The sequence below is a fragment of the Pseudorca crassidens genome, chromosome 7 (assembly GCF_039906515.1).
Source record: "Pseudorca crassidens isolate mPseCra1 chromosome 7, mPseCra1.hap1, whole genome shotgun sequence".
Classification (NCBI taxonomy): Eukaryota; Metazoa; Chordata; class Mammalia; order Artiodactyla; family Delphinidae; genus Pseudorca; species Pseudorca crassidens.
The window spans coordinates 13,332,337-13,451,329 of NC_090302.1; the positions used below are offsets into that span (position 1 = coordinate 13,332,337).

Genomic DNA, 118,993 nt, shown 5'->3' on the forward strand with positions numbered 1-118,993 from the left:
CCGATGCTCCGGGTCCCCGCCACCCCTCCCCCACCCCTCCCCCACCACGTGCAGGCCCGGGAAGGCAAAGAGGCCCAGCCACCATCACCAGGGATTTTCTTTTCTTTTTTTGCTGGTTTCAGGCTTTTTTCTGCCTGAGTGAAAATGAAACAAACACCCCCTGCGCCTCCCCTCCACCAGACACACACGCACACCGGCAGTCGTGCACTCGTGCGCCCGGCCTCCCAGCCGCCGTGTCCGGGGCGGGACCCTCTCTGCACAAACAGCCGCGGGCCGGGCCGAGCGGGGAGCGCGCCGCCCGCTGCCCAGCGCCCGCCCGCTTCCTCGCGCCCCTGCCCGCCGCGCGCTTCCCACCGCCCCGGAGGAGCGCCCGGCTGCCGGCCGGCCCGAGCGCAGGCGGCACACCCCGCCCCGGCACGCCCCGCCGGGCTCGGGCAGAGGCAGCGCGCCGACTGTTCGGGCAGCCGAGGACGACGCCGGGGCCGGGAGCCGAGGCGCAGGTCAGCCCCGAGCGCGCCCAGCTTCTGCGGATCAGGTGGGTCCCGCGGGGCGCCGCCCGAGCCCCCAGAGGCCGCGAGCCGAGCCCGGCCTGGCCCTGGGCGGCGGGCGCCGAGTGAGGGAGGCGCGGGGAGAGGACGGGCCACCGCGCTGGCCCTGCCCTGTTGCTGCCCTGCCTGTGTCCCCGCTTTTGTTCTTGTCGCTACCACTGCGCCCTACTCCGACCCCGTTTCTGTCCCCGCCTCTGCCCAGCCTTCCAGACTCGGGCCAGAAGGGCCGCGGGGTGGGCTTCCCACGGGGTTCGCGAGGTGGAGGCGGGAGAGGGCAGGCTCAGGGGGCGCGGAGCTGGACCACCGAGGAAGTCTCGAAAGGAGAGAGGGTTCTGCCCCCGTGTATGGAGCAGGGTGGGGGAAGGGCTCCATCGCCCAGGACCAGATGGGAAGAGGATGCCTCCGGGAAGGGGGAGCCTGGGAGGGTGAAGTGAGGGGCGCAGGAACCCCCGAGAGCCGGGGCACGGAGCGGGAGAGGTCGGGGAGCTCAGAGAGCCGAGGAGCAACCCAACACCCAGCACCGGGAAAGTTTCAAACGTTGTAACTTTGGCAGCTACCAGGCCTGCTGCATCGGGGTGATGGGAGGCGAAGCCCTTCAGGTCTTCAGACCACCACGTTCCCACTCAAAGGGACACCACTCCGCGTTTGAAAATGGCAGAAAAACAGCTAAACAGAATGATTGCACAAACTCTTGAAAGGCGTCCAAGAAACAGTAAAGTGGAAAAAAATGTCAGCGCGCGAAGAGAGAAAGCAGAGCGACTTGAGATTCCCCAATCTTCCCGCGGGCCAGGGAGGGAGGGAGGGAGGCGCGGAGGCTGTCGGCGAGCTCGCTCCTCCCCCAGGAGAGACCCGAGACCCCGGCGGCTGCGTTTGTAGCTCTGCTTGTGGTTTGCGCTCCTTCTGGCCGCTGAGCAGGCCTTGCTGCCTTCTTCATTTACTTAGAAATAGGTGGGTCTCAGGGGGCAGGAAGTACGGGGTGAGGGTGGGGGGAGCCCTGGCCTCGCTGCCTCCTAGCCGGGAAACCCTTTCCCAGGGAGAGCCTCAGTTTCCATAACTACGAAATAGAGATACTGCAGTGAGTAAAGAAATGCCAAGCGCCAAGGGGCTGTGTGTGTGCGTGTGTGTGGGCGCGCGTGTGTACGTAGGGGAAGGATGTGGATGGTCTGTTGTACTTCTGCGCTTCTTTGGCTAAACTCAGCACTTTTTACCTTGCTCGGAGTTAATTCTGGGTGTACCTTGCCTCCCCTACCAGGCTGGGGGGCAGGTGCATATTCCCAGTTATTGTTACATGTAACAGGTACGCAATGACTGAATAAGACAGAGCTGAAAAAGTCCCTAGGGTTTACCCGGTCAGGGAGATTTCAAACTTTGCCCCTGAGAAGCCTAGGGTCCTCGCTCAAGGGGCACCATGGTGGGGGAGGGGAGCCTAGGCGGCAGGGCTCTGGTCCTTACCTTCCCTCTTTCAGGCAGAACCGGTTCAGTTCTGCCTTTGCCTCTTCTATATATTAGGAAACCCCAGAGGCTGTTTTTGGTATCAGATTCTTCAGATCCAGTCTGATCTGGCCATCTTTGGTGGAGAAACTAAGTCTAGAGGTGCGCACAGTGATTTGGGCAAGATCCGCCAGTGGCCAGGCCTGGCCAGGAAACCTGTCTCCTTAGTCCTAGGTCAGCAATGCCTTTTCCTGGCCCTGGTGGCTCTGAGCCACCGGCTCACCTCTTAGCACCAACCAGCCTAGACCCTAACTCCAGGGCCCCAGGGCCGCCTCCCTACCCTTGAGGGAGAAGAAGCCCAGGAGTCTCATCCTCTGAGCTTTTCCAGGCCTTCAGTGGGCCTTTCACATGCAAGTTGGTTTCACAGGCTGAAGCCAAAAGAATTAGGTTCCCCAGAAACTAGTCAGCACACTGCCCCTTTCTTAGCCCAGCCCAACAGGTATCATCGACCTCCTTTATAGTTGGGGAGATGAAGGTGCAGAGAGGTCAAGTAACCCGCTCGTGGGCACTCAACTCCTAAATTGCAGCCGGGATTTGAAAGCAGCTCTGTCTGGCTCTAAGGCTTCTGCTCTTTGCATTACATCATCTCTCATGATGGCTAGAGAACAGCTAATGGACAGATGTCTTTGAGATGGGGGCAAGGGTGAGGGGAGAATGGCCGAAAGGGGGGCTGGGTTAAGGGGGAGGCTGGACATTAATATAGGTGCATTCACAGCGTAAATATAATTATTGATATATTTGAACTGTGTTTTCTGCCCTGTACATTGTCTTTATTTTAGCTTTTATTTTCTAGACACTTTAGAATTATTTTCTTTTCCTAATTTTTAACTGAAGTATAATTTCCATATGATAAAATCCACAGATGGTAAGTATTGGGTTCAACAAGTTTTGAAAGCTGTTTGCACCTATGTAACCACCACCCAAAATGAGATATGAAATATTTGCATCATCTTAGAAAGTTCCCATTTCCAGTGAATTTTCCTTCTGCCCTTCCAAGCAACCATTTTCTGATCTTCCTCACCATTGATTAATTTTGCCTGCTCCTGGACCTCACATAAATGGAATCATACTGTGTGTCTCTTTCACGTCTGGCTTATTTCACTCAAAGTGATGTTTGTTAAATTCACCTGTGTTATTGTGTATATGAGTAGTTTGTTCCTTTTCAGTGCTGAGTTGTATTCCATTTTATGGATATACCATCATTTGCGTATTTATTCTCCTGTTGATGAATATTTGGGTTATTTCCAATCTGGGCTAGTCTTTCTTTCTTTCTTTCTTTTTTATTTTTGGCTGCATCGGGTCTTTGTTGCTGCGTGCAGGCTTTCTCTAGTTTTGCCGAGCAGGGACTACTCTTCATTGAGGTACACAGCCTTCTCACTGCAGTGTCTTCTCTTGTTGCGGAGCATGGGCTCTAGACACGTGGGCTCAGTAGTCGTAGCGCACAGGCTTAGTTGCTCCGCAGCATGTGGGATCTTCCCGGACCAGGGATCAAACCCGTGTCCCCTGCATTGGCAGGTGGATTCTTAACCACTGCGCCACCAGGGAAGTCCCTGGACTAGTATTTCTGGTAGAAATCTTTTGTGGTCATTTGCTATCACTTAGAAGTGAAATTGTTGGGTCATAGAGTATACCATTTTACATCCCCACAGCGATGTATACGACGTAATTATTCCACATCCTTGACAATATTTGGTATTGTCTGTCTTTTAAATTTTTTTTAAACTTTTTTTTTTTTGCAGTACATGGGCCTCTCACTGTTGTGGCCTCTCCCGTTGCGGAGCACAGGCTCCGGACGCACAGGCTCAGGGGCCATGGGTCACAGGCCCAGCCGCTCCGCGGCATGTGGGATCTTCCCAGACTGGGGCACGAACCCATGTTCCCTGCATCAGCAGGCAGACTCTCAACCACTGCGCCACCAGGGAAGCCCTGTCTTTTTTATTTTAGCCATTTTAGTGCCTGGATAATGGTGTCTTTTACTTTCTGTTTTTGGGGTTTTTTTTTTGCGGTACATTGGCCTCTCACTGTTGTGGTCTCTCCCGTTGTGGAGCACAGGCTCCGGATGCGCAGGCCCAGCGGCCATGGCTCACGGGCCCAGCCGCAACGCGGCATGTGGGATCCTCGCAGACCGGGGCACGAACCCGTGTCCCCTGCATCGGCAGACGGACTCTCAACAACTGCGCGACCAGGGAAGCCCCTATACCTTCTGCATTTATGATGGAATTATAAGAGTTCTTGAGGAACACAACATGATCGGGGCAAAGAATATGAAACAAGATGGTGGTGTGGAGGCCACTGTGAGCCATGACTTCAGAGGGAAGGAACCAAATGGTGGCTGGAATTGTGACCTTAGGAATAGGAATTTACGAGCTCGGGAGAGCTCTCTATGTATCAACTGAGATTTAAAGATCTGGTCCTTGTGCTCTATAAATACACAAGCTGACTCATGCTCATGGCTTTAAATGCTACCTGTATAGCAATCATCTTTACCTCCAGTTCAGATCTCTGTTGTAGGCTCCCAAGTCACATGTTTTTCTTGTGTTTTTTGGCTTTTTTTTTTGTGGTATGTGGGCCTCTCACTGTTGTGGTCTCTCCCGTTGCGGAGCACAGGCTCCGGACGCGCAGGCTCAGCGGCCATGGCTCACGGGCCCAGCCGCTCCGCGGCATGTGGGATCCTCCCGGACCGGGGCACGAACCTGTGTCCCCTGCATCGGCAGGCGGACTCTCAACCACTGCGCCACCAGGGAAGCCCCCCAAGTCACGTGTTTAACTGCCCTTTGGGTATCTCTTCTTGGATGTCTCAAAGGCACTGCAGACTGGACAAATCCAGAACAGAATTCATTATCTCCTGTCGGCTTTTTGTCGTGGGTCATTGGATGGTGCCACTAGCTGAAAGAATATGGAAAGAGGAATGCCTGAGGTTGGGCAGGGAGATACAGAATTTAGTTCCAAGCTAAATGGTGTGGAGCAGTCAAGGAAGATAAAGACTGGGTTGCACTGGGCAATTAGGAGCTTACTGAAATATACTGCGAGTGGTTTTGGTGGAGTGGAGGGCAGGTAAGCTAGATTGCTGGTAGGTGAGAGAGAAAGAACTGGAGATGGTGAGTAGAGTCAACTCTTCGAAGAAGTTTGTTTGAGAAAGTCAGAGGAGGGATTGAGCTATAGTTGGAGGAAGACAGGGTGAAGAAAAGGACTTTAGGATGGAAAAGATACGTGAGATATAGGCTCAGGGGAAGGATTTAGTCCAGGAGAGGGAAGGAATGGCCAATACAGCAAGGTGCTGGGAGGAGTAGGAGGGAGTGGGGAGGGTTGGCTTTGAAAAAAGATGGAGAAGCTTCATCAACTACAAAATTCTCTGTTGACTCTCCATGTGGACAACTCCTAATCATGACGTGTGAGGTTCTTCACCACCTGCTTCCGTCTCATCTCATATATATAGTGTATATCAGTTAGCTTTTGCTGCATAACAAACATCCCCCCCCCAACGCGTAGTTTATGACCACAAAGGTTTATTTATTACTCACACTACACGTCAGCTGGAGGGCAGTTGCAACTGCATGGTTTTGTAGATCTGCTCTGGGTGCCAGCCAGCCAGAATATCTGCTCCCTGTATCTTCTCCTCCCAGGACCCAGGCTGAAGCTGCTGCTTCTACCTGTTACATGTTATTTTATGGTGAGAGCTGGAGGAAGAAAGAGATGATGTGATGCTTCTTAAAGTCTCCGAACTGGCTCATGATCACTTCTACCCATACTCCTTTGGTCATAGCCAGTCATATGACCAAGTCCAAAGTCAGTGGGACGGAGATATATGTCCTCTACCTGTTGGCCTGGAGTGGATACTTGGGAACAGCAATCCACATATATTTGTTAGAAACTCCTTCACACAGGTCTCCGCCTATCTTTGTCTCTCCAAACTAATCCCCATCACACTGCTCTTTGGTACCATTGTTCCCCTTTCCTGAAGCATGGCAATGGCCTTTCAAGTCTCTATATCCCTCTATCTAGGCATCATCACCCCCGCCCCCGCCCCTGACCCAGCTGCCCCTGCTGAGTTGGTGTGCAGCTCTTTCAACCCGGACCCTGCTGCTGTGTGCTCCCTGTTCTCTGCTCCAGACTCGCACCCTCCCGCACACCCTCTCCCTGCAGCTCAAGTCCTCTTTCTAGACACCAAATTGATTGGCATTTTCCATCTTTCCAAGGCTCCCCTCTGCTCTCAGGATAAAGCACATATCCCTTTAGGTGACATCCAAGGTCTTTGAAATTCTCATCCCTCACCACCCCACCCCTTGGAACTTCTGCTCCAGCCTGAGGGAATGACTGCAATTCCTGAACCCCGCTCTGGGCTTTTCCCCATGCTGCTCCCTCTGCTTAGAACACCCTCCCCGCCTCCCCTGCAAGCCCACTCACAGACTCCTACTCATCCTTCAAGAGCCCCACAAACCTACTCACAGAATCCCACTCATCCTTCAAGACCCAGCTTAACCATCACCCTCTCTGAGATGGCAGTCTCTTCCTCCTGCCCCCCATGAACTAGGCATTCCCTTTCCTCCCGCTAGGTCTCTGGGCATCCTGCAGTACACACCCCAGATACATTCTGTCGCATGTCATCATTCCTCCCCTCCTCAACTATAAGCTGCTGGAGCACACTGTGCACATGACCACAGTGCTCTTTACCTGGCCCACGCTGCTGGCTAAGAGTGGCCTGTGGAGGCCCACTGCCTGAGTTTGCACCCTAATGCCTGTCAGACCTGGGGCAAAATACCTCCCCTCTCAGCCTGGGCTGAAAGGTCTGCTGATAAAAGCTTCACCCTCAGTCCTGCGAGACGGAGGCCATGTAGGCCAGTCTGGGAAAACAAAAAGTAATGTACAGGGCTTCCCTGGTGGCGCAGTGGTTGAGAGTCTGCCTGCCGACGCAGGGGACACGGGTTCGTGCCCTGGTCCGGGAGGAACCCACATGCCGCGGAGCGGCTGGGCCCGTGAGCCATGGCCGCTGAGCCTGTGCGTCCGGAGCCTGTGCTCCGCAACAGGAGAGGCCACAACAGTGAGAGGCCCGCGTACCGCAAAAAAAAAAAAAAAAAAAAAAAGTACATTTGGACTGTGGACTGAAGGCAAAGGGGTCATCATTTAGTATACTTAACTCAATTATTTATAAAAGTCCTTGCAGGAACTTCCCTGGCAGTCCAGTAGTTAAGACTTTGCCTTCCAAAGCAGGGGGTGCGGGTTCGATCCCTGGTCGGGGAGCTAAGATTCCACATGCCTCACGGCCAAAAAACCAAAACATAAAACAGAAGCAATAAGAAGAAGAAGAAAAAAAAAAAGAAGCAATACTGTAACAGATTCAATAAAGATTTTGAAAATGGTCCACATCAAAAAAATCTAAATAAATAAATAAAGTCCTTGCAGTTCTAAAAAGGGGAAGTAAAAATATGTCATCGAAATCTCCAGCCAAGGAACTAATCTGCTCACCTTGTCTCAACGCTGGCGTGGAGGCCACAGCCCTCAGCTGCCTACGGTCAGGCTGTGGCTCTTGCCAGGACTTGGGCTCTGCCCTTATTGCCAAACAGAGTCTCTAAAGGAGAGGTGGCGAGGCAGCAGGGTGGAGACCCGAGGCAGTGTGCTTACGTTTTGTGTCCCAGGGGAAACCGCACCCAGGCGTTCTCCAGGGAGCTGGTGTAGGGCCTGTCTTTCCTGCAGTGCCTGTCTCAGGCCGTGTGTGGTGGGCAGATGTGAAGGGCAGGCGAAAGCGTGGAGCTGCTGCTTGGGCCAGGTCCTAACTGGAGAGTGAGTGATCTGAGACAGAAGGAGCACATCCGGGAAGGCAGAGGGGGAAAGGATTTCTAGAAGGATGTGGTCAAGAGGGTTGCATGGCTGAGAGGATGGATAGAGGATTGGGCCCTGGAAGAGGTCGTCTGGCTATGGGTTGATCGCAAGAGCCTGGAGGGAACGGAAAAATACTGTAGAGTTGTTCTTACCAGAGGTCCCTACACTAGTGGACAGTTAGACAAGTGAGATCGTATATCCACCTTGCTTGAGGCTCACAGAAGCCCTGTGAAGTCGGCAAAGCAGGAGTTATTCCCCCCATTTTACATGTGGGGAAACTGAGGCTTAGAGTTTTGATCTTTTGGCCAAAGTCTCTCAAGAACGAAGTGGCAGAACTGAGGCATGAAAGCCCAGTCTTGACTCCACACCTGATTTGGCTTGGAGACTCTGGTGGGCTGCGGGCAGGGGGAGTGAAGGTGATTCTGAAGGGGGGCCAGGGTGCTGGGGCACAGATCCATGCCCAGCCCAGCTGAGGGCTCCTGCCTGGCTCAGCCCAAAATTAGCCAGAGAGAGTGAAAAGTAGCAGCTGGAAGAGGTTGGAGAGAGAGAGGTAAGGTCTTGTAATTAGTTTTATTTATTTGGCTGTGCTGGGTTTTAGTTGTGGCATGCAGACTCTTAGTTGCGGTGTGCGAACTCTTAGCTGCGGCATGTGTGTGGGATCTAGTTCCCCGACCAGGGATCGAACCCGGGCGCCCTCCACTGGGAGCGTGGAGTCTGGACCACCAGGGAAGTCCCTTATGATTAAGGGACTTACATTAAGTTCTTAATAAAAGTTTCAAACTCCTTCCCAGTCTGGGTGTTCTTATCTTCTGTAGACTTGCTTCACGTGCCCTGGACTTGGCCCCATAGGGGGGGTGGGAGGGACACTAAAAGGAGCTTTGGGCTGAAGGTGAGCTTGTCTCGCCCCACTGAAGCTGGTGCTGCTGGCAGCAGGAGCTGTCGGAGCCTCAGCTTCTCTGTCAACAAAACGATACAAGGCTATGATCTGGCCGACTTCTCTCTGAGCAATATCTGCTGTTAAACAAAACGCAGACAAGTCCAAACCAACAGGAAGTGAACATTCAAACTAAAAATGTGCAAGGGAGAAGCAGCTGCTTTGGACAGAGGGATCAAGTTTTGAGCCCCCATTTGTGAGTTTGGGTACCAGGAACTGGTTCTAAAAGTTACACCTCTTGCCAAGACTCATGCTTTGAATCACATATTCATTCAACATTCACTGAGCTGCCGGAACTTCATTGACTCATTGTTAAAGCATCCAGAATTTATTGAGCGTCTGCTACGTGCCCTGCGAGACACCTGAGATCAGCAGTGAATAGAGAGGTACCATCCCTGCCCGTGCAGAGGTAGAATTTAGCTTGGGAGACAGTCATTCAACAGCCAAGTGCACAGAGAGAGCCAAGAAGGAGAAATACGGGGTGGAGGGTCACAGGGGCCTGTAGCTGTCGGGGCAAGTAGTCAGGAAGGGCTTCCCTGAGGAAGTGACCTTCAAACTGCAGCCTGCAGGGGTTAGAGGCTGAAGAGGGAAGAGTATTTCAGGCACAGGGAGGAGGCTCTGAGAAGCAATCATCCTGATCTTCCCCATGGCCGTTCCAGAATCCAGATGGCCCTGGTGTCTGGAGCGACACCGAGGAGGGAGCGAGCCTGGGGCAATGGGTCAGCTGCCCAGCGGGGTGAGGTTGTGTTTGGTAGCATCTGCAGGCAGAAGCGCAGCTGTCCTTTCTCCTCCGTCAGGGAAACCACGAGTCCTCAAGCGGCCGGCCAGCTGTCTCCGAGAGGAACTTGCCTGGCATCTGTGGGGAACGACACGACACTTTGCAAAATCAAGGGTGGGGTTTTCTCTAAGGGGAATATGGCTCCCGGAGAGCAGGGACTGGGTCTGGATTTGCTCTCGGTTGATCGATGGTTGTTTGTAGATTGGTATTTTTATTGAAAACTCTTATTTTCATATGTTAACCAGAGCTGTGCAGAGGAAGGGGGAATTAATATTCTCATGTGCAAATTGAGTGCTTAGGAATTCATTCCCTGGCATGAAAAGGCTTAGTAAACGTTTGCGGCTGGTATACTAAGAAGCACCTGAGAAGAGGCGCCGGTCAGGAGTCCTGGCTGCAGGCAGCCGAGGGAGCTTACGGCTCACCGGGGCAGAGGAGGCACGCATTGGAAGCATTTTTTGTTGTTGCTCACAGTATCCCTGGGGAAGCTGGAAAAGCAAGTTGCGCAGAACCAGTAGAGGTTGGACAACAGACCACACAGTTAGGCTCTCCCAACAGGAGCTAATTGTAGCTTTCGCTGCCACTGGAGCTGCTGTAACATTTCACTGGCATCTGAACCTTAGCGCTGCTTCCTTATGATGCAAAGCTGACCAGGCCTGGGTCACTCTCCTGCATTCCAGGTGCAGATGAATGACCAGGGGGAGTGTTCGGCTCGTTCTGCTCTGGTGGTGGAAGAGGGTTCCTGACGCTGAGAAGTCACAAAATCCTCCAAAGTCACCAGAGATAGGGGGTCCAGTAGTGTCACAGAATCCTGCAGGTCTAAGGAGAGTCACAGGACCGCAGCTATGGGAGAAAAGTGTTCTGGGGAACTTCCAGAGGGGCAGCCTGGCCTTAGTCAAGTTATTGAACCCCTGAACCTCAACATTCTCGTGTGTAAATGGGTTGGTGTGGATTTAAGAGAGAACCTGTGTGTCTAGTGCCTGACATGGTGCTTGTTATCATTATTATTGGTAGAAGTAATAGTAACGTCACTCCGCCGTTATCAGAAGAGTTATGTTCTCGAAGGAAGAAACCCAACATACGAAAATCTAGAGGAATTCAGAAGTGACTGCACACTTGTACGCAAACAGATTCTCTGCAGGGTGTTCCTTTAAATTTTTACCTCCCCAGTATGCTTAGGATAGGATTTAACTTATCAAAACTAAACCAGAGGAATGAATGCATCACCCTCTTACAGACCCTTGTTAAATAATGTTGAAGAGAGCAGTTCTTTTGCAGGAATTGACAGATCTGTTTAGACCTCCCAGACTTGCTTCCTCGCTGTGGAAGCCTTAAGAAAGGAAGAGGGAAGTTCATGGCCACAGGACTGTAGCCACCGCCCTCACACACAGCCCCAGGAGGGTTGGGCTGCACCACCATACACTCTCCCCAGAAAAACAGACTCCCACAAACACAGAAGGCCTGGATTAGAGCTGGAGGCCATGGTATGCTGGTAAATGTTTCATGATCAGTTGAAAAATGAAAGCCCAGGGACTTCCCTGGTGGTGGAGTGGTTAGGACTCTACGCTTCCACTGCAGGGGGCACAGGTTTGATCCCTGCAAGCCACATGGCCAGGCCAAAAAAAAAAAAAGAAAGCCCTGATACATGGTATTTGCCAATTCCCATAGTATAGATATTTCCACTGTGACCAGTTTCAAGCTGCTACTGGAGGAGCTGGGAGCATCTGCTGTAGAGTATTTTCCACTGTGTCTAGATACAGCAGACATAAATAACCTCAAGGGTGTAGCATGTAGTAAAACAATTAGGACGTGATAAGGTTTTTTGTTGTTTTTTTTTTACATCTTTATTGGAGTAGAATTGCTTTACAATGGTGTGTTAGTTTCTGCTTTACAACAAAGTGAATCAGTTATACATATACATATGTTCCCATATCTCTTCCCTCTTGCGTCTCCCTCCCTCCCACCCTCCCTATCCCATCCCTCTAGGTGGTCACAAAGCACCGAGCTGATCTCCCTGTGCTATAAGGCTGCTTCCCACTAGCTATCTGTTTCACGTTTGTAGTGTATATATGTCCATGACACTCTCTCGCTTTGTCACAGCTTACCCTTCCCCCTCCCCACATCCTCAAGTCCATTCTCTAGTAGGTCTGTGTCTTTATTCCTGTCTTACCCCTAGGTTCTTCATGACATTTTTTTTTCTTAGATTCCATATATATGTGTTAGCATACGGTATTTGTCTTTCTCTTTCTGATTTAGGATGTGATGAATTTTGATGATTACCTTTTTTTTTTTTTTTTGCGGTACGCGGGCCTCTCACTGTTGTGGCCTCTCCCGTTACGGAGCACAGGCTCTGGACGCGCAGGCTCAGCGGCCATGGCTCACGGGCCCAGCCGCTCCGCGGCATGTGGGATCTTCCCGGACCGGGGCACGAACCCGTGCCCCCTGCATCGGCAGGCGGACTCTCAACCACTGCGCCACCAGGGAAGCCCCTGATGATTACCTTTTATCTTACTGTAATTCACTTAGTTGTGAGTTTATAGAATTTAATTTTTAATAATGGCTGTTTAACAACTTGCTCGCCAAGTTCCTGAAAATTTAACAACTGGCTCTTGCAAGCCAGCATGAGCCAGCTCCAGGATGCTACTGGCTTGGGAGGTCCTTGGGGACTCCAGAGGACCCAGTGAAAATAGGCCATCCCCCCAAACAGCAGTTTCCCCTACCCTCAGGCAGCCTCTAACATGCCAGCCTCTTTGTTGGCTTTATTACCCTTTTCCCCACCTGAAATTCCGTCTTTAATGACCTGTTAATTATAGTTATTGATGTTGTGTATTTGCTCACCAACTAGAATGTGAGCTCTGTGAGAACAGAAGACTTTCCTGGGTGGTTCCTTGCCAAATCCCCAGTGCTTAGAACACTGCGTGCATGGAGTTGACCCTCAGTAACCATGGATCAGCTGCACGAGCAGAGACAGGGCTAGGACCCTTCGAGGGTTCAAATCCTGCCTCTGCTATGAAGTGCATCTTTCTTTTTTTTTAATTGAAGTATAGTTGATTTACAATTGTGTTAGTTTCAGGTGTACAGCAAAGTGATTCAGAGATATATATATATATATATATATACACACACACACACATGTTCTTTTTTCCTTATAAGTTGTTGAAAGATATTGCATATAGTTCCCTGTGCTATTCAGCAGGTCCTTGTCAGTTATCTGTTTTACATACAGCAGTGTGTATATGTTAATCCCCAAAGGGTGCATGTTTCCTTGAGCCTCTTCATCTGTAGAAGAAAAGAGTTTGAGCAGAGACCCCTAGGGTTCCCTTGAGGAATAAAAAGTCTCTGTACCTGACAAAGGCGTCCCTTCCCCACAGTGCAGCCAAACAGGGATTCTCAACTGAGCATCCTCAGGGGTAAAAGCCAGCGCACTGGTTGTTAGGACCGTCGGTTTTATTCTTTTCCTCCGAGGACAGCGTTCAACACTGAGTGCAGCATGGCTTCCCTTGAGCTGCCGTGACGGGCCCCATCCAGCTGCGCAGAGAGAGCGCCAGGCCCTGCCTGTTCCGGGGCAGCAGATATTTTGAGGCCTGTGGCATTTGCAGCTGGGTGAAATGCTCTAGGGTGAAGGAGGGAAGTCTTCCTGGGTGAGTCGTTCCAGCAGGATGGGCACCCACAGCTCCACCTGGAACACAGAGCCCACTGGAGCCAAGTGGGGGCAGCCCTAGGAGGGAGGCAGGACAGGGACCCTACATGTCTCCTGCATCATGCTTTGCATCTTAGGACAGTGAGGTAAAAGACCGATCCTTTCCTTCTTCCTTTCTTTCTGGTCTCCCGTGGACCGGTCCTTTGGTAAAATACCGTAAACGCGAATTCCTCTCAATTTCTGTCCCTCCTCGTGGAGGAACAAACAGCATCTGTCCGCAGCCCCGCTTTGAGACTCACAGCAGCTGGTGGAAACAGGTGTTGGAGTCTCCTCCCTTTGCAGGTGAGAACACTGAGCCAGGCGGAGCTCAGGACCCTCCCTGGGTCCCTGAGGAGTGGAGGGAGATGGTGAGGCCCACACCTCCATGTCCCCAGGGGAGAGGCCACCAGCGCTGTCCGAGGGAGTCATCCTCATCCCTTCTCGAGGCTGAGATGACTGAATCCAGCCTCCTCTTCCCTGGGAGGTTTCAGGCAGAAGTAGGAACAGATAAACCCAATCCGCATCTTCTTCTGCATCTCATTGCCCTCCTCCACAAGGTCGTCCCCCTCCAGGGCAAGGTGGAGATGGTCCGGGACCCTCCCTCTACTACTGACTCAGTGCAGCTGGAGGCCTTCTCTGGTGCCCAGCAGCCCCAGGGAGCAGCCGATGCCCCCAGTCCATCTGCTTTGGGGCAGCATCGTAGGTTTTTCTTCCTTTCCCTGCATAGGTCCCTTTTCCTATGGTGTTTGGCCCACACTGAGATTCAGATTTGCTTTCCCTGAGGGATGGGGCTTGGGCGTGGACTGCCACTGCCAGGCAAGTAGGGCTGCCTGGGTTCTGCCTGCCCTTCTACAGTCAGCAAACTGGGAAGGGGAGTGATTCAGAAACCAGAGATATCATCAAACAGGAACAACTCACGCTTACTGGGCACTTACTCCAGACGCTGTTCTAGTAGCTTTACAGGAGCCCTGCCTTTTCATCACCCAGAAACCTGTTTTTTATAAATGAGGCAAGGAAGCACAGAAAGGTTTAGCTATTTCCCAGGGCCACATGGTAGGGGAGAGATCTGGGACTCAGATACGGGTGAGACGATGGGACCCTTCATCGGGGCCGCGTACTGCCTTCATAAAGAAGATGTCAGAGCAAGCAGGGAGCTGGCGTAGCCCTCAATCCAACCCTCTCACTCCAGTGGATGGGGAAACCCAGGCCCAGAGAGGGGTGGGGGCTTCCCTAAGGTCACACAGGGCCTGCGCTGGAGCCCAGGAGTCCTACACGCCACCTTCGGCTCTGTCCTGAGGTTTTACCACCTTGGGTCAAGCATCAGAGTAACAGTTACAAGGTAACATCGCCAAGACGGCTCATCTGCTGGTTCTGTGCTGCGGGGGCCCCCTGTGGTTACGTGGGGGCGGAGAGGGCATGGGAGGCCCAGCCAGACCCCAGCAGCGCCCTCTGCCTGCACTGCTTGAGAAAGGTCTTGGGCATGGAGTCCCGGCATTAGTTGGAAAAGTTCAGACTCTTTGCTCCCCCGCCAGCCCCCCATGCTGTAGAGAAACAAGCGGCCCATCCGCTCCTAGCTGTCACATTTCCTGTTTGTGAGCCTGGATTGAGGTAGAGTCCATGGTGAAGGGCAAGGGGAGGGCGGGGCCTTCCTTTCGGGAATTAGAATAGTTGGAGGTGGAAAGAGCTGGAAGATTTTGCCTAAATGCTTCATTTTGTAGATAGGGACACTGAGACTCCCCAGATGTAAGAACCTGGCCTAGGTCATAGAGGATGCTGGAATCACCCTGGCTTTTGCTTTTTGGGGTTTGGTTTGTTTTTTCTTTTGGAGACAATGCAATCATAGAATGTGTGAGCTGAGCTGGCAGAGATCTATTTAGTGGGTGCCCCAGTTCACCTCTCCAGGTTGCATAGGTGAGAACCTGAGACTGGGGTGGAGGTGGGCGGGGATGGAGGAGTACTTTCCTTTTTTTTTTAACTGTGTAATGCTTTATTGTACAAATGTTTTCATAATATATTTAATAATTACTTTATTGTTGAAAATTTGGGCCACTTAAGAAACTATTGGGTTGGCCAAAAGGTTCGTTTGGGTTTTTCCATAACATCTTACAGAAAAACACAAATGAACTTTTTGGGCAATCAAATATAATTTTTTAAATTAATTTTTATTGGATTATAGTTGATTTACGATGTTGTGTTTCTGCTGTACAACAAAGTGACTCAGTTATACATATATAATACATATGTCCCCTCTTTTTAGAGCACTTTCTTAAGATCCTAGAGCTGGCTGCTGGCAGAGCCCTGAGAAGAACTCGTTTCTTGAATCAATGTACAACAAATACCATCGAATGCCACCTCTCAGCCGGATGCTGATTAGCAAGGAACTTTCCATCTGGTGGGGAGGTGGATATTAATCAAATAATCATGCATATATGTCCAAAGATTGATCACTGCCCTCAAGGAAAAGAACAGGAAGCTACAAGGAGAATAAGACTCTTCCCTTAGGAAGTGACGTTGGAGCTGAGACCTAAAGGACACGGAGGGAGGGGGTAGACGGGTGTGAGGGGGGTGGGAAAAGGTGTCCCAGGCAGAGGGAAGAGCACGTGCAAAGGTCCTGAGGCAGGAAGTGCCTCATTTTATAAATGAAAAAACTGAAGCCCAGAGATTGGAGACCCATCTAGCTTAGTGCCCCAGAGAATCTTTCTCTTCCCCCACCCCCAAGTTCCTTAAAACTTTTTTAAAGGAAAGAGACAGAAGATAAACAACTAACTAAACAAGTGAGTCAGTGGCAGAGCTGAAAGTACTGGGACCCACCCCCCCTCTGCCTTCACGCCAAGGGAATTTTAGAAAACCCTCAGACTGGCTGTTTACGGACTGTGGGACCTTGACTAAGACAGTTGGCCTCTTTGAGCCCCTGTTTCTCCATTTGTAATATGGAGCCCACCTACCTGCTCTGTGGATCCCACACAGACTTCTTGTGAAAGGGCTCCGTGCTGGCCAGTCAGTGTGGGAGGGAGACCCAGGACAGCAGGACTGCTGGTTCCCCTCCCGTGTCTCCTCCAGGGCTGGCCCTGGGCCCCAGGTCTGAAGGAGCCTCTCTCCACCCCATCATTTGACTGTAATCCTATAATCCACCAGTCAGCATTAATCACATATGGGACCAATGCCCCACCAAGACACATATGTGTCTTGGACAGTGAACTTATAGGAAATAAAGGAGGAAGCTTGGGAGCACCTGTTATGCATCCAGCATCTCAGTAGACACTCCACACAAGCAGCACCGTTTAACCCTCCCAGCAGCCCTGCAAGTGGGTGCCCTTCTGCCCACTGGCTAGGGAAGGACACGGAATCTCTAAAGGACACTGCCTAAGGTCACATAGCCAGGGAAGGGCCACTCCAGGGGTAGCCCCAGCCTGCTCATCTTGGAGGCTACCTTCTGGTCTGTCTGCCCTTGAGCCAGCCGGGAGCAGAGGGCCCAGGCACCAGGAAGGTGGACCCGCGTGACCTAGGGCAGAGGGCACCCTGGCCGGCAGACACATTGGCTGCCCTTCAAACCAATAGTCTTTCTATCTTTGTTCGACATTAACCTGGGGTGAGAGGTGCTGGAGGAAGTGGATTTGCAGTGAATGCAGATGGTGAGGCTCTCCTGGATTCTGAATTCATTCTACACGAGAACGTTTTCCAGAAGCAGAAGGGATAGAAATTCACTGACAAAGTCACTTTCCCAGCTGCAGTGAGTTAATGTCCTAAAAAAACACCAGCTGTTCCCCATTTTTCTTTCTCTCTTCAGTTTGCCTTTGAGCTTTTCCAAGCCAGACAGCTTCTTGGGAGGCTCGTTAGAGGATTTGTTTTGGTTCCTTTTTTATTTGAAATTTATTTAAATATAGACAAGAACAACTAGCCTTCGAAAGGGGGCCTGCTCTGCCTGTAGTTTATTTTGACTGAGCAGCTTGGTGTATTCTTCAGATGGCATCCTTGAACTTGGCTGCTTTTATTAAGTACAGAAAGTATTGCTTACATTTGCATAAAAGACAACAATGCATCTTGGGAAAGTACCAGAGAACCACTCGTTTTATGTAATTAAATCGCTCTTCATCTGGCTTTGCTTTTTTTGTTTTTGGTTTTTTATGGGGGCCACACCGCTCAGCATGCAGGATCTTAGTTCCCCGGGCAGGGTTCCGCCAGGGATCGAACCCGTCCCCCCTGCAGTGGAAGCGTGGAGTCTTTTTTTTTTTTTTTTTTAAGCGTGGAGTGTTAACCACTGGACTGCCAGGGAAGCTCCCGCATTTTGTCTGGTTTTAAAAACAACGTATTCTCATTGTAGAACATTTGAAAAATGCAGAGAAGTGGAAAGAATAAAGTGATCCCTTTGCCATAATCTCATTGCACAGAATTCACCGCTTTTACCACGTGAAGCTAGATTTTGTTTTCGTGGTAAAATAGAACATAAACCATTTTAACACTTTTTGAGTGTACAGTTCAGTAGCACTAAATACATTTACAAGTTGGACAACCATCACCAGTGTCCATCTCCAGAACTTTTCCATCATCTCCAACCAATGAAGCAAATAATTTCCCAATTCCCACTCCTTGCAGCCCCTGGTAACCGCTATTCCACTTTCTGTCTCTATGAATTCGACTACTCTAGGTACCTCATCTAAGTAAAATCATACAATATTTGTCCTTTTGTGTCTGGCTTACTTCACTTAGCATAATGTTTGCAAGTTTTGTCCATGTTGAAGCATGTGTCAGAATTTCATCCCTTTTTAAGGCCAAATAACATTCCACTGTGTGTCTAGACCACATTTGTTTATCCATTCGCTCATGGATGGACATTTGAGTCGTTTCCATCCTTTTGGCTATTGTGAATAATGCTGCTTGGAATCGGTGTACAGGTGTCTCTTTGAGTCCCTGCTTTCAGTTCTTTTGGGTATATAACCAGAAGTAGGACTGCTGAGCCATATGGTAACTCTGTGTTTAATTTTGTTTAATTTTTTGAGGAACTGCCCTACATGTCCAGTAATTCTGATGTATAATATCCATAGTGTAAATCATAGTCTCTGTGCAATTTTGTATCTGATTTTCTTACTTCATTTTCCATTGTATCAACTATTCCTCAACAACGTTTTTTAAAGGTTGCATAATATTCCACTGTGTTGTCGTACCACATTTCCTTTTTCTCCACTCATTGATTTCTGGGCCACAGCAAAAGATTTTAAAATACAATGATAAAATAGATAACTTGCTTCTGATAAACAGCCTTATGTTCTGTTCGTACTTGTTCAAGAAATACTCACCAAAGAGAAGTTGCTGCCCTCAAGAAATTTTTTAATTTCTCCTTGGGGGATTCTTGGGGATCATCCAATTCAGTGGTTTTAAAAGTTCTTTGAAGCCAAGGAACCTTTACTACAAACAAAACAGCCAAGAGATAAAAGGAGAGCTGGTCTAGAGAAGGGTGGGTGGGGCTCAGAGTCCTGTTCTCTCAGCCTCTCCAGCTCCTCTCTGTGTCTCTGAGGGACTTGGGGAGATTCTGGGGTTTTTTTGGAACAGTTTGAAAACCACCAGGCTGATCCAGCACCTTTATTTTAACAAAGGGTAGGCATCTTGAGAGAGGAAGGGACTTGGCTGAGGTCAGGTTCATTTTTTCATTCATTCATTCATTCATATTTTTTCTCAACCCTTAACACCTGCTGCATGCATGTCAGTATCACTTAGGGAGCTTGTTAAAAATACAGGTTCTGGGGGCTTCCCTGGTGGTGCAGTGGTTGAGAGTCTGTCTGCCGATGTAGGGGACACAGGTTCGTGCCCTGGTCCGGGAAGATCCCACGTGCCGCGGAGTGGCTGGGCCCGTGAGCCATGGCCACTGAGCCTGCGCGTCCGGAGCCTGTGCTCCGCAACGGGAGAGGCCACAGCAGTGAGAGGCCTGCGTACCGCAAAAAACAAAACAAACAAAAAAAAACAGGTTCCCAGGACTGTTCCTTCCAGACTCCAAAGCAGTAGATGTATGGAGAGACCAGGACTGGAAACCCAGCTCCACAGTCCACACTGGGCTCCACTGGGGGTCTTCCCCTTCCAGCCCCTGCGTTTGCAGATGCTGGCTCTTCGACCCAAGTGCCCTTCCCCACCCACCAGACTCCTACTCACCCTCTGAGGCCCAGTTCAAATGTAGCCTCTTCTTTTTGGAAGCCTTGCTACACAGCCCGTACACCATGGCTTAGTCCTTCCTCTTTGGCCCCAGAACACAACACAGGGCCTCCATCCCCTCTCAGCCACTCACACTTAAATCTTTCTCTTGTGCATAATAGTTAATTGCTTCCAGGCCTGGCTCCCTGACTAGAATGTCAGCTCCTTAGGGAGTCTGTATAATCTCTGCGTTCCCCACAGTACCAGGCATAGAGTGGGTGCTTTGTTATTGTTTATTGGCGGGACTTGGATCTAGTACAGCCCCATATTTGGAGGATAAGAAAACCGAGGCCCAGATACAGCCTGCAATTTATGGAAGGTCATACAGCCCGTGGGGGCAGTGCCAGACTGCCACCCGGGTGTCCTGAGGCCCAGCACTCAGCCCTGGCCAGCTGGCCAGGAGGGCAACTAGCCGTCTGCTCTGGGCAGACGGCACTGGCCCCACTACCTTATCCCTGACTCCTATAATAGCCCCGGTTTTCGGAAACCCAGAGAGCTCTCTGCCTTGCTTCTGATTCAAGTGTACATGTTTGGATGCCTGGAATTAAGTAAATTCTAGTTTCAAAAAGTTTTATAAAGTATAAAACTTCAACATATACTGTATGGGATATTATGTGAGTGCTGCTTGGACCAAGCCAGCGCTCAGAAGCTATGAAAGCAAATCTAATAGGGACTGTCTGGGGGTAGGGCCAGCCAGCATTCTGTCCAGAGGTGGCTGCTACAAAGCCCTCCTGTTGTCCTAATTTGTGATCAACAACTGATGCTTTTCTAATTAGCACGTGGGATGCTAAAAATAGTGTTTTTTTTTAATTGGGGAAACAGGTGCCTTGTTTATTATGATGAATGTTGTACATGGGCTCACACTGCTGAAATCAAAGTAGTTATGTTATTTATGTATTTATGCTGTGGGGATGGGATAAAGCAACACTTATTCACTCCCCACTGTTGCATGAAGATGGTATAGGGTTCCTTACCCCATCCCAGCCAGGAACTCTGGGTTTTATAGGACAATGCGGGACAGAACCCAGCCTCTGGAACCCTGGCATCTGCCTCTGCAGGGGTCCTTAACCTTTATTGTGCTCCTTTATGGACTCCTTTGGCGTCTGGGGGAGCCTATAGACTCCTTCTGGGAATGTTTTAAATGTGAAAAATAAAATGAATAGGATTATAGAGAGAATGACTCAGATTGAACTATAGTTACTAAAATATTGGGTTGGCCAAAAAGTTTTTCCATACCGTCTTACGGAAAACCCATACGAACTTTTTGGCCAACCCAATATTAATAATAGGGATTGAATTTCAGCTCAACCGAACTGAGATGCTTCCTCATCTGTAAAATGAGGATGATTCGGTACCTTCCTCTCAGAGAGCTCAGTGAGAGTTGAATAATGAGTGTAAAGTGCTTAGAACCCGGCTCAGCATTCAAGAAGTAGTAGCATTATGCTGCTGTTCCTGCTTTGTTGCTGTTGTTATTATTATTACATAAGGTACAGATTCCTGCTCTTCAGGAACTCACAGTCTGGACTGGGATATATGTAATTATATGTAAGTAATTAAAGGTAGAAGTAAAGGTGCAGAAAAGAAGCCTGATAAGGGGCTAAGGGGAGCTCAGAGGGAGTGAAATGTCTTCCGGCTGAAAGAGCACTGGGTGGTGGCTAAGCTTTTGTGTCAGCCAGACTTGGATTAGTTATGGCTCTGATCCTTAGCTTGAGCAAGAGATATCATCTTTCTGAGCCTTGGTTACCCTCCCTGTAAAATGGGAATGCCAGTAGAATCTACAGGGATGCTGTGAGCGCCACCTCCTTCCCTCCCATGATCAGCCAGTTAAAGCACACATCCTTCATTGCCTTGAAACCACACCCCCTCCTTGTCTTTCTAGCCACCCTCACTGCCACCTACCCCGGCCAGACAGTCCCTAACTGGGGAGGAATCCAGCCAGTTGCCATCCCTACCACTGTCCTTGGGCTGGCGTGGCTGGCTCGGTTACAGCCCCAGCAGGGTTGCAGAGCTGCTTGGCACTGTGTCCTCATTCCTGGTCAGTGTCCTCTCCCAGTGCCCAAGGCATCTGCTCCTAACCTGGGTGGCTGTCACGTTGCAAGCCTGCAAGACGTTCTCATGAGTGACCTAACTTCCTATCTCATAGGAAAGGGAAGCCACAGAAGATAACACGCTGAACTTCCTTCTCATTCCTTTCAAATGTAGCTGAGTCTTCAGCCATCTTTGAAACCTAAGGAGGAAAAAATTTCTGCAGGACACTGGAGAGATGCTCTTGCCTCCACTTCATTTTCCTTTGTTTATGCAAGGCTCTCATTGAAGAGGAGGGTAAAGATTTTTATAGGGAAGAGGGCAGATTAATATCTAGAGAATATCGTATTCTGTGTGAGATGGGCAGTGTATTAGTCAGGATGGAGTATGGTATGCTGCAGTAACAAACAACCCTTGAATCTTAGGGGTCAAACCCATAAAGGTGGTTTGTCTTTTTTTTTTTTTTTTTTGCTGTGCCTCTCAGCTTGTGGGATCTTAGTTCCCCAACCAGAGATTGAACCTGGGCCCTCAACAGTGAGAGCGCAGAGTCCTAACCACAGGACCGCCAGGGAATTCCCTAAAGGTGTATTATTTCTTACTCTAGTTAATATGGGCATCTTGGGTCAGCCTGGGGCTGTGTTCCTCATTCAAGGAATCAGGCTGATGGAGCAGTTACCTCCTTGAATGTACTTCATAGCACTGAGAAAGAGAGCCCTAGAGGGTCTTCCCCTGGAAATTAAATGCTTGGGCCATCTCATATCTTATTGATCGGACTAGTCACATGGCCCTACTCAGCCACGAGGGGACCAGGAAATGAAAGCCTACCATGAAGGTGGAGAGCAGGGACTATCTAGTAGAACAGCATTAACGAATACCCCAGGTGGGCCACTCCTTTTTTGTGTGCTAGGTCAACTCTGCAAGCGGAGATAACCAGGCACGTGGCACAGACAGAGTGGGCTGTAGGCTGTCCTTGGTGAGTGCTAGGAAACCACACCCAGAGAGAAAAAACCCTAAAGGCACCTCTTAGCCCCAAGTGCTAAGCAGAACAGAAAGGCACATGCAGCTGCCGGCCTGTCTGGGGGAATGAAAAGCAGAAGTTCAGTGAAGAAGGCAGCAGCCCTGACGAGGGCAGGTGATACCTGCTGGGAGCTCCAGGTGCTAAACGCACAGGGAAGGCAGAGGCAATGGTATTGAACTGGGGTTCGCAAGCCACATTCTTCGTCCCAGACCCACATGACGTTTTGTAAGCGTGGCACACATCTAGGCGTTCTCCCTCCGTTTCTGAGCTATTTGATGTTTATGAGAGGGACGTTCTTTCTGAATTGGATGCCTCACTTGTCTCCAGCCCACACACAATGCTCACCTTTTCCCAGTTGCATTTCTGTGTCCCATCGTGGCATCCAAAATCATTCAAGGGCAGTGAGGGTAGAAGGGGGGGAGGGAAGGACAGAGACATGGCCCTCCCTGGCAGAGGCTTTTGGGGTTTTCTTGGGCATAAATAAGGAAACTCTGGGAGAAGACTACCGACTGCAGCCCTCAGCCCCTTCCCTGAGTTCTTGATTTCCTGTGCTGTAGTTAAGAGGCTTCTCGTCCTCGTCCTGGAGAGATGCCGGACATCTGGCTACTAGCCCCAGCCTCCTCACTTCATTGCTGAGTGGCCCTGGATAAGTCATTTCCCTGCCTTGGTGCCTCAGTTTTCTCATCTGTAAAATGAAGCTGCTCAGAAGACTGAGGCCAGGCCTGAAAGGAGAGTGACCCTGGGTGGCGGGGGTGTTCCTGTAGCCACATGGGCGAAGAGGCAGGTGAGATTGCTCTCTGAGTCCGCCAGAAGTCCGTGGAGCCTAGAGTAAGGGGGTGACTCATTGCTGTCACAGGACACTCCCCTCGGTTGCAGGATGTATGTGGTAGCATGAGAGTTGGATTCTGGGCTCCACTTCCCACTACACTGAGCTCGGTGAGAGGGAGGCCGTATTGGCTAATCCTTGTTGACCTAGCAGCCCGGACAGTGCCTAGCACTTGGTAGGTGCCAATGTTGACATTAAATAAATATTTGCTTAATGAATGAATGAACAAACGAACACAACATTCCCTTCAACTCTGAATCAGTGATTTGCAGACTTCCTTTGGGACAGGAGGAGGTTGAAGAAATTCTGGGCTCTACCCAAACCCAGCTTCCCACCTTGGGCAAGTCACCAGACTCCCTCTGTATGCAGGGACCCATCCTGCCTCACGGGCTGTGTCAGAGGCTCCAGCAAGCAGGAGGCCTCCTGAACACCCCGTGCCAAGGAAGAGCTGGTTGTTTTTAGGACGTGAGGACAAGTCGTTGTTTGACACAGAGCAGGTGGTGCTGGAGCCTGTGAGGTGGAGAGTTCTGGAATAATCATCATTAGGAATTGAGTAGCTGCCGTCTATTGGGCACTTGCTCCAACATCAGGCCTTATGCCAAGCACTTGATGTGCACTATCTCATTTAAGATGGTCTAAGAGAGACATTGTTATTCTCATTTTACAGAGGAGAGAAATCAAGTCCCAGGAGGTCAAGTGACTCACCCAAGGCCACACACTTAGTCAATGCCCAGGCCGGGCTCACTCAAGTGCAGGCTCTGACCTCTATGCTGTACGGCCTCCTGCTGCTATGATGAGGTAGGGACAGTGCTTGTCTCTTAGGAACCGGTGATAATAATACAAGTTGCCTTTTCCTAAGTGCCTATGAGGTACCAGGAACTTTACAGATGTTATTGTTCACCCTTTCAACAACTCAAGGAGTAAGGAATTATTATCCCTGTTTTACAGATGAGTAAACCAAGGCTCAGAATGTGAAGTGACATTTCCAGGGCCACACAGCAAGAAAGTAGGGAGCGGGGCTGGAATTTGAACTCAGGACTGGCTCATCCCAAGAACAGGCAGAGAAAAAGTCATCTCCATTGTGGGCTCCATTAAGAGGTTGTTTTTTGGTTTTGTAGCTGTTGCTGTTGTTTTTTAGCTTCCCACTCTAGGTTCCTAGAACGTCATCATTAGAGATTATTTCTTGGAAGGCCTTTTACGCTCAACTTATTACAGGAAAAAAATCTAGTGGAGGGGAAAAAAAAGAAGCCCGAGACAAAAACAACCTCAGGATTTTTCAGTAAATTCTTAGACTCTTAATACCTCCTAGCCTACACAGGGGAAGCAGGGTGAGCTGAGATGATCTCAGCCGCAGGCGCTAAGGGGGACAAGTTGGGGGTGGGGGCGGAGATGCGTCTGGAGGGACTGGGCTTGTACCACCTCTTGTGCCACAAGCGGCCTCAGAAAAGAGTCTGGCGGCTGAAGCCGGTATCCCGAGGCACTGGTTGGTAGTAAACACAAGCTCTGCATCCTGGAGGGTCCGAGGGGACTTCGTTGAAGCCTCTTTATTTTATTGAACAGTTTTTACATAGAGTGACCCTATGATTTATCCCCCAGACCTACACACCTTTGAGAGTGAAAGGGGGCACTAAAACATTGACCTGCAAACTGATCCACAACAAGCATGAATCGGAAGTGTCAGGGAAAGCACCTTGATTTCACAGGCTCTGAGAAACTACCCACACCAGGAAGGGTTGCTGTGAAAAGCCAAAGCCCAGATGTCAAAAACAGGAGGATGGCAAAACAGAACAGGAGAACAAGACGAGGGGTAGAGAGGAGCAGTGACGTCCACCAGGGGACACCCGTGCAGCCCTGGCTCTGCCCGCACCAGCCTGGTTAACACAATGGCAGTAGCTGAGGTCCGCAGAGAGCACTTGGCGTTTGTGGGCACACGTGTCCCTCTCACCAGACTTGGGCTTGACAAGCGCAGGCAGTGGATGTGATTCATTCTGTGCGCACCCCAGTCCCAGCAGTCCCAGGACTGAGTAAATGTCCTCCAGGTGTTTACTGATGGAATAAATGCTTGTGGGTACGGCTTTCCTGAAGTGTGCCAGGGAAGATGATGTTTTGCTTGGAGAGGAAAGAGTCAAGGGTCCTATCTCTGAGGAGCCGTTAGGGTGAATGGGAAAGGCAAGGCTACACGGACAGGTAGAACTTATGGGTTCTGCTATATCTGCTGGTCTGTGTTACTCAACCTCTGAGCCTCAGATTCCCTGCCTGGGGAATGGAGGGCTCATGAGTGATTGTAGAAAGGATTAAATGAATCCTTTGTAAATGAAAGGCAGTCCTTATTATTAATAATAACATCCTGGGAAGCAGAGCTCAGTTCCACACTGAAAAGATGTGTCTTACAATCAGAAAAGTCCAGAGATGAACCAGACTGCTCGGGTGGGTGGTAAACTCCCCCTCCCTGGACGGCTTCAGGCAGAGGCTGTTCGGCATGGATGCTGTAAATGGTGTGGCCACCTTTAGGAGGGGGGCTGGGCCGGCAGGACACCGGGAGAGGAGAGCTGACAGATTACCACTGGCGTAAAAGCCTGAGGGACTTGAACGCCTTTGGACGAGAGTGACTTGTTTATGTCACTGTTCATGTCACCTGGAAGACTGTGCTGTCGGCCAGCCAGGGGAGCAAACGGGGTCAACAGGCTGTGACTGGGAGCTGGCCCCTTGGGGGGGGGATCTCCTTCTAGGAGGGAGGACAGGAAACAGGCAGAGGTCCCTGAAAACTTCCACTTCTTCCCACATGAAACGGCCCCTTGCTGGTTCCAGGGCCTCGCATTTTGGCTGAGGGGGAAGGAGCCTTCTTTAGACCCTGACTGCTCAGCTGTTCTGATGGGAACCAGGTAGAGCGTTGGATTCAGCATGGCTGTTGGCTCGGGCCACCGGCTCCCTCCCCAGAGTGCCCCCCCTCCACCCAAAGGCTGTCATCTCCCCTCTGACTCTGGTTTCTGGAGCCTCATCACATGCTCTGAACGCACCAACTGCTCTGGGGGCGTTATTCGCTGAGAGCGTGTGGCTGGGCATGAGGGGTGCCGTGAGCCCCCAGAGCTGGCATGCGATGCGGACTCCGAGACACCAGCCCCACCTTTTCATCTGATTGGGGAGGGGGGTGGGAAACAGCGAGGCACACACAGGGAGTTGCTCAGAGTTGGAGGCACAGAGGGGGACAGGACCTCTGTCTGTTGCCACCCCTCGTTTGCCTGGCAATCCCACTCCTTGAGATTCTCAGGCAGCAGCACCCTTGCTCCCGGAACACGACCTTCCCTCCACAGCCTTCCCTCTTCCGGGGGCAAGTGAGGCCAGAGGCAGCCAGAGGAGTGTCATCGGGGCGGAGTTGAGCTGAGAATTCAGATGGGGCTAATCCCAGCATTCTTTTTGTGTGTGTGTGTGCGCGCGGTACGCAGGCCTCTCACTGTTGTGGCCCCTCCTGCTGCGGAGCACAGGCTCCGGACGCGCAGGCTCAGCGGCCATGGCTCACAGGCCCAGCTGTTCCGCGGCATGTGGGATCTTCCCGGACCGGGGCTCGAACCCGTGTCCCCTGCATTGGCAGGTGGATTCTTAACCACTGCGCCACCAGGGAAGTCCCCTGTCTCCTCACTTTTTGCACAAGGGGAAGCACCTTCTGCCTGTCTTGGTGGCATCCCCACCTCCCTCCTCCCTGAAGCCTTCCTCCACAGCCTTCAGCTCTTCCTCCACAGCTCTTCAGCACCTGTCCTTTCCCTCCTCTGAACCTACAAACCCTCCTCTCCGTGGCTCTGTCTCATCAGGGGTTTCCCATCGTCAGCAGTGTACTCAGGAGTATTTCCCTTTTTCTCCATGGCTTCTCTACCTGGACCCTCTCTCCAACCCTTCCCAAGGCAAGTTGCTGGCAAGAGGTCCTTGCACTCACTGACGTCGCTTCCTCGCCTGAGGTTCTTTCCTCGACACACTGCAATCTGGTACCCGACTCCAAGCTTCCATGGGTTTTTGATGCCAGCTGCCCCCGGGGGCCCCCTCTTCTTTCACATCTTTCCCCTCCTAGGGTGATCTTATCCACTCACATCTCTATGTTGCCCAGAGCTGAATGTTGGCTGACCTGCAGCATCTCTACTGGGCATCCCACAGAGCCTGTCTCAGGGAGGCGTTTCTCTTCTTCCTATAATCCTGATCAAATAGAGATGCTCTAAGGATTCCATCCACTTTCCTCTCTCTCAAGACCACCTCCACGTCCCCACCTGCCTCCAACCTTTGGCTTTCAGCTCTGTAATTGTATGCAGGTGGTTCTGCGAGTGTTTACAGGCTCCCAACCAATAGCTATTTGGATAACTGTCTCTAGTGGGTAGAATTGTGTCTACCAAAAAGATGTGTTCAAGTCCTAACTCCCAGTGCCTATGAATATGAGTTTTTTTGGAAATAGATTCTTTGCAGATGACTCAAGCTAAGATGAGGTCACACTGGATTTGGGTGGGCTCCAATCCAGTGACTGGTGTCCTTATAAGAAGAGGGAAACTTCGACACAGACACACACACAGAGAACACTGTGTGGCGCTGTAGAGCGTTGGGTTATGCTGTCACAAGGAACACGCCAAGGGTTGCTGGCAACCACCAGAAGCTAGGAGAGAGGCATGTTGGGTTCTCTCTCATGACCTTCAGAGGGAACCAGCTCTGCCAAAACCTTGACTTTGGACTTCTGGCCTCCAGAATTGTGAGAGAATAAACTTCTGTTGTGTTAAGCCACCCAGTTTGTGGTACTTTCTTACGGAAGCCCTAGCAAGCCAATATACCATCCATCTGTCCGTCCATCCACCGATCCTCAGGACCGCCTCTGTACTGGACCCTGTATGAGGACCACCAGGGACCTTGAGTTAAAGCAGAGCTCCCTGCTGCCCTTGAGAGCTTGCACGCGGAGGGCGAGATGGACACTTGCACAGCAACCTGTGCTCCAAGTAGGCTGCACAAGGGCAGTGGGAATTTGGGAGAGAGGATCAGCTCCAGCCGGGAAGCAGATCTCAGAGGAGGTGATGTTGAGCCCTGAAGGCTGCACATCCATCAGCCAGATTTGCAGAGCAAGTGAGAGCAGGATCTTCACAGCCAACCGAGCCCACGTGGGTCCCCTCCAAGGAGCCATAGGGATCCTGGGAAAGTGCTGCTTCAGGTTTGGTTAGCGCCCACATGGGGTGTGAGGCCCAGATGGGGAAAAGGATGTGCCTGGAGCCACATGGCCTGTGGAAGCAGGTCATTGGATTTAGAAAGCACTTTCTTGGGCTTTCTTTTATCTGGTTGTATTATTGGTCTTGACTTCAATTTTTAAAACATTTTCTTCCCTGCAATCCATCCCCTTCCACAGGCTCTTTGGAAGGAAATGCTTCTGGGGCTGGGCTGGGCTGGGCTGGGCTGAGTGGGGCAGCCTGCCTAGCCTCCTTATCTTCACGGTACGGTGAGTCCTCACCCCGCCCTCGCAGTGAGCCAGGTTGGGAGAAAGTTCTCTGTGGCTCTGCCAGACTCGGAGTCCCCTCTCTCAAAAAACTGGTTTCCTTCTCTTTGCTTGGCTGAGTTTCTCTGTTTTGGGGCCAGAATTGTGCCCCATTTCCTCTTTTCTTTCACCGGTGTGTTTGGGGCCTCCTTTGGGAGGGTTCAGAAGGGCTCCTGAGTGGCCTGGAGGTTCTGTGGCATCCTGGCCCCTGCCTCCAAAAGCCAAAGCTGGTTCGTTCATAAGATGACCCCACAGGACCTCCTGGGGGGACCGGGCCTGAGCTGAAGAGGATTTACAAATCCTGAAGGGGGGGGCTGCCTGCCAGCCTGTCTTTAGTGAGAAGGAAGAGAGGGGTGAAGGCCTGTGCAGACAGACATGCCAGGTCGCTGGGAGGCAGGAGAAGCCCACCTGAAAAGGTCCAGTCACATCACCTCCTCCATGAAGGCTTCTGAGATTCCCCTGGTCAGATTTCTATACGAGCCCGATCCACAGCTGTACCCCCAGATTCAGGCTCAGGCAGGGCAGAGTGGAATTGGGAGGGACCGTCCACTCCACAGATGAGAAAACAGAGGCACAGAGAAGGGAACTGGACATGGCTGCATCACACAGGCTGGTGATAACGGAGCAGGGGTTCAAACAGTACTTTTAGTTTCTGGTACAAAATGATTTCCCTTAAAAAAGGAGTCATCTGTGGCCAATATATCACATTCCGTAATCAGAGAAGTGCTGTTTAGGTGCAGTTATTTTTCTCTTATTATTATTATCTTTTTATTTTTTATTTTTGGCCGCACTGGGCAGCTTGCGGGATCTTAGTCCCCCGACCAGGGATCGAACGTGGGCCCCCTGTAGTGGAAGCGCAGAGTTCTAACCACTGGACCACCGGGAAGTCCCAATTCTTTTTTCTCTCTTTTGAAAATCTGATTTCGATCTGATTTGGGCAGAAGTTCCCCAGTTTACCACAGACCCCATCACTCCCTATTGCATTATACCTGGTCAAATTCATACAATTCTGCTGCCCACCTGGCTCCTGGCTTGCACTCAGCATTCATTCAACATATATCTATTGAGCACCTAATAGGTGCCAAGTGCTGTTCCAGGTACTGGGAAGACCCGGCAGTGACCAAGATGGAAGACAAGCAGCCCCCGCCCCCCAGTAGCTCTTGGGTTCCAGTGGCATTTGGTTCACAGCCCCTGCCTTCTTCTACATCCGTTAGCATCCCCAGTTTGGTCTGGCTTCACCACCATCGGGGGTATAGGAGGTTAAGGTGGGATAGAATCATGGAAAAACCCTAAACTTGTCTTCCATTCCAGGGTTAATGACTCAGACCGTACACTTCTGTAAGGTTCTTACTTTATCCTCAGTTCCCTTCCTTATAACTTGGGACTGTACTCTTCACCCTACTTACCCTCCTAGGGTTGTGTAAAAGTATATGGGTCGTTGTAGACAGCAGTGGGCTCTAAACAGGGCATGATTGTGACCTTGAGGGACGCTGAGCTTCTCACCTGTTCAGGAAGTAGTTCTGCTCTGAGGCAGGGCACTGGCCTACTGGCTTCAAGCCTCTCTCCATTCAGGGAAGGGTGAGAATTTCTAGGGGAGTCGAGGGCACCCCCCGGCACCCACCGCCCGATTGTGATAAGAACAACCAGGTGCCTCTTTTTCACCTCCATCTGGGGCCACCAGCCTGAGGAAGCGGTGAGAGGAAGCAGGGGAGGGTAGAGGGGGAGGGGAGACTCCTCGGTTGGGGAAATCCAGCCACCTGTATTGGGGGCTCAAGCCCAGGCTGTCCTCAGAACCCAGTCCTTGCCCCTCGGTGGAAGCTCCTCGTACCTTCCAAGCTGTCAACAAAGCCAGCATCTTCCTTCTCTAGAAAGAGTCTGACCTACGGCATGAAGAACCAAGGTGAGCCCCAGGGAGGGGCTTCCTGGTCCAAGGGGTGTGGCTGAGGCTCAGGACGGAAGCTTCTGGAAGCAGGGGGAGCGCCCCAGCACGGCTTTGGTGGAGTCTGTCCTGGAGTTAGGTGGGATGGAGGCATAGCTCAAGAAGGTTTGCTGTGCGTTGCTTGGAAAGAGTCATCATGATTTCATGTTTCCAGCTCTTCTCAAGGAAATAGACTTGGAGGTGCAAACTCTCCTGGGTGCAGTTATTTGCCACATGGGCTTTCACCAAGATCATTTCAGCGCTGATGCTCACAGGTGTGTGGCAGTACTTAATGGTAATGGAAACATTGGCTGGAACCTCTCCTTCCCCACGTTTCCCCAACCTGGAGGAATACACGATCAAAATTTTTATTTCGTACACCGATGTAAAATCGAGGGAACGGCAACCTTGGATTAATTGAACACTAGAGACTATCAGTGATGGAGAACCTCAAGCACTTTTCAAGGAGTAGCTCCTTAATTCTTGCAACACTGGGTAATATGTATCTCTATACCCTTACCATGTGCCAGCTACCATACAAGTACTATTATCCCCATTTTATAGGCTGTAGAAACAGAGACACAGAGAAGTTAAGTAAGTTGCCCAGGATTGCACAGCATATGGGGCAGAGCCAGGACTCAAATCCAGGCAGCCTGGGCCCAGAGTCCAAATTCAGAACCACCATGCTCTAAGCTCCTGGCCTACCCTGAGAGGTGGGGACTATGATTACCCCCAACACAGAGAAGGGGAAACCAACCAAATTGCTCCAGCACTCACGAGCATCAGCAAGAATGTCTTTTATAGGGCTTCCCTGGTGGCACAGTGGTTGAGAGTCCGCCTGCCGATGCAGGGGACGCGGGTTCGTGCCCCGGTCCGGGAGGATCCCACATGCCGCGGAGCGGCTGGGCCCGTGAGCCATGGCCACCGAGCCTGTGCGTCTGGAGCCTGTGCTCCGCAATGGGAGAGGCCACAACAGTGAGAGGCCCGCGTACCGCAAAAAAAAAAAAAATGTCTTTTATAACTGCCCTGAACACATTCAGGATTCAACAAACAGTGACAGCCTGAAACTTTTGTGTCTGTAGCATTCTTGGCCAAGAACAATTAATCCTCACACTTCCACAGAGGTAAGCAGGGTGGGGGTCTGATCCTTCGTGATTCCCGGCCAGAAGGGGTCTGGGATGTGAAGCCAGGGCATCTCCACACCTGGGCTGCAGCTCTGAGGCTGTGTGAGCCTCTAGGTCGGGGTGTGGCAGACAGACAGGCCCTGAATGCTGGCTGTCGTCTGACAGGCCCGTGGACTGTTAGGGCTGGAAGGGACCTTGGTGACCATCGAGTGATGAGATTAGTCAGCCTGGCCGGGATGCCAGGCTCTTAACCTGGACAGCCTCTGGCCTCCTTTGATCAGCAGAGCAACATGGCCTGAGGCTCCCTTGCTCCAGTTCCCCGCCTCTCAATTAAAAACCGACCACAAGTATGTGCTCCTTTCTTTTGAGAGTCTGTTCTTCAGGGAGGGAGGAATTTCATGTTGGATCCTCTGGAAGTTGAATTTTCTGCCTTCCAGGTTTGCATGCTCTGTCGAGCTGTGGTTAACCAACCTGGAGCTTCTGATTCCACTAACCTGTAGAGTGTCCCCCGGGGGCAGCTCAGGAGGAAGGGCGGCATGAGACCCACCAGCTGGTGACCTCGAGCAAGTCGCAGAGGCTCTCAGAGCCTCCCTCCCTTCCCTGACCCCTGGGTGGGTGAGCCTGAGGACTCACTGAGCTAAAGGCGAGAGGCTGCTTTGTAAACTATAAAACGGAAGACCGGTGTGATCAGTGCTTGCTCGTAGAAAGGACCGGTTTATCTTAGCGCAGCTCCTTAGCCTCCAAAGGCTGTCATCTTTCCCTTCCCTGTTGACCACAGTACAGATGCCTGGATCATTTAATGCAACAGATCTTCCCTGAGCCCATAGTGAGGTGCTCCGTGGTGCTCGGTATTGGGAGGTCCACCCCAAGAGAAGGAAAAAAGCAAGGTCTATCCGTGACCCTGTGTCCTGAGAGCCAGAGTCAGGGAAAGACAGAATGCCCCAGAGAATGCAGTTTCCAGCAGGAGGGTTTCTGTTCACTTTTGCTCTTAACATACACACAGAGAAGGGACATTTGGGATGAATTTTCACAAGGTAGACACACCTGTGTAACCACTACCTGGCTCCAGAAACAGCATGGAACTCCCCCGGGGCCCCTTCCCAGTCTCTACCACCCCCCTCTCTGACTTCTAGCACCACAGGTTGGTTTTGCCTATTTCTGAACGCTCAATGAATGGAGTCACCCAGGCCTGCTTTCGCTCAGTGAGAAAGAAGTGTGTGTGAGACGCATCCTGCTGCTGTCAGTGGCTGTAGCTGGTTACTTCTCGCTGACGTACGTGGACTCCCACGCTCGATCGCACCCGATCTGTCTGATGGTGCGCCTTGGGGTCGTTGCCAGTTTTTGGTGCACTGTGAATGTTCCAGTCCGTGTCTCTGGGTGAGCTTATGTGTACTTTCTTTGAGGTATAGACCTGGGTGGAATAACTGGGTTGTAAGGTGTGGCTGGGTTAGCTGTAGTAGATGCCGGCAGGAAGGATTTAAGTAAGTAGTTAAGCAGCACTTCCAGACCCTGAAGACTGTGGTCGACTAGCTCATGCCCGCAGAGGAGGGGGCCGTGAAGGCTCTGGAGAACAAGAGGAAGAGGCTGGATTAGGCATCCCTTGGAGGCTGGGGGGCAGTCCTTGGCCCCTTTCCATCTGGTTTTGGTCCCGTCTCCTTGGTCTGTCTGGGGTTTCCAGTCTGTACTCCCAAGGAGGTGTCCAGGGCCACTTGGGAGAGATGGGTAGGGGGGCTTTAAGCTTCATTTCCCTGCATCAACCACAGCTCCCTGTGTCCTCTGTTTCACATAGGGGTTCTGAGAATGACTTTATGTGCTTTTTTTTTTTTTAAAGCTTTCGCTGTTTCAATATTTGAAAATCCACCGCTGTGAGGTCCCTTCCAGCTGGGAAGTTCTATTTTGGGAGCTGGAGGTGGGTGTGGGAAGGGTTAAGCATTATTCAGCCAAAGAGCAGGGTTGGGCCTCAGTGACCTTTTAAAGTTCTTATAGCTCGGCTTGCAATGCGGGCGATCTCAGAACGTTCTATAAAAATAGCGCTCAAACAAAACAACTTCTGAAGCCTAAAGGATGTGGAAGAGAGGCTCGAAGTGGAGGAACGTTTAGGTGGCTGACAACAAGAGTCTTGAGGACTCTCTCCTTCAAGCACCCCTCTCCATTTTTTTCCCTTCCTTTTTAACTCTCCATCAGCTGTTCTTGGTAGCTGTCACTTGGGGTTGTTTGGGTTCAGAACGGTTCTCATTTTCGCCCAGGAGCGGGTGACGCAGGTGGCCTGTACGTCTCTCCCGAGGGTGGTGGCCTTCCCTCCTCCAACACCAGCCCTAGTTTGGACCTGTAGTTTCGCTTGGTGAGGGAGGCCGGGCCGTTCCCGGGCCCAGAGAGGAACGTCTCTGCCTTGGCATGCAGCTCTGAGTCAACAGGCCTGATAAACGGCCCACTTCCCAGGGCCAGCAAGGAACAAAGCCCTGACTGCTGCTGCGGGATCCGTCTGCCCCCCTCTTCCCGAAACAGCTGTTTATTCTTTTGACAGGAGTTGGAACGGAGCACCTTCCTTTCCTCCCAGCCCGGCCTCCTTCTGCAGAACGGAGCTCAATAGAACTTTGTTGTTTTGCCTTTTACTCTGGGGGGAGAGAAGCAGACGATGAGGTACGTGACATGTTGAAATGATTTACCTCTGCCTTGTCGGGGTCACTGGGGGTTTTGTGAGCCAGCTGCGGCGTGCATGCCCCTGGGGGAGGAACCCCGCTCTCCCCTGCTTGCTGGTCCCCTCGGTAGTTCTAGAAGAAGACAGAGTCCTCCTCTCCCCGGCGTCGGATCAAGTGGGTGCTGGTGGGATGCTGGTCCAGTCCCTGTTAGTTTGCTGCCCCTGGCAGGACCTCACAGGGCGTGGCTGCAGCCTGGGGTTTTCTGTGCAGGACTCAAAGTGCCATTGCAGGGGCAGGAGGGCGAGTCTTGGGGCCCAGGACCTGCGTTGCGGGTGGATGCAGAGCCCTCTCAGGGCAGCGCCGACCCTTCATTTACCTCCCCTTCTTTCTCTTGGAAAAACTCTTGCACACTGATTTCTGGGCCAGGCAGCAAGGAAAAGCTGGCTGGATCCAGGCTTCGGATTTCCTGAAGGGGATTCAAGAAAGGGCACTACAAGACGTCCCTCCGAGAACAGGTTGTTCCGTCTGTGATGGCTGGAGCGACAGCTAGTTGTATATTTAGTCTGAAGCTTGTCTCTTGTTTTCCTCCGTCTGTGTTTACTCTGACCCTTGTAATGAAAAACATAACTGGAAACAGCCCTCCATGCACTTTTTTTCCCCCACGAATTATAACATGTTTCTCCCAACAGGGAGCATTTCCCCGTAATGCCCACCAATTTAGAGAGGTTTTAGGATAAAGCAGCATTCTCCCTCCTCACCCTCAGCACCACCCCCTGCCAAAGCTGGGCCTGGGAGGCACAGGGTCTGCCTTTCAAACACACCACCCACCTGTGGGTGAGCCCAGTGATCTATCTCAGCCTTTGCCAAAGCTCAGTTTCCTCAGCTAAAAGCCGCTGCGCTGACCAGGATGAGGGATGAACAGGATGGAGTGAGTGCGGAAGGCTCCCACACCAGGCACACAAGAGGCACCTGGAAATGGCAGAGGAGTTGAGCCAGTGCTCACCAGCTGGTCCAAGGAGAAGCTAGCCCCTCAGTGAGTCTAGCCTGTGATTAGCTGGCTTTGGGTCAATTGCTAAGTGGTAATCATGAAAGGCAAAATGAGAGGATGTTGCAGAGAGACATGGGTGGTTAGTCCATGGGTAAGCCTGCATGTTTACTGAGAACAAAAGAGTTAAAAGGGTGGACACTAGAGGCCAGCTCTCTGGACCTGAATCCTGGCTCCACCACTTTACGCTGTGTGGCATTGGGCAAGTCACTTAACCTTTCTGAGCCTCCATTTTCATATGTGTAAAATGAGCATGATACTAGAATGCCTTCACAGGGTCGTTGTGAGGCTTACCTGAGAGATTACTGGTAAAGCATTTAGCCTGGGGCCTGGCCTGGTTCAGTTGGGGGGCATCCAAGTGTTGCAGGGCCAGAAGCGTATTCAATTTTCAGGGTCTGCTTTAAGAAAAAGAATGCAGAGTTGCAAGTATAATATTAGTGCGGAAGTGAATGCAGTCGTCCCTCGGTATCCACAGGGGATTGGTTCCAGGATCTCACAGACACCAGAATCTGAAGATGCTCAGGTCCCTTACATAAACGGCATAGTATTTGCATATAACCTACACACATCCTCCTGTTCACTTTAAGTCACCTGGAGATCACTTACAATACCGAGCATGATGTAAATGCTATGTAAATAGTTGCATGTACGCAGCAAATTCAAGTTTTGCTTTTTGGAACTTTCTGGAATTTTTTGTTTTTTAACATTTTCGATCTGTGGTTAGTTGAATCCGTAGATATGAAACCCATGGTTATGGAAAACTATTTAGAATGTGAGGAGACATCCCAACAAATAACAAAAATTGACAAATACTCGACATAGGACAAAATCCAGAAAACATCCTAATAAAATGTGAAAGTAATAGAAAATGATCAGTAGTGCTCAGCTGTCTGATGCCCCTGTCGTACTTTGGCTGCGTACTCCTGGGCTGCCTCTCTGCTGATTTTGTAGTATCATTTTTAACAGAGACAAAGACCAATCCGTTTTGCCTCTAGCATGGTTAGTCAGTGGTTGCTTTTTATAGCTGCGAGTTTAGAAGTTTCTTTCAGCTTTACAACTTGTTATCGGTGATGCCACGGCTGTGAACCTTCTGGCACTTTCTTGCTCAGCTGGCACCAGCCAGATCTCTGAAGAACTCAGCTCTTCGATCCTGGATGGCGGGAGGGGGGTGTGGGTACCAGGTGGCTGTGAGGTCTGGATCACTGGGACCCCTGAGCAGGGAGCAGAGTAGCAGCTAGTTCAGCTCCTTCTCTTGTGGGTCAAAGTGGGGGGCTCCTGGGAGCTCAGCAAGGCCTAGCTGGGGCAGGTTGTTCCTGGGACCCAGGTAGGTCTGCAGGGAGTGGGGTCAGTATTCAGGCCCCACCTGCAGCCCTGGGACAGGCACCCAGGCTGGAGTGATTCCCCCAGGCAGGAGCAGTGCCTCGCCTCGGGGCAGCGTTTGGGCTTTCCCCACTCTCCACCCCAGTGGGAGAGCAGGCCCAGTCTTGCCGGGGGTCCTGACTCAGAGGTTTTATAAACTTCTGGATCAGTTGGCCTGTGGGCTCAACATGAGTTGCTTGGCCGTCCTCTCTCTTGATCATCACTTCCAGGAATCTGTGGGCCATTGCAGCAAGATGAACTCCATGTGGCTGAGTGAACTTGTCCTCATAAAATGAGACTTCCAGCCCTGTGGCTGATTTCTCATCCAGGTCCTAGGTCCATCAGGAAAGCCTGAGGACTTGTTTCAAGGCTGGGGAGACTGAGGCCAGAGGAACCCGTGACCCTGGTTCCCAAAGCCGCTCTGTGTGGGAGCTGGCGTGACGTTTGAGCCGCCGCTTCCTTCACTGCCCATGGTGAGCCACGGGGGCAAAGGCCATGCACAGCGGCACCCCGAGCTGGGGGCGGTGGGGAGCTGAGCTGACCGTCACAGCATCACCGCGTGGCGTGGAGGGCTCTCGCTTGACTCTTCTGTGTGGTGCTGCCCTGGAGGGCCAAGTCTCCTCTCGGAGGGAACCACAGCTCTGCCCTCAGAGCCACGCCTTTCTGAATCTCTCCCCTGGGAAAGCATCATCCTTGTTTCCACGGCCATTGGTGGAGCAGTTACTGACCACCAGTCACAATGTGCTGTGCAAACATGTCTCCTTTTGTCCTTTCAAGAACCCCAGAGGAGGGTGTTTGAAGCTCCATTTTTGTCTGTGTAAACAGAGGCTCAGAGCCAGAGAACTTGCCCCGGGTGGTGCATATAGGGCTGCACGTTCTTAGCGGAGTTTTGTGCAGGGTGACTAATACCCAGTCAGCTCCTGAGCCTTCTCCCCACCCCCTTAGCTGCTTTGTTTTGTTTGCAACACTTGTGGGTTCCAGGGGCAGGGGGAAGGATCACGGGGAGAGAGGAAGATTCTTCAGCCTGCAGGAAGGTTTGGTTTCCTCTGCCGCTGCTGTTGCCATTCTCTCCCAAGATAATGGCTTTTCCAGGGCTTCTGAGTGCTGTGATTCAGCTGAGATGCTCACCTTTTCCCGACATGGGATGGAGAAAACAAGGGCCACGAGAATTCCTTTCAGAGAGGAATTCTATCTGGAAGGAATACCTTGACTTAGATCAGTTGGGGTGAAACTAGGAGATTCTCTGAAGTCGTGGGTGTGTGTATCATTCTGTGTGGAAGAATTAATTTATGGGCCACATGGAAATGTCTGACACTCCAGGCAAACAAGTGGAAGAGGAGGCGGGGGGAGGGGGCGAGGACGGCGGAGGAACGACAGGCTTACAGTGTGACCCTGCCTTGCGAAATGCACCCAGGTTTTTAGCAAGGAGTGGGGACGGTTTCCTGTGGAAACCGTTGCAGGGACTGAGTTCTGGGAGTGGCCCAGGAGCAGCCTGTGCTAGTGGTGGGATGGATTCAGAGGGAAATCGCAAACACCATGACAAGAGGGCCTGGGAGATGCTGGGAGGGCTCAGGTGGAACTGCGCCTGGCTGGGCTCACATGATCCTCTGAGGGGTGGGGTCCAGGTGACTCAGCTAGTTACACTCTCCCATATAAGGCAGGGTGCTAGTACTCTGTGGGTCCTAATTCTGTGCTCAACCCCTTAAATGGGATATTTGGAAGCAACCCCAACTTTCCTACTTGGTGGGTCAGAGAGTCAACCACGAATCTTCAGAATGACACAGTTTTGAAAATTCTGAGAGACAAACACATCAGCGAAGGGCTTTTAGGCCCCATTGGCTGCCAAATGCCTCATTTTATCCAGAGAGAAAAATTAAAATGTTTTAAAAGACCCGCTGGCCACCCTGCCAACCCTTCTGTCCCCAGACACTGGGGTTCCAGATTTCAGGAAGCGTGTATACACCCATTTCCAGTGCTTTGCTAAAGGATGTGAGATCGGCTCATTTGCACAGCTTCCAACTGTAAGTTTCCAACAAGAGTGATGCCTGGCCGCAGCAAAAGTAAGCAGATTCACGTCATTTATAGAGTCCAGAAAGAAATGGGCTTCTAGAGTTGCCTCTGAGGCTAATTTCTGAAATTAAAAAATCAAACAGCTGCATTTGGAGAGGGGATTAGGGGGTGTGTCTGATTTTATATCAGGCTCTCCCTGACGTAAGCGTCCATGTTCTCTACCATGAGAGCTTGTGCGTTTCTCTATTTAATGTTTCTTACACCAGGAGAAAATTTGCGTTTGATCCTCAGCAGGTGGGGTTGATAAAGCTTCGGCTGGCCTGGGCTTGATCAAAGAAAATCAAAGTCGCCTGGCATTGCCAAGGGGCTCTTAATCAGGCTGCAGCACAGAACAGCTGGATAAACCTTTCGAGTCCCGAATTTGCATCAGTTTGCTCTTTATTGTTTAACATGTTCTTATTCCAAAACCCTTATTCTTTTCTCTCAAATATGCTCTGAGCTCTTGCTAACTACCAGGCACTGTGCTGTCTTCACTGGATCCTCCCAACAGCCTGTTTTATGGATACCACTAGTAAGAACTAGCTTTTTTTTTTTGCGGTACACGGGCCTCTCACTGTTGTGGCCTCTCCCGTTGCGGAGCGCAGGCTCCGGACGCACAGGCTCAACGGCCATGGCTGACGGGCCCAGCCGCTCTGCGGCATGTGAGAACCTCCCGGACCGGGGCACGAACCCGTGTCCCCTGCATCGGGAGGCGGACTCTCAACCACTGCGCCACCAGGGAAGCCCGAACTAGCCTTTTTTGAGCATTTATATGGTGCCAGGCACGATGCTAAATATTTTATGGATGCCAACTCTTACAGTCGTCACCATTTTTAACCCCATTTTAGAGACGAGGAAACCCACCTAAACGTGATCCATTACAGGTCCACCATCCCTTTTCTGAATCCCTAGGGCCAGATATGTCGGAATTCAGAACTTTTTAGATGCCGGTATTTATGTAATGCACCCGTGCAGCAGGAGCAAGCACGTAACAAAATACATCAATATTTATGCAAAGGAACATTTCAACAGTCTCACTAAGCGGGATAGCGTTTATAAATAGCCTCTTGTCCGTTAGGGCCTGATGCCCATTGAATTATACACAGGCTTTTGGTTCTCAGAGCTTGGACTTGGGTGAGGGTCTGAAAAGATGCTTACATGTTCGGAGTTACCCATTTTCATGTGTCTCAAATCCCCGCCTCATTCCCAAGCTCCTGTGTTCTATCACCATCCACACTTCTCTGGGGCTGAAGACAGTGGCAGAGAGAGATGGCCACAGTCTCAGTCCAGATCTGTTTGCTTCCACACCCAGGCCTTTCCTTGCACTCAGTGCTAATGCTGTTGACATAGAAATCAAGTGGCTTCTTCCAGCAGCGGGGCCGAGTTGCATGCAGCCCTCTGCATTTTGTAACTTTGCTGTGGGCCCCGGGCTGTCTGTGCAAGCTCACGAGGTATTCACAGGGAAGAAGCTTGAGACCGAGGTTTCCCTGTGGCCCAGAAGGCTCATCTTCTCACGGTCTCTGGAACACCACCGATCACAGTTGTATCTGAAAGCTGGAGGTTGAGTTATGACCTTGAGTTCAGCCCTGGCTTTTCCATTTCCAAACAGAACACACCTTCTAAGCAAGAAGGAATAGAGGGCTTCCCTGGTGGCACAGTGGTTGAGAGTCCGCCTGCCGATGCAGGGGACGCGGGTTCGTGCCCCGGTCCGGGAAGGTCCCACATGCCGCAGAGCAGCTGGGCCTGTGAGCCATGGCCACTGAGCTTGCGCGTCTGGAGCCTGTGCTCCGCAGTGGGAGGGGCCCCAGTGGTGAGAGGCCCGCGTAACACACAAAAAAAAAAAAACAAAAGAAGGAATAGAGTGTCATGGCTGATCCCATACCTTTTCTTCTTTAACTGGATTTAATAATAAAGGTGATGGAGCATGTGAGATCCAAGCCGGGAATCATCTCAGAACGCTCTTTGAAAAGAATTGGAGAATAACCTGTCCCCTGAAAGGACACATCTCAGTGCCATTCTCATTTTATCTCATGCGCTCAACAGACATTTACTGACAGCCCCGTCTGCTGTCTGTGGGGCACTGGGGATTCAGGGTTGAATAAGAAGACATCCTTCCTGGGACTTGCCTGGCAGTCCAGTGTTTAAGATTCCATGCTTCCAGTGCAGGGGACATGGGTTCCATCCCTGGTCAGGGAACTAAGATCCCACATGCCACGTGGTGTGGCCAAAAAAAAAAAAGAAGACGACGTCCTTTCGGCCCTCAGGAAGCTCAAACGAATGATTAGGGGAGACAGAGCCAAAATGTGGACGTTACCACATGAGCCGCCTCCCAAGGTGATGTGTACAGCAACGTAAATAAAGTGATGAGGGAGCTGGAGGAGAGAAAGGGGGCTTCGCTGGTGGTCAGGGGTGGAGCTGGGAAGTGGCTTCCCCAAGGCGATGACATTGGCTCCCACGTGTCCACTCTTGTGTTTTCTCCACCTCCTGGTCCTCTCCTTCTCGCCCCCTCTTCTATCCTACCTCTAAGTGTTGGCATCTTCAAGCTTCAGCCCAGGGCCCTCCTTCCTTTTTTTCTCTCTACATTCTCTCCTTGGTAATCGAATTCATTCCCTTCACGTTAAATACTGTCCTGGGTCCGTGGACAGCTCCTCCAACTGCACAGCCTGCCCACATCTCTCCCATGAACTTCAGGCTTGGAAGTCCACTTGCCTACTCGTCTCCATTCAGGTGTTCACACACTCCTCAAAATACACACATCCAAAAGGCAATTCATGGTCATTATCCTTCAAGCCTGTTCCTCCTCCAACCCATTTGAGGAAATGCTACAACCCGCCTGCTTAAGCAGAAACCTTGTTTCTTCCCTCATCCCTGATGACTAAATTACCAGCCAAATCCTATCAGTTCTGTCTCCGAAGTATATTTTGAATGAAGCCACCCTTTGAGGCAGGCCACCTCCTCTTTGTGACCATTAAAATAGTCTGCCCTTGTCCTTTTATCCGTTCTGCATACCCAGCGCCCAGATGGGTCTCTCTGAACGAAGTTGGATGAAGTGATTCTTCAGCTTCAGATGCCTTGGTGGGTCCCCACCCACTTTCCATGCCTTTCCAGGCTCTGACTGCCCCTGCCCACCCTCTGACTGCCTCCTACCACCACCCCGCCCTCGTTCCAGCCGCTCAGGTGGGACAACTTCGCTATTTTCTTCTTGTCCAGGTTTTTTGCTTTTGTTTTATTCCAAACACAAGAAGCTTTTTCTCGGTCAGCCTGGTATAGATGCTGTTTCCGAAATATTCTCACCCTTTCTCATGGCACTTTTCATCCTTTTCCATCCTATCTTCATCCCGTGGGAAGCTTTAAAATCCCCTCCCCAGTGAGGGCTTCCCCGACTACCCAAATTGAGGTACTTCCCAAACCATTATTCCATACCCATCACCCCTTCCCCCTTCAATCACAATTTCATGCGGCAATCAGGAAGTAGTTATATACCTACTGTGTGTCGATTGTGTGGGTGTGGAGAAGAAGAGCTGGCTGGGAAGTGGTTGAGTCTGGATTGTAAAGGACCAGGGAGTTTTCCCCTCTGAGGATGGGCATATAGGCAGTATATCAAGGGCAGCAGAGCTCAGGAATGGATGGTTCCCCAAAATCACATGCCAAGAGGTGGGGCAATCTGAGTCAGAGGCAGCTGGCGTCCATGGGAAACATTAGCTAGACCCTCACTCTAGAAAAATGGTACAGATGAACTTACTTGTAAAGCAGAAATAGAGTTACAGATGTAGGGAATAAACTTACGGTTACCAAGGGGGGAAGGGGGGATGGGATGAAGTGGGAGATTGGGATTGACATATATACACTACTATGTATAAAATAGATAACTAATGAGACCCTACTATATAGCACAGGGAACTCTACTCAATGCTCTGTGGTGACCTAAATGGGAAGGAAATCCAAAAAAGAGAGGATATATGTACACATATAACTGATTCCCTTTGGTGTACAGCAGAAACTAACACATCATTGTAAAGCAACTATACTACAATAAAAATAAGTAAGTAAATAAATAAATAAACAAACAACCCCCGACTCTCCCACGTCCATGGTGAACCTTGTGATCAATCAGGGTACTTTCCCCCTGAGCCTCAAAGTGGCCTTAGCGTCCTTCCCAACCCAAGCAGCCCCGTCAATTCATTGAACTGGCTAATTTGCCATCACAGGCCTATGCAGTTTAAGGTAGAACATGCTCCTTAGCTCTCGTTAAATATTCATCAACTTTTCATTTTAGAAAGGATATGGGTAGAAGCATTTCTTAAAAACCATATCCCATTTTCAACATTTAATCTATTTTTCCCCCTCTTCTTTTCTTTTCCCAGGAGAAAATAATGAATGTCAAAGGAAAAGTGATTCTGTCAATGCTGGTTGTCTCAACTGTAATTGTTGTGTTTTGGGAATATATCAACAGGTAATTATGAAACACGATAAAGTGATGTTAATGAAAGTCTCCTCTAATCTCCAGGTATCAGCCCAGTCAGCAGGTTGAATTAAAATTAGGATTAACTGACACCATAAAGAAGGGGTTCCATCCTTCCTGTATCCCTGAGCCCTAGACTGTCTTTAAAATCATTAGATCTTTTTTTCTTTTTTAAAAGATTTATTTATTTTATTTTTGGCTGCGTTGGGTCTTCGTTGCTGTGCACAGGCTTTCTCTAGTTGCGGCGAGCAGGGGCTACTCTTTGTTGTGGTGCGCGGGCTTCTCATTGCGGTGGCTTCTCTTGTTGAGGAGCACGGGCTCTAGGTGCGCGGGCTTCAGCAGCTGTGGCACGTGAGCTTAGTTGCTATGCAGTATGTGGGATCTTCCCTGACCAGGGCTTGAACCCATGTCCCCTGCATTGGCAGGCGGATTCCTAACCGCTGTGCCACCAGGGAAGTCCCAGAATCATTAGATCTTCATGCACCTTCTAAGTAATTAATTATCTTCCTTCCGCCATGTTCCTAATGTCTTGATTTTTATACCTTTGCGGTTCTGGGTAGGCTAGAGCCAGAAACAGTAAGGTCATATTAAGACCAAAATGTCATATTAAATTATTTATATGACCAGATATGGAAATTACCTTAAGAAATTTCAGACAGGAATTCCATGAGAAATCCGCCCTGGTTTTCGCAGTCCTAAAATGTTTGCTAAGTTTAAAGGGACAACTCAAGGTTGCTGACTTTAGTGCAAAATACACTCTGAATTGCTGGTGACTCATCGGTGCCTGGCAAAACTTTGGGGTATTTTGTCTTTCTTTTAACCCTGGAAAGCAAGATGAATTACATATTTCTGAGTTTTCAAGTTCATCCGTGGATTCACCCCAAATATTTGAGCTGCTTCTGTGTTTTTGGAAACTACCAATGCCTCGGAGATTCCAGCTGCAGAGGCCCCTGACAGAAAGGAGTCTCCGCAAGTGGCTACAAAAATGCATGATGGTTTTGACTTAAGAGGCATTGGTACAGCTCAGCCTTTCTTTCAAAGAGGCCACCTTAGGGCTTCCCTGGTGGCATAGTGGTTGAGAATCTGCCTGCCAGTGCAGGGACATGGGTTCGGGCCCTGGTCTAGGAATAGCCCACATGCCGCGGAACAACTAAGGGCGTGAGCCACAACTCCTGAGCCTGTGCGTCTGGAGCTTGTGCTCTGAGACAAGAGAGGCCGTGACAGTGAGAGGCCCACACACCGCAATGAAGAGTGGCCCTCGCTCGCCACAACTAGAGAAAGCCCTCGCACAGAAACGAAGACCCAACACAGCCAAAAATAAAATAAATTAAAAAAAAAAAAAAAAAGGCCACCTTCCAATTCTGGGCCAGGAGAGCTGTCTCGTCACCATTGTTTTTTTGTTGTTGTTCTTGTTTTTTTGCGGTACGCAGGCCTCTCACTGTTGTGGCCTCTCCCGTTGCGGAGCACAGGCTCCGGACGCGCAGGCTCAGCGGCCATGGCCCACGGGCCCAGCCGCTCCGCGGCATGTGGGATCTTCCCGGACCGGGGCATGAACCCGTGTCCCCTGCATCGGCAGGCAGACTCTCAACCACTGTGCCACCAGGGAAGCCCACCACTGATATTTTCATGGTGAAGTGTCTTAGAAGCCTCCCAAGTTCAAGATGATGGCCTGGATGAACATTAGAATGTCTCTTTCAATTATTAAATTCTAAGATTTGATGAGCCAGCAGGACAATCTTGGCCACTTATAAAGGAACTGCACTTTCAGGTACATCAGTAGAAGGAGGATTCTCTGGACTCCAGAGCTATTATTCCCTGGGGTACTGCATAGATCTCACCGCTTCTGGAGTGTTATCCTGTTTCATTCTGAACAACTCATTTTAAGAAAAACAAGACAAGCTAGAGGGTGACCCTGTTCAAGTGGTCTATAAACCAGGTCTTTTGAATTGAAACTGTGGGTACTTAGTCCAAAGAAAAGATGACTCAGTGTTGGATGCAGGGAGTTCCTGGGGCTTCCTTAGATACTTGAGGGCTGAGGAAATATCCTCGCTGAAGACCGGAGCTAGGCTGCCTGGGGATGGTCCTGTGCCACCACTTACCTCCTCTGTGACTTTGGGCGAGTTATTCAGCCACACTGTTCCTCAGTTTCCCTATCTTTAAAAATGGGAGAACAAACTTATGGTTACCGGGGTGGGGGGAAGGGTGGGGGGAGGTTAACTTATGGTTACCGGGGTGGGAGTTTGGGATTGACGTGTACACACTGCTGTATTTAAAATGGATAACCAGGGCTTCCCTGGTGGCGCGGTGGTTGAGAGTCCGTCTGCCGATGCAGGGGACACGGGTTTGTGCCCCGGTCTGGGAAGATCCCACATGCCGCGGAGCGGCTGGGCCCGTGAGCCATGGCTGCTGAGCCTGCGCGTCCGGAGCCTGTGCTCCGCAGCGGGAGGGGCCACAGCGGTGAGAGGCCCGCGTAACGCAAAAAAAAAAAAAAAAAAAAAAAAGGATAACCAACAAGGACCTACTGTATAGCACAGGGAACTCTGCTCAATATTATGTAACAACCTAAATGGAAAACGAATTTGTAAAAGAATAGATACACGTATATGTGTAACTGAATCACTGTGCTGTACACCTGAAACTATCACAACATTGTTAATCAACTATACCCCAATATAAAATAATAAGTTAAAAAAAATAAAGAAATGACTGATGAATAGGGGGGCTGCTCTCCCTGTCTTAGTGAGTGTATTTGTGGAGCAGACCAGTTTGTATACCTGTAAAAGCTTTAGTAAACCTGGATTATTTTTTCTTCTAAATGGGCATAACAGTAGTACCTGCCTCATAGGGTTGGTGGATTCAATAAGTTACTGTGTATAAAGCACTTAGGGCAACACACTCAGTAAATGCTAGCTGCTCTCACCATTATCATCACCATCCTTACCGCCATCCTCATCGTCTGCTCAGAGGGCAGAATAGGACAGGGGATTTTGGCAAATAATAGAAGGAAGAGCTCTAGCAGTTGGAAGATTCCAACAGAAGAGCAAGCGCCCTTCGGGTTCCTCCCCTGAATTGAGTTGCTTGTGTAGGTAACCTTCAAGCTCTGAACGCTTGGTTGGATAACCTTGGTGTTTTGAATTGCAGCCAGAGTCATACTTCCATATTTTGGGTACTTCACAAAATTAAATTATGGGAGCCAAAGGCCCAAATGTGCATCTTGGCACTAGCCTCCCATAAAGAGGGTTATTTCTCAGTGCTGGGCACACTCTTCTCTGCACAGTAACTGGAGCAGGTTCTGGCCGCTCTTCAGGGCCATAGTCTGGCACCCAGACTGCTGCCACAGAATTCTTCAGTGTGAGGAATCTGTTTGACTGTCTGCAAGAGGTTTAAAAGGCAGCAGATTCTTTGCCACCCTGTGATTTGACCATGTGATGATCTGAGGTGAGCTGAGGGCACTAACCTTAGACAGGTGGGCAGCACTGTAGCTAAAAAGGGTTGTAAAATAACTCAATGGGACACATCAACTGATTAGGAAAGAGAACTATTGTCAGTAGAGCATCCTGAAAGAATGTTTGATTTGAGGCTGGATAAGAAAAAATTCTTAGAATTTTAGAGATGGAAGAAACCTTAAAAGTTATAATAAAGTAATGATAGTGAGGGTGCTTTTGATGATAGCAGCTACTAGTTATTGAGCATTTGCAGGTGCCAGGAACTGCACTGTGCATTCCCTCTAGTTCTTAAAATAGGCCTGCAAGTAAGTATTAGTCAGCATTTCCAGATGAGGAACACTGAGTCTCCTCAATGTTAAAGGTGAATTTCAAAGTCACATTTTCAGGAAGATTTAGGTCCGGGGCTGTCTGATTGCAGCCCATTCTCGACCCACGATTACAACCCTTCCTTTAGCTGAGAGTTCCCATTTTTCAAGTGACAAAATGGAGACCAAATAGGTGAAATGACTTAACAGTGAATTTATGTCCAAGTTCTAACTAGAACTCAGATCTGATGCATCGTCTGGGGCTCCTTCTTGAGCTGGTTGTGCATGCCGAGTGCTGTGAGGGATACAGTGTGAGCCATGGAGAATTCCTACCCTCAAGGGGTTATGCTTTGGATGGAGCAAGCAGACGTACACACCAATACACCAAAAATGCAGGACTTCCCTGGTGGTACAGTGGTTAAGAATCCACCTGCAAATGCAGGGGACATGGGTTCGATCCCTGGTCCGGGAAGATCCCACATGCCATGGAGCAACTAAGCCTGTGCACCACAACTACTGAGCCTGTGCTCCAGAGCCCGTGAGCCACAACTACTGAGCCCGCGTGCAACAACTACTGAAGCCCGTGCGCCTAGAGCCCATGCTCCACAGCAAGAAAAGCCACCGCGATGAGAAGCCCACGCAATGCGACGAAGAGTAGCCCCTTCTCGACGCAACTAGAGAAAGCCCGTGCGCAGCAACAAAGACCCAACACAACGATAAATAAATAAATAAATATATTTTTTAAGTTAAATTTAGAAAATCAAACCAAAAGCCTAGATAAAGTTAAATTAAAAAAAAAAACCAACAATGCGAGTGGAGGAAGGACATCAGAGGGAGAGAAAAGGGGCAGTTCAAGAAGGCAAAGATTATGTTTGGCTTAGAGAGGGATCTATTTTTTCTGCCTTCATTTACAAATATTTATTGAGCACCTACTGTGTGCCAGGCACTGTGCTAGGATCGTACCAAGGAAGGCACAGAAGAGGTGGCATTTGAGCTGTGCCTTGAAGGATGAATATGTGTCAAATGCCATACACTGCAGTGTGGGTGTTGCTGTGACCTGAGATGTCAAAGGCTTCTGGGAGAGGAGGGTGCAAAGGGCAAGATGGCAGATTAAAAAGTTGGGACAAGGTGGCGAATCTGAATCTGCAGATTGATGCCCTGAGTGCCAGGTGGGGGTCTGAGTGCTGAGTTGCAGCGGGCCCACCCCCTCCTCTCCCCTCTCCCTTCCTCCTCTTGTAGGGCGTGGAGTCAGATTCCCCAGGTTCAAATACTGTTTCTTCTCCTAGCAGTACGACCTTGAACAAAACCACTTAATGTGTAGGTGCCTCTGAGGAAGAATAGAACCTCCTTCGCTGACTGTTGGGAGGATTTAATGAGCTAATACATGTCAGTCTCTTAGAACAGTCCCTGGCCAAGTATTAGCTATTATGAATATTGTCGGATCAATAAACAGATTTAGAAACGGGGGGCGTTAGAGCTTGGTCCACAAGTGTTGAGCTCAGAGGGGGACGTGGGTGGAAAGAGGGCATGCATTTTACCCCTATCAGGAGATGTGGACCCCCAGCAGGGGCAGAAGGCAAAGTCTGAGACAAATATTAGTCATTTATATTTTTCAGAGATGAGGGCAGCTGGGGCCAGAAAGGCGCTGAGCCAGGGCAGGTACCTGAGCCCAGGTCCAGAACTGTTTCTACCAAGCTCTCTCCTTTATATTCACAGGGAGGAGAAGTGAGTAAGTAAGGTTTAGCCACTGGGCACAGCTTCCGTGCACAAAACAATGGAGGAATCTAGTACTATAAGTCCTGTCCCTTTGCCCCCCAAATGTCTCTCAAGTCAGTACACTCCTCTCCCTCCATCTCCCTGGCTCCCTTGACCTGGGCCTGGACCACTGCCAGCCTCATGACTAGTCACCCATATCTACTCTCACAAGGCCTACAGATAGGACCCTATTCGTCTCCTGCCTAAAACTCTTCAAGGGCAAAATCCCCAGCAGGCCCCAGCGAGGGGACCTCTGGCTACTTCTCTGTTTATTTCCTTGCACATTAAGTGCCTCCTTCCTTTCTCAGGGCCTTTGCATATTTTTGTCTCTGTTAGGGACATTCTTCCCAGTTCCTCTTCCCCTGGACTCCTATTTATCCTTCAGAACTCAGCTAAAACATTATCCCCTCCTCTGGGAAGCCTTCCAGGTCTTCCTGTTAAGTGCTCCTGGTTACTTATGCTTTTTTCTTTTTTCCTGCTGTCCCCAGTAGCTTGTCTGCATCACAAGGACGCATAGGGACTGTGTCTGTCTCAGTCAATGCCATATCCCCAGCACTTGGCATGTAACACACTGTCAGCAAGTATTTGTTGAATGAAGGGAGGTGGTCCCCTAGAGGAGTCATACAGTCGCTGGTCCAGTCTTGTAGGTGCCTTCAGATGGTCTCACTGCCTTCGTTGGCTAAAGAAATGCCCTTTGAGGCTGCTCTGTAGAAGGCTCTGAGCTGGTGGTATGCTGGCTCTGCAGTCGTTGGTTTTAAGATAATCCTGGGTGATTCCTGAGCAGGTGGCAGGAGGGGACCTGTCTGTGGAGCCTCTCCCTCAGCAAGGCCACCCTGGACAATGGAGAGCTGCCATCTTTTTTTTGTTTTTAACTGAGATTTGAGATTCTCCAGAGACCTTCTTCCCACCCCTTGTTCTGAGTAATCCAGAAGTGACTGAAGTCCCTTGACATCATTGGTTCTATCTCAAAGGAAGGTGGAAACCTGGGAGTAGACAAAACCCAAGCTCTCAACTCAGCCCAGGACTTCAATGATAATGGTTTTCTCCAAATTAAAAGTAACATGATATGTTTTTATTTCTCATTTGCTTTTAGCCCAGAAGCCTCTTTGTTCTGGATAAACCAGTCAAAGTAAGTGCTTTGAATTCTAGATATCTATGGGATGCCTCCCATGTCCACTCTGGCACCCCTACAGTCCATTCTTAACATGGCAGGTGGTGATGCAGCTCTGGTCACAGGTGGAGGGGAGGGGTCCCAGGGGTCTGGCCTGTACTCCTCCAGCCCCCTAGTCTTGCCTTTACAGAGCCGTGACTCTTGTTTTGTCCGTGCTTCTCATCAACTATCTGTCTCTTTAAGTATTGTTGTCTGGAGAACATTCCTGCCTTACTCATAAAAATAATCAGGGTAGATATTGTCCATTATGCAGCCCACTACATGTTGTATAAAGACCCCTGCAAGAAATTTTGTTGAGACAGAGGATGCGGAAAAAAGTTTGGGTTTCCCAATGAACCAGTGTATGTAGGAGGAGGAGGAGGAGGAGGAGGAGAAGGATTGGCAGTTAGGACTCTGTAAGCCTTCATTTTTCTGTCTTTGTCTTGGTTGCCAAGAAGCTCAGAGCAAAGTGTTGTGCTTAACTTGTACTTTCCTCGGCCTTCATTTCTGATATAATTTCTCCCCTGGTGTTAAATCCTGGCTTTTGTGCTTACATGCCGTGGGATCTTGGCAATTTGCTCAAACCCACTCAACCAATATCTCAGCCATAAAATAAAAATAAAGGTAAAACTTTCATTCTCACAGAGTGGCTGAGATGACCCAAGTCATGTGAAAACACCTACCTGAGTGACTAAAATGTTCCTCTGTTTCCTTTTGTTTTTGTTTGGTTTGTTTAGTTTTGTCTTTATTCTTGTATTGTTTCCCTATTTATTGTAACCATACCTTCTTTTTTTTTTGAATTTTGGAAAATTTATTCATTTTATGCAGTGGGAAAAAGAAAAAGTAACCATACCTTCTTAATCATAGACCATCTCAAGCACTTCTTGAAAGTAGATGGGCTTTAAAATAGGTTTCTTACTATTTATACCCATTCATGCCTCACCACCTTATTTGTCCAACCGAAGGGCATTGTATCCCCTGGCTTCCCCGTCTTTTCCTGCCTCCGGAAGGTGCCCACCTTGGAGAAACTCTCACAGTGAATGTGGACACTTCAGCATGTGTGTGGTGAAAGTGGTTCTGATTACAGATTGCTGAGCTTCTTTCTGGTTTAGAGACCCTCAGATTTCCTGAGTCTGTCACTGCTGACCTTTGTAGCAACTCAAATTCTCCTCGTTTAGCAAAAGAGATCATTCTTGGAAACGTGCACTGTTTTCTTGAAAGACGCCGACTTGCTACAGTCATTTTCAACTTAGAAAGCTCTTTTACGTATGCTACTTTGTTTAGTCTTCAAAGCCACCTTCATGGTAGATTTATTATTGTTGTTGTTATTATTAGCATCTAACTTTTCAGAGGAGAAAATCAAGCTTCAGAGAGGGAAAATGTCCGATCACAGTCACACAACTAGTAAATGGCAGATCCAGGACCCAGAGTTATGTATTAGTTACCTCCACATCTTGTCATTCTTCTCTCCTCTCCCTGCTAGGGCTCCCTGGATGAGCTGAGCGCCAGGGGACGCCCAAGGGAGGGGAGATCCAGGGAGTGTCAGGTCCATCTCTCATTCAGCTAGAGCGGTGTCGCTTTGGCTCATTTTATGAATTAGTGATTTAAAAAAAAATTTTTTTAAGTGACCTGCCATCAAAAGAGTTTGGAAAACCCCCAGTTTGGGACTGCCTCATTTTCTAAAAACGTTTGTCATCTTTTTCATTTCTTAGAAACCCAGAAGTTGGTGACAGCAGCATTCAGAAGGGCTGGTGGTTTCCAAGCTGGTTTAACAATGGGTAAGGCAGTCAGACAATGGTCTGTTTATCCACCCGACGCTATAGAGTCCAAATAAAATGGTTTCATGTGGGGATATTGATATATGTAGAGCTGATTCACTTTGTCATACAGCAGAAACTAACACACCATTGTAAAGCAGTTACACTCCAATAAAGATGTTAAAAAAAAATTAAAGACTAAAAAAAAAAAAAGTGGTTTCACAGCCATAAACTCAGTCACTTGTCTTTCTGGCCTATTGGAAGCACACAAGGACTCTATTTCATGGTTGGGACTGGGACATTAAGTTTGGTTTTCATGTTTTTGTTTTTTCCCATTTAACTTGAGGATGAGTGAAATTCAGGCTAAAGTTGGGATTGCAGGAAAGACTGTCATACGCTAAACGTTTTCATGAGGACGGTTTTATGAAGTTTCCCTCCCCCTGAAATAACCTGATGGTTGTTGGGTCATTAAATTGCTAACTGTGCTGACCTGGGAGGATAATAAGAAAGGTGAGTACTGCACCTTTGCATCAAAAGTACGTCTTTATGAATAAACGTATAGTATCATGAACCTTTCTCCAGACATTCACTTGGTGCACATGTTCTCTGCCTTGGCACCCGTTTTTTTTTTTTTTTTTTTTCTTTGCGGTACACGGGCCTCTCACTGTTGTGGCCTCTCCTGTTGCGGAGCACAGGCTCCAGACGCACAGGCTCAGTGGCCATGGCCCACGGGCCCAGCCGCTCCGCAGCATGTGGGATCTTCCCGGACCGGGGCACGAACCCATGTCCCTTGCATCGGCAGGCGGACTCTCAACCACTGCGCCCCCAGGGAAGCCCTTGGCACCCGTTTTTGCAGGATCCTCACTCACCTCCCTGCCTTCCTCAGCTTGTTTTCCCTTTGTATGTAGGACCCACAGTTACCACGAAGAAGAAGAAGATATAGACAAAGCAAAGGAACAGAGAAAGGAGGACGAAGAGGAGCTTCAGCTCTTGGACTGGTTTAATCCACAGTAAGAAAAGAAGCGTTGCCCCAAGTTCAGTAAATCCATAGCTCAGCAGCGGTGGGGGCTGCATAGGCCACAGTGCCGGGGAGAGCGTTCCTGACTGAGGAGACAGAGTCTTAGCATCTATTAGACTTTGAAAACAGATTAGATGAGAAACTGAGAGGCTGGATATTTTGACTTAAATGCTTGAGCAACAACTACAGTGATTCTGACAGCAGTTAGCCAGCGGCAGCCAATGAATCACAAAATACTGGGGCTGGAGATGTTCTCATAGGCCACGGGGTGTTGTGGAAAGCCACAGAACCTAGAGTCAGAGCAAGAAAATTCTGTGATTCGGTTAACTCATCGGTAAAAGGGCGGTGATGACCCAGAATCTCAGAGGGCCATGCACGCATTCTTTAACATACAACACATGTTTATCAAACACCTATGATATGCTAGCTACCAGTCCCTGCCCATTAATGTGTTCAGAAATTAGCTGAATGGGTTAAAAACAGCTTTTTAAAAAATTGAAATCAAATAGAAAATCAGAAGGTATCACATGAAGTAAGGATAGGTATTGTTTAGTGGAATTTTTGCTTCCGTATATATGTGTATGTGCATATGTGTTTGTGACAGAAGATGTATTTCTCACTATGAGTCATGGTCAAAAATTCTATACTAGACATTGTGTTAGGCACAGGAGACAGTAGAAATCAATCAGTATGGTTATATTCAAGAAGTTCACAGTCCTGTAGGGGTACTAGGTGTGCAACTAGCGTTTGCCATGATTAGTAAGGAGGTGTGATCAACCTGACTTAGAAGGATGCGGTTTGGGGGTAAGGAGGTAAGAGCTGTCCGGGATGACCCTGAGGCCTGAGAGACTGGTGGGTGGTGGTGCCATTGACCAGGAAAGGGTCTGTTAGTGGTGGGGGGGGCGTGAAGGACGATGAGCTCAACTGGGGATGTATGTGGATTCAGGTACTTGTGGGGTATCTGGACAGAGATTCACAGGGTGCCTGTCTTTGTCATTCAGGCTGCTATAACAAAATACCATAGACTGGATGGCTTATAAACAACAAAAATATATTTTGTACAGTTCTGGAGGCTGGGAAGTCCAAGATCAAGGCCTCAGAAGATGTGGTGTCTGATGAGGACCCACTTCCTAATGTATACATGGTCATCTTCTCACTGTTTTCTCACGTGGTAGAAGGGAAGAGGGAACTCTCTGGGGTCTCTTTTCTAAGGGCACTAATTCCATTCATGAGAGTTCCACCCTCATGACCTAATCACCTCCCTAAGGCCCCACCCACTAATACCATCATGTATGGGATTAGGTTTCAACACATGAATTTTGGGGGAACACAATAGTCAGTCTATAGCAGTGCCCATAAGTGTGGCAGAAGATACGTAGTAGAGATGTAGGAAGAGGAGCCATCAGAGTACAGGTGGCAATGGGATCTACAGGCCAGGTGGATGTCTGACATCAGCCTTTACAGGGCCAGTGGAGGAAGAAAAGTCTGAAAAGGAGCAGGAGTGGCTGTAGAGGTAGGAGGATCAGGGGAGAGTAGTATCTATTCCAGCATGAGGGGGCTTGGGCTCTGGAAAGACTGAACATGTTCTGGCAAGTTGTCTTACTGTTTTGGGATAAGGGATCCATGTCAGTGTGAAAGGATGGGGAATTTTGGCCTCCCATGTGTCATTTGAAGAGCTGGACAATGACATAGGGTAGCCATCTATGAGATGCTAAACCATTCCTGGAAATGTAAGAATATGGTGGCACTGTAGCTTTGACAAACTCCTTAGATGTGTGTGTGGGGGGGTGGTGAGACACCCCCGCCCCCATGCCCCGCGCCAAGGGCCAGCTAGATGAGCTAGAGATGGTCGCCAAGCTCCCTTCAAAGGAGGGCGGCACACTTTTACTGTGGTACTTGTGCTTTGCGGAGTGAGACTTGGAAGGCGGGGCCGGGGCTGAATTACTGGGGTCAGAGAAGAGGAACAGCTCACAGCCACCAGCTGTCACTCTCTCCACTCTCCCCCACGCACGGCTCAGTTTCTCCTCAAACAACAGGCGAGCAGATATTTAAAGAATATTGATTTGTAGTGACACCGAATCTAAGCCTTCTCAGGAACTAAAGTATATTTCTTGCATAACTGAATGAAAGATGAACAATTGAATTAACAAATATATTTATAGAAATGTAGCCTCTTCTGTAAACTGTCTGAAACATCTTAAGTATATTGTGTATGCATTTTTACATCAATATCACTTACTCTCTGTATCATCACATCCTCTTAATTTTCCTCCTGCTTCTCCCATCTCCCTTCTCAGTCTCCTTAATTGGAGCCTCTCCCTCTTCCCAGCCATCAAATATTAGTTTCTGGAGGTTGAGTCCAGTATCCTCATCTCTTTTCTTTATACCATCTTCCAATGTGCTCTCACCCATTTCCATGGCATTAGACGCCGTCCATGGGGGAATGACACCCACATTTATATCTTTAGTCCAGAGGTTTTCCCTGATCCCCTGCTTGTGTCTGACTGCCTACTTGACACCTCTGTGTGTCTCACGTGACCCAGATGGAGTTCTTGATTCTGCCCCACCCTCATTCTTCTCATTCCCCATCTCAAGCCAGAGTCCAGGAGACCTCTCTGATTCCTCCTTCAGCCTTTCCTTCATCCATCCCACAGTCTAATTCATTTACATGTTCTGTTAACTCTTCCCCCCCAATTTTTCCCACATCATCTCCTTCTCGCCCTCCCACAGCCACCACCCTTGTTCATGTCACCATCAGCTCTTGTCTACGTGCTGCTGCCTGGAAGGAGTCCAGTAAATAACACGTTGTATGCATTCCACACCTGTTTTGAACTGCTGCATGATTCATAGAACTTTAACACTTCCTCTTCCCCATCCTTGGGGACCACAATGTACCCATAAATAAGTACACAGAATGTAAAAGCTACCAATTACCTAGCTAGGTGTGTGTTTGGGTTATGGAGGCCCTTTTATCTTGTGGGAAACCTTTAGCCTGTGCTGGTGGAACCCCACAAGCTGAAGTAACACAGTGGGTGCCCTGCTTGGAAGGAAGGCATTTGGGCAGTTTCCCATCTTTCCTGGTACTTCTTCCTCCTTTTAGAGCCCCATCTTGGTAACCTTGGACATCTTTTGCTCTTACACATGTGTGGTTTGCCTGCTGTCACTTGTCTTTTTTTTTTTTTTTTCAGGGTGGGGTGGGGTGGGGTCTGAGCAGAGGTTCATCCAGGAAGCTGATCTCGATCATCTTCCCACCCCATCTTCCTCCCCACAGCCTGCGTGTTCAGCCTGTCATCTGGCTTCCTAGTCAGGGTCGCTGACACGTTGGAATTGCCAGTGGAATTTAATAATTAACAGCTGGGAAATAGAACATTTTAATTTTTAATGAAATGTTAATTTTAATATTACTGCTTTTTTTGGTTTTTTTTCCTTCTCAAAGGACTCTTCCCAGCCAAGTAAGCAAACTGGACACTGGTGTCCTGGCTCAGTCTTTCTAGAAGGTGTAGACTGAGTGGTCGTGCAGTGGAGGAGCATGTGGTAGGCCACCTGTCAGGACTGTGAGACTCTCAGGGGTAGGACAGGTCTCATTCCTCCGATCTCCGTGCTCAGCTCTGGGCCTGGCACAGAGCAGAGACTTAGCAGATGTGCGTGGTGGGGCTGAGGGCCCTGCTCTGGCCCCTCCTGTTGATTCGATGGCGAAAGCTGTGGTTCCTTCTCCTTCTCGCCTACCCCTGCTTTCTTTATTTGTGAAACGGGTGAGGACAGCACCCGCTCTAGAAGGTAGCTGTGAGGATTCAATGAGAGAATGAAAGTCAAGGACAGCCCCTGTACCCAGAAGTATTAAATAAGAATACCGTCCTTTCCTCCTTTTTCTCTTCCTTTTCTTAAATATAATATTACCGGCTTGCCAAATGTTCAGCTCACGCGTGGCTGCATGGCTTAGCTGATGGGCTGGGACAGAACTGCTAAGAGATCCTTGACAGGCAATGGATGAGGTGACAATGCATGGAAGGGTTTACGTTCAGAAACATAGGTTATAGAATGGTAAGCCGTGTGTGTGTGTGTGTGTGTGTGTGTGTGTGTGTGTGTGTTGGTTTGAAATCCAGTCATTCAACAAAGCTGGGAGTTTTATGTGACTAAAAGCATCACATAAGCTTCTAAAAACAAAACAAAAAAACCTCATCATTTCTCATTCTGCACTGATAAAAAATGCTGAAGTAGTAAGTTGAGTGGAAATGACTGACAAACCTGTGTTTTAACCCCATTTCATCAGCCTAGCAAATAAATATGCAATATAAGAAGCAATATAGTGGTTCAGAGCACAGACTACAGAGTCAGGTTATCTGGATTCAAATCCCGCTTGGCTTCTTACTAGCTGTGTGACCTCAGACAAGTTATTTAACTGCTCCGTGCTGCAGTTTCCTCATTGATAAAATGGGACTCAACATAGCACCTGCCTCTGAAGGGTGAAGCCCTTGGTGCTGTGCCTGGTTCCATAGGAAGTGTCCAGTGTGTGTTAGTTACATCATTAGCTGTTTGGCCTTGGACATGTTAACAAGCCTTTCTGAGCCTTGGTTTTCTTATCTGTACAATGAACATAATACATGGCAGGGCTTTTGCAGGGACTACATGAGAAAGTGTATGTGAAAGTGTCTCACAGGTTGGTGCAGAGTCCAAAATAGCTTCTTTCATGGTGGAAGGAAACCAAGAGCAGCTCTCCCTGTGCAGCCATGCAGCCATGCAGCTGTCTTGCCTGGGGTGGGAGGGCAGAGCTGGGGTGGGGTTTGGGACCCCAGGCAAGATGGGGAGGGCCGCGAGAGCAGCCTGGCAGTGTCCCTCCCCGTCTCTGGAGGAGATTCACTGTGTGGGGAAGAAGGAAGCAGCCCTGAAGCAGGGCACAGGGCAGGGGTGGGAGGGCTGAGTCAGCTCCAGAACAGGAGTGCAGAGCTTGGGGACAGAGGGACAGGAGGCATGAGTGAGACGCTACTGGGAGTTGGGGTTAGCAGGGCGTGACCCAGCCTTGCCCAGCCTCACTGGAAAAACTCAGCTTCGTCCATGGGGGTTGAGTCTACATGACTGTGTTTTAGTTTCTACTTTCCCACAGGCAAGCACAGTCACTTCCAGAGCAAATGGGGGTCAGAGCTGAGTCTCCGCCATCCCACTCCCATCCCCCCACCCGCCTCGGGCTGGGCCCCAGCTGCTACTCAGCCTTTCTGCATTTACTCTTCACAGTTTGGTGTTTTGTCGTTGCTCTTACGTTGTTTCCTGTGTTTGTGTTGGCTCTGCCAAGTCCCTTTCAAGTGTTCTGAGTGCAGAGAACATCCTCCCCTCCCACCTCCCCCAGCTTTGTGCCTTTAGTAAAGAGGCCACGTGGTCTGAGAGAGGTCGGAGCAAGAACCCCAGCCTGCAGGGTCCCTTCTTTCCTGGGTGACTGTCTCCTTGTTTGTCAAATGAACGATAAACACCAGAACCCCCTTAGTCTGGGGCCCTTTTTGCCCTATAACCAGGTTCCAACCCAGGGATCCCCTTCTAGCAAAATGCAAATTGAAACAGCGGCTTCTTCCTCTTTCAGCTCTCGTGGCACTCTCTGGTCCCCCTGCATCAAGCACTAGGGCTTTCTCAGGGTCAGAGGGCACCCACAGGGATGAAGAACACCCAGAGATGCCACTGGAAGCTTAGGAAGGGGCTGGGGAGACCGCAGGAGAGATTTAGAAGGAAGACGAGGACAAGGAAAGCAGGAAGGCGGGGGGACAGAGGGTTTGAGTTGTACAGGTAAGATCCCCACAGGCTCCCCCAACGCAGCCCTCAGAGACACCTGGGCCAGGGTCTCCTGTCCCTCACCCAGAAGATGATGCAAATGTCATACCACCAGCCGACTGTTTGAGGTTAAACTGTAGTCGGGATTCAAGGACAGTCACCATAAGCCGTGGCTGACCCGTTTTCCCTCAGACCGTCTCTGCCCTACCTTAAAACCATCCTGATTCATGGACTCTGTTTTGTCACCAGTAAACGCCCAGAGGTTGTGACCATGACCGGATGGAAGGCGCCGGTGGTGTGGGAAGGCACCTACAGCAGAGCTATCCTAGAAAATTATTATGCCAAACAGAAAATTACCGTGGGCTTGACGGTTTTTGCTGTCGGAAGGTAGGTGTTGCCAATAAAACTGACTTTACTTTTTTTTGTTCCACTGTCAGAAGGTTGGCGAGGGGTCCCCTGGGCGTACGGAGGCTGTCTGTGACGTGTATGAATTGTTAGACAGGAGAATGGAGTAATAGGACCATTTCAGGCTCATTTCTGCTGAGGCCCCAAAAGGCTGAGAACAAGACAGTGATCGGGGAGTCGACAACTTCCCACCTCATTGAGGGCCTCGGGTGCAGGTAAGAATGTCTGCTGCACCCACTGAGCCCGGAGTCTACAGCACGCCCACAGCCGCCTCTGCCCTGACCTCCACAGCTCTCTGGAAATTCCAAAAATGCCAGCTGTTAGACAGCCCGAATGGGCGTCATTGTTTCTCCTACGCTCTCAAGACCCCGGACCAAGGATCAGGGAGAGAAGTGACCTACATGCGGTGGTTTCCCACATCAGCATGGCTGACCACTCCTCCATGGGTTCCTGGGCTGCTTCCTGCCCCATTCATCCTGGAGGCTTTGGCCCCAGGAGATTTGGCTGGTCAGAACTTCCTCTTCCAGAGGTTGGATAGGTTCCTGTTTCAGCTTCCATTTCCTTGTTTAGAACATTGCTCCCCAAACTGCAATCATTCCTACTTAAAAGTAGTAGCTGTAATCTTAGTTTAAAATACAATATAACCCATTTTGTTCTTTTGGGTTATATTGAATTTTTTTTTTTTTCCAAAACAAAATTAAAAGTTCACTTTTCCTATTAGCCTCCTCCCTCCCCCCGCACCCCCCGCCCCGTCATGGGCCTTCCCAACTGTACCTTTTCCAAAAGCCACATGGAAAGTTGACCTCTCGCCTGTACAAAGAGGGGTGAAGGCCCAGGATGATCTGAGTGAAGATCTGAGTGTTCTCCCGAGACCTCCGACCCAGAGCCCAGAAGCCATTGCCATCATCATACTGATCAAGTCCTAATATCACTAAATGTGCTGATCCCAGGGGCCTAGGCGGCATCTCTAATTGAGAAGGGTGACTGGAGTTTTGACATTTTTACTAGAAGAATCTGTACTGTTATGAGGCGGGAGCAGATGCTCAGCTCGCCTTATCCTTTGGTACGAGAGGGGACAAGCCAGCCACACTGATGACTGATTTAATCCTGATGTTTCCAAAAAGAACAGAACGTTGCCGGCGGCTCCACAATGGTTTCTGCCATCTCCTTGCAGCTTCTCAGAACTAAACTGTAAATGACATATCCTGGTGAAATCCATGTGCTCTCCGCTCGGGGGCATGAGAGGACTGTTTGTACTCAGCAGCAATAAATCCTCCCAAGAGTGGATTTGGGCTTTTAGGAGGTACGATGTTTGGTTTGTTTTCAAATAACAATGCACAGAGCCAACCGCAGTGCTTTAATCTCTAAACAATGTTAAACCTCACAAAGGCCCCCTCCCTTCCCCTGGGATTGTCTCCCAGGCTTCAGGGTGCAATAGATTGTTCTTAAAGTTCCAGAGTATGGAAGAATTTCCTGGCCACCAGCCCTAGAGCCATGTTGAAGTCCCTCTTAATATTGCTCCGATATATTCTCTCCGTTTAAAAAATCAATAGTGTCAACGCTGGGGTTTCCAGAGACCAGTATTAAAAGCACAGTTTATTTTTGTAGTAACAAAAGGGAATCCAAGCAGCAACCAAAAAGCAAAAAGAGGTGCCGCTTATTATTACTCACAAAACACCATAATTGGCCGTTAGTGTGATCAGCAAATTACACTTACTCCACCTTCACTGAGCATGAGTCTGGGGGTGGCATGAGTTGTGTTAAGCAAGCCAACCACTCCTTCTTCCCCTTCTCTATCATCCCCATGGCTTCACAAGATAGCGTGTAGCTTGGCTTACAGAAGACACGAACATGATGTTCTGTTTTGTTTTGTTTTAATTTATTTATTTAATTTTATTTTTGGCTGCGCTGGGTCTTCGGTGCTGCGTGAGGCCTTCCTCTAGTTGTGTCGAGCGGGGGCTACTCTTTGTTGTGCGCAGGCTTCTCATTGCGGTGGCTTCTCGTTGCGGAGCACGGGCTCTAGGGGCACGGGCTTCAGTAGTTGTGGCGCACAGGCTCAGTAGTTGTGGCGCACGGGCTTAGTTGCCCCACGGCATGTGGGATCTTCCCAGACCAGGGATCAAACCGGTGTCTCCTGCATTGGCAGGTGGATTCTCAACCACTGCACCACCAGGGAAGTCCCAAACATGATGTTTTTTGAATGAATAAGTAAATAGCTAAAATACCACTGCACATCTATTAGAATGACCCAAATCCAAACTACTGACAACACCAACTGCTGGCGAAAATGTGGAGCAAGAGGTACTCACACTGCTGGTGGGATGCAAAATGGTGCAGCCGCTTTGGAAGACGGTCTGGCAGATTCTTACAAAACTAAACATGCTTTTATCATACGGTCCGGCAACTGCACTCCTTGGTGTTTACCCAAAAAAGTTGAAACTTTATGTCCACACAGAAACTTGCATACAGATGTTTATAGCAGCTTTATTCATAATTGCCAAAACTTGGAAGTAACTAAGATGTCCTTTAGTAGGTGAATGGATCAATACACTATGGCACATCCAGATGGTGGAATATTATCAGTGCAAGAAAAAAAAAACTATCAAGGCTTGAGAAGACATGGAGGAACCTTAAATGCACATTACTAAGTAAAAGAAACCAATCTGAAAAGACTACATACTGTACGATTTCAACTATGTGACATTCTGGAAAAGGCAAAACTATGGAGAAAGTAAAAAGATCAGTAGTTACCAGGGGTTGGAGTAGGGAAATGGATGAATAGGCATAACACAGAATTTTTAGGGCAGTGAAAATACTCTGTATAATACCATACATAATGAAAGATACCTGTCGTTATATATTCGTCCAAACCCATAGAATGTAAACGGTGGACTTAGCCTGATAACGATGTGTCAATGTGGGTTCATCGACTGCAATGCATGTGCCACCCTGGTGCTGGATGTTGATATTGGGGAAGCTGTGGGAGGGACAGGGGAGCGGGGGGGCATATGGGAACTCTCTGCAATTTCAGCTCAATTTTGCTGTCAGCCTAAACATGCTCTAAAAAATAAAATCTATTTTTAAAAAAGGAAATGAGATAGTTAAAATAAGGTTAAATCAGAGCTTGTTTGCTCTGGTATTGGGATGGGTCTTATAATGGCAGTATCTGGTTAATGGATTGGTGTTTGGGGTGGCCAGAGGGAAATTCACAGGGCGAATGTGTAATATGGAAGGATATCCATGTCCCATAACCCATTCTCTGGTTCCCAGAGAAGGATAAGAGAGTGGCGATGGTTAGACTTAATGCATCCCCAAATGACCCAAGGGTCACGTCACTCTTGCATCTGGTAGGGCAATAGCAACATTGGAGTATAGGTTGGGGTTTTCAAGGGAGGCCTGAGAACTAGTGCCCCCTGATGTTGATTGAAGGGTACATACCTGCAGTTATCAGATGAATAAGTTCTGGGGATCTAACATACAGCATGGTGATTATCGTTAATAATGTTGTATTATAGACTTGAAAACTGTTCAGAGAATAAATCTCAAATCTTCTTGCCACAAAAAAGAAATGATAATTCTGTGATGTGATGAAGGTGTTAACTGATGCTACAGTGGTAATCATTCTGTAATACGTGTGCACCAAATCAGCACTTGGCACACGTTAAACTTACACAATGATACATGTCAGTTATATCTCAATAAAGCAGGAACAAAAAAGAACTAGTACCCCCTCTGCCTGCCCAGAGTCTGAATCAACTGATAAATAAGACAAGGGGCTAAGTAAGGCAGGTGGTAGTGAATATCACCTTCATTACAGTTAAAGCCGATACTGCAGAATGTGGCTTGTATCTGAAGGCCCTGGGCCTCCTAACGTTGAACCACAGAATTAGAAAGACTTGGGCATCCAGGCACCTACAGCACAAGAAACTGCAAGCCTCTGGTTGTGGGAGCAGGGCCTATACCACTAAGCTACCAGTACAAGGCCCAGAGCAGTTGAGAACACATGTTCTTTCCACCTGGCCGGCTTCCAAGAGTGAGAGAGGAGGGGGCGGGGCTGGGCATGCCCAGTCACCCTTCTAGAATCATCAGTCAGGTAAGTCACTCCACCTCCCCAAAGTTGAGTGACTGAATGGTGGAGAGTGGCCAGGAACGTCCCTCTGTGTGAAAGCACTTGTCTCGGATGGGGGGAAAAATAATTCCTTTCCTAAACTGCAAAATACAGACAAGATGATGAGAATAGAATGTCGCCTCCTGCAGAAATCCTAGAGGTTACATTTATCCCATTCTTCTTTGTTTCAGATACATTGAGCATTACTTGGAGGAGTTCTTAACATCTGCTAATAAGTTCTTCATGGTTGGCCACAGAGTCATATTTTACATCATGGTGGATGATGTCTCCAGGATGCCTTTGGTAGAGCTGGGTCCTCTGCGTTCCTTCAAAGTGTTTGAGATCAGGCCTGAGAAGAGGTGGCAGGACATCAGCATGATGCGCATGAAGACCATCGGGGAGCACATTGTGGCCCACATCCAGCATGAGGTCGACTTCCTCTTCTGCATGGACGTGGACCAGGTCTTCCAAGACACCTTTGGGCTGGAGACCCTGGGCCAGTCGGTGGCTCAGCTGCAGGCCTGGTGGTACAAGGCAGATCCTGACGAGTTCACCTACGAGAGGCGGAAAGAGTCCGCAGCATACATTCCGTTCGGCCAGGGGGATTTTTATTACCATGCGGCCGTTTTTGGGGGAACACCCACTCAGGTCCTAAACATCACCCAGGAGTGCTTCAGGGGAATCCTCCAGGACAAGAAAAATGACATAGAAGCCGAGTGGCATGATGAAAGCCATCTAAACAAGTATTTCCTTCTCAACAAACCCACTAAAATCTTATCCCCAGAATACTGCTGGGATTATCATATAGGCCTGCCTTCAGATATTAAGCTTGTCAAGATATCTTGGCAGACAAAAGAATATAATTTGGTTAGAAATAACGTCTGACTTTAAATTGTGCCGGTAGGTTTCTGAATTTGAGAGAGTATTATTCTGGCTACTTCTTCGGAAAAGTAACACTTAATTTTAACTTAAAAAAAAAAATACTAACAAAACACCAACACAGCAAGTACGTATTATTCCTCCTTGCAACTTCAAGCCTTGTAATATGGGAGAATGAACCTATGGTAATCAGATGTAAATTCCTAGTGATTTCTTATCTTTTCTGGGTTGGGGGGATACACTATCAGCTAAACAAAAAAAAAAAAAAAAAGAAGAAAATTGTCATGGGCAAAGAAAAAGCCAGAAACACTCTACATGCGTCAGTTGACCTACCAGAGAAAAGTATGCATAGGGAAATGTTTGGCAACAAGATACAACTGTGAGCGGTTGTCCTCTTGATTTCAGTGTCTTCCTGTCTCTGCTGAGTCTAAAGCAACAGAGTTGCTTTGCAAACAGGAGAACTCTTAGTAGGACACAGTTAACCTTGGCAACCCTCAAGTGGTTTCAACAGCAGAGTACTTCAGGCCATTTGTAGTCCACGTCCTTTTCTTATCAGGACGTTGTTTGGCTTCCATGCAAAGACTGGTCAAGACTCCCAGTGGATATCAGTGACGAAGGTTGGGAGTCACAGGGAATCGGATGAGCCAGTGGGTGCTCAGCATGAAATGAAAACAAGCCTCAAAGTAAGTTTGCCATGAAATAGCAAAGAGAGAGTAGAGAGACGGGGCTGATCGCTGTGGGGGCAATGCCACCTCTGAGGGGAACAGGGCATGGGGTTGGCACATAAATACAGCAGCATGGATCCAGGCACTGAATGGGAGGCAATGTGGGTGGTCTCCAGTCTCCTCAACCGTTATGACACCAAGAGAAGTGTTGTCTTAGAAGATGCTTCTTGTTTTGGCCAAGTCATATTGGGTCTACCGTGCTCTGGACCTTGAGTCTTCAAATCCTTGGCCAGAGGAAGCGGGTGGTGTCAGAGCAGACAAAGACCTGCAGGGGACTGAAGAGGCTTGCAAGGGGCTACGCTTCCCAGACCTGGGCTTCATTTCAGGACAGTCAGTCATCAGCAAATCCTGCCACCACCTGTTCTAACCCTCAGCCCATCATGCCCCAACTTGGAGGGCTGACATCAAGGAACCTCTTGTTTTCCCCTGCCCCACCTGCACTACTGAAGTGTAACAACCAGATGTGTATAATAAAACAGTTCATTGATTTTATATCAAAAGTAGAGGGGATGGCAATGGGAGACCCAGTCTTCGTGACTGAACAGCTTAACCTTCAATTCCTTTCTCTAAGAGAAGCTATGAAATCTTACATATTATTTAAAGTTAAGCAATTCAACGTAAAGGAAGTTAGGAGGCAACATTTACACATGCAGGCACGTTTATATTTGCTTGTGTTCCAGTTTAGGTCACTGGTTTCCATTTTCAAGCAATTTACTTGAAGAGCCATTGCACTGGCCTGATGTTCAGCACCATGGGCTTCTTTGATAAAATCAAACCTCCATTTTCGCTGTTTCACTGTGCCTCCTAGTCTTCAATTCTTGCCAAGAATTTTCACAACCCAGCAGAACAAAACAAGACCAACAAAAGTCCTGAAGAAGTGCCCTTGTAAAAGACAAAGGAGATTGCAGGTCAGTTAGGACTCTTGCTTCTCTATAACTCAAGTTTTCTGGGGTCCATTCTGGAGTAGGGAGAGTTCATGGTTTAAGTCCCAAAGCAAAGAAATGACCTATCCTCAGATTAAAGGACTGATGTTTCCTTTTGAAGGAATCTTGATTTTTTATAATTCACTTAAGTTCCAAATGGACAAACTCAAGATGTTATTGATAGTTCAGTATTAAAAAAATAAATAAAATTCCTGATTTACAATTGAATAAATTATTTTCTCAGTATATTCTGGTCCAGTCATGGAGTGTGCATTTTCTCCCAGAGATGTTCAGAATTGTCAATTGCAGAATTTTAAATACTTAGATTCCAAATAGTCCTTGTGTCCTTCTAAGAATTTGTCCACTGTTACAAAGATAGAAAGACATGGTTGAGATTCCCTCACTTTTGTAACAATGAATGCTTATAAAGAGCTTCCCAAAGTGATACGCTGAAGTAATTAAGTGCCAGTAGAATGAGGCTTGCCCCTGAAGGTCTGGGTGGGGCACAAGGGCAGAGGGAGAAAACAATGCCATAACCATATCTGGTGGTTACTAGTCCTGACCTCTGGGGAATATATCTGGCCAAGGGAGCCCTGGGAGAGACTTGCTGAATTTCCAGCAAGACTGGGTGGGTGTATTTATAATACATACAAAAATTGAAGTGGAGCAGCCTGATGTAGTGTGGTGCATGGGATATGCAACAGGGCATGATTCCCTCATAGTAGAGAATTATTCCCATTTTGTAGATGTGCAAAGTGAGGTTCAGAAAGGTTAAGCCACCCAGCTGGGAAGCAACTGAGCTGAAGCTCACACCAGAGAAGCTGATGAGGGTAAATGTGTTGACGCCATGCATATGGAGGGCCATGTTTCCTAGCAAGGAGAATGCTGCTTTATAGAAGAATCTGATAAAGGGGAATTTTTGCCATAAGAAGTAATATTTTAAAAGCTAGGTATGCTCCTAGGCCCGTACCACTTCCCACTTTTTCTGCACAAAACCTGCCCCAAGTGCATTAAATTAGTTAAAATGGATCATGTAAAAATAAATAAAAGACTGCGGTCATTCTCAACTTTACGTTGTGCCTGCAAGGGCCGCTATAAGCCCAGTGGGCACTCATAAGCTGTTATACCAAGGAAGTGCCTCAGAGGGCAAAGCTGGGTGAGGGGGTGGGTGGAAGGGACAGCCATGCCTCCTCCTTCCACTCTGGGGGTTCCATGCAGCTGGAGGGGGAGAAGTTTCTGTAAAGCTAGAAGGGCCTGACTTCTCTTGTCCTTCTTGTAATGACTCATTTTCTCTCTCTCAGCCAAAGTCACTATGTGATTTACTGATAGCTATGGCACTACTTACAGTTATAAGAATTTATTAAATCACTGTTTATTAAATGTACCTTATGTAAATGAATAACACAGGCATGGTAGCATACTCACAAGTGTGAAACACAGAAAGCATGAATGTACAACACAGTGCATACTTCTTTTAAGGTGAGAAAGCTGGGTCAAGTGGGGACCCATTGGTCAAAGCCTCAGGTCTATAAGGGTGCAGAGGTAGGATTCAAACCCAGGACTGTCGGACTCCAAATCCTTTGCTCTTCCCACAGCTCCAGTCTGCTTCCCTTACTGTCTCTCACATATGTGCATACACACACACACACACACACACACACTTTAACCATCCTGTTTTTGAAATCTGTGGACAGCAGGGAATCACCACCAAAAGCTCTCAATCCTTGTCTTAGGAATTAAAGAGAGAGAACTTAGTAGACCCAGACTCTTCAGAGGCAGAAGGTAGGTCTAAACTCATGCTGGAGCCACGCTGGAGAAAGTCAAATGGAACCTGAGCAATACGAGGCCCAGGAAAGTTCAAGGGCCAAGGGGCTACAGAGGAGGAAAGGATGTCTGGGAGGTGGAAATAGCCTCAGAGGGGCTGCCTCTGAATTGAGCTTTGCGAGAAGAGAAGGGGATCACTGTGACGAGTGGAGATGGAGTGAGGCTTCGGAGGGAGGTGCAGCAGACACGCAGCACAGAGGACTGTGATGAGACTTTCACGGAGACCCACCCAAATGGTGCCAAGGCCTTGGGACTGGGTGAAATCTCATAGCAGAGCCTGTGTGAAAAGCAGCAAAGAGCTTGAGAGGGCTTTGGCTGGTTGAGGGCTGCACATTCACCCAGCATCTGTGGCTCTCTTTCTCCCTCCCCAGCGAAGCCTGGTCTCCTCTATGGAGTCTATGTGATTTCTATGGAAACTAGTGCCATAGCTGGACCAAGTGACCCAGACTAAGCCAATCAACACTTTCCCTCCCCCTGGTGGCAATGAATGATTCGGGGGTGGGCAGGTGATCTAAACTAATGCAATCAAATTGAATCTCAGGTCTTTTACTGGAAATATAGACACATGTAACATTAGAAGCCACGAACACTTCTGGGGATCACAAGGGAGGTCAGCCTTAGGATGAAACTGACAATAGGACAGGAGGAGCAGGGACACCGAAGGAACCACAGTCCTTGATGACAGCCCTGAGCCACGGGCTCCAGCCTTACCTAAAGCCTGTGGACTTTTCGAATGTGTGAGCCAATGAGGTCCCATTATTAAGTCACTTGGAATCGGGGTTTCTCTTACAACTGCAAGTATCCCATTGAACCCTTCTAGAACTGTGAGTTCCTTAAAGGCAGGACCATAGTCTGCCTTTGCATCAGCTCCAGCACACATTACATCACCTCTCTCAGAGGTGCTGCTTAACGAATGAATCCTTACATCCACTCCCGTCATGCCTCATAAGAAGTGCTTTTTTTAATTAAAAAAAATTTTTTTTTGACTGTGGACTCTGTGTCCTACTACAAAGCAGATGCTTTTCTATCACTATGGGAACTCGAGTCCAGGTCTGAGCTTCAGGCTCTAACCGGGTACCCTAACCTACTGAGCTCAGTGCTGCTTAAGGTCCGTGATGCACGGGACGAGCTTACTCCATCAGAGTAGAGCCGTCGTTCTCAACCAGGATGATTTTGTACAACCACCTACACTGCTGCGCACCCACGCCCCACCCCTGCACCGACCCCAGGGACATTTGGCAATCTCTCAAGATATTGTTGGTTGTCACAACTTGGCGGGGGTGGGGGGGGGGCGGTTGCTATGCAAATCTAGTGGGCAGAGGCCGGGGATGCTGCTAAACATCGTACAATGCACAGGGCAGGCCCCACATCAAATAATCATCGGGCTCAAAATGTCAATCGTGGGCTTCCCTGGTGGCGCAGTGGTTGAGAGTCCGCCTGCCGATGCAGGGGACGCGGGTTCGTGCCCCGGTCCGGGAAGATCCCACATGCCGCGGAGCGGCTGGGCCCGTGAGCCATGGCCGCTGAGCCTGCGCGTCCGGAGCCTGTGCTCCGCAATGGGAGAGGCCACAACAGTGAGAGGCCCGCGTACCGCAAAAAAAAAAAAAAAAAAAAAAATGTCAATCGTGATGAGCTTGAGAAACCTGGTGTAAAATTCCCTTGAACCTTATGAAGAAAGAAACGTGGGGAGCCAATCTGCATAATACCCACCTGTCTATACCCAGGGAATAGTCCCTAATGGGTGCCGAAAGCTTCGAACTCACCTAGTCTTAGTCCCCCTGTAACATTTCACAGCTCAGACAAAAGTAGTTCCCCATACTGGACACCAGAGGGCAGGAATTTCCCAAGACAACACTGTTATCCTAAGCAACCGCTTAGGATGAAAACATCAAAAAGGGTTAAAAATAGTCTTTTCCGGACCTGGCGAGGACTGCACATTTGTAGAAATAGATATGAGTTTTGCATATAAATGAATATAGCTATAAATATTTAAAAATCAGCCAAAGTTAGAACACACTTTTAGTAAGTTGACTGTGTTCAGAATAAAAGGTGCTTATGCTAGCTAGGTGTCTTAGTTAAAGATACTTTGGTTGCAAAGAACAGATATTCCCCTTGATCTGTATAAACCCAAAAGGGAGATTAGTGTGAGGCTACTGGAGAGTTCTACTAAATACAAGGGAGAGTTGGCAACCAGACAGTGGTATACTGAAGCTGGTTCATACCTGCTTGTGAGAACGTGTTGTGTGCAACACTTCCCAACCCTGTTCAGTGACTTCACTGTGGTAGCTTGATATCGGTCATGGTGGGAATGTTTGCACCATGGGAATCAGCAAACACTAGAAATCAGGGTTCCATCCCCTTCCCTTCCCTTCCCTTTGCATCTTTCTAAGGAGGTGACTGTGTAAAAATTTACTAGCACATCACTACAACCAGGCCATAAGCAAGAGCCAGGGAAGTACAAGGGCTTCTACAGTTGAAAATTGTAAACTTCCCCTAAAGGTCTTCAAATATGACCAAGCTCCAACTAACTCCACGCTCAAGATTTCTTCCTTCAAAACTCTAAATTCCTGGAAAAGAAAACCCATATGGCACAGCATCCACTCATGCTCCCGGCAGTTGCGCCATGGGGTAGGTTTACTGGAGGGTAGGTTACACTCTGGGGAGGTTCTCAGAGAAGGATATACTGTTGTGAGCTTGGTAGATGCCTCTAAAAGTGTCTACCACGTTCACTTATAGCTGTCTGGCTGTCAATCACTTCTTTCCATATATCTAAAATATTCCCTGCTACCATGATTCAAAAACATTATGCACAACTCTAGCACAGAACCCTCTCCTAACAGCAGGCCACAGAATCCACAGCAAATGTCAGAGGGCTAAGCTGCTCAGAGCCTACTGTCTCCAGGTAATAACTATTTATCCTTTGGTTCCTTAGAAAGCCCATCTGACTATTCTGCAATCTGTGAAATAAATGGTAAATTTAGCTCACACCCAAATACACAAGAGTCAATAGTGAGAGACAAGGAAGGAAGAGGGGAGAAAGTTACAGTAACTCCTACTTAAAAGGAGGGGAAAAAAATGAAAAATAAAAGGAGGGAATGATGGTTACCTGCTCAAGGGGCATTTCCTTACTCTGGAATTCAGTTGACCTCTGCTGTTAAGTTTTCTATCAAGGCTAGCAACAGTCTTCATCCATCATCCCAGTCTACTTCAGACCCTTTTAGCTATGTAAGATATGATTGGTCACAAGAGTCCAGTGGCAGGGTAACTTGTCTGCAACATGGACCAGCTGGAGAGCTTTCTCTTGTCCAAGGTCCTACTGGAAGATCACTGCTTTTACACTTATCAGACAAGTGGGAGGTAGCTGGATACCCTTATGTGTGGGGACACTCCCTCCAAAATCCAAAGTATCACATAAGAGTTATGTGTCCCTTTAGTAATAGGAGACATAAAGCTGCATTCTGGTTCTCAAACTTGGCTGCATTTTGGAATTACCTGGAGAGCTAATATTGATGCCTAGTTCCAACCCCAGAAATTCTGATTCAGTTGGTATGCGTGGGCATTGGGAATTTTTTTTTTTTTTTTGGTACGTGGGCCTCTCACTGTTGTGGCCTCTCCCGTTGCGGAGCACAGACTCCGGACGCGCAGGCCCAGCGGCCATGGCTCATGGGCCCAGCCGCTCCGCGCATGTGCGATCTTCCCGGACTGGGGCACGAACCCGTGTCCCCTGCATCAGCAGGCAGACCCCCAACCACTGCGCCACCAGGGAAGCCCGGCATTGGGACTTTTAAGGGCTTCCCAGGTGAAGAGGATTCTGGTAATATGGTGGAGTAGGAAGCACCAGGAAGCTGTCTCTCCACCTAGACTGGCAGAATTGTCTGATGTAACTATTTTGGAACTCTGGAGTCTATTGAAGGCTTGCAACTTCCAGAGGAAGACTTGAATTGTAAATTAAGGTTAATTGCAGTCAATTTCAGCTCTTAGCACAGTAGCAGCCACCCATCCCCATCTTCCAGCCATTTGGCAGACAGCTGTGCATGTGTTCCTGCAGTGACTTACCCACAGCTTGTGGAAGCCAGGGTGGACAAAAAGACCCTGTCCTCCAAATATTGGGTATCTGTGCTCTGATTGCTGATTGATGCTTCTGATCACAGAGGCGCAGACAAAGAGATAGGCATTCATTGTTGTTGCAACTCCCCTCATTGTTGCAAGCCCCTCCCCCTCCGGCTGAAGTAACTTCCAGGGGATTTAAAGGGTCAACACCCATTACCTCTCCCTTCATTTTTCTTTTTCCCTCTTTGGGACCAGATATTAAAGACGAGGACATTCAAAAACAACACGTATAATGGGAAAATTAGTAAGTGACCTCCTTTGGAGGAGCCCCAGAAGGAGAGGAGAGAGAAAATATTTGAAGAAATAACACCTGAAAACTTCCCAAGTTTGATGAAAACCATGGCAGTATACATCCAAGAAGCTCAATAAACTCCAAGTAAGAGGAACTCAAAGAGACCCACACTGAGACACATTATAATCAAACTTTTGGAAGACAAAGATAAGGACAAAGGGAAAATCTTGAAAGAAGCAAGAGAGAAATGACTTGTCACATACGACAGAGCCTCAATAAGATTGTTGGCAGATTTCTCATTGGGAACTTTAGAAGCCAGAAGGGAGTCTTGCAGGGTGAAATGAAAGGACATTAGCCAGTTACGCAAATCCATATGGAGAAATAAAGATCTCAGTGAAAGTAAATATATGGGCAATTATAAAAGCTAGTATTATAACAACTGTTTGTAACTTCACTTTTTTTTGCTACATTATTAAAGAGACAAATACATATTTTTTTAAGTTACTGGTCTAAAAGGTAGTATTATTATAACTTTGGTTTGTAATTCCAAATTTTGTTTTCTACATAATTTAAGAGACTAATACATTTAAAAGAATTATTAGTTTATGTTTTGGGGCACACAATGTACAAAGATGAAATCTCATGACATCAACAGCCACAAGGGATGGGGACAGAGTTGTAAAGGAACAGAGTTTTGGTGTGTTATTGAAGTTAAGCTGGTATAACTTCTAATTTGAGTGTTATAACTTCAGAATGTTAAATGCAATCCCCACAAAGAAAATAGCTGTAGAATGCATACAAAAGGAAATGAGAAAGAATTTCTAACATTTCACTACTGAAAAATCAACTAAACACAAAAGATGACAGTAATGCAGGAAATAAGGGACAAAAAAAGCTATAAGGCATAAAGAAAGCAAATAGTAAAATGACAAGTAAGTCCCTCCCTATCAGTACTGTCATTTTACAAATAGTAAAATGACAAGTAAGTCCCTCCCTATCAGTACTTTATTTTAAATGTAAATGAAAATAAAGGTAAAATCTTTATTCTCATGGAGTGGCTGGGATGAACAAAGTCATGTGAAAATACCTACCTGAGTGACTAAATAGACGTTTCTCTCTCCGTTCCTTTTTGCTTTTTCTGCTTGTATTGTTTCCCTGTTTATTGCAAGCACACCTTAATTGTAAGCTGTCTCAAACACTTCCTGAAAGGAGACGGGCTTTAAAATAGGTTTCTTTATATTATTATGCCTGTTCATGCCTCACCACCTTATTTGTCCAACTGAAGGGCATTGCATCCCCTGGTTCTCCCCCTCTTTTTCCCTCCTCCAGAAGGCACACAACTTGGCAAGATTCTCACAGTGAGAGAGTGTGAAAACTTCCATATGTGGGTGGTAAAGGTGGATTCTGAATACAGTTTAAATGTAAATAGATTTTAATTTCCACTCTTTTTCACAATGGATGATTAACATTGATCTAGCTTTCATTTCACTGACCTTTCCTTCTATAGTATTCAATCTGTTTGTACGCCTACCCACTAATATTTTCATTTCAAATATAGTATTTAAAGTTCTAGTATGCCATTTTTAATTGCTTCCATTTATTTGCTGATCCTTATCTGTTCATTCATTTTGACCAAGTTGTCCATTAAATTCTCAAACATTTTCATAATAGCTGTTTTAAAGTCCTTGTTTACCATAACCAACATCTGAGTTATACCGGGGTCCATTTCTCATCACTATGTGTCACATATTCCTGTTTCTTTGCATGTCTAATAACCTTTTAACAATATATGTCTGACATTATGGATGACATGTTGTAGAGACTCTGGATTTTGTTATTTTCCTCTGTAGAGTGCTGGTTTTTGTTTGAACAGTTAGTTAACTGGTCTGGACCCAAATTCCAAACCCTTTTTCTCCTGCAGGGAACATCAACTGAAATAACTAATTTTTATAGCCTCTTAGATGTTGGTATTTCCTGGGGAAACTGAAATCTTTCCTATGCATGGACAGTTAAGTTGTCATCCAAGGTTTTGGTCAGAATTTTTTTTTTTTTTTTTTTTTTTGGCTGTATTGGGTCTTTGTTGCTGCACATGGGCTTTTTCTAGTTGTGGCAAGTGGGGGCTACTCTTTGTTGTGGTGCACGGGCTTCTCATTGCAGTGGCTTCTCTTGTTGTGAAGCATGGGCTCTAGGTGCGCAGGCTTCAGTAGTTTCAGCATGCGGGCTCAGTAGTTGCGGCACGCGGGCCCTAGAGCACGCAGGCTTCAGTGGTTGTGATGCGTGGTCTCAGTAGTTGTGGCACACAGGCTTAGTTGCTCTGCAGCACGTGGGATCTTCCCAGACCAGGGATCAAACCCGTGTGCCCTGCATTGGCAGGTGGATTCTTAACCACTGTGCCACCAGGGAAGTCCCTTGGTCAGAGTCTCTATGCCAACTTTGGGATACCCCATTTTGTGTATCCCTCTTTCTGGGATTTCTCTATTACTTTTCAGCCTCCTTTACATCTAACAACTCTACCCTCTGACTCCTCAAGTCTTTCGATGTAAGTTCTAGCCACCTAGCTCTGTGTGAATTGAGAGATAACCTCAAATGAAAAGCTGTATAAATGTGAATTTTACCCAATACCTTCCCTCCTTTCAAGGACTGGTCTGTTTTTGTCCCTCTCCTTTGCCTTCAGATAATTTTATTTAACTTTTTCTTTAAATTTCATCCAGAGCTTATGACTATTATCTATGGGAGTATTAGTCTGGTATACTCTACTCAGCTGTGACCCAAAATAGATTCTAATTCTGCACTAATTTAACTTAATTATCCTCCTTCACCACCTTCTTTTTTTCTTCTAGGAAGAATGGAAATCAATAGAAAATTTCCAACATTGATATGGATTTTATTTCCTGTATGGATCATGTATGGTATATATTATTATTTCAGGTAACTATAAACCATTGGTGAATAGTAATGGCTTCCTTATTCTTTTTCTGAATGGTGTCTTTTGAAGAGCCGAAGTTTTTCTAATTTTGATGAAGTATAGTTTACCATTTCTTCAGCTGTTGTTTTCTGTCACCTAAGAGACATTTATCTACCCCCAAGTTACAAAGATTTTCTCCTATGTTTTTCTCTAAAAGCTTGTGGCTTTAGCTTTTATGCTTAGATCTGTAATTCATTTTGAATTAAGTTTTTGTATGGTGTGAAATACACACAACAACATGGGTGAGCTGCAAAACTTTGGAGTGAAAAAAGCCAAATGCAAAGAGTGCATCAGTACAATTCTATCTATATGAAGTTTTACAGCAGGACTAACTCAGCTATGGTAATAGAAATCAGAAAACTGGTTTCCTGGGTAGGGGAAGGTAGTGACTCCAAGGGGCACAAGAAAAGTTACTGGGATCATGGAGATGTTGATACTGTAAAGTGGTTTTTACATACACATGTACATTTGTTACAAATCCAATGAACTGTACACTTAAATTGCATGTGTTTTACTTTATGTAAATTATACTTCAGTTAAAAATGTATTATGAAGCTTTAAAAAATCCCCAAGGAAAGAAAGAAACTTAAGTTATCCTATTTTTTTTTTTCTAATTGGACAAAATCTAGTCCCCTGGTAATGACAAAGAGAAGCTACTGGCATATGAATTGTTAAGGCTACAAGTGTCTAATTTTTTCATCATCAAAAGAGAATCTGGGGCTTCCCTGGTGGCGCAGTGGTTGAGAGTCCGCCTGCCGATACAGGGGACACGGGTTCGTGCCCCGGTCCGGGAAGATCCCACATGCCGCGGAGCGGCTGGGTCCGTGAGCCATGGTCGCTGAGCCTGCGCGTCTGGAGCCTGTGCTCCGCAACGGGAGAGGCCACAGCGGTGAGAGGACCGAGTACCGAACAAATACTAGGTTATCTGATTCACGATTTTTCAAAGGTCTCAAAATGTCCTGCTTGAAAACCGTCTACCCTCTTAGGATTCTCTACATGAATTCCCAACCCATTATACCATAAATGTTAAATCTCCAAGAAGAAGCTGTATAAAATTACTATGTGATCTTTGTAAAACGAAAGGTAAGAGTTTGTCCTTAAGTTCAACCATCAAGCCATATCTAATTCCTTTCTGCACACAGAGAATTTCATATTCCATAAATTACGTATCACAAAGGAGTTCTGTAAACTTGATGGCTCAAATTCCAAGGCCAATGCACAAATAATCTAAAAATTATAGTTTAGCCTCCAGCCAGTGGTCTGAATTCAATTTTGTATTCAAATACTTTTGAGAAGGGGCACATATTTTATGCTGTTAGCAGTCCTATCACCTTTCTTAGAATGATCTTCATAATATTGTTTAATTAAAAATAATAACTTCCTTCATAACTATACAACTCTTTAGAGTCCAAGTAAGTATTTTCATAATGATCTCTTTCTCTGACACCCACCCTGTGAGCTAGGGTGGCTTGGAAGTGGCATTTATACTTTTCTTTTCTGTAGGAAAAGCTCTTTGTGCTTTAGAAAAAGACAAATAAAGGTTGTAAGAGCTCTTGTATCAGGTCAGCTTATGCCAGCTAATGTCCTAAGTCTTGGGGCAGCTAGCTCAAATAAACAGTGTTTCTACTGACTTAACTCTATTTTCGTATAGACAGATATCCAAGGAGCAGAGGTGCCTTACATCCCAGCCAATATCTATTACCTCATCTAGTTTAAGTCATGGAGAGGTAGGATTCAACACAGCATACTCGGTGTACATTGTGCTTTATTTAATCTAGTTTTATCTGTTTTTTTTATCGTTCCAGGAAAGAATGAGATACCAAAGGAAAATAATTCAATTGTTATTAATCTTATTGTTTCTGTGGGCCTTGCATAGAGCGTATCATTTCAGGTAACTTTAAAAAATTAATGATATTTTATTCTGGTGTTGGTAAGGATCTGGCATGTCAGAAAGGTGATAGGTTTTCCCCCTGAATGGATCAGCATCTAAATATATTGATCCTAATATACCCAATTATATCCAAATAATATCCAAGTATATCAGCATAAACATAGCCTTGGCATAAAAGCTCTTTGTTTCTAATGTAATCAGAGCTAAATGTCAATTTTATAGGCCCATGTGTGTGAGGAGAAGCAATGTTAAGCCATCAGACAGTTACCATGTAATTATGGCAGTGTAACGTTAGTACATGTTATAGAGAAACTGCCGTTTTTAAATAGGTGGCATTTTAAAAAAAAAAGAAATGTCCCTAATATTGTTGACTTCAGACACTAAGTGTGGTATTTGCCCTCCCCATATTTGAGGAAGAAGAAAGTCTTCATTGGCAATTAGCAAATTCACTGGGGTTTTTCTTGTTGGTTGGTTGGATTTTTTGGCCTCGCCACGCAGCTCGCAGGACCTTAGTTCCCCTACCAGGGATTGAACCCAGGCCCTCTGCAGTGAAAGTGCTGAGTCTTAACCACTGGACCACCAGGGAGTTCCCCCAAACTTTGTTGTTTAAATGTTATTAAGTAAGTTTATCTGTCATTTGTATCTCAAATAATTACTTTATTTTTTCAGATATAGCATATGAGGTCATAACTACAGTGATTTTTATCATGTTTATTACTGTATCTCTATAACCAGCAATGTATTTGGCACATAGTGTATGTCTTAGTCTATTCAAGCTGCTATAACAAAATACCATAGACTGGTTGGCTTATGAACAACAGAAATTTCTCACAGTTCTGGAGGATGGGAAGTCCAAGATCAAGGCACCAGCAGATGTGGTGTATGCTGAGGACCTACTTTCTAGTTCATACACAGCCATCTTTTCAATGTGTCCTTCCATGGCAGAAGAATCTCTGCCATGGGAGTCTCTTTCCTAACGGCACCAATCCCATTCATGAGGGCTCCATCCTCATGACCTACTCACCTCCCAAAGGCCCCACCTCCTAATACCATCACACTGGGGGTTGGAACTTCAACATATAAATGTGAGAGGGACACAAATATTCCATGCATTAACATTATATGTTCATTAAATATTTGGTAATATTAAGTAGCAAAATTAGGTAATAAAATTAATGGATTTATAGGGGTATAACTCTAGTCATCTTAAATGTGGAAGCCCATTATTTTAAAATTAATACAATGCTTTTCATTTATCCTAAGCACAAAGAAATTACAAAGGATATATCAGTGCTGGTAAGTCTTTATCTACAGATATGCTATGACCTCTTCTTTGAAGATGACATCAGTTGGAGGGCAATGGACTACATGCAAGTCCTTGGTTCCGATGGACAGGATAAACCAAAGCAATTGTACAAATAGGCATTGGAGATATTTGTTTAAGGTCAGAGTACTAGGAGTCAAAGAAAGAGCAGACTGGCAGAGCGCCACCTCTGATTAGAGGAATGAGACCTGGATAGAGGAAATGTGTTACAGAAGCCAGAACCCTGCCTCCAGGAACCTTGGGTCCTTTAAAGGACCCAAGCTTTAAAGCTCTGGGAAAACATGCAGGAGCCCAGTGTTGGCTAACAGACTCTCAGGTATTAACCACATACCACCTACAAAATCATGCCATCAGAATGTGTACAGAGAGGAAATTCCCCAAAGATTGTCCAAGATTCAATATCATAAGATGTTCTTCAACTTCTCCCTACAGTTATGGGAACAAACATAGTGAAGTGAAAGCAACTTTCCTTTCTGTTGCTCGTTGTGTCCAGGGACTTGTCTCTCTGAGGGTTCCATGATTTTTAACACCCCCACTAAGACCAAGACTCCATACTTGGGTGAGCGGTGCTCTGCATGAAAGTAATAAAGAAGGTTTTCATGTACCAGGCAGAGTATGTTTCCCCTATATACAGCCATGGCTAGCAGGGCACTGGAACTTTCAACCACCTGAAAAAAGCAGGAAAATCCTAGGCAAAGGTGGGAACATTCAAGGAAAGTCTGCTACAGCAGACACTGATAGAAAGAATGGATTAAAATGTTCTCTGCCAAAATGTATTTAATGCAATACAACCTAACAATCATTCTCTCTATTATTAATGTTAGTTCTCCTTAGCATCAGGATTCTATAGCCCTAGCATAGTAATACTCATCATCCAAGGCATCACTATCAGTGGAAGCTGGTGCCTGGTAGAATGTCATGTCTCAGCCACACTCTGCCATAGCAGTTACTCCCATCTGTGTACATAGGCACAAAGACAGTCTCATGACATACGACTCAGCTCCATAGCTGCCTCATCCCCTCGTTAACTCAGCCCAGGATCAGCTCTCTAAGGGTGTCCTAGCCAGGGTGCTATTAGAGTATTTAGGAAAGAGGAAGAGTAAGGACTCAGGCATGACTGCTTGTCTTTTCACCTACTGTGCAACTATGGACAAGATAATAAAAGCTCTCTGTGCCTCAGTTTATCTCATAGTGGTGGATTAAATTTGATAATATAAGTATTCAATAAGTATTAGCGATTAGGAATCGAAGCTCATCTGGCAGATTAGGGAATTCTCCCCTTAGGAAGTGATATTTAAATGAGACCTAAAGGCTATGTGGGAATTAGCTGGTACAGCTGATACTACAACTGAGTATTCAGCCAGCCATTTCATAAAGTTAGCTGCTTCTGGATCATGAGTCACATGGTAAAACCAGTGAACCCCATGGACATGAGCCTACTGTAGCACTTACTTGACAATAAAATCTATCTCCCCATCAGAGGCAATGGATAAAGCTTTCTATTAGTCCACAAGTGGTGGTGCTGACAAAAGCACTGTGGGAGGACTTCCCTCGTGCCGCAGTGGTTAAGAATCCACCTGCCAATGCAGGGGACACAGGTTCGAGCCCTTGTCCGGGAAGATCCCACATGTCGCAGAGCAATGAAGCCCGTGCGCCAAAACTACTGAGGCTGTGCTCTAGAGCCCGCAAGCCACAACTACTGAAGCCCGCATGCCTAGAGCCTGTGCTCCGCAACAAGAGAAGCCACTGCAATGAGAAGCCCGTGCACCAAAACAAAGACCCAAGGCAGCCAAAAATAAATAAATAAATTTTAAAAAAGAAGCACTGTGGGGAAGAAAGGCAATCTGTATTCAGAATATATTTGTTTGAGGACAAATTTCTTTCCCTTCCCTGATGGAGAAGATCCAAGGTAACCAATAAGCCACTGGTGGCCAGCTGGTCCCTCAGAAGAAAGGCGCCATATGAAGTACTCTGGGTGGCCTCTGCTGTTGGATGGCTGGGCATTTAGCAGTGGAGCAGAGGCCAGGTCATCAGTGATGAAAGTGATACCAAGCAGGGCCCTGTGGGCCTCCTGGACACAAAAGCCTTTCTGTGTCCCCCATTTCTTTGATTACAGGAAATAGGCTTCATTCCAATGGGCAGATTCAAGCAGTTGTTAATTAGGGAAGAGAGGGGATGCAAGACAAGGGAGAAACAGACAGTCAAGAGAAACAATATTGCAGCCTTTGGGCAAGGTCCTGGTTCCCCATCAAAGGATACACACAGTATCTTTGAGCTGTTTTGCAGATACAGAAACCCCACTAGGTGGAAGGAGTTAATGGTTAACGATGGTATGCTGCCCACAAGCATGTAGACCCCAGACCAGTTGGAACCTGAAAGTTGATGTTGCTGACTCCTACTTACCTCACCACCAACCAGTCAGAAGAATGTCCACGAGCTGATCACACCCTCTTTGAACAATTACCATAAAACTCCTCACTACTCTCTCCAAGTGGGGACACACAGTTTTTTGTTTTTGTTTTTTTCTTGGTGTCAGAAGTGGGATTCGAAGACACACAGTTTTGAGGGCATTAGCCTGCTGTGGCTCCCTTTGCCTGGCAAAGCAATAAAGCTATTCTTTTCTACTTCACCCAAAACTCTGTCTCTGAGATTTAATTCAGTGTCAGGGTGTAGAGGCCAGATTGGGCTTCAAATGGAAGTCTGTTTTACTAAGCCCGTGGAGAGTCTCCATCCCTGCCACTAAAGCCATTTCGTACACGGGCCCCTCCAGCAAGCACTGGGGTGACTACAGAAAGAGGCTGACCAACATCACAGAACAAATGATATTCTCTATTTGATTACTGTGAACCTCCTCTACTGAGAGCACTCTTTGGGGAGCATTTTCATGGGATACACATAATCCTTACACTCTGTGCCTATTTCAGCCCCTACAGGACCTCCGATCTCCTTACCAATGTTCCAATCTGCCAAGGTCCAGTCTCCTAGAAATGACTTCCATTTGATAATGGATTGTAGCTGCATATAGCTAAGCTTTTAGTTTGTTGGATCAGATAACGTTAAGTTCATGGTGGGTAGGAAAGGTCATAACGCAAATTTAGAATCCCGTGTGTCCAGCATTCATCTGCTACCTGAGCTATGCAAAATGTTCCATCCAGTGTATTTTCCACATGAATCTGCTAAGGGGCACAGAAGCTTCCTCTGCAGATTCTACCTTATAGAGAGTCTTCTCTCGCCCTGGGCATCACTCAAAATTGTCAGGGTTACCAATTTCTCAATAAATAGGTCAGAGCAGTGCACTCAAATACAATATATGTTTCCTCCAATATCCAAACAGTCCCACTGAGCTTGATGCCCCTGGTTTGGTGGTAAGTGGTGCAATGAGCAGGAACTTGTTTAGAGCAGATACACCCTGCATGCTTCTCAGAAACATCAGTGGTGTGGCAAGCCACTGAACTTTGATGGGGTTTTTCTTCCACCTTCTGGTATACATTTGTATTAGCATGACCTCTGGGATTCTTGCTCTTTTCTGCTCAAAATATTCAGCATGATGCTAACAATGATATCCTGTGAGTTGCCCAGGTGACCAAGGACCCTGTGGATTATGTTATGACAATGCAGGAGAATTCACATAGCTCTAAGGTTTATCGATGTCTCTGCCAGGTAAAAGCAAGCTGCTTTTGATAATCCATATAACTGATATAAGGAAAAACATCTGTCAGCTACAGACCAAATACCAGGGACCATGTTCATTCGCTCCAGGAAAAAGATGCAACACCTGGAAAAGTAGCTGTAATTGGAGTCACCACGTAACTAACTTTATAATGATCCACAGGCATTCTCCAAATTCATCTGGCTTTTATACTGGCCAGACAAGCAAGTTAAACAAGGATGTGATAAGGATGAACAGCCTGTAATGTTCAAGTCCTTAATCGTTGCCCTAATCTTTACAGACTCCACCTGATTTATTATTTAGTAGGAGAGCCTTTTACGTTGGCTTCCATTTGACCCTGCTCACCACAGTAGCCCTTACACCATGGGTCAGAGACTGATGTAAATATTCTACCAGTTGCTAAATATCAGTATTTCAACCGTGAATTTGATAGGGACACACAATTAGATTTTGAGCCTTATCCTCAGCTCCTGATCCATATCCTCATGAGGAACACTTACACGTACACATGCGCACACACAAAAATGACACCGTAAGACTGATCTTATTCTGTGCCCATGCCTTGAACTGAGAGTTTAAATTTCTAGACTTATTATTTTATTTCTCTAAGCTCTCATCCCACAGACCTTGTCCTCATTATAACCATGAGGGCTAGTACAGCAGCTACATAATGTCTTCCCTTTTTTTTTTTTTTTTTGCGGTACGCGGGCCTCTCACTGTTGTGGCCTCTCCCGTTGCAGAGCACAGGCTCAGCAGCCATGGCTCGCGGGCCCAGCCGCTCCACGGCATGTGGGATCTTCCCGGACCGGGGCACGAACCCGTGTCCCCTGCATCGGCAGGCAGACTCTCAAGCACTGTGCCACCAGGGAAGCCCATCTTCCCTTTGATTGACACTTCCTACCAAGCAATAATAGGTTATAATTTAAATAATTGTGATGCCACTATATACCACAGATTTCTAGTAACCCACAAGTAGAACAGGGTTTTGATAGGGACAGAGTAAAGGGACAAAGTAGATAATTAAATACTTATTCCCACTAGGGGATTGTAAGTAAAGAAAAAGTATGGGAGAACCATGTAAGTTAATGATCACTCCAGAAAGCAGGTTTGCTTAACCACAAAACCAAGCAGGCTTGCTTAGCAACAAAACCATTCAAGAGAAGCATGAGACATGCCCCAAATCAATAAAACAATGGTGGCATGAGACCCACATCTTGCCCAGTGAGCTCAGTAAGTTAATGACCCATAGGACATGCTCTCTGCACACATAAAAAACAATAATTTGTGGAAAGGTGACATTTCAAAGTGAAAGACCCTCATTGTACTGAGACGTGAAATAATTTTTCCATAGTGCCCTGACAGTCCTAGCTTGACCACGCAGGGACAAGAAAACTCCCCTGCCCAACCTGGAGAAGGAGCTGATGATGGAAGTGTGATGTCTACTCAAGAATGAGGAAGTGGTCTTTTCCCCCTCCCCCCTTTTGTTTTGACTATAAAACTGTAGCCCACTAAGTTCTCGGGGCATGGCACCCTCTCACCTGCCCGCTTGTAAGCCTCACATGTGTCTTATTCTAATAAAACACTTCTTATCTATCACTTTGCCTCTCACTGAATTCTTTCTGCACTGAGACATAAAGAACCAGAGCTCCTTGGAGCCCCCTGAAACGCCACCTAGTGGTTTCAGTTTCATGGTAGTCAAACTTAAATAGGTGAGCAACCCAATACCAGAATCCCATTTTGAGAGACAATTGCTTAGGGTCTTTGGCAGATAGCTTGCAAAATTGACATTATTATCCCCTCTCTGTATCCATGGCCTTTTTGCATTGCCCTAGCTAATGTACTGAACAGCCAGATACGTGAATATAGACCAGCAATCCCCAAACCAACCGACCAGAGTATTGTAGATACATGAGTGCTTTCCCAGCTGAGATCAGCTGAACCTGGCTCAGATCAGCAAAAATGATGCATGGCCTCATGAGCAAAAATCAAGCATTGTTGCTTTAAGCCATTAAGATTTGGGGTGGGTTTTTATACAGCAAAAGCTCTTTGATACCAGAGTACCCCAAGTATATACTAGGAACTATATCAATCAGGGTCTAGTCAGAAAAATCTGGGTTTTTAAAATGAGGGATTTTAATTCAAGAATTGGTTACACAGGTGAAGGAATTGCTAGGGAGCTCAGTGGGACAGTGAGGTGACTGAGAAGCTGTGACCAACCCAAGATCCAGAAGGAGGTGGTCTTACTAAAGGCCCAAAACCAGGGCCATCAGGAGAGTTGGAAACCCCTGCAACTATGAAGGGCACAGCTGTCTGATGGAAGGTGGAATCACAAAGGAGATTTTAACTCCAGCTTTGTGATTTTTCTTTAAGCTCTCTAGTGCCTTTAGATACAGCCATTTAACCTGCCAGTTGGTCCTTGATCTCTTTATGTCCTTCATTTCATTATATAAGTTAATACATGTATGTAGTGTACTGCCTGGCCCATAAGTCAGTGTTATACCAGTTATCATCATCATCATCATCATATTTTTATGGCAGGAACTGTTGTTCCCCAAGGCCTTTGTCATCAATGAGCACCTCATTCATGGGAGTCCAGGGATAATTCAATTAGCTGTTTAATGCCATATTTCATAGCCTGCCACATACCTCTCTCTGAATACTAATGTGATTTCTCAGTTGCCTTTAAGCCCCAAACAAGGCCTAATAACCAATTCTAGAGTCCCCCAGTTTCCCCAAGTTTATGTTGCCTACAACCCCTCTTTCTTGTACCAGTACCCGAATTTGTCAGGACACTGAAAATGATTCTGATTCATCTAAACAGAGAAAAAAATTATGGAATGGCATGTTGGGTGGGAAAGTTGAATGCTCAAATCTTAGTGACCTTAACACAAAAAAACCTTCCTTACTCACCATACATTACCAGTGAGGGTTGGAGCCAAGCAACCTGCTCCATATTGTCACTTGGGGACCCAGAATGGTAGTGGGTCCACTATTTGTGATATTGCTAGTCACAATGTCAGTGGAAGAGACACTTTTCAGTGCCTCAGCCTGGACTTATCGCACGCCCCTGCCAAATGCAAAAGGGCTAGGAAGTGCTATATGCCATCTGCCTGGGAAGGAAGAGGGAACTAGATCGTAGTGAGTAATAGCAATGTTTACTACAGAATGGTAGGAAGCAGTTCACAGTTCTTAGCAATCAGCAGCTGAAGAAGTACAAAGGGACTTAGGAAGGAAATGCACAGATAAGATTATGCCATAGATATAAATCTCTTTGAGCACCAACACTGACCGCATCACTTATTCTCCCTGCTGACCTCCAAACACTTGGAAACATCTGCCATAATGTTAGTCCTTGACTGTATTACAAATAATCTCAAAATGAATTCCCTTAAGTCTCAGAGTTCCAGGTAGCAGAATCTGATTAGCATGGCAGGCAGTTTAGATCATGTGCCCATGTTTTAGCTGCAACTGGCAGGGAAAGGAAATTTCTGCCTATTTCAGTTTCCATACTGAACAGAAGGATGCTTTTGCTTCTTGAATTTAGGATTCCCTCTAAATGAAGGGTGTTCAGGTTTGGGGCAGCCAAAATATAAAAATGTGCATTGTATAGTTTGAATGTTTTGCATATTTAAGGATATTATATAAGTAGAAGCACATAATATATGTTCTTTTTGGTCTGGCTTCTTCCACAGTATAACTATTTTGAGGTCCATTCATGTTGTTGCATATATCAATACTTTGTTCTTTTTTATTGCTGAATACTATTCCATTCTATGGACATTCCATGCCACAGTTTGTTTATACATTCACTTGTTGTTGAACATTTGGGGTGTTTCCACCTTTTGGCTACTACCAAGAAAGCTACTGTGAACAGTCATGAACAGGTCTTTACATGGCCATATGCTTCTGTTTCTCTTGGGTAAATATCTAGGAGAGGAACTGCCAGATTGAATGGTAAGTGCTTGTTTAAATTACTAAGAAACTGCCAGACTTTTCCAGAGTAGTACCATTTTACTTTCCCCCCAACAGCGTATGAGAGTTCCAGTTCTTGGAACCTCACCAACACTAGGTGTGGTCAGTTTTTTTAAATTCTAGCCATTCTAATAGGTATGTGGTGGTAAATACTGTGATTTTAATTTGCATTTGCCTAAAGACTAATGACGATAAAGACTAATATGGTTTTTTCATATACTTATTTGCCTTCTGTGTGTGTTTTGTTTTATTTTGTGGTGAAATGTCTGGTCAAATATTTTGCCCATTTTTAATTGTATTTCTCCCAATCTCCACTTTCCTTTTCATTGTCTTAACTGCTTTTTCTCCTATATATTTTATTGTTTTAAATTTTACATTTAGGTCAGTAATCCATTTTGAGTTAATTTTTCTTGTATGGTGCAAAGTGCTGATCAAAGTTCTTCTCTTTTTTTTTTTTTCCTTTTGGGATATGGATATCCAATTGTTTTAGAGCCATTTTTTTAAAAAAGACTATCCTTTCTCCAATGAATTGCTTTTTCCTATTTGTCAAAATCACTTGTACATATAGGTATAGATCTATTTCTGGACTCTTGATCCTGTCCCAGTAATCTTTTTGTCTATCTTAAAACCATATGGTCTTAATTACCTTTAAATCTAAAATTATGTCTAAAAAAAAATTTATTTAAAAATATAAAAATTCAGAGATCTAATAGAAAATGAACAAAGGTATGGACAGTTTACAGAGAAGGAATTACAATGGCTTTTAAACATGCAAAAAGATGCTCAACATCAACCATAATAAAATAAATGCAAATTAAAACTCCACTGAGATACAATTCCCACATTTCAGACTGCCAAATACTAAAAATTATAACAACACACTATGTTGATGAGGGTGCAAGGAACTGATTACTTTTATCCACTGATGGTACAAAGTTAAACTGGAACAATCTCTATGAAAAACAATTCAGTAACATTTATTTAAATTTTAAATGGGTTTAACCTTTGACCCAACAATTCCATTTCTAGGAATTTATCCTGCAGTATAGTTCAACATGTGCTCATAGAGCATGTTCAAGTATTTTCACTGTGGCATTTCTTAGAATAGCAAAGACAATAAATAACCAAAATCTCTAGCAATAGAAAACTGGTAAAATAAATTATGATATAGTCATATAACAAAATACAGTTTACCAGAAAAAGAATGAGTCAGATGTATGAGATGTACTGGTATGATCTTCAAAATATACTGATGAGTGATAGTTTGAAAGTACTGAAGAGTGTTTTTAGTATCCTCACATTTGTGTGAAAAGGGGAACTGTATACTTAAAAATGTATATATGCTTTCAGGGCACAGAATAGTTATGGAATAAAACCCAAGAAACTATGAATAGTGGCTGCCACTGGGGATGGGATAATAGGAAAAATCAGATGTTGAGGTAGAAGAAGAGTTAGTGTACATTATATAACTTTTTCTTCTGTTAGAATGTGTGTCTTTCTCTTTAAAAAAGAAAAACTATAAAGAAGGCAAAATAAAGATGCATGCTTATCTCAAACGAAGAGTGAATATCTCAGAAAGTGTGAGATGATTTGATCGTTTTCTTCTTTGTGCTCTTTTGCACTTGAAAAATTTTATAACATGAAAATGTGTTACTTCCTTAATCAGAAAAATAAGTACTTTTACAATATTATTAGAAAGCGTAAGAAAAAATTAGCTTTACCTGAGATAATTAGACAATGCCTAAAAGAAGATGCTGCACTTGTTCTGTCATTCATATACACACACCGCTCAAAATCTATTTCCATAAGCAAAAGTCATCGAAAAAAATGTAAGGAAGTATAACAAAGGAAAGTAAAAGCAGACCATTCTTTAAGTCCTTTAGTTTTTCAAATAAGACAAAGTTCTACCATCTGGTAGCCTGAGAAAAACTTCCTACCAAATGTATCATTATGACAGTATCATTATGACTTTCTTATGTTCTCATCATCAAAAAGAGTGGTGACATCACCATTAGTATAAGACTCAAACACCAGGAAAGTATTAAACAATATCTGATTTTTTTTACAGAGACCCCAAAATATAATGCTTGGGAAACATCCTAGGACTTTTCCTCTTTATATCACCAAAACTAAAGGTATGGCTCTTAGGAAGGAGCTGTATGAAAGTTTGGATGATCTGGCAAAATCACAGATAAGGATCATCCCCAAACCTCGGCCTTAAAAATATATTGTACAGGGCTTCCCTGGTGGCGCAGTGGTTGAGAGTCCGCCTACCGATGCAGGGGACATGGGTTCGTGCCCCGGTCCGGGAAGGTCCCACATGCCGCGGAGCGGCTGGGCCCATGAGCCATGGCCGCTGAGCCTGCGCGTCCGGAGCCTGTGCTCCGTGACGGGAGAGGCCCCAATAGTGAGAGGCCCGTGTACCGCAAAAAAAAAAAAAAAAAAAAAAAATATATATATATATATTGTACAAAATAGGCGACACATCAACATACTCCTGACCTTTAAAAATAATGACATTGAGGGCAGATTGTCAGAAAACAATTTGGCTAAGTGGAATCTTACCACATACATAGGGCACTTCTAATGGTCTTGAATTTAAAAGGTGGTCATTTCGCATTGCAAGGACACTAAAATTGTGCCCAGTTAAAGCCTCCCCAGTGTGGTATTATCTATAGAATAACTGTAAGATAGAAATATAATGCAAGCCACATTTGTAACTTTAAATATTCCAGGAGCTACACTGCGAAAATGTAAAAGAAATACGAAATTCATTTTAATAATATATTTAATTTAACCCACTATATCCAAAATTTCATTTCAACATGTATTGAATATAAATAATTATGAATGAGATATCTCACATTATTTTTTTCATAGTGAGTCTTCAAAGTCCACTGTTGGACTAGCAACATTTCAAGTATTCACTAGTCACTTGTTGCTAGTGGCCACCATATTGGAAGGTACAGATCTAAAACATCTTGCTCATTAAGTGAGGGTTCAAAAAGTAAATAGCAGAGACGTCCATTTTACTCCTACATATAATCTAAAAGCAGGACCTGTTTTTGGATGATGCCTACTGAAAACCAGTTTATGCTTGTAAACGAAAATCCTGCCTAATGCCTTCAACACAAGCTTGGTCATTGGCTGAAGCCAAATAGTCCATTTTAGAGCTTAATGCCTTTAATTTATATTTTTAATCACTGTTTACTAGGATATACCTTTGAAAGAGCTCATATATTTTTAGGTTTCTGGTCCTATAGACTTTGAATAAATTATCAGTCTTAATATCTTTGTGAGGAAAATACATAGATAGATAGGGATACATAAATCAACTTTGGGGGCAGAATATATCCTAATGCATAAGTACTCCCTTAGTACTCCATTTTATTGTCACAGAAGCCCAAGTGAAATAGAATGAGTTTTATTGAATTTCTTTTACACAAACAGGGTGGAATTTGATAAAGGAATACAAAAAGAATATCACAGACACTTTGTACCTAATCTAAAATGGATCCCTCCTAAAGGGCCCACCCTATGGGAGATTTCTGAAGCACTTCAAACAGAATAGGTGGTTCTCCTGACTCAAGTCTGCCTTCTTCCTAAGGCTGAGCATTCTGGAATCAGACACTTGGATTGATGGCCAAGCTTCCACAAATTAGTCTGTTTTTAGAACGTGGCAAGAAGGTTGTTTTCTACTTCCCCCCAAAACTTTTTATCCTCTTTTTTTCTAGGAGGGAATGAATACCAAATGGAAAAAGCTGTTATTGAGGCCATTTGCTTTATCCTTGATGTTGATGAAGCATCATTTTCGGTAAATACAGAAGACTGATGAGTTATCTTTAATGATTGGCAGAGTTGATCTAAAATGCTAAGTGTTGCCCCAAAATATTAATAAATATTCCCTAAATTAATCAGAAATTAATTCCCCTTTGGGGAACAAATCGAATCATAAATATATTAATTCTTTCATTTTTCAACATTCAACAAATATTTATTGAGCACCTTCTTGGTGCTAGGCCCTATTCTAAGTGCTGGGAAAACAGGAATAACACAAAGTGACTGCTCTTATGAAGCTTTACATTCTAGGTGGAGAAGATGGACAATATGCAAAGAAATATTCAATATAATGTCAGGAGCATTGTATTTTATGTAATAATACTATGAAGAAAGAAATTAGACAAGATAAGAGGATATAGAGCATTGGGGGCTATTTCAGATACATTTTAAACTACATCAAAGTTCCATCTAATAGGAATAAGATTCAAAGTAACCTGCTACAGAAACACAACTATACTGGGAAACAAATTTTTTAACCTGCTAAAATTCTCTCACATAGAAAAACTCAAATTCTTCCCGCCTCCATGCCTTCCTTTTTTATCTTTTTAAAATAAGCAATGCAATGCTACTGGTGCTATTTGAAAGTCAGCTATTTGTGGGAGCTAATGTCTTTTAAAATTAACCCTATTGCTTTGGTATCATGTTCTCCATGTTATTTGCCCTCCTGAGGTGTTGCGCCTTAATAGAAAGGACTTGTGGTCACTTGTAACAATATTAATATCATCTTTTTGAAGGTAATGTGCATCTTAGTCGAAAAAGAAATAATAGATCGTAAGCTCATTGCAGGCCTGGATTCCAGAACTGGAATGTCACATCAGAACTGGATGCCATGTATTCCAGAACAGGAGTATTGTGCCTGGCATATAGTAGTTTTGTAATTATCTGGCTAACAAGTGAGTGAATGAATGGATCTGAATTCTAGATTTTTTTGTTATTCAATTGCAATAGGCATTTGTTCAAATTTAACACTAAAATGCCTTTTTTTCTTGTATCTAAAGAATAAAGAAGAACCTAGAGAAGATCAATCTCTGCTGGTAAGAATCTTTGTTCTGTAAGTACTTTACAAACTGTATTGAGGGCAAACTGGCTGGAGTCAGGTGGATTCTAATGGCAATGGCAGTCAGAAAGAACAGAAAACTAGACTGAATTTCCTAGAGGCAACCACTGACAAATTTCTTGGGTTATCAGTTCAGACACAAAGTGACTGCTCACTTTGAGTTTATATGGACATCTCCCAATTTTGCTCACTTGACACACTCATTTGCTTATACCAGACAAGTTTTTGACATTTTCTATAGTTTAAGTATCTCTGTCCAGGTTGATATTCTTCTTTAGATTGATAGCCCTCCTTAGTCAACCATGTTTTATACCATTGACCATTGTGTAGAACCCAAGAATTAGTGAAACCAACCTTAAAAAAAACTTTTTTTTAAGTTCTCCATTTGTCATTGTGTATATATATATATATATATATATATTTTTTTTTTTTTTTTTTTTTTGGTACGCGGGCCTCTCACTGTTGTGGCCTCTCCTGTTGCGGAGCACAGGCTCCAGGCACGCAGGCTCAGCGGCCATGGCTCACGGGCCTAGCCGCTCCGCGGCATGTGGGTTCTTCCCGGACCGGGGCACAAACCCATCGGCAGGCTCTCAACCACTGCGCCACCAGGGAAGCCCTGTCATTGTATATTTTTAATAAAGTTGGGTGATTTGGATTTTGAAAGAGCACAGATATTGAGCAATCCTATAATGAAATGTCTTTGGCTAGAAACATCTATGAAATGTCAAAAAGGATACACTTTTAAAGGTTTTACATTTAATATTTGATTTTGAAATAATTATAGATTCACAGGAAGTTGCAAAGGTAGTACAAAGAAGTCACACGTACCTTTCACCAAATTTCCCTCAGTGTTACATCTTTCATAATGGTAATCTAATAACAGGAAATCAATGTTGGGACAATGTATGTGTATAATTATTTGACATTTTATCACATGTGTAGATTCCTGTAACCACCACAGCAATCAAGATACAAAACTATTCCATCACCATAAAGATCTCCTCTGAGCTACCATTTGTAGACCCACCCAGTTCCTCGCCCTGACTCTCCCTAAACCCTAGGACCACTAATCTATTTTTATCTCTATAATTTTGTCTCTTTGAGAATGTTTTATGAATGGAATCATATAGTATATGATCTATTGAGATGAGACTTTTTCACTCAGCATAATGCCTTGAGATTCAGCCAGGTTGTTGTTTATATTAGTAGGTCATTCCTTTTTCATGCTGTGTAGTATTCCACGAAGGGATGTACCAAAGTTTGTTTAAGCATTCATCTATAGAGGGACATATTGATTGATAGTTCTTACTGCACGTGAAAAATACTGTTCTACTTCCTTTTGGGTCCAGGGTTTCGGATAAGAAATCCACTTTCATTCAAATTATTTTCCCCTTATAGGTGAATCATTTCTGACTGCTTTTAAGATTTTTTCATCTTTAGTTTTCAGAAATTTGACTATCATGTGCCTTAGCATGTATTTCTTTAGGTTTATCCTGTTTGGGATTCACTCAGCTTCTTGAATCTGTATGTTTGTTTCTTTTGCCAAATGTTAGAAAGTGTTCATCGTTTAAAAAACAATTTTCAGCCCCACCTCTTTCTTCCCTCTGGGACTCCAATTAAATGAATATTAGTTTTTTTGTTATTATCTCACTTGTCTCTGAGATGCTGTTCTTTTTTTTTTTTTTTTTCATTTTTTTTCTCTCTGTTGTTCAGCTTGAGTGATTTCTATTATTCTGTCTTCAAGTTCACTGACTCTTTCCTCCATCCTCTTCATTCTACTGTTAAGCCTATCCATTGAGTTTTTATTTCAGGAATTGTATTTTTAAGTTCTAAAATTTATATTTGGTTTTTTATATCTTCTATATCTTTGATTTTCTATATCTTTGACTTTCAAATTCTTTGCTGTGACTTTCAACTTCTTTGCTGTGACTTTCTATTTCTTCATGTTTCAAGTATTTGTAATTGCCCACTGAGGCCTTTTTTTACAATGGCTGCTTTACAATCCTTGTCAGATAAAACTAATATCTGTGTTATCAAGGCATCTGCATATTGTTCTTTCTCACTCAAGTTGAGGTCTTCCTGATTCTTGGAATGATGAGTGATTAGTTATTGAAACCTGGATATTTTGGGTATTATGAGACTCTGGATCTTATTTAAATCTTGCGTTTTCACAGGCATCCTCTGATACTGCTCCAGCTGGAAAATGGGTTGGCACCTCCCTATTACTGTCAGTTGAGAGGTGAAATTTCAGGTTCTCAACTCTGCCTCTATTGGAACTTAGTGGGGAGGGGCTCCTTGTTACTAATGAGGGGGGATGAGAGTTTAGACTCCCCACATGATCTCCATTGACACTGACCACAGAGAGATGGCCACAGATGCTGAGCAGTGGTGAAGGTTCTAACCCCCACTAACCTCCTCCAACTCCACACCAGTGAGGAGGGTCGGGGGAGCCTCATTACAGGCTGGTGAGGGTGGAAGTTTCAGTTCTCCACTTGGTCTTTGCTGGAGGGATGGATATGGGGTCACAGTTTTTCTGTGGTATTGGGCTGGAGTAGAGTGAGTAGTGCCTAAAAGTTTTCTGCCTTGCTAGGCTGCCCGTTTCCTAGTCCTTTAGTTGTAAAGAGCAGGTTTTTCTCAGGATTCTTTTTGTGTCTATATCCATTGGCATTTCATCTGGGATACATGTGGCAGAAAACCCAAGGAACTCACTGCCATGTCAATCCATGAGTTCTGAGGTGCCTACCTGAACTGGCTTCTTTGCTTTCAGAGTCTTCTTTTGTTTGCTCTATATATAATGTCCAGGGATTGTAGCTATACTTAGGGGTAGGAATAGGAAAAATTAGGACTATTGCATTTTTCTGGAAGCACAAGTCACTTAAAAGTTATTCTTATTTTACAAAAATCCTCAGTGTATGAAAGGGAAGTTCTCTCATAACCTTGTCAATTTGTAATTAACTTAAAAGTACAACAAAACCTTAGGTGCATCCTATCTTTAAGTGGAAATCAAAGGTGAACATCTGGACCCCTACTCCAACCCCTTTATTTCAATACATAAGAGTATTTATCACATAATAAGCTACTAATGTTTGATAAATTCAATCTGTATTTTCTATGAATATACATTATTTTCTGGCTCTGTTAATTTTTAAAATATATCACCCCCCGCAAAAGAAACCATACTGTCCTTTGCCTTCCTGCCCTTGATCATAACCTCTTCACCCTAATGTAGCCCTTATTGTTCCAGACTCAGTTTCTATTTCTTCTCCAAGTGGTTTCCCTTAACCCCAAATTTAGGTTGGATGCCCCATTTATATGCTCTGTTTTCCCTATTAGCACTTATCACTCTGTACTGTAATTATCTATTTAATATCATCTTTCCTGCTCATCTATCAGCTTCCTGAGGACAGGAGACTATCTAAATGTTCATAGTTATAGAACCAGCACCAAATAGTGCCTGTCATATTATAGGGGTGCAACATATATTTGTTGAATGAGCAGATTACTCTTAACATGATTTTCATTTTGTACCCAGGGGTCAAGAAGCAAGAGAACCTCAGCTCTCAGACTGGTTTAATCCTAAGTAAGAACCAAAAATTCTGCTCATGAAGTAATAATAATAATAATATAACTCTATTTGAATGGGGAAGATTTTTTTTTCATCATCAAATTTTAGCTAACCTGGGAGGTTTCCAGGACTTGGAATTTTTACTTTTAAGGCTTTTATATACAATCCTAGGACCTATTTATCAAGAATTAGGCAATTAAGGGTCATAATGAGAAAGATGTTTTCTGGTTTAACATTCCTGGTTTTATTAGGAGAAAGAAAAAACCTCTTTAGTAACAGCCTGAAAAATGCCATTAATGACTCCTCTTGATTTTGGCATTAACATTTGGGGGAGAATTTCATTCTTTATAATGGCTGTATACCATAATTTAAGTATTAGCCATTCACTGTTGGTTTTGTATTGTTTGCAGTTTGGGGGCTATTGTAAGTAATATTTCAACAAATAGCCTTACACATATGTTTTGTAAACTGCTGTGTGAATTTATCTGTAATATAAATTCCCATTATGGCATCACTGGTTTAAGAGGTTGTGAACATTTTAAATATTGCTTCAGGCTGCTAAATTGCCCTTTAAATTTTTTTTTTTTTTTTTTTTTTTCTTGCGGTACGCCGGCCTCTCACCACTGTGGCCTCTCCTGTTGCGGAGCACAGGCTCCGGACGCGCAGGCTCAGCAGCCATGGCTCACGGGCCCAGCCGCTCTGCGGCATGTGGGATCTTCCCGGACCGGGGCACGAACCCGTGTTCCCTGCATCGGCAGGCGGACTCTCAACCACTGCGCCACCAGGGAAGCCCTAAATTGCCCTTTAACAATTATACTATTTATTTTCTAATCTACAGAGGATAAATGTTAATAATTTTTATTTTATATATCTACATTTTATTCTAGTAGTATCAAACATTTTATTACTTGAAAAACTTAGTTGAAATATCTCAATTCAATCTGTATTTCTGTAATTATTATTGAATTTGAGCATCCTCTATGTTTACTATTTATTTGTATTTCATCTTATCGGAATTCTTTTTTATATTTTTAATGGACTGCCGGTGCAGAGAATTAGAGGAATAATAATCCTTGCTTCATGACTTACTCTCATCATTAGTTCATGTAAAATCCACTTATTTTATTTATTTGTGTGCTTTCTTGCTTATTTTTTTTTTCTTGCTTATTTTTAATGAAGCAAAAATTACAACCTTCTATAATGTCAACATCTAGCTTTGTGTCCTTTTCAATACCCCCACTCTGTTTCCTTGTCCTAGTCCCTGAAATAACCACAGTCCTGAATCCTGGTTCATCATCCCCTTGCTTTCTTTTTTATTTTTATTTATTTATTTATTTATTTAAACATCTGTATTGGAGTATAATTGCTCTACAATGGTGTGTTAGTTTCTGCTTTATAACAAAGTAGATCAGCTATACATATATATACATCCCCGTATCTCCTCCCTCTTGCGTCTCCCTCCCTCCCACCCTCCCTATCCCACCACTCTAGGTGGTCACAAAGTACCGAGCTGATCTCCCTGTGTTCTGCGGCTGCTTCCCACTAGCTATCTATTTTACTTTTTTTTTTAAACATCTTTATTGGGGTATAATTGCTTTACAATGGTGTGTTAGTTTCTGCTTTCTAACAAAGTGAATCAGTTATACATATACATATGTTCCCATATCTCTTCCCTCTTGCGTCTACCTCCCTCCCACCCTCCCTATCCCACCCCTCCAGGCGGTCACAAAGCACGGAGCCGATATCCCTGTGCATTTGGTAGTGTATATATGTCCATGCCACTCTCTCACTTTGTCCCAGCTTACCCTTCCCCCTCCCCGTGTCCTCAAGTCCATTCTCTAGTAGGTCTGCATCTTTATTCCCATCCTGCCTCTAGGTTCTTCATGACCATTTTTTTTTTTTAGATTCCATATATATGTGTTAGCATACGGTATTTTTTAAAGTATAAACTTATATCCTCCATGTGTATTCTGGAAAAGTCTATTTTAAAATTTTAGTTGTTTATATCAGTAACTTTATAAAGAGGGTATCATGATGTATGTAATCTTCAGGGATTTATTTTTTCCCTTAATATTAGATTGCTAAAATTCATCTCCAAATTGCATATCACTGACATTCATTTTGATGGCTGCATAATAATTGACTGTGGAAATATACCACAGTTTGTTCATCTACTGCTTCATTAAAGGGCACTTGAACTGTTTCTAGGTTTTTGCTGCTACTAACATTAAGAACTAATGCTCTCTTAAGATGCCTTTCCAGAGAGTTCAAAGAGTTTAAAAGGTGAAAAAAAATTATAGATAAAATAGCTGCCCAACATCTTCAACATTTGTCTTCCTCATTCCACTCCAATCGTACTGGCTTCCTTGATATTCCTCAGATACACCAAGCATGCTCTCACCTTAGGGCCTTTGCACCTTCTGTTTTTCTGCATGAACCATGCATCTTCTGTATAGTCAAATGGCTCATTCTCTCACTTCCATCAAGACTCCACACAAATGTTATTTTATCCGTGAAGCCTTCTCCAACCACCCATAAAAAATGGCCCCTCCCATTCCCTTTTTCCCTCACCCAGCTTTATTTTTCTCCATTGCATTCATCAACATCTGGTATACTACTTATTTGCTTGTTTATTCATTTATTATCTGCCTCTCCCAATAGAAAGTGCCTAGAAAAGAATCCTAGACATAGCAGAGGCTCAATATTTGTGGATTAAATAAATACATGAAATCTTTTGACTAATCGAAATGTCAGCATTTTCATAACATAACATACCATTACATAATAGTGGTAGAAGGCATTCTTTCATTAGAGGGCTTGTGCTTTACTATTAAGCATCATGGATTTTAGTTTAAAATGAAATGACCAGGAATTCCCTGGCAGTCAGTGGTTAAGACTCAGCACTTTCACTGCCATGGGCCGGGGTTCAATCCCTGGTCGGAGAACTAAGATCCCACAAGCTATGCAGTGCAGCCAAAAAAAAAAAAAAAAAAAAAAAAAATTAAAACTTAAAAAAAAAAAGTAATTGGGTAACATCTATTAAAAATGAACATACATAAAAGGAATACTACTTCTAGGACTAGCTGATAAATATAACAGCAACAGTACACAAAGACATAAGATTAAGAAAGTTTATTGTATCATTTTTCATAGTGAGAAAAATTTCAAAAATAAAATGAATACCTATTCGTGAGTAAGTGGCTAAACTCCACACTGTGGAATATTATGCAGCCATTTTAAAAAATGAATAAGAGGGCTTCCCTGGTGGCGCAGTGGTTGAGAGTCCGCCTGCCGATGCAGGGGACATGGGTTCGTGCCCCCGTCCGGGAAGATCCCACATGCCGCGGAGTGGCTGGGCCCGTGAGCCATGGCCGCTGAGCCTGCGCGTCCGGAGCCTGTGTTCCGCAATGGGAGAGGCCACAACAGTGAGAGGCCCGCATACCGCAAAAAAAAAAAAAAAAAAAATTAATAAGAATTAGTCTAGATAACCTGGAAGGATTTTCACAAGGTTGTATTGAGTAAGAAAAACAAGATGCAGAAAGGTGTGCCTTATTTCATTATTGTAAAACAAACAAGATTTTAAAAGCCTGGATACATATGTATATCTATGTATATGTGTATATTATACACATATTATCTATAGAATTAAGTGAATATGGAGGAAAAAAGAAAAGAACACAAACTAGGCTAATATGGTGATCCAGCCAGGAGGTGGAGAAATTGTATACTGATAGAGCAGGAGTAGAGGTGGAAATTCTCTAGTACTATTCTATCATGATTCTATCCATTCATAGTAAATTTATTTCCAATATATCACTTCTGATTCTTACTCCTTTTAGACTTATATTCAGTTTCCTAGAACTAGATATAGGTCAATATAGCCTTGACTTATAGAAAGGGTCCCCACCTTCTCTCTCCAGATACACTTTTTGAACAAATTATTCCCTCCCATATTATTATCATGATTCACATCTCATCAAATTTTAGTGACACATTCTAGCATCAAAATCATTTTAATACCTATTCTCTCTTTTCTAAGAATGTAAATATCTTAGGCCATATATATTATTTCCCTCCCTCATCATTGTGCTTCTTTCTATGTCACACCTATGATAGTCTACAGTACCATGAGACCAGAATTTTATCTGTGTATCTTCTTTCTGGAAATTTTCGTTGTAAACAATATACTTCATGAGCAGGTCACTTTGTGTCCTGCTGAATACTCAGGCCTCATGAGGTGTTGTCTAAGCATCTCAGATACTGAATATATCATGGTATGAAAGAAGCAACTCAAGTGACATGAAAAAACTTTAATGAAGAGATTGTTAGCAGAGATTTGGGACCCAGCAAAGGAAATGGAGGCACACAGGGGCTTGCAAGAGCAGGAAGCTGTGACCACCCTAAGCTTAAAGGGACAAGGAAAGGAATGGTGCTCCTGGAGACCAGGGATTCCTGAAACCATGAAAGAGTCAACCAATAGAAGTTGCAGTTGTATATGGATACAGCCACTGTCAAGATCTCAACAAAGCTGGAAGAAAGAGAGGAGAATAGGTAACCTCTCTTCCTGCCCTCTGATCTTGTGTTGGGGCCTCCCATTAGAAGAACCAGTTGGAAGCCACAGAGCAGGGGACTGGATGACCAGTCTGCTTCCAGGACATAACACCGGGCAGAGAAGGTCTAAGGATAAATAAGGAGAAGGTAAATAACTAGCACAATCCCCCCTTTTGCCTCTCAGCATCAATTCTCAACCTTCACTTAGATGAAGAAGCTCATGTTCCCCAAACAGGAGAAACACAGTCCCATCAGCTACAAGGTGTTGTCAAGAGATGAGGTAATGGCAATTCAGCCATATTCCCACCTGGAACCTAAATTGTAACAGCCATCTCCAGTGGTCTTCTTATAAAGTGGCAGAGAAAGGGGAAAAATATAATTAACATAATAAATCATGGCTACAATCCCACCTCTGTAACTGTTCAGGATGTTGGTGATCTATGGTATCCTTATCCTCTGCTAACCCCCTGGGTCAGCCAGAGTTCTTAGCTGTCAGGGTGACCCAAACCTCCATTCCTGAAGATTCTGAGTCCTTTAGTGGTCCCAACTTATTGAGATGCCACAATTTCCTATTGACAATTATTACTAGAAATGGGAGTACTACTGGGCACCCCAGAGAATCTCTTGGGTTCTATATGCAGCCCTCCTTGCCATCATTGTGTAACTACATCTTAATATCCTCTCGGTGATGAAGATCAGCCACCCCAGCCAGTGAAGTAAAGCCATTTTCTGCCTCTTAGCTAAGCATCATGAAGAACCCCAAGTGACCTGCTATCAGGTTCATAGAACCATGACTTATTTCCTAGAGGAAGAACTCCTCCCTTGGGATCTAGGAGATCTAAACTCACTGAACCCAAGGTTACAACAATGGCAAGTAAACATTCTGTAAGTGAGTTACTGATGCAATCATGAGCTGGAACATCTGCACACCCACCTTGCTTTTTGGACCATGTATTTTAGCTTTGGAAGGAACGGTATCTCATATCACTCATTGATTCAAAATGTGAATGGTATACAATAGGATAGTACCTCAAACTTTCAGGGAATTATCTCCAAACTATCACTGAAATTGAGACTTTCCCTGGCCATTCCACTTTCTACCAGGCCAGCTGCCTCTAGAGAGTGAGGCACATAGTCAGACAAGAGAACTTCATGGAATTGAGCCAAATGTCATTTCATCCTGAGATGTATACCTTAGGCGGAGGCAATGTTATGTGTGATATAATGGCAATGAATAAGGTATCTGCAAGTCAACAAAGCTGACAGATTTGTAGGGTGGGAAAGCAAATCCCTATCCTGAACATGGAACATTTCCCTGAGGGAAAGCTGCTGTCCCTTTCATCATGGAGTCTAATATAATCAAGCAGCCATCAGTTGGCTGCTGGTCCCTGAAAAATGGTGTCATATAGTGGGCTCAGAGTTGGCCCCTGCTGTTGGCAGGTTGGGCACTCAGCACTGGGAGATATTCATGTCATTGAGCTCATCATCATCTCCACCGGAGTCCAAGTACCTGGGGCCTCTTTGTATACAGACACTAAGCCCGCCACAAGGGAGGCTAAGCAAGGCATCTTGCTAACATCCAGAGGGTAGATCATCTTGTCGATCTGACTACTGAAAGCCACCTTTGCAGAGGATATCCTCTGGTCAGATTTACCTCCCAGGAGAAGAGTTTCATACCTAGAGTATAAATCTAATGACTCTAAGTCTCTGCTCTTACTTCTTCCTCTTCTGTTTTATCAAACAATTTCTAAACACAGGTTCTTAATTGCTTTCTGCTTTCAGAGACTCTTTTTCTTTCATTCTGGCAGCAAATCTTTAATCAGATCTAATGAGGAAAGAGAGATAATCTTCAAACCCTTTCATTGTCTTAAATAGATATTGATTTGCATCTGTAGCATGCCTAATTTCTAAGTATCATCACTGTGACAAGGATACATCTGGCCAGTTTTAAGGTAGAGTTTGAGACTTACAGTCAAATAGAAGTGCATGACTATTAATTCTAAGAACAGAGAAGGTTTAAAAATAAATGTATAAAAAATAAATAAATGTATAAGCTAAAACAGTAAAAGGGTCACTTTAAAAGAATTTGTTATCATATTATTATTAATATACTATTAAGTGTTGCCAAATCCTACACCTGTCTGGGTCTGGATTTGTGGTTAAAACCTGCGATCATTAACAGCAAAATGGCTTCTCACTTTGTATTCAATTCCTTCCAAAATGAAGGTCTTGATTGACTTTAATAGTTTAACGCCCTGCCTCCAGCCAAACTATTTATTATTACGAATACTGCTACTTCTGCTGTCATTTTGTTATTATTAGAAGCAAATCTAATGTCATTCTTCCTTTATGGACTAATCACGTTTTCTTCCAGGTTGTAGTGATGGGCCTAAAGCATTAAGGAGAAGGTGAAAAGAGAATACTCTGGATCTTCTAGGAAAAGAGGAAGGAGAAAGAGGAAAAGAAGAAGTTGGGGGGAGGGAGAAAGGAAGATATAAGGAGACAGTGGTGCTGCCTGCTTTAGGCAACAATCAGAGAAATGTGCAGACACCAGCCTATTTCAGTTTAAGCTCCAGTCAGAGCTCAAATAAAAAATCCTTGGGCTCAAAAGGTAGTATGTCATAATGACTAAAGTATAGATTCTGAAGCCCACTGGCTGATCTTGAACCCTGACTCTGCCATTTATTAGCTGTGTGATAGTAAGCAATTTACTCAACCAATCTGTGACCTAAATTTCCTCATATGAAAAACGGGGATAATAATAGTACTTACAGGACATTGCAAGGATTAAATGAGTAATGGAAAGCACTTAATCACCATGCCAGGCACATAGTAAGTATTTGATAATCATTAGCTATTGTCACTTAGACAACAACTTTTCCTGTCATAATAAAGTGGTAGCTGCTTAACTTGTTTCTTGTCTGTTCAGAAAACGTCCTGATGTAATAACAACAACTGACTGGCTTGCTCCAGTCATATGAGACGGAACTTACAATAGACAGGTCCTGGAAAAATATTACAAAAGTCTGGACATTACCATAGGCTTGGCTGTAATATGTGCTCCCCCAAAATAATGATAGATGGATAGATAAATAGGTACATAGGTAGATAGAGAGACAGATAGACAGATATACACACAAATAATCAAAGGGATATGTGTTAAGGGAAAAAATATTCATCAACTCACTCATCAAATATTTACTCAGTTTTTTTAGTGTTGGGATATATATTGCTTGTGATTAATCTCCACAATTAGTATTCATTCTATCTAGTGCCTGATTGAATTTAAGTGAACTAAAGACATTCTATGAAATATGTATCTTACTTTTATTGTTACAAAGATATTGAGTTCATTTTCTTTTTAATGCTACAAGAATTTTATTTTAAAAAATTAGATATCTACTGAATTCCACGGTAAGTATATTAGATGCAGTCAGGGATAGAAAAAATGTTTCAAAAATATATAATGTGCCCTCAAGCAGCCTACAGTCTAGCAAGGGAGATAAAACTAATCATAAATATTTCTTTTACGAGCTTAAAAGTGCCAAAAACTCATAAGGAAGACACGGCTAAAACGCATGGTGGTTCAGGAAAGGGAGTAATCATCTTCATAAGAATCTTTATGTAGTCATATCCACTATGTTTCCATAAACTAGTGAGGCATTATAGCATAGTTATAAGAGCTAGAGGTTCTAAAGTCAAAATAGGTTATTATTTTAATCCTCTTTTTTGGGAGAAAAACTGAGTCTTAGTAAGTAGTCTATAAAAGATAAGGATTATTGGCTATTGAAAACACTAAAATTATAAGGAATATTGATGATGACTGTGGCAGGAAGACCTTATGATGGTCCCCAGTGATCCCCATATCCTGGTATTCATGTCCTTGTGTAGTCCCCCCACCTGTCCAGCTGCATCGTGAGCTGAATGTAGTGATTTCCTTCCAATCTACAGAATATAACAAAGATGTTGGGATGTCCCTTTCATGATTAGGTTACATATGATTGTGATTTCCATCTTACTAGCAGACTCTCTTTCTTGCTGTCTTTGATGAAGCAAGTTGAAATGCTGGAGAGGCCCTCATAGCAAGGAACTGAGGGCAGTCATCAGCCAACAGCTAGAAAGGAACTGAGGCCTTCAGTCCAACAGCCCTCAAGGAACTGAATTCTGCCAACAACCATGTAAGTGAGTTTAGAAGCACATCTTTCCCCAGTTGAGTCTTCACATGAGAACTTATCTTCAGCCAACACCTTGATTGCAGCCTTGTGAGAGACCCAGAAGTAGAAGGTCCAGCTAAACCATGCCCAGATTGTTGTTTTTTTAAAAAATAGATTTTATTTATTTATTTATTGATTGGCTGCGTTGCGTCTTCTGTGCCTGTGCACGGGCTTTCTCTAGTTGCCAAGGGCTTCTCATTGCGGTGGCTTCTCTTGTTGCAGAGCACGGGCTCCAGGCACGCAGGCTCAGTAGTTGTGGCACACGGACTTAGTTGCTCCGCGGCATATGGGATCTTCCTGAACCAGGGCTGGAACCTGTGTCCCCTACATTGGCAGGTGGATGCTTAACCACTGTGCCACCAGGGAAGCCCCATGCCCAGATTCTTGAACCACAGAAACTGTGAGATAATAAAGATGTGCTGCTTTAAGACATTAAGTTTTGGGGTAATTTGTTACACAGCAATAGATAACTAATACAGATACCGTACCTGAAAGTGGTGTGATGCCATGAAAAATACTAAAATTGTGGGAGCGGTTTTGGAACTGGGCAGTAGATGGAACCTGGAAAGATTTTCCAGCTCATGATAGAGTGAGCCTAAATTTTTTTGAATGGACTGTTAGTAGAAATCTGAACTTTGAGGATGCTGTCGGTGAGAGCTCAAAAGGAAGTGAGGAAGATATTATTGGAAACTGTAGGAAGGGGGATCTTTTTTATGTAGTGACAGAAAGCATGACAACATTGCTCCCTTCAGATATGTGGAAAACGGAACATGTACCTAATGAGCTTGGTTTTGTAGATAAGGAGATTTCTAAGCTTCCTTCTTGCTGTTTATAATAAAATGTTAGAAAATGAACTATAAAATAAAATAGCCTACTTTCTTTGCAACTTCTGGTCCTAGACAAGATGACAAAGACGCACTTTCCCTTTTACTTCCCTCAAAATAAAATAAAATCCTGGAAATAATTACAGACAACCATAAAAGGACTCGGAAAAGCGGAAAGAGGAAGCAGGCTGGCTAGGGACCTTAGGACTTGAGGAACAACAAGATGGTGAGTCCCTGAGATTTCTTTTTGTCTCCCATACATCCCAGACTGGGCACTGAAGAAGGCCCACAACTCAAACCACCAAAAGGTATAGATTTTTAAAAGTTCTAGGAAAAGCCAGCTCTCTCTGGCTGAAGACCCAGAAAAGAGGCAGCACAGCTGAGACCTGGTGGGGAACCCCATCTTCACTCTATACCTGGCTGGCCTGCTCTGCCTGCACCAGCAGCACCTGCAAGAGTAGGCAGCTGACTCTACCAGAAGTATCAATAGGCCCAGTGTCTCCTGGCCCTCCACTCAGCAGCAGAGGGAGACCTATATCCAAAATCTCCTGGCCTCCATTCTGTGGCAAAGAAGGACTCCCAGCACTACCACCAGAGGCAGAAGGAGGCCCAGGCAGATGTTTCCCTCCCTCAGTGGCACTGGCACAGATGGAATAAGAAGCCTGTTGGCACAAGGTAAGATAGAGAGAAGCTAGAAAGAAGAAGATAGAGATAGAAGATAAAGAGAAGTTCCTGGGAAACACTCTCTCCCACAGACTCAGCCTCCTCCATTCACCACCTAGCAGCATTGGGGACCCCAGGAAAGTGCCTTCCACACTCCTTAGGCAACACCATCAGTGATTAGGCAGGCATTGGGTGGTAGCCTTGAGAACAGGCTCAGGGAAACATTCACTACCCCATGGCCCAGCATCTCCCATGTTCCCCCTAGCAGGATCTGCCTGGGAAATCACACTCGGCCCCTGCAGGCAGCATCTGCAGGATCAAACAGGGGCCCCGGTGGTGCCAGGGGAAAGAAGTGGACCAGAAAATCGCTGTATAGGCTCTGAAACCTATATTGTCACAGCTGAAAAAAGTAAGCAAGGGACTATGCATTAAACATAAACAGGGTGACTGCCTGCTGAAAGAAAAGACTTAAATAGGATTCAGGGTCTCATAACTTAATTCTCAAAATGTTCAGATACAAAAAATCACTCGTCATACCAAGAACCAGAAAAGTCACAACCTGAATGAGAAAAGGCAATCAACTGATATCAATATAGAGATAAACCAAATGTTAGAATTATCTGACAAGGATTTTAGAGCAGCTATCATAAAAAATGCTTCAGGGGCAAGGGATAATTTGGAAGATTGGTATTGACATATATACATTACTATATATAAAACAGATAACATAACTAATAAGAACCTACTGTATAGCACAGGGAACTCTACTCAATACTCTGTAATGACCTATATAGGAAAAGAATCTAAAAAAGAGTGGATATATGTATATGTATAACTGATTCACTTTGCTGTACAGCAGAAACTAACACAACATTGTAAATCAACTATACTCCAATAAAAAATTAATTTAAATAAATAAATAAAACTCCAACTCTTCATTTTGCTGAAAAAAAAAAGCTTTAACAAGCAATTCCAACTTATCTCAAAACAGATGAAAAAATAGAAAACTTCAGCAGAAACATTTCTATCGGTAGAAGGACACATACCATATACTATCATTTATATATTACTTTATAAAATGCAATGTAACACTACATACTATTTAGGGATATACACATATCGGTAAAAATATAAGGATACAAATTGCAAGAATGATCAGCAAATTTGTGATTGTGGTTACCTTTGTGATAGGAAGGAAATGCAATTAGAAAGGGATACATGGTATGCTTCATCTAGATGTGAAATGGTTTGTTTCTTAAGCTTCATTGTTGGTACATGTTCATCATAATAGTCTTTACATTTCTATGTCTGAAATATTTCATAATAAAAATGACTATTGAAAAACTCTACTAAGTGATGTCTATCTCTTATCGTTTGAAACTTTTCACTTAGTACCTTAAACAAAGCATTAGAGCTTAATGTGGTTAATTTTTGCTTTAACTTTTTTCTTTTTTTGCGGTACGCAGGCCTCTCACTGTTGTGGCCTCTCCCGTTGCGGAGCACAGGCTCCGGACGCGCAGGCTCAGCGGCCATGGCTCACGGGCCCAGCCGCTCCGCGGCATGTGGGATATTCCCGGATCAGGGCACGAACCCGTGTTCCCTGCATCGGCAGGTGGACTCTCAACCACTATGCCACCAGGGAAGCCCTGCTTTAACTTTTAAAGTTTTTAAATAAAAATATTAAAGAAGAAATAGAAAATTAGAATATCTTAAAGAAACTGAGTCAGGGGAAAAAATCTTTTCACAAAAATAACTCTAGGCCATTTACAAAAATTAACTCAAAATTGATCAAAAATCTAAATGTGTGCTCCCATGCCTTGGCTATTGTAAATAGTGCTGCTATGAACTTTGGGGTGCATGTATCTTTTCGAACTAGAGTTTTCTCCCTATATATGCCCAGGAGTAGGATTGCAGAATCATATGGTAACTCTATTTTTAGTTTTTTAAGGAACCTCCATACAGTTCTCCATAGTGGCTGCAGTAATTTACATTCCCATCAACAGTGTAGAAGGGTTCCTTTTTCTCCACATCCTCTCCAGCATTTATTATTTGTAGATTTTTTAATTATGGCCATTCTGACTGGTATAAGTTGATAACTCATTGTAGTTTTGGTTTGCATTTCTCTAATAATTAGCGATATTGAGCATCTTTTCATGTGCCTGTTGCCCATCTGTATGTCCTCTTCGGAGAAATGTCTATTTAGGTCTTCTGCCCTTTTTTTGATTGGGTTGTTTGGTTTCTTTTTATATTAAGCTGTATGAGCTGTTTGTATATTTTGGAAATTAATCCCTTGTTTGTAGCATCATTTGTAAAAATTTTCTCCCAGTCTTTAGGTTGTTTTTTCATCGTTTATGGTTTCCTTTGCTGTGCAAAAACTTTTAAGTTTAACTAGGTCCCATTATGTTTATTTTTGTTTTTATTTCCATTACTCTAGGAGATGGATCCAAAAATATATTGCTGCAATTTATGTCAAAGAGTATTCTGCCTATGTTTTCCTCTAGGAGTTTTATAGTATCCAGTCTTACTTTAGGTCTTTAATCCATTTTGAGTTTATTTTTGTATATGGTGTTAGAGAATCGTCTAATTTCATTCTTTTATATGTAGCTGTCAAGTTTTCCCAGCACCACTTATTGAAGAGACTGTCTTTTCTCCATTGTATATTCTTGCCGCCTTTGTCATAGATTAATTGGCCGTAAGTGTGTGGTTTTATTTCTGTGCTTTCTATCCTTTTCCATTGATCGCTATGTCTGGTTTTGTGCCAGTACCATACACACTGGCACAAAACCAGTTTCGATAACTGTAGCTTTGTACTATAGCCTGAAGTCAGGGAGTGTGATTCCTGAGCTCCATTCTTCTTTCTCAAGATTGTTTTAGCTATTTGGAGTGTTTTGTGTTTCCATACAAATTTAAAAATTTTTTATTCTGGTTCTGTGAAAAATGTCATTGGTAATTTGGTAGGGATTGCATTGAATCTGTAGATTGCGTTGGGGACTATGATCGTTTAAACAATATTGATTCTTCCACTCCAAGAACACGGTTTATTTGTCCATCTGTTTGTGCTGTCTTCAATTTCTTTCATCAGCATCTTATAGTTTTCAGAGTACAGGTCTTTTGTCTCCTTAGATAGGATTATTCCTAGGCATTTTATTCTTTTTGACGTGATGGTAAACAGGATTGTTTCCTTAAATTCCCTTTCTGATTTCTCTTTCTGTTAGTGTCTATAAATGCAACAGATTTCTGTATATTAATTTTGTATCCAGCAACTCTACCAAATTCATCGATGAGCTCTCGTAGTTTTCTGGTAGTGTCTCTAGGATTTTCTATGTATAGTATCATGTCATTTGCAAACAGTGACCATCTTACTTCTTCTTTTCCAACTTGGATTCCTTTTATTTCTTTTTCTTCTCTGATTACTGTGGCCAAGACTTCCAAAACTATGTTGAATAAAAGTGGTGAGAGTGGACATCCTTGCCTTGTTGCTGATCTTAGAGGAAATGCTTTAGCTTTTCACCATTGAGTATGATGTTAGCCCTGAGTTTGTCATATATGGCCTCTATTATGTTGAGATATGTTCCCTCTATGCCTACTTCCTAAAGAGTTTTTATCATAAATGGATGTTGAATTGTATCAAAAGCTTTTCCTGCATCGATTGAGATGATCACGTGGTTTTTATTCTTCAATTTGTTGATGTGGTGTATCAAATTGACTGATTTGTGGATATTGAAAAATCCTTGCATCCCTGGGATAAATCCCACTTGATCATAGTGTATGATCCTTTTAATGTATTGTTGCATTCAGTTTACTAGTATTTTGTTAAGGATTTCTGCATCTATGTTCATCATTTCATTGGCATGCAATTTCTTTTTTTGTGATACTTTGTCTGGTTTTGGTATCAGGGTGACGGTGACCTCATAGAATGAATTCAAAAGTGTTCCTTCCTCTGCAAGTTTTTGGAATAGTTTCAGAAGGTTAGGTGTTAATTCTTCTCTAAGTGTTGTTAGAATTCACCTGTGAAGCCATCTGGTCCTGGACTTTTGCTTATTGGGAGTTTTTAAATTACTGATTCAATTTCAGTACTGGTAATTGGTCTGTTCATATTTTCTATTGCTTCCTGGTTCAGTCTTGGGAGATTATACCATTCTAAGAATTTTATCATTTCTTCTAGGTTGTCTATTTTATTGGCATATAGTTGCTTGTAGTAGTCTCTTATGATCCTTTATATTTCTGTGGTGTCAGCTGTAAATTCTTCTTTTTCATATCTGATTTTATTGATTTGGACCCTCTATCCTTTTTTCTTTTTCTTAAAAATAAATTTATTTATTTTTTATTATTTTTTGGCTGCATTAGGTCTTTGTTGCTGCGTGTGGCTTTCTCTAGTCGCGGCGCAAGCGGGGGCTACTCTTCATTGTGGTGCGCAGGCTTCTCATTGTAGTGGCTTCTCTTGTTATGGAGCTTGGGCTCTAGGAACGTGGGCTTCAGTAGTTGTGGCTCGCAGGCTCTAGAGCGCAGGCTCAGTAGTAGTGGCACATGGGCTTAGCTGCTCCGCGACATGTGGGATCGTCCTGGACCAGGGCTCAAACCCGTGTTCCCTGCATTGGCAGGTAGATTCTTAACCACTGTGCCACCAGGGAAGCCCTATCCTTTTTTCTTGATGAATCTGGTTAGAAGTTTATCAATCTTGTCTATCTTTTCAAAGAACCAGCTTTTAGTTTCATTGATCTTTTCTATTGCTTTTTAGTCTCTATTTCATTTATTTCTGCTCTGATCTTTATGATTTCTTTCCTTCTACTAAATTTGGGTTTGTTTGTTCTTTCTCTAGTGGCTTTAGGCATAAGGTTAGGTTGCTTATTTGAGAGTTTTCTTGTTTCCTGAGGTTAACTTGTATTGCTATAAACTTCCCTCTTAGAACTCCTTTTGCTGCATCCCATAGGTTTTGGATCGTGTTTTCATTTTCATTTGTCTCTAGGTATTTTTTTATTTCCTCTTTGATTTCTTCAGTGATCCATTGGTTGTTTAGTAGCATATTGTTTAGTCGCCATGTGTTTGTGTTTTTTGTAGTTTTTGTGTGTGTGTGTGTGTGTGTGGTTGATTTCTAGCCTCATAGCATTGTGGTTGGAAAAGATGCTTGATATGATTTCAGTTTTCCTAAATTTATTGAGGCTTTGTTTATGGCCCAGCATGTGATCTATCCTGGAGAATGTTCCATGCGCACTTGAAAAGAATGTGTATTCTGCTGCTTTCAGGTGAAATGCTCTATAAATATCAATTAAGCCCATCTGGTCTTATGTGTCATTTAAGGTCTGTGTTTCCTTATTGATTTTCTGTCTGGATGATCTGTCTATTGATGTAAGTGGGGTGTTAAAGTCCCCCGCTATTATTGTGTTACTGTCAATTTCTCCTTTTTTTTTTTTAATACTTATTTGGCTGCACTGGATCTTAGTTGAACCATGCAGGATCTTTGCTGTGGCCTGCAGGATCTTTAGTTGCAGTGTGCAAACTCTTAGTTGCCGCATATGGGATCTAGTTCCCTGAGCAGGGATCAAACCCAGGCCCCCTGCATTGGGAGTGCAGAGTCCTAGCCACTGGAATACCGAGGAAGTCCCCAGTTTCTCCTTTTACGTCTGTTAACATTTGCCTTATATATTGAGGTGTTCCTATGTTGGGTGCATATATATATTTACAATTGTTATATCTTCTTCTTGGATTGATCCTTTGATCTTTATGTAGCGTCGTTCTTTGTCTCTTGTGACAGTCTTTACTTTAAAGTCTCCTTTGTCTGATATAAGTATTACTTACTCCAGCTTTCTTTTGATTTCCATTTGTGTGGAATACCTTTTTCCATCTCCTCACTTTCAGTCTGTATTTGTCTCTAGATCTGAAGTGATTCTCTTGTAGGTAGCATATATATGGGTCCTGTTTTTGTATCCATTCAGCCAGTCTATGTCTTTTGGTTGGAGCATTTAGTTCATTTGTATTTAAGGTAATTATTGATATGTATGTTCTTATTATAACTTTGTTAATTGTTTTGGATTTGTTTTTGTAGGTCTTTCTTCTTTTGTTCTCTTCTCTTGTGATTTGATGACTATCTTTAGTGTTGTTTGAATTCATTTTTCTTTTTTGTGTGTATAACTATTGTAGATTTTTGTTTTGCCATTACCATGAGGTTTTTGTATAGCAGCCTGAATATATGTATGTATTTATGTGTATATATATATATACACACACACACGTGTGTGTGCGTGTGCACTTGTTTTAAGTTGCTGATCTCTTAATTTCAAATACATTTTAGATACCCTGCATTTGTACTCTCTTCCCCTCATGATTACTGTTTTTGATATTATATTTTACATCTACTTGTTTTGTATATCCCTTAACTGCAGATGGATACAGACGATTTTACTACTTTTGTCTAGTAACCTCTCTACTAGCTTTGTGTGTGGGTGATTTCCTACCTTTATTGTATGTTTGCCTTTACCCATGAGCTTTTCCATTTCGTAATTTTGTTTCTAGTTGTGGCCTTTTCTTTTCTGCCTAGAGAGGTTCCTTTAGCATTTGTTGTAAAGCTGGTTTGGTGGTGCTGAATTCTTTTAGTTTTTGCTTGTCTGTAAAGCTTTTGATTGCTCCATCAAATCTGAATGAGAGGGCTTCCCTGGTGGCACAGTGGTTAAGAATCTGCCTGCCAATGCAGGGGACACAGGTTCGAGCTCTGGCCCAGGAAGATCCCACATGCTGCGGAGAAAATGGGCCTGTGGACCACAACTACTGAGCCTGAGCTCTAGAGCCCGCAAGCCACAACTACTGAGCCCGCGTGCCACAACTACTGAGGCCTGCACACCTAGAGCCTGTGCTCCACAACAAGCGAGGCCACAACAATGAGAGGCCTGCGCACTGCCACAAAGAGTAGCCCCCGCTCACTGCAACTAGAGAAAGCCCGCGCACAGTACCGAAGACCCAACACAGCCAAAATTAAAGAAAGAAAGAAAGAAATTCATATATAAAAAAAAAACTGAATGAGAGCCTTGCTGGGTAAAGTATTCTTGGTTGTAGGTTTTCCTCTTTTATCACTTTAAGTATACTGTGCCACTACCTTCTGGTCTGCAGTTTCTGCTGAAAAATCAGCTGATAGCCTTATGGGAGTTCTCTTGTATATTGTTTGTTGATTTTCCCTTGTTGCTTTTAATATTCTCTCTTTATCTTTAATTTTTGTCACTTTGATTATAATGAGTCTCAGTGTGTGCCTCTGTGGGTTAATCCTGTATAGGATTCTCTGCACTTCCTGGATTGGGTGACTGTTTCCTTTCCCGGGTTAGGGAAGTTTTCGGCTATTATCTCTTCAAATATTTTCTCAGGCCCTTTCTCTCTCTCTCCTCCTTCTGGGATCCCTATGATGTGAGTATTAGCATGCTTGATGTTGTCACATAGGTCTCTTAAACTGTCTTCATTTCTTTTCATTCCTTTTTCTTTTTTCTGTTCAGCAGCAGTGATTTCCACTCCTCTGTCTTCCAGCTCACTGATTCGTTCTTCTGTCTCACTTAGTCTACTACTGATTCTTTCTAGCATATTTTTCATTTCAGTTATTGTATTCTTGAATTCTGTTTTTTGTTCTTTATTTTTTCTAATTCTTTGTTAAAAACTTCTAATTTCTTACTCTGTGCCTCCATTCTCCTCCTGAGTTCCTTGATCATCTTTACAATCATTACTCTGAACGCTTTCTCAGATAGATTGCCTATCCCCATGTCACTTAGTTGTTCTTCTAGGGTTTTATCTTGTTCCTTCGTCTGAAACATATTCCTCTGTTGCCTCACTGTGTCTAAATTGCTATTTGTATTTTTATGTATGTGGTAGGTTAGTTAGGTTTGTCAAACTTGGAGAAGTGGCCCTCTGAAGGAGATGTCCTATGCATCCCAGGAGTGCACTCCCCTCTCATCACCCAAGGGCCAGGGGCCAACTGGTCCCAGAGTAGTGTCTGGCCTGCATTTGGATTCGGTCTGCAGGCTGCCAGACTGTAATTTTCTTGCTTCTGGTGTCTGCCCCCTGGTGGGTGAGGCTGTTCTAGAGGTTTGTGCAGGCTTCCTGGCAGGAAGGGTCAGTGCCTGCCCCCTGGTGGGTAGAGCTGGGTGTTGGCCCTCTGGTGGGCAGGGCCATTCTAGGGGCATGTCTAGACGCAGCTGTGAGCTCAGGAAGTCTTTAGGCAGCTTGTCTGCTTAGGGGTGGGGAATGTGTCCCCACCCAGTTAGTTGTTTGGCCCGAGGTGTCCCAGCACCGGAGCCTACAGGCTACTGGGTTGGGCCAAGTCTTGGTGCTATGACCCAAACAAGATGTCAGCCTTCAGGAGAGTTCATGCAGATGAATGCTCCCTGATACATCCACCTCCATTGTCTATGCTCCCAGGGTGAGCCATAACTGCACCCTACCTCTGCAGGATACCCTCCAAGACCAGAAGGTAGATCTGGCCCAGGCTTCTATGAAATTACTGCTTTTGCCCTTGGTCCTGGTGCATGTGAGATTTTGTGTGCTCCCTTTAAGAGTAAAGTCTCTATTTCCCCCAGTCCTGTGGAGCTTTTGCAATCAAGGCACACAGGCCTTCACACCAAATGCTCTGATGCCTCCCCTTCCCAGTGCTGGACTCTCAGGCTGGGCCCCTGACATGGTTCTCCCACAGGAGAACCTCTGTAATATAATTTTTCTCCAGTTTGTGGGTTGCCCACCTGTGGGGTATGAAATTTTATTATATCACATATCTGTTCCTCCTACTGGTCTCATTGTGGTTCCTTCTTTTATGTCTTTAGTTGTAGAAAATCTTTTCTGGCAGGTTTCAGACTTTTTCAACCATGGTTATTCTACAGATGGTTGTGATTTTGGTGTGTTAATGAGAGGAAGTGAGCTCAGGGTCTTTCTACTCCGTCATCTTGATCACTCTCCTCTGCCCTTGCCTCCTTTCAGTCTGTTCTCAACACAGCAGCCAGGGTGATAATATTAAATTGTACATAAGACCATGCCCCTGCTCAAAACTTTGATTTCCCATCTTATTCAGAATAAATGTGATCGTCCTTGCTGTGATCCCGAAGGCTCTCATCTCCTAATACTGTCCCCCTAGTTCAGTCTACTCCTCCCCACTGTTCCTTGAACTCACCAGGCATGCTTCTACCTCAGGGCCTTTGCACCATTCCCTCTGCCTGGAATACTCCCTCACTATCTCTGTTTTTTACTCACAGGTCATCTTCTCAGTCAGGCCTCCCTGATCACCTGGTCTAAAATTACAGAGTCCCCTCTCTCCAAAATTTTAAACTTAATTCTTCCTTCCTTATTTTTTCTCTTTACCATTTATAACTATATAGCATACTATATATTGTATTTACTTATTTACCTTATTTATTGTCTTTCTCCCCACAAAAATGTAAGCTTCCATGAGTTCAGCGTTTTTGTCCATTTTGTTCACAGCTCTAATCTCAATGCCTAGAAAAGTAACTGGCATATAGAAAGTATTCAATCAGTATTTGTCAAATAAACAAAAGAACTGATGGACATGAAATAAACATGACTGATGATTTTGGAAACTGTCTTAATTCATTTGCTTCTTTCTAAGCATCTAACTAGGACAAAGGAGTACATGAAAATTAACGCTAGATGGCACAATATTACAAAGAAAGCAACCTAATCCTTTCCTCTGGACTGGAATTGCTTCAAGAAAAGCCTAAGTGTTGCCAAGTTTCCTCTGGCCTCCCCACACCCCAGCCTGCAGATGTCATGTTTTGCTGTAATAACTCAAATTTCACTGATTTATACCCCACCTGCATAAATGTTATTCTGCCCTGTTGAGGATTTCAGTGCTTCCATGTGCCAGTCCATGTTACCAAGTTCCTCCTCCCCAACCCTTGTAACCTCCCAACCCACCTGCAACTGAAGTCATTAATGCACTAGAGCCTTCAAGTTTCCAGAGCTGTGGGTGATCTGTGGTGAGAAAGAATCTGTCCCCTCTGGGTCACACTCTGTTGCAGGGGTAGGTGTCACAGATTTTGACCCCCAACCTCTTCTCTCCCCAGAACTCACCATTGGATCCATGGGTTCCAAGGGTTGGGGATGGATCTGAATGACAGCTACCATGGAGTCTTAAGAATCACCATTTCCCTGCACCAGTTAAAGGCTCTCTTACTGGGACAACTTTAGCACATCTTGACTACTCACTCCCTAAAGACTGGTTATCCCAGAAGGTGACTCAGTGCTCATGCCAAGAAGCTACTGTCACTAATCAGTCTTTGCCAGTTTATATTAGGTTGTGGTGACCAACTCATTGCGGTTTTCCAGGGACTTTCCCTGTTTTAATGCAGGAAGTTTCACGTTCTAGGAAATCCCTGACTCTGGGACAAACCAGGGCAGTTGACAACCCTACATTAATCCCAGATCTCACTCCACTCAAACTCAAACCAGAACTGTGTCACATCTGTGTAAAATTTTTAATGCACATATTTTGTTCTCCCCTCCCACCCACGTCATCAGTCACCACATTGGTCAATTCTATCTCCCTTTTGTCACCTATATTCATTTTCTCCTTTATATTCTCACTGCAAAAGTTAGTGGGAAACTACAGTAACCAAGACAAGACAGGACCACTGACCAGAGCCTTCAGGAATGAAGCTTTGGATCACACCACCTGGTACAGGTGCTGGCTCAGAGTAAAGGAAATATAGAATGAGTAGGGGAAGAAGGAAGTTACAAGTATCAACTACAAGCTCATGACCAGAGAGAAGAAAGGACTAATATCTAAACGCTAGTTTCTTTTTTGCTCACTGTATGTCTGTATATGTGTGTGTTTATGTATTTGTGTATATACAAACTAATTTTTTCTTCCTTCGCAATGTAAGAATTAATGGCAGTGGTTAACTTTACAGTTTCATCTTTAGTGTACAGGATATTCAAGAGGGACTCTAACTGAACTTTAGGAGTAATTGACATCATTCAAAGATCAATAAAATGACATTTGCGACCTTTTCTTTTTGTGGAAAAGGTGAGAGTGCCTATTTCTACAAAGGACAGATGTGTCTTGTTAAAGAAAAGCTGAAATTTGTTATTGCTGTACAGGAAGTTGAAATACATGTAGAAAGTTGTGTATGGATATTGAATAGGTAAAGCGATGAGCTGTCCCAGTTATTACACCATTGTCTCTCAGTTCAAACCCACACTTTTATACTCTGCTTTGTGATGCTAGGTTGGGACTATGAGAACTATATTTCTACTTTGCCACTTGACTTCCTGCAAGGAAGAGGAGGGAGAAAGGATGCACTCCTTTCCTGACAAGTGGTTATCAATTACAGTATTCAGCTTTGGGGGGGGGCACTCCTAGAACCAGCCTCACATGTCTAATCAAAGATATCAGCAATAGTCAGCTATTGAGACCACCTCGGAGGTCTCAGGATCCTCTCCTTCAAGCTTCCTTTTGTCCCCCCAACCCCAGGAGTGACAGCTTCATCGTACAGTTCCTATCTCTGGGTTAGCTCAGTAGCCCCTTTTTTGCCTTTTCAGTTCTCCAAAACTGCTTAACTAATTCCTTATATTAAATTCTCTCTGTTGAAATGCCAAGTGTGTTTTCTGTTGTTGTGACTATATCCTGACTGATACAGTCACCTGCCAAGTAAAGAACACAACCACCTGAAGTGCTAGCTAGAAACAAAGGAAATATGGAATAAGAAGTAAAAGAGGGAAGTGATAAATATCAACTATGACCTTGTGACTTTATACAGCAATAAGGATGATAGCACTAATGCATATTTTTGTTATGTACCTACTAACCAATGATTTCTACTTTTCCCCCTTCCCCTTCTCCTGCAGTTTTGTATGGAGTGTTGGTGGAACTTAATTTACAATCTAGTTCATAGGTCACCAGGTCACAAAAAGTCACATCTGGAGCTGCTGGAGAGGAGTGAGGCTCACCAGTAGATCCTGAACATGAGAAGGAGACAATGACTAATGGGACTTTGAGTCTCTCTTCTCGTCTGGGGAGAAAGGGAGAGTGTCATTGTATGACAGGCAGAAGTATGAAGGTATTAAACATGGGCAGAAGGGTGAACTTAAATGCTAAGTAGCAAAAGAGCTGGCTATTTAGATTCTGAACGTGCTTGTCCTCAAATCCATTCTTTGCCCTTCTGCTGCACTGCTCTGGACTGCAGGGGGCTGACCTCTGTTAACTGTGATACCCAAACTCACTATCAGCTGATTTCTGAAAGACTGGAAGACAGGGAGGGAAGGAATACACCAGGACATTTCTCTCCTCTCTCTTCTAACTCAGGCACTTCTTTGGCAGGGACTGCACCTCCTTAGTGGACCCAGCTCCCACTAGACAGATCCTTAGAGGTCCTGGTCTCCAACAGATGACACGCAGCTCTGGGATTCAGTAACACAGTTTTTCATTTATGTCTCTCCATGCTACAAGCTGTGGCTCTTCTGCTTAACTTTCTCAGTTAGGCTCTCAGCTCTTCTATCACCTGGTAACCACTTCCATGCATTACATTTTCTCTGTTGTAAATACTAGAAGTGGGTGCTATTTTTCTTGTTGTCCCTGTCCCTGACAGCTAATCCCACTCCAGATCCACCGTAATACTAAGTCAATATTCTGCAATGCTCCAACTTCTGGGTATTTAGGTACAAATATACCTACCCACTTACAAAATTAGGGTTTTTTTGGTTGTTGTTTGTAGTTGTTGTTGTTTTTTATAAACTTATTTACTTTTGGCTGCATTGGGTCTTCATTGCGGTGTGTGGGCTTCTCATTGCGTTGGCTTCTCTTGTTGCAGAGCACGGAGTCTAGGCAGGTGGACTTCAGTAGTTGTGGCACGCGGGCTCAGTAGTTGTGGCTCACGGGCTCTAGAGCGCAGGCTCAGTAGTTGTGGCGGACGGGCTTAGTTGCTCCGCAGCATGTGGGATCTTCCTGGACCAGGGCTCGAACCCGTGTCCCCGGAGTTGGCAGGCGGATTCTTAACCACTGCGCCACCAGGGAAGTCCCACAAAATGAGGTTTGTAGTAGGTTATTTATTGCAGTGTTGTTTGCAATGCCAAAAAGGAGAAACAAACCCCATTTCCTATAGGGAACTGGTTAAACAAACATTGGGACAACCACAGAGCTGTAAATATACCAATGTATATTATTCAGTGAAGAAAGCAGAGCACATAACAGTTTAAATAGTATGTTATCTTTCGTGTAAGAAGGAGAAGAATAAGAATATGTTTGTACTTACATAAAGAAACACCAAAAACTACACACAAGGAAAATAATAAAACCAGTTACTAATGGGGGTGGGGCAAGGAAGAACAAGGCAGACAGAGACAGGAGGGAGAATTTTCAATATATACTCTTTATGCTGTTTTAGTTTTTGAGCCACAAAGATGCATTACCTATTGAAAAAGTAATAAAAATTATTAAAATGCATAAAAAGGAAAAAACTGCAACCTAGTCACTAAATGATAAACATAACCAATATCAAAACACTTTATATAAAATTATAGGAAAGTGAAAGATGAGAAAAGACTACATATTGTATAATTTCAACTACTTTGCATTCTGGAAAAAGGCAAAACTATGGAGACAAGAAAAAGATCAGTGGTTGTCAGGGTCTGGGAGGGAGGGATGAATAGGTGGAGCCCAGAGGATGTTTAGGGCAGTGAAAATACTCTGGATGATATAATAATGATGGATACATGTCATTATACATTTGTCCAAACCCACAGAATGTACACCAAGAGTGAAGCCTGAGGTAATCTATGGACTTTGGGGGATTATGATGTGTCAGTGTAGGTTTATCCTTGATAACAAAGGTACCATTCTGGTGAGTGATGTTGATCATGGTGGAAGCTGTGCATATGTTGGGGTAGGGAGTGCAGGCACACCTCAGAGATGTTGTGGGTTCAGATCCAGACCACTGCAATAAAGCAAATATCGCAATGAAGCAAGTCACATGAATTTTTTTATTTTCCCATTGCATAGAAAAGTCATGTTTACTCTATACTGTAGTCTATTAAGTGTGTGATAGCATTATGTCTAAAAAAACAATGTACATACCTTGATTTAAAAATACATTATTGAGGGCTTCCCTGGTGGTGCAGTGGTTGAGAGTCCGCCTGCCGATGCAGGGGACACGGGTTCGTGTCCCAGTCCGGGAGGATCCCACATGCCGTGGAGCGGCTGGGCCCGTGAGCCATGGCCGCTGAGCCTGCGCGTCCGGAGCCTGTGCTCCGCAACGGGAGAGGCCACAACAGTGAGAGGCCCGCATACCGCAAAAAAAAAATAATAAAAATACATTATTGCTAAAGAAAAATTGCTAACCATCATCTGAGCCTTCAGCGAGTCGTAATCTTTTTGCTGGTGGAGGGTCTTGCCTCAGTGTTGATGGCTGCTGACTGATCGAGGTGATGGTTGCTGAAGGTTGGGGTGGCAATTTCTTAAAATAAGACAACAGTGACGTTTGTCACATCAATTGACTTTTCCTTTGATGAACAATTTCTCTATAGGCTGCAATGCTGTTTGATAGCATTTTACCCACAGTAGAACTTCTTTCAAAATTGGAGCCAATTCTCTCAAACCCTGCTGCTGTCAATTAAGCTTACGTAATATTCTAAATCCTTTGTTGTCTTTCAACCATCATCACAACATCATTACCAGAAGTAGATTCCATCTCAAGAAGCCAATTTCTTTGCT

The 118,993-nt window shown here is 45.2% G+C and overlaps 1 protein-coding gene across 13 annotated transcripts; it reads left to right on the top strand.

Moving 5' to 3' along the window:
- Positions 1-273: 273 nt before the first annotated feature.
- On the top strand, positions 274-65,851 carry GGTA1 (glycoprotein alpha-galactosyltransferase 1 (inactive)). 13 transcript variants are annotated; one of them, XM_067743441.1, is made up of 8 exons: positions 275-535; positions 34,351-34,466; positions 43,283-43,371; positions 49,980-50,015; positions 51,749-51,814; positions 52,702-52,803; positions 58,815-58,952; positions 63,270-65,851. In XM_067743441.1, exons 3-8 carry the CDS (start codon positions 43,292-43,294, stop codon positions 63,961-63,963), a joined length of 1,116 nt encoding a protein of 371 aa, XP_067599542.1. In that variant the 5' UTR covers positions 275-535; positions 34,351-34,466; positions 43,283-43,291; the 3' UTR covers positions 63,964-65,851. The 13 variants fall into 13 exon arrangements, with proteins under 13 accessions (XP_067599544.1, XP_067599542.1, XP_067599543.1 ...); XM_067743444.1 differs by having other exon boundaries at positions 394-500; XM_067743446.1 differs by lacking the exon at positions 275-535 and adding an exon at positions 33,659-33,735.
- Positions 65,852-118,993: the final 53,142 nt, after the last annotated feature.

Excerpts from the sequence above, each read along its gene's own strand:
- GGTA1 (XM_067743441.1), top strand. The coding sequence starts at position 43,292 with ATGAATGTCAAAGGAAAAGTGATTCTGTCAATGCTGGTTGTCTCAACT. Across the intron at positions 43,372-49,979 it reads TTTTGGGAATATATCAACAG|CCCAGAAGCCTCTTTGTTCT; the intron begins GTAATTATGAAA and ends ATTTGCTTTTAG. Across the intron at positions 52,804-58,814 it reads TTGGACTGGTTTAATCCACA|TAAACGCCCAGAGGTTGTGA; the intron begins GTAAGAAAAGAA and ends TTTTGTCACCAG.